Source organism: Akebia trifoliata, chromosome 16 (assembly GCF_017979445.1).
Source record: "Akebia trifoliata isolate Shusen 1 chromosome 16, ASM1797944v1, whole genome shotgun sequence".
In the NCBI taxonomy this organism is placed as follows: domain Eukaryota; kingdom Viridiplantae; phylum Streptophyta; class Magnoliopsida; order Ranunculales; family Lardizabalaceae; genus Akebia; species Akebia trifoliata.
This window is the reverse complement of record NC_141390.1, coordinates 10,831,245-10,975,423: the sequence shown is the minus strand read 5'-3', so window position 1 is coordinate 10,975,423 and position 144,179 is coordinate 10,831,245. Positions and strand designations below refer to the sequence as shown.

General features: G+C 35.8%; 2 protein-coding genes, 1 non-coding gene and 1 pseudogene across 3 annotated transcripts; 3 read left to right on the top strand and 1 right to left on the bottom strand.

Annotated features, from left to right (window-relative positions):
* Positions 1-36,235: 36,235 nt before the first annotated feature.
* Positions 36,236-36,312, bottom strand: LOC147382563 (small nucleolar RNA snoR122). Its single transcript, XR_015174128.1, has one exon. It is a non-coding gene; the product is annotated as a small nucleolar RNA snoR122 (small nucleolar RNA).
* A 6,779-nt stretch (positions 36,313-43,091) lies between these two features.
* Positions 43,092-56,978, top strand: CSLC6 (Cellulose-synthase-like C6). The gene is made up of 5 exons (XM_086427620.1): positions 43,092-43,994; positions 52,118-52,426; positions 54,703-54,993; positions 55,087-55,200; positions 55,902-56,978. Exons 1-5 carry the CDS (start codon positions 43,281-43,283, stop codon positions 56,538-56,540), a joined length of 2,067 nt encoding a protein of 688 aa, XP_086283746.1. The 5' UTR covers positions 43,092-43,280; the 3' UTR covers positions 56,541-56,978.
* An 11,770-nt stretch (positions 56,979-68,748) lies between these two features.
* Positions 68,749-102,510, top strand: LOC147382561 (UDP-galactose/UDP-glucose transporter 4-like; annotated as a pseudogene).
* A 4,279-nt stretch (positions 102,511-106,789) lies between these two features.
* Positions 106,790-117,822, top strand: LOC147382560 (kinesin-like protein KIN-12B). The gene is made up of 16 exons (XM_086427978.1): positions 106,790-107,145; positions 107,300-107,437; positions 107,513-107,596; positions 107,698-107,823; positions 107,897-107,956; positions 108,044-108,097; positions 108,201-108,293; positions 111,115-111,209; positions 111,425-111,571; positions 112,389-112,538; positions 112,618-112,747; positions 113,181-114,242; positions 114,497-114,595; positions 114,826-114,978; positions 115,462-116,217; positions 117,413-117,822. The coding sequence occupies exons 1-16, from the start codon at positions 106,882-106,884 to the stop codon at positions 117,716-117,718; spliced, it is 3,717 nt and encodes a 1,238-aa protein (XP_086284104.1). The 5' UTR covers positions 106,790-106,881; the 3' UTR covers positions 117,719-117,822.
* The last annotated feature ends 26,357 nt before the right edge of the window (positions 117,823-144,179 follow it).

The window sequence follows — 144,179 nt, the reverse complement described above, 5'->3', positions numbered from 1 at the left end:
AGGAATGATTGCTGCCACATAGGCTGCGCATACGGTCGCCTCGCCCATTCCTTCAACGACTATAGCCTTTCTCCGGAATCGGGTGACAAAAGAGCATATGCTCTCGCCGACCTCATGCCACAAAATAAAAAGGGTGTTCACGCCAATCTTCATTCTCCATAAGTGGACAAACTGTCCCATGAACATTTCCTCTAGCTCGAAAAAGTATATTACCGATCCTATTGGAAACATTTGGAACCATGACAAAGCTCTGTGCTTCAAAGTAGACGGCAAGAGTTTACAAAGTAGAGAATCGTCGCTTTGGTACAACACCATCGGACTCCTAAAATTCAAGGACGTGGTCCATGGGATCTCTCATCCCATCATATGTCTCAAACTTCAGTAGATAAAACGTTTTAGGGGGATCCGAGTTCATTACTGTCAACAAAAATCATGTTCCCCTAAGCTCCTAAATTGTGTTTCAAGCTTTCTGTCTGATTTTCCTTCCTCGAGCAAGTTCATCATCCCTTCTTTTCAGCATTTCTTCAATTTCTCCCCTAGTTATAGGATTTCGGGCTTTAGAACTTCCTTGATGTGTTCTTGTTGCTGTAAAATCCGTAGTCCGATCAACCTCAGTTCTCTTCGCTACGCAAGTTGTACGTCACTGGCTTCTTTCTCCATCTAACCCTCCTCTAGTCTTAGTTCCCTCGCCCAGCCTTTGCTTGAGTTTCTCATTTTCCCTCCTAATCTTTGTAATTTCGTCGTTTTGCTTTTCTAACCCCCTACACATCTCCTCTCTCAGCTTCATCAGTAAGTTATACATCGCAAGCATAGGATATTGCAAGGATTGAAGTATATTCACTGGTAAGGACTTGATGGTTCTCCACACACTTTACCTCTAACTCTTACCATATTGGTCATTTTTCTCCTTGTAAGTGTTTCCTGTAGACGGTGCCAAATTATATATGCATTTTTTTGTTATATCTCAAGATCTCTTGCAGATGCATGATTTTCGGATATGAATACCACTTCTACGAAGGTTTCGAGTCACCACCATTCATATGGTAAGAAAGTATGAATAGTCACCCGATGCACATTTTAAAAAAAGTACCATTTTTGGCATTTAATGACTCTCGATGGATAAGATACTAATCTAACCTTAGGATCGGGGTAAACGGCTCGTTTGGAGAAAAGGAAAGGTGTTAGGGATCTTTTTCTCCCTACCAAGTGGTGGTAATCTCAACTCAACTCAATAATTTTTTGGATGAAAATGTAAGATAAAATAAAGTGTCATGTGTCGATAACTTGTACCCTAAGTTGGGATTTACTATCGACTTTAGTTTCTAAGGATCATCTCATCGATGGAGATGATCCGAATGGGCATTAGCCTTAGAAATAACATATTTTGAAAAGTGTTGACTTCAATTATGGGTCCATTCTCATGAGTCGAGAAGAACCCAAATGTCGAGTGCCTCAAAATAATTTAAAGGATTAAATCGATTTTGTTTTAAAAGTGGTTACAACCCCTATACTTTCGATCGAACCTAGGTCCAATCTACCGGAGATAGGGGAGGGGGTGCATTACATCTTAAAAGCTTACTAATAATAAAAATTAAAGAGAGGAAGGGGATAATAGAAAAGGGGTTTGGAGAGGGTAGAGAGGGAAGGGGGTATTAATTCCTTTAACTCTATCATAAGGCCTTAACTTATTTCCTTCTTTTTCTTTTTCTTCTTATTAAGTCCTTCTTGAGTCTTTAGTAAAGTATGAAAATGTTTCTTTTAGAAAGTAATGTAAGAATATTAAATATAGTAAAAGAGAGTTTAGAGTAGATAGATGAGTTGAGAGTAAAAATTTTCTTTAGTTAGACTTGGGTACCCATTTTAAAAGGTGAAGGGAGGTATTTATAGGTGTTTAGAGGTTATTTTAGGCATATAATGGGGTAAATGAATGAAAGAGTAGAGGATGGCATGGGTTTTGAAGGTGGGGGTATGGAATTTAGAGTTGGGATGAGGATAGTTGTGTAATGAAGGCAAATGGGTAATTTGTAATCCAAATGGTTTGGATCCTATACCATCCATTTAGGTGGAATGTTTGATGAGGTAAGATGATTGGGCGTTTGGTTTAAGAGAATGGGAGTGTAAGGGAGTGGTTTGTGGGTTGAGTGTTAGGTAGGTTGAAAGGGGAGTGGTGTTTATATTAGGAAAATAGGCTGTGTAAGGGATTGGTTAATTGAATTTGAGAACGAAAAGAGGATGATGACATGTGCCAAAAAGGGATGAGGAGGTAAGGTGATTAAATAAATTGATTAGAGAGAAGAGGTGTTCGATTGGAGAAGAGGGGTGTGGGTTTGATTTGTGGAAATGGTTTTGTAAGTAATGATGAAGGTAGGTTAGAGAAGGGTATGGGTTGAGATGGGGGTAGATGATTTTTTAGAAAAATATGGTGTAGGTAGGTTAGGGAAAGATATGGGTTGAGGTGATTTTTAGAGAGAGGTGATGTAGATAGATGATTTGTTAGAGAAAGGTGATTGGGGTAAGTAGTTGGATGAGGGAGGTGAGTTAGGGTGATGACATATGTCACATTTGGTGATCAAAGGGTGATTAGTTGATATGGATAATGGTTTGTGGGTAAGAATTATGAATTATGGATATGGTTTGAATTGATTTGGGTTTTGGTATGTTGGGCTTGGGTTTTAAGAAAGATTTTATGTTATTCTAAATTGGTTAGGATTGTTTTGGAATGAGTTTTTGAGCATGGGTATATTTTAGGGTTTAGGTGATGTGGAATTAAATTTAGGTTAGATTGGATAGGGTGAGAAATGAATTTTTTGTGAGTTGAGGGTTCGTGGGCTATGAGCGGACTTGGGATAATTCGATTTTGAATGTGGAGTGGTGAAAGGTAGGGAAGGTGATGGGTATGCCAAGTCTTACTATGGGTCCCTTGATCTTTTTAGGGGTCTTAAGAACCCTTAAATCGATAAAAATGTCACATTTTGACAAATTAGGCTTTTTAGGCCCGTTGACGAATTTTATTGAAAATATGATATTTTTTGGTCTTTTTGAGTAGGGGCCCGTTTTAATTGGGGTGTCTACATTCCCCTGTAAGCTCTTAGCTCGGTAGATAGCCTAATGCAAGGCCACTACGACAATCAAGTTAGAATTAGTGTCGAACTAAAGAAGAATTTTTCTAACCTTTGGCATGAATTGCATCCTGGTATTTATAGGTGTCCTGATTGATGGATTTCTTAGGATATGCTCAGTGGTTTCTCTTAAAGTTGTTGCACTTGCTCTCTATCCTGACAGTTGCAGGAGTTGCTACAACTGCCCTGACAAGTCAGAAACAGTTGCAATCGATCTGTCAGACTGTGAGTTGTCACATCTGTCCTTTCAGTGATGGTGTTGTCACGTCTATTACATCAGCACAAGTATTCCGACCTTCAATTAAGCTCGATAGTTACTTGGGATGGCTCTCATATACTCGGTGGGTCGGTAATTATTTTGTCTTGGATGTCATGTGTCAGTAGCTCCGAGAATTACCCTCCGCATGTACCAACAAGACTACAAGAGGGATTCAAAATCTTGGCCAAGATGACTCGAATGGTCAATCCACATAAGAAATATTTGTCAAATGCCTTGAAAACAAAGATGACCCATCGAGCCCTAATAGCTAAAGCCATTAGTAGATTATTTTCCAAAACTTATATCTAGTCATTAAAAATATTCTCTTGTAGGTAGGTGGCAAGTCATATCAAACTTTATCTTCCATTGTCATTAAGTTGTCTAAGTTCCACTTATTCTAACTTTGTAGTGGTGCTTCCACTATCACTTAAAATAATGGGAGAAAGTATACTTAAACGAGAGGAACAAGAGATGAGAGGGTAGAAAACTAAAAAGAAATGTACACAAAGACTAATGTGTCTCTCCATTTCTTGTTCTATCTGATTGTCATATTTGTATGTCTTAGAGTCGAGGCTTCCCAAAGGAGCATAACGTACAAAACATGTAATGGGTCGATAGCGGAATGCAATAAGGACGAGGAATTGTTGATGGATTCAGAAATAAGCCGAAGGTTTCTTGCACAAACCAAGTACATAGGCTATGGCGCTGTAAGTAACGGAGGCCAACAGGCGTGTCCTAGTGATGGAAAAGGTGCACCTTACCGATGCCTCCCTCCAAAATCAAATCCGCCAAGTAGGGGCTGCTCCAAAACCTACCGATGTCGTGGCAAAATTGACAACTCGTAGTTTTGAAGTTATATATATATATATATATATATATATGTGTGTGTGTACACCGAGTTGACTTTTTCAAGTCATTTCGTCTCAAAAGAGTCAGTTTACAATTATTTATTAATATATATTTATATCAAAATAATTCTAATTTTTATATAAATAAGATTATTAGTCATGAGGTCATTTTTAATAATTAGTAAATAAATATTTAAATTATTATTTTAATACAAAAAAGAATTCAAAAAACCGATTGACTTGGCTGAATTTTATTAACTCGAGAACAATTTTCAAAATATTTTCTGAATCATCTCAGTTGTCAAACGAGATATTGGTGCGCGAGATCATTAGAAATCGTTCGGGGTATCGAGATGAGGTCTCGGACGAGTTTTGAGACCATGTTTCAAAACCTCTCTCTCTCTCTCAACCATTGTTTTAAAAATTATCGAGATGACTCAAAGAACAGCTGCGTCAACTCAACTTGGTTAGATTTTGAGGCACTCTCTGCCTCCAAGAGGTCAAAACACATGGAATAGAATCTCCGAGTTACACTTAGCAAATCACCATGTCAACTCATAACTTAGTCGAGTCAATTCGGAAAATCATTCACTTCGGTAATATATAAATTAATTTCATGGGGCTATGTAGTTATAATTAACAACTTTGTAGTGAACAAAAAATTAAAATTATTTATTTATAATTTTAAAATCTCAAAACTATTTTTAAATAGTTATAAATATAGTATGTTTTTATTTAGTTTGTTCGACTAGACTTGCGAGTCATTGAAATGGCTCGACTCGTTGGACCTACAAGTCGAGTTTTAAAACCATGCCCTCCACAAAAATAAATATAAATAAAATAAAATAAAAACGAAATCTTATGTTTCAAAACTCGAGAACTCAGATTTGTACTTGATTGGGTGAGGCAAATAAATATACAATAAATTTACTATATATTTTAAAATTTATATCATATAAAATTAAGAATTATATTTACTGTTTTCATATCAAGTTTCTAATTGACCTGTGCATTTATAATATGACTGCATTGCATTTCTTAGCTGACTCAATAAATTGATCTTCGATTTATTTTAATTGATTACAAAGCTCTAGATCCATGGTGTAATTTCTTGTTTTATTTATGACCAAAATCCAACTCTAATTACTAGGAGACACCAACCATGCTATTGACTTCGTGGACCTAATTTTGGGAAAATAGAATCTTAGAAAATAAAAAAATTATAATTTTAGGATTTTGAGGTGCGAAAAGATCGTTTTCCTTAAGATTTTATTTGTCCCCACTCGTAAACTAGTTTGTTGACGGATTGTTGACAAAATAGCATCTAAGATACAACAAAGCCATTGTGAGAATTTGCAAATAACAATCTTGATAATTCTCCTATGAAATAATATGTACTCACTAAAAAAAATCTGCGAAATAAGAACAAATATGTAAAACGGCATTAAGCCGTTTCTTTTTAAAAATGGCATTAAACTGTTTTATCTTTTAAATCCATTTTAATCGTAATTTTAAATTCCAAATTCTCGTCCCATTCTTTGGGAAGGAATTGAACTTGGTCTCTCTCTCTTTCTCTCTCTTTCGATCAACATCTCGATCTCATCTCTCACGATCGACCCCTCAATTTCTTCTAATTCTCTACGAGACCTAAATTTAGGAGTTTCTAGGGTTTTGGTTTCTAAAGGCGGTAACCTCAATTTGCTATGTGAACATCAATCTTATCTTGTCTTTGCAGATCTGTGAGAACATTATCAAAAATAATCTTTCTTATAGAGTAGATCTTCCTGCAAAAGATCCGGTTGATTTTTTGGTTGACATTTCTGAGCTTTTCATGAGAATCATGTTTAGATCTTAGTGGAATGTTTTATTTTTATTGGATATCTGTTTTGATTATTTGATTTTATGAATAAATTTCCTTTTTTTCTTTATTAAGATGAGAGATATATTGTGGTGATGTGGATCTATCTAATTGAGTAGTAGAGATTGTAATTTTAGTCATCTACAGAGCCTGTTTTAATTTTCAGTTATTTTCTTTTTCTCTAATAATTTCTACAAATTGTAATCTATCAAAAAATAATTTCTTCAATATGACTCTATTGGATGTGATTGGATCGCCATTTTCATACAGTCGAGCTCTTAAAAAATCTCCTTTTTTTATTATTGGGTCTTTTGATCTTCCATTCTCAATTAAATTGTCAACCCAATGTCAGCTGAATTGGGGGAAGTCTTAGCTTTTTATAAACTCTTATGCTAAGCTTGCATTTTTTTGGACCAGTCTACTGTGGAGACCCCCTATTAAAATTCTTACCATTCGACATTGTGTAGGTTATTTCAAGGGAGCTTTGTGACAATGCTGGGTTTGATGCAACTGAAGTATTGAGCAAACTTAGATAGAACAAGCTCTTCGAAGTATTGAACAAACTTAGACAGAACAAGCTCTTCCATCTGGTAAGCTCCTTATTCCATTTCTAGGGTTGGGACCCACTATTTGATGGTCCCATATATAATAGCTATAGGAATATTCAACAAGAAGATGATTGTAACCATCAAAACCATAATCTACTAGATTTCATGCCATACTTCCCTTTCGTTGTCAGTAACTATCTATTTCTACTGATAATTGCAAGGCTTATCACAGATGAGGGTGCCCTGTATGGGGGTGGATATCAACCCAAGTGGAATTGTAAATTGATTTGCCAACTTTGTTTAGGAACCTGCAATTGTGAAGGTATTCTTTCTTCCCTCATGTTGTTCCTTAGTTATTGTTTTTTCTATATAATATCCTTGTTATATTGTATTTGTATCAGCATTATAGTGGGACTTCTTTCATATATTATAATAAATGCAACTATTCGGTAATCCAACTTATCATGGTCCCCAAAAATCGTTTACATCTTTATTACAAAAAGGGTAGAGTTGGAAATGACCTCAATGCAGAGGAAAGACTTGAGGAAGGAGAAAATGTTGATGACCTCAATGTGAAGGTTGAAGTCACCCATTGTGGAAATATGCGTAGGAAATATCGTATTTACAACATCAGTGATACAACCTTGTGGGCACTGGCTCGATACTCACTGAATATTCGACGGGTTTTTGTCGTCCTCTAATCAAATTTCATTTCATAAGACCATGTGTTTTGTTTTCTGTTAGTGTGATGGGGAAAATCTTAGTAGATTGTTATTAATGCAATTAAACCTGAGCTACTGTCCAGTATGGGACATGGGATTGTGCATTGTGGGGAACTTGAAGTATCTCTAGGACGAGAAGCTAGTGCAACTCACCCAACTGTCGTTGGAAGGTTATGAGTTCGCACTAAGGGCATCTTGTGACTAGCTCAAGAAACTTAAGCTGCTTACGACTCTCAAATTTTTACTTTCTTCTGAGCTGCTACAGATGTTGTAAGCTCGGGAATGCAAAATTAGGTGGGCTAACAAGGCGTTGGTTTTGGTTTAGAATTTGCATCAAGAGACCAAGTTCTATGAGTGACATGATTGTTTGTATTATGTGACATTTTGTAATTTTGATGGTGAAGTACTTGGTAATTTTGTAAATTATGACTCATTGTAACACTTTTTATGTATAAATTAATGTGATAGAGAACCTCGATGTTCTCTATTTGGGTCTATTTTGACCGTAGGTAATAGATGCCTAGAAAATAAAAAAATTTAAAATTTTAAAAATTTTCTTCTATTTTAAAGTTTAAATATCAGTTTATAACTACTTTAGATATCGGTTTGTAACAAATGCCTAAAGTCTCAGACTTAGGACATCAATCTTATAGACATTGGATTTTAAATCGATATCTAAGGTTTTTTTTTTTTTTTTTTTTTTGTGTGTTAGTATGTTTTGTTTTATAAATGCAAATTTAGAACGATTTTTAGTCGTTCCAAATTCTGAGTTTTGGAACCGTTTTTAACCGTTCCAAATCTTGTAATCTAGAACGGCTTCTAGCCGTTTAAATTCGTTAACAACACCTTGATAAGAGATGGTCTTTCACCCATTTCAAATAATCTTAGGAATGGTTACAAACCGTTCATAATTTCCATTTTGGTTGTAGTGATTCTCCGACTTGATAATTTGAGAAAACTAAAATACTTCATAATTTGTTGAAAAACTCTAGTTGCATTCTAGAAAATACAAAGTTGAATTCTCAACAAAATTTTTTTTATGATTTTGCCTAAATGCCAATCTTATTTATCGAGATTGAAGGGACTCTTAAGTGTCTCCATAAAGACACATGAACAAATGGTGTGTCCTTTCATGAAAAATCAAAGGGTATATCTGAAAGCGCCCTCGATCCGCGGGGTGCGCGGATCCGCTTTTGACTCTTGAGGTTTGGGAGTCGCCACTTAGTTATTGTGGTCTAGGAACCAAACTGACTCTAACATGGATAAAAAGAACTAATCTACCACAAAAAAATCTGAATTCGGGGATCATGTTACGGGATTGGAAGGTGTTAGGCACCAACCCTGCCCGGCCAAAGCCGGTCTCTACTAACTTCCCAAATATATCACATTGCTAAAAACTTAGATAAAAATAAAAAAATTACATACCTTTCCGATAGCAAGGATTTTGTTCCCTCAGATCTGACAAAAAGAGCTCATTGTACTGTACTCCCTTGCTTCGTTCTGTCTCTGGATTTGACTTCGGATCTCCTAGATCAAGGTATCTCCTTGTTTTTGGATCTGAACTCTTTAAGTTTGTTGCGGATTTGGGGGTGTTTTTGGAGGGATTTTAGGTGTTTTCTAGACTAAAATTGAAGGAGGGATGTTAGGTAAGGAGTTGGGGCTCCAAAACTAGGGTTTATGGGGGGCTAGGGGAGCTTCTAGACCTACTTCTCTTAGGGTTTATGATTTGATACGAAAATAGGGTGTGAGCACCTCTATTTATAGAATTTTTTTAAGGTTGATTTGGATAGAGTTAGTGTTTAATTAAGATCTTTTAATTAGAGTTGTGTTTTAGTTAAAATTATTTTAGGTAGAATTGTGTTTTAATTAGAATTGTTTTAGGTAGAATTGTTTTTAAGTTAGAACTCTATTAGATAGAGTTATTATTTAATTAGAATTATATTATGACTTTTGGTCTTATTTGATTGACTTTTAATGTTTTGACTTTAGTCTTAATTGATTGACTTTTAATATTTTGACTTCAGTCTTGTTTAATTGACTTTAATTTTGACTTTAGTCTCACTTGATTGACTTTAATACTTTGACTACAGTCTTGCTTGATTGACTTTAAATTTTGGAGAACCCCCTTCCATTATTTCTTTAATTCTTTGGACCCCCAAATGGAGGGGTCCTTAAAGAAATATCCCACGAACCCTCAACAATTTTACCCGAAAGTCCGATTGATCGATTTTTTAGGTTCAAATTTTTAAATTAATTTCATCAATGTTTCACTTTAATTATTTAATATTTTATTTATTAATTTCGAATTTTTTAATTATGAAAATTATGAAATTATCGTTTTGCCCCCGGAGAGGACTTTTCACGTTTTAAGTCGGTTTTTAATGTTCTAGGATGTTTTAGAATCGGTTTTTCGTAATGAATTCAATGAGAATGTTGGTTTGTGTCATTTATGAAAATTTTTATGTGAAATGATTGTGAACTTTATGAGGGGCATTTTCGTAATTTTGTCAAATTCTGTTAAAATTGGTGAAATGATTTATTTGATTCCGATTTGTTATTTTATGTGTTCGAGAGAGTTTTTCTAAGCAAAACGTAGGCTCTAGGGTTGTTTTGAGGTTAGGGGTATTTTGGTAATTTTTTAGTGATTTTTATCGTGAAGTTTTTTTTTGGTCTGCAAGATGATGATTTCTATATTTTTGGGGTCGTATTTTCCTAGCGTTGCGTGATTTCTAAGGTTTTGTCAATTCGAGATACCTCATCCGGATTTCTGAAACACATCTGGTAACAAAATAAAGCAATGGAATACACATCCATCATTGGGAATCATTGCAATCGGATTGACGAGTTGATTAATCAGGCGAGCGCAAAAATGGGGTGTCTACAGATGCCCCTCTTTGGCAGAGGGTTGAAGCAAACTAGATAACAAATCTATTTTGGCAGATAGTGCGATATCTGAATGCCAAAGCTAGTGACAGTTCATTTTGCAGCCTGATTTAGCAATTCGTCGGGGTGTTCGGATCCTTGAGGGTAAAGCTCTCCCCGAATTAAAAGATTGTCAGGTCCTTGAGCGAGAGCTCTCACTGACAGTGTCAGATCCTTGAATTTTAGAGAATTTCCCTGATTAAAAAGTGCAAGTGTGTGTACTGTGTGAAATTGAGTAAAATCTGAGTAAAACAAAACTCGAGAAAATTTGAATGATATTTGAGACAAATCTGAGCAAAAGTTGGGAGAAAGTTAAATGTCCTACTCTACCTACTCTAGGTGAAAGAGTAATAAATTTATATTTTTTTTAGAGTCTTATTCTACCTACTCAGAGTGAAAGAGTAATGCACTAAAATTTTTTTGGGAAGTTCTACTCTACCTACCTGGAGTGAAAGAGTAATGAACTATTTTTGTTTTTTTTTTTTTTGGAAGTTCTACTCTACCTACTCGGAGTGAAAGAGTAATGAACTAAGCTTTTTAGAAGTCCTACTCTACCTGCCCAGGGTGAAAGAGTAATGAACTAATTTTTTAGGAGTCCTACTCTACCTGCCTAGAGTGAAAGAGTAATGAACTAATTTTTTTTTTGGAAAGTTCTACTCTACTCTACCTACTCGGAGTGAAAGAGTAATGAACTAAATTTTTTTTGGGAAGTTCTACTCTTCCTACCCGGAGTGAAAGAGTAATGAACTAAGCTTTTTAGAAGTCCTACTCTACTTGCCCAGGGTGAAAGAGTAATGAACTAATTTTTTTGGGAAGTTCTACTCTACCTACTCGGAGTGAAAGAGTAATGAACTAATTTTTTAGGAGTCCTACTCTATCTGCCCAGGGTGAAAGAGTAATGAACTAATTTTTTTTTGGAAAGTTCTACTCCACCTACTCGGAGTGAAAGATTAATGAACCAAGCTTTTTGAGAGTCCTACTCTACCTGCCCAGGGTGAAAGAGTAATGAACTAATTATTTTGGGAAGTTCTACTCTACCTACTCGGAGTGAAAGAGTAATGAATTAATTATTTTGGGAAGTTCTACTCTACCTACTCGGAGTGAAAGAGTAATGAACTAATTATTTTGGGAGTCCTACTCTACCTGCCCAGGGTGAAAGAGTAATGAACTAATTTTTTTTTTGAAGTTCTACTCTACCTACTCGGAGTGAAAGAGTAATGAACTAATTTTTTTTTGGAAGTTCTACTCTACCTACTCGAAGTGAAAGAGTAATGAACTAATTTTTCTGGGAAGTTTTACTCTATCTACTCGGAGTGAAAGAGTAATGAACTAATTTTTCTGGGAAGTTCTACTCTACCTACTCGGAGTGAAAGAGTAATGAACTAATTTTTTTCTTTTTTAGGAAGTTCTATTCTACCTGCCCAGGGTGCAAGAATAATGAACTAAGCTTTGAGGGAACAAACGGGGGATTAACCTCGCATTTGACTTTTTTTTTTAATAAAAAGTTGGATTTTATGAAGGTCTGGTAAATATTTTAACTCTCTTTGAATCTGAGGAGTTTTCAAAATTGCTATCAAGAAGGTAACCTTTAATGCAAAGTTAACCTTATCCTTTGGGGTTGAAATTGACCAGGCATCAGAACAAAAATGCCCCTAGTTTGACAAGGAACATTGCACTAGGGATAATTGAATATAATTTGAAAATAAATGCCCCTAGTGTAAGGGGGGAAACTGTACTCTTTGGAAAAAAGGAAGTGCCCTTGTTATGAAAGTTTGAAATCCTTGATTACCGCAAGCGCAATAAAGGTTTAACTTTTAATTTTGACTTTTTATATTGAAGATTTTGAGTCAGGCTCAAAGACATTGGAACAAAATATTTCTTTCTAAAATTTATCATAGAATTTGTTCTTTCTCCCCGTGGTTCGCTTAGGGACATGAAACTCTTCAGATCAATCATAGACGAGATACTTGTATCCACTGAGTCTATATTTGGTTCAAACTGGGTATTGAAACTTGATCATTCGGACTTCTGATATTTCGGCTCGGGCTACCTTTTCAGCTTCTCAACTCAACAGAGATTTTCTTTTATTTTTTGATAGTTCTAAGTTTTGCCTAGATTGCCTATCCAGGTTTTCAATCTAGCGAGCATGCTCTAGCTTTTGCCTAGATCGTATTTTTAGGTTTTCGATCTAGCGAGCTTACAATTTTTTCTTATTTCCTTGCTTTGATTGTTGCCAAGGTCATCCTTTCAGATCTTCAACCTTGCAAGCTTACCTTAATTTTTGCCTAAGTCGCCCTTTTTGGGTTTTCAACTTAGCAGATTTTTTTCTTCTTCTTCCCTTCTGAACTTCTAGAGTTGCTGTCTGATCATGCTTTGCTATCTTCCTTGACTTCTCGCACGGTACTTAGGAGGACTTTCATGGGTAAGCTTAGGACTAGGTATAAAAAGAAAGGGATTTTGAGGCTCAAAAACCCAAATGCCCCTTGTGTGGCATTTCCTTTTAAATTATTTTTTTTTCTTGAATTTTCTTTCCCACTTTGAATGATATTTCTTTTCTTTTGAATTTTTTCTTGATTTTTTTTATATTATGTGGGAAATACATTTTTTTTTATTTTGATGTGGTCGGGCCTGAAGTAACTTCTCAGGTTGCCTACGTACCCCAGAATTTTTGGGATCAGACCAAAACGTAGTTCGAATCTTCCCTCTCCTAGGTTAGGTGATCGGGCTGAGAAAGAAAAAGGCATAATTTTTATTTTTGACAAGGTTGCAAAGGGGTTGAAAAAGGATATGTTGGACTGGGTAACTGGGTAATATGAGGGTTGATTCGGCCAAAGATGGCCTCCTTAAATGTAGTACCGTTTGATTTGGTCAAGGTTGGTTGGTTCTGGTAATTCGATTCCATCATAATCTTGAAGTCTGACAGCTTTTCCTGGTAATATTTCTTTGACGATGAACGGACCTCCCCAATTTGGTTTGAACTTCCCCCTGGGATCAAAAATAGGTGCTCGATTTTCTTTGAAATCTGATAGTTTTCCAAAGTAGTGTTTTCTTACTGATAGATGAATTTCTCCAATTAAGTTCAGACTTCCTCCTATAGTCGAGGAGGAGTACTTAGTTTTCTTTGAAGTCTGATGGTTAAATCCTTGACTCATAAGTAGTAAACTTTAACCTTCATGTCAAACGTGCGAGCGATTCTTCTTTGATAAGTTTGCACCCAAAGTTGTTTTTCTTCAATCAAGGTTAACTCTTCGTACCCAATGACGTGTCTAGTCTGTTTCTAGCAATTGACTTTCCATCTAGACCTTGAAATACAGGATTTCCAATTTAACTAGCAAAACTGCTTCCATATCATATACTAGAGAGTAGGGAATAGCTCCAATAGAAGACTGCATTGAAGTATGATGTGCCCCTAATGTGAATGGTAATTTTTCTAACTAATCCCAGTGTGATTACACACTTGATGATTATCTTGACTCTTGCAAACTGCTTCAACTGTTCCATTAATCTGAAACTCTTGCAAACTGCTTCAACTGTTCCATTAATCTGAGGACGGTAGGGTGATGATTTGCGATGCCGAATTTTGAACTTTGTACACAGAATAATGACTTATGCTTTGAAGTACTTCCCATTATCAGAGATCAGTTCAAAAGGTATCCCCATATCGACTGATAATATGTGATTTGCAACTCAAGATGTAGTGAGGATAGCATTGATACATTTTATAACATCTTCTTTGATTCCATCGATATAGGTGAGTATTTATTCCATGTTGAACAACACCCAAGCTTGTACCTAGCATACCCTCATATAATCACACGAACAAGTCTTTTGAAATTTCTGAGAAAATTCATTATCCCCTTGTGTTCCTCTAGAGATAAGATGGTTTCTATTTGAATCTCTTTAGGAATTTATTTCTGTTCCGAGGTCAATGACCTTTGCTCTCTTGAGCCCGATTCTTATCTTCTTGCTTAGGAGAAAAACATATCCTTGAAGCTAGATTATTAGTTAATTCGTTAATGCGCTCGGGGTATTCAAAAATTTTCTTTATCCAATCAAATTCAGAAGGGGCGACAGACACCTCTATAGACTCAACAAACTAACTTGACTCAATAAGAAAAGGTAGACTCAATCTAAGGAAGACATGACCTTGCTAGAAAAAAGGACTTGAACTAACCCAAATGACTTATGAAAATTCAAGGCAAGTACCCACATGAGTTTGATTAGGACTGAGGACTGAGATATTACTTACAACCGGTAGGATTGAAGCACTATGATCTTTAGGGAATAACTGGGCGATGTTGAGAAATTCTGAGGTCATTTCTGACTATTGACTTGATATTGACGTTTACTTTAACTGACCGGATTTACAACCTTAGCTAGATGATGGACGATTGAGCTTAAATACAATGATAACCCTTAACCTCTTTGAAGGTGAATTTAACCAATTTCAGTGTCACCCCCTTGATAACATTTTAAATGAACCCTGAGATTTTGTGCACCAATCCATTAAACAATGCATTAACGTAATGATTATTCAGAAAAATAATTTTATTGCACTCTTGAAAAATATTGACAAATAATGTTTTCATAACATATTTCAATAATTTTCATGCAAAAATAGATCTTTTGTAAATCATTTTTTTCTGAAAAATATTTTTCTTCCTTCTCTTTTTTTTAGAAAACATTTTCTTTTAGAAAACTTTTTAGGAAAGCATTTCCTTTTGGAAAATCTCATTCTTCCGGAAAATATTTTACTTTTGAAAAACATTTTTCTTCTTTTAAAATCTGAATCAGAAAAAAAATTTGAATTTCATTTTGATTCAAATGGCTCGGCCCATAATGATTGTTGGATCGGGATGGACTGGGTCATTATTGTAAAAGAATGGATTCTTTATTGGGTTGGTGCACCCATTTTAATTTTTAAAAATAAATTTTTGATCCTTGAGGACAATCATACACCTTGATCTCATCATTCACATCACTCACATACATTCATCAATCACATGCATTCATTCAATAAACAACCCAGGAACACCCACGATAAGTTCGAGTCGTGACCTACTGGGAAGGTTTCTAGACTCTAAGCTTACTACGTGCAATGCATTTTTATCTGGCCACCCTTGCCTAAGCACACCTATATACCTTTCGATACGTGGTGACTTGGTTTGATATACCGTATAGGTGATAATCTAAAACCTCAATTCACTTCTCTGAAGCCAAAAACAGCCAGTTTGATCTCCAGTTGAGAGGTGGCGCACAATGCTGAGCAAGGGCCCACTTAGATATCCCCTCGTCTAGAATAGACGTAGTCTATCCCCCTCGTACAGTAGGGTACAGCGGGGTAAGATCTTGCTTAGGCACCGGTTTTGACCAAGAAGTGCAATTGATATACTTAGACTATCTTTTATACCTACGGGTACGAGTCAAGAGTTGTAGCTTTCATAAATGGTTTGACCTCCCACGAGGGGACCGACCATGTACTAGTATTACGTTGGCAATCGGGACATGTGACTGTGTGGCTTACAATAGGTCAAAGGCTCAGGTCGCTCCAGCCTGGGTGCATCAACATACTTCTCAGAATCACCTGATCAGATGGTATTAATGCCCCTAGTTTGATATACCCTAAGGTACGTGACTGGAGTTGTGGGTTTCATGAATGACGTCGCATCTCCGAAGAGACCGGACTACGCACTAGTGCCACGTTGGCTAAATGGGACGTGTAAGTGAGTAAAACAGTAAACGTGCATGTGGTGTGTGCAAAACAGGGTGGGGTGTGCCCGGGATCTTTTTCAAACAAATGGGCCCATGGATCCAATCAAACCAATCATACATTTAATCAAAACCAAAATCATTCAAATCATATGAATATTCAATTAAGATCACATTATTCCCATCACATAAGCACATTAACATTACGATCAACATCAATCATGTATTTCAAGCAAGATCATGGTAAATTAATCAATAAATATGGCATATGATAATGATCAAACAAACATTGCAATAGGCATAATTTTTATAATTTTTAAGGTCCAATCAATGATCACTTTTGGGTGATCCAAAATAAATCGAGATTCCAATAGGTGTTACATTGATGATAGAATGACAATGGTTGAGATGAGCTCACTCTCAAGAACATTAATTGTGCCAACATTAGATAAATTCAGATTTTCTGTGAATTAGGAAAATACAATCTGAACTTCCATCGATGATATCTAAGGCTCCCGATAACGAAATCGAGTGAACTCAAGTTCTAAATTAATCTACTCGATGAGATCTACATTTTATTAATAGGTGTCCAGACTTAGTTCTCACCAGAATGTTCTGTAAAAACGTTTTAACGTTGCTGTCCCAACTTTCATTCAGAAATAATTCCAGATTTACAGATTGAACTTGCATCGATGATATCTAAGGCTTCCGATAACGAAATTGAGTGAAATCAGATTCTAAATTAATCTACTCGACGAGATCTATGTTTTATTAAAGGCTCCCAGACTTAATTCTCACTAGAATATTCTCTAAAAAAGTTTTAACATTGCTGTCCCAACTTTCATTCAGAAATAATTCCTGATTTACAGATTGAACTTGCATCGATGATATCTAAGGCTTCTGATAACGAAATTGAGTGAACTCAGATTCTAAATTAATCTACTCGACGAGATCTATGTTTTATTAAAGGCTCCCAGACTTAACTCTCACTAGAATTTTCTCTAAAAACGTTTTAATATTTCTGTCCAACCTTCATCATTCCATCATTTTCATAGGTCAATTTGAATCTTTCATTATTTAGGGGTCATCAAAAAGTGATCCTTAATTGGAAAAAAAATGCAATACCCAAAATCATCTACAATCAAGATAAAAAATAAATAAACAGAAAAAATAAATAAAATAAATCCAACTAAATAATAAAAAAAACTAGGTCATCTTGGCAATGCTCCCATACTTGGGGTTTTTCAAGTTTGATCCTTAATAGTCCCCAGTGGAGTCAACACTGAAAGCGCCCTCGATCCGCGGGGTGCGCGGATCCGCTTTTGACTCTTGAGGTTTGGGAGTCGCCACCTAGTTATTGTGGTCTAGGAACCAAACTGACTCTAACATGGATAAAAAGAACTAATCTACCACAAAAAAATCTGAATTCGGGGATCATGTTACGGGATTGGAAGGTGTTAGGCACCAACCCCGCCCGGCCAAAGCCGGTCTCTACTAACTTTCCAAATATATCACATTGCTAAAAACTTAGATAAAAATAAAAAAATTACATACCTTTCCGATAGCAAGGATTTTGTTCCCTCAGATCTGACAAAAAGAGCTCATTGTACTGTACTCCCTTGCTTCGTTCTGTCTCTGGATTTGACTTCTGATCTCCTAGATCAAGGTATCTCCTTGTTTTTGGATCTGAACTCTTCAAGTTTGTTGCAGATTTGGGGGTGTTTTTGAAGGGATTTTAGGTGTTTTCTAGACTAAAATTGAAGGAGGGATGTTAGGTAAGGAGTTGGGGCTCCAAAACTAGGGTTTATGGGGGGCTAGGGGAGCTTCTAGACCTACTTCTCTTAGGGTTTATGATTTGATACGAAAATAGGGTGTGAGCACCTCTATTTATAGAATTTTTTTAAGGTTGATTTGGATAGAGTTAGTGTTTAATTAGAGATCTTTTAATTAGAGTTGTTTTTAGTTAAAATTATTTTAGGTAGAATTGTGTTTTAATTAGAATTGTTTTAGGTAGAATTGTTTTTTAGTTAAACTCTATTAGATAGAGTTATTATTTAATTAGAATTCTATTATGACTTTTGGTCTTATTTGATTGACTTTTAATGTTTTGACTTTAGTCTTAATTGATTGACTTTTAATATTTTGACTTCAGTCTTGCTTAATTGACTTTAATTTTGACTTTAGTCTCACTTGATTGACTTTAATACTTTGACTACAGTCTTGCTTGATTGACTTTAAATTTTGGAGAACCCCCTTCCATTATTTCTTTAATTCTTTGGACCCCCAAATGGAGGGGTCCTTAAAGAAATATCCCACGAACCCTCAACAATTTTACCCGAAAGTCCGATTGATCGATTTTTTAGGTTCAAATTTTTAAATTAATTTCATCAATGTTTCACTTTAATTATTTAATAATTTTATTTATTAATTTCGAATTTTTTAATTATGAAAATTGTGAAATTACCGTTTTGCCCCCGGAGAGGACTTTTCACGTTTCAAGTCGGTTTTTAATGTTCTAGGATGTTTTAGAATCGGTTTTTCGTAAGGAATTCAATGAGAATGTTGGTTTGTGTCATTTATGAAAATTTTTATGTGAAATGATTGTGAACTTTATGAGGGGCATTTTCGTAATTTTGTCAAATTCTGTTAAAATTGGTGAAATGATTTATTTGATTCCGATTTGTTATTTTATGTGTTCGAGAGAGTTTTCCTAAGCGAAACGTAGGCTCTAGGGTTGTCTTGAGGTTAGGGGTATTTTGGTAATTTGATAATTTTTTAGTGATTTTTATCGTGAAGTTTCTTTTTGGTCTGCAAGATGATAATTTCTATGTTTCTGGGGTCGTATTTTCCTAGCGTAGCGTGGTTTCTAAGGTTTTGTCAATTCGAGATACCTCATCCGGATTTCTGAAACACATCTGGTAACAAAATAAAGCAATGGAATACACATCCATCATTGAGAATCATTGCAATCGGATTGACAAGTTGATTAATCAGGCGAGTGCAAAAATGGGATGTCTACAATATCCATTTATGAATAATCAAAAGTATGTCTATTTATGAATAACCAAAAGGACATGACTCTCCATGAATAACCAACCATTAGCACCTCTTGAAAAATTTTATTTAATAAAAAAATAGATTTTATAAAATAAATCCCAATATATATTTTAGACTAATATCAAGGTTTTTGTGTATAGGAGAACAACATATTTGCCATTCTAGCAAGTAAAGTGATGTTTTATTTCTACGTGCATTGCATAGTCTGTCAAAATAGAATCGTGATAATTTGACTTACCAACTTGGCATACTCAATCGACACCCCTGACATGATAGGCTCGGGAATCATAGATCTTCTCTCCTCCGGATATAGAACTATGGGTTCCCATAAAAAAAAATGCAGTTTTGTATCCCGAGGAAAGTAGATCTAAGATTTTTAAACCTGTCACGTCAAGGGTGTCGATTGAGTATACAACATGAGTAAGCCAGATTAGCGTGACTCGTCAAAATAATCCCTTACATGCTTACATTAAGACATGGTCATTTTTTATCAAACAAAGAGGGAACTGATCCTTCGTAATATTTATTTCATGTAATACCTTATGGTACCTTTCAATGGTTGAGAGAGTATCACATCAAAAAAATCTAATCAAGTAATTTTGGAATGTCAATTACCATTCATTTTCAAAGTCTTTAATAAGTCAAAAACATATTTTTCTCAAATCTGATCTAGACCACGAATCTTAGAGGTTGGATGTATTTTCGTTTTAAATTTTAACTTGGAACCCTTTCAACCTTCCAAAGAATATTACAAAGTAGCATAGGAAATAAGTACTAAAAATTAAGGACCGCTCGTCAAATTAAAATAAAGAAAAGTGGCACACTATTTTAAGATCTCTCTCACAATTTATTTAGATGCATCATGATTGCAAAATCTTAAAATCAACTCAAAAATTGTAGTCATTTATTAGTTATACGATAGTTTCTTTCCAAAGAAAAAAAAGAAAGTAAAAAAATGATTAAATGGGCCAGTTTAAACCCATTTTTGATGGGTGATTGGAGCCCTCATTTTCATTTAGAGATACTTCCCAAAACATGTTTAACTTTGGTCTAATTCTCATTCCAGTACATTGTTTATTTGAATCCCCAAATCATGCAAAACGTTTAAAAAATATTCTATAATGAAATTACTGTTATAACCCTTCCACAATTTTGGAAAGCTAAGATATCCTTGATTTTTGGCAGTTACAAGATCATTGATTGTTGTTCAAAGCAATGAATCAATAGAATCCACAGTCTCACTATTAATCAAACAATGATGTTGTAGCTAATTTACTTTTGAAAAGCTACGATGTTGGTAAGTTTTGGAAGTTACAAGATCGTTGATGTTTTTTTTTCTTCTACAAAGCAACAAAATCAATAAAAAAGTACGAGATCTGTGATTTTGTACAAAACAATGAAATCAATGAAAAGGGGGTATAACAGTAATTTCATTAACAGAATTTTTTTTTTATTTTTATGTTTTACACATATTGCTCGATTTGAGAAGTAAAATGAACAATGTACTAGAATGGAAATTTACCCTTATTAAACGCGTGAAATGGTAATTTACCCTTTTGTTTATCTCTTTGTTTGTTCATGTTTAGTACAGTACTAAGTGCAGATTTCATCTCATAGCCATAGGGTTGATATATGTCAACTCCAGTAGACTTGGGTAAGCTGTGGTATAACTGGGGGCTGCAGTCTCGGCGGCCTTTTGTGCTATAATCTCATTTTGTCGGGCCAAGATTGCCCTTATTTCCACCTGTTTTTCTTCCACTATCTATACAACGGAAGGGACTGGTGATGAATCGGTCATGGTTTCTCTCTCAAAGGTCCCACCATAGTAAACACAAGGGCATGCTAACCATAGGTGTGTGGGAGCACACGGCACTCCACACCACACCAAGCTGGGCCCAGTCGCTAGATGTGGATGCCATCTCAGGCCATATGGAAGGAACCCTTCTTGGTCCAATGGATATATATCGGGTTATTTTGTGTATTTTGGGTTTTCTTCTAGGAGTCATGATTTGATTTTAAATGTAGATTAAGATTGGTTTGGATATAGATTCTGATTTTGGGGGGTTGGTAGGGCAGAGCCAGGATTTTTGGTTAGCAGAGGCTAAATGCCAACAATGGTATCGATATTCTTGGTTTCCTTCTGCTCAAATATTGAGTTCGTCATTACAAACAATGATTGGCCAATACCAATCATACCAAAACAGAAAAATATTAATATATTTTTAGATTTCTTTTTTATATAAATCTTATTAAAACAATGAATCCAAGAGGACTGAATAGTATTTCTTTTGTATGTGGACTTTTCAAAATGTGCTACATGGAGCAATAAGAAAATCATATTGTATGTCAGCAATTTGAAAAACTAAAGGGCGCCTCAACAAAGAATACTTTCTTTACTAAGGAAAGTCTTGAGATGCGACATCCAAAACAGAACTTTGAAAATAAAATTCAAATACTAAATTTGCGAGTTTGGTGATCGTTCATTTTCAACAACTTGGATCAAGCTCAAGATTTATTTTTTTATTTTTTATTTATTTTTATTTTTTTGTAAGATTCAGTCAAGTGTCCCACTCCCTGGCACCTCATTTTATGTCACATGGCATTTTTGGGGACGCACTAACCATATGGATATGTGGTCCATCCCATAGTGAACCCATGTACTGAAAATCGTACTGTTTGATGATCTTCCATGTGTAGATTCACCAAGAGATGAACCACATATCCATATGGTTTGTGGGTCACCAAAACTGCCACATCACATAAAATGGTGTGCCACCTGACTGGATCCCTACTCTTATTTTTTTAAATTTTCAATTCTGAAAATGAATTTTTCCATGAAATCTAGAAGGTTGCAGTGTTGGATTTCCAATTTGATCATCCATATGGGTCTTATGACCCTTAGTAAGATTTGAAATCTCACTAAGTTAGGGAGGCTAGTTTGACTCCTTATCTCTATTATGGATCAAAACTGGGGGTTATATATAACTGGTTTTTAGTTTTTAAAAGGTTGAGTGGTGGCTGCATATAGTCAGTTTGAAAAACTTAAGGGTGTCTCTGGTATCAATATGTAAAACCCCGAATTTTCGATTCGTATCTCGAAGAAAATAAATAATAGTTGAATTTTGAAAAACATCTTGAAAGTGGGACTTAGGGGTAAAACTTTAGGATATTTTTGATCATTTTAATCTGACCTCACCATTGGATTCAAAATGATCAAAAAACATACTTTATCCTGTAAGCACGCTCAAATGCGAGTCCGAATTGAAAAGTTGTAAAATCCTCAATTACCGAGTCGGATCATATTAAGCTAAAATAATGATTTTTTGATAGAGTAAGAATTTTTAAGATTCGATCATACCATTGGGTTCGTAAAAAAAAAATTATTGAACATGGACTATTTACTTGTCATTTTTGGAGTTTAAAAAGTCGAATTATCGTCAAAAACGAAAACGACGTCAATTTTAAGGTCCCATTGGGCCAAAAATGTAAATTTTTGTTAGAGATAAAATTTGTAGAAATTGATCACACCATTAGATCCAGAATGAAAAATTAGACAAAATAGAATATTCACCCATTACTTTTGGAGTCCGGATGATCAAGTTATCGTCGATCGAAATAGTAGGCAAAATACCGATTTCGTCCCGCATTTATATAAATAATTTTTTTTATTAAAAACACTATTCATCATCTTTATAAATCGTTAAAAACCAGTCGAACTTTTTTAACAAAATTTTTTGATTTTTCTTCTTACTTTCAAACTCCGATTCATCACGATCGGGCCGTCGTTGACTTCCGCCGCAGAAGGAAAAAAGGTTCGCAGTCTCGACATCTACAAAATCCACCCAAGATCTCTTCATTTCATCTTCTCTTTCACCTCATATCATCAAAAATTAGTCATGTACATATACGGGGGTTTCGAAACTTCGACCTCAGATTTCATCAGTTTCGAGACTAAACCGTCCTCCGCCATAGAATGAAAAAAGAACGACGACATCGAGATATTTAAAATCACCGGGCCTGATTCAAAAATCAGCCACCTCGAAGTTCAGCCATTCTTGATTTTCGCATCAATTGTCTCGATTTCCGTACACATGCTTCGATCATCTTGCACAAAGATTGTAAGGAACACTCAATTTCTATTAGTAATCGTAGATTGTAAAAATTTCATTTAAGATTTTATTAAAAATTTGTGGTGAGTTTCCAAAAATATAGAATTCAATTGGTTATTTCAAATTCATGCCAGAACTTGCATATTTGATATGTTTAATTGTATTTTATAATAAATTATACGTGGGTAAGATATTTTAATGGGTTATTTCCGTCAGTTGAGTCCTGTGCACCGCTCGGAGCCCGTTTTGATCTAAGTTTTGTACTTTTTTAATATTATTGATAAAAAATAAATTTCATAATTGAAAATATGATTTAATATTCAATTAACTCATATTGAGTTGATGAATATCAGAAAGGGGATATTTTGTTTTAGATTGAAAACTGTAAAATTCAAAAAAGAAAAAAAATGTATGAAAACGGTAAAATGTTAGAATCACACCCGAGGGGTGATGTCTGCATTTTACATTATTGTGTTGTATGTAGGTTAGTGAACGGATATCCAGGGATAATATTACTGGTTGTGTGTTATTTACTTTCTGTTAGCACGATGTGTTGTTTATTTTTCCATTCAATTATTTATTTTAAGTCAGGTGGCCACAATTGCATGATAGGAAATTGGATATCCATTCTCAACCTTGTATTGTTAATTTCTCTTTTGTTTTCAAATGAAAATTATATATATATATATAGGGACCACCAAGCTCATATGTGATATAAGACGTGTATGAGAGTGGAGTCACAACTGAAATCCGGGTTCATTCCTCTCTATCTTTACCAGTGAACTTGTTATGTAAAGGTGGTCATATACAAATGATTTGTATATTTGGGAATCACATACACGCCTGATAGGCAGAGACGAAGATGATTAGTCAGTGATCGCTAACAATCTATAGTAGTCGAACGTTCTGACACATCGAAAAAAGACCCATTGCTTACGGTCAAGTCAAACGGCTAGCCTGAGCCGGATAAATAGTCAACCAAGTGTGGTAAGTGCAGCGACCGACCACAAAATCAGGAATTAAAAGTCAGTAAAGAATTGTAACATAATGTCCCGATTAAGAGCAATCCAGTCGTGAATCCCAATTCTCTAATTCCACTATTCCACTATAATGTATTATGTATATGTTACCTTATTTTGATATATAAAATGAATGCATGTTTAATGTTTCCATTTGATCAATTAGATTTGTATATAAAGAAAATGTTATAGTGAGTACTGTTGATTAATGTAATGTCAATTTTAAAATGTTTAGTTGCTCATCCCTAGCTATATGTATCAGTTTATCATAATTTCTTCTATAAAACTTTGTATTGTTAAAATGATTCAGTATGCTTATTCGTTCATATTAAGAGGGATTATTGGCAGAAATTGTTTGTTTCCCTACTGGATAACTATTGTTACTCACTCTTTCTTTTCTATTTTTTTAGTTTCAGAGTTTGCAGTTAGCGAGGCGGGCGTAGAACCAGCGAGTGGGAACCATCTGGTGGGTCAGATAGATGACCAGAGTCCATTACCTGGTAAGTACTGGGGTTATTACCCCTAGTGGTGTAAGTTAGACTAAAAGTATTATAGATTTTGTTCTGAGCATTAGGACTTTTGTTAGAGTGAGAAATTTTTGTATAATCCCGTGTATAAAAATTTTTTCCGTACCCTGAGCTATCGTACGTTATTAGATGTATATAGGCTTCCACTAATATTCTATTTTGTATGTATATATGCAGGATTATCTGTCGTTTATCAGGTGCAGGTTGAACACTTTGGAATGATAACATAAACAGAGGAGACTATGCTAAAATTTCAAGTTGCCATCTAGTACCTCGAGATCGGATATGGGAATTTGCGTTAGCGTTTGGCAGGGCACCACACAATCAAAGTTTATGGACTAAATCAGCTATGCAAAAAAGTGTAAGAACTAGATTAGGAATTAAATCGATATTTTTTCAAAAAGTTCAGTGGGGGCTATAGCCCCCCATTTGTCCCTCCTTAGCTCCACCCCTGGACGTAGGTTATAGGTTGTTAGCTAGTGTGAAGGCCATGCACTACGACACCTAGAATTAGGTGTAACTCGCCTCAGAGTCACCCAAGAAAACCCATATAATTCTATATGTAAGGCTCACATATGAAGCCATATTAGCCCCGTGCCAAAGCATATATGTTAGCTTAGTGGCATTATTATAATAAAATAGGAAAAAGTATGACTGGCCTCTACTTTAAATGTTTACTTCTGAAAACCTAGGAAAGACTTAGCATACTCTTTGTAAGAAGGGTGTTTTCGATCCCAATCCTCGGCCTACACCCACGTTGACTTTAAGCCCTTATCCAAACTATGCGGTGTCTCACGTGTCATAGATCACTAGTTGCTTGTAATACACCTTATTAGCTTTTGTAACGTGTTACTCCATGTAATTGCATACTATATCAATAAAGTTGCCTCCGGACTTTGCCTCGTGTTTCCTTCGTTCTCTTGTATTACTAGCTATGTTTGTGTGTGTGAGATATTTTTGACAGGCTTGCTTGTGGATTAATACCCCAAGAACTGCACGATCTCGCTTTGAAAGAACACAACCGTGACAGCTAGGCACTCAACCTGCATGTCCCATAAAAAACTTCCCTATATTATAATCCATAGGTTGTTTAAATTGTCAAAAGAGTTGTCTTACCATACCATATGATCATTAGTCTTACACCAAAAGCAAGGTATCAAAACAACTCCTTACACAATTTCCAAACAACTCAAACAAATTTGTGCTCACTTTCTCCTTCAAAATCCACCACTATTACAATCATCTCTTTGCCTCTACAATTCAATTCTCTTGGCTTATGAAATTCCTTTGATCCTAAACATGCCTTCACCTTCTTCATTACCCAAATGCATTATCTTACCCCCAAACAATTTTACTTTCCAATTCCTTTTAAAGGCTTCTTTGAAATCGAAATCACTAATCCAAACTACCCAAATCCATGTAAGGACTCTAAAGCGTGGGTTTTGTTCTCACACCTCTCTCATGAATTCAAATCTCCATTGTTACGCTCTATGGGATCAATTCGGTGATGCACAAAACTTATTAGATGAAATGCCTTTACTAGATGTTGTTTCATTTAATTCTATGATTCGTGGGTACATCGAATTGGGTGACATAGACTCTATATTTCAACTTGTTCTGTAGACACCCCCATTTTTGCACTCGCCTGATTAATCAACTCGTCAATCCGATCGCAACGGTTCCCAATGATGGATGTTTATTCCAATGCTTTATTTTGTTACTAGATATGTTTCAGAAATCCGGATGAGGTATCTCGAACTGACAAAACCTTAGAAACCACGCTACGCTAGGAAATAATTCACAGCTTGCCTCAATTGCCTAGCAATTCACTATGACTATCCATCTATCTGAATGGCATGGCCGTTTTCATATCCCATCATGACTAAAATCGAAACCTATTAAGATTTGCAAAACTATAAAATAAAAAATAAAAAAAATAAAGAAACATGATCAAGGAAAGTATTTATCATTCACAAACACTTGATTCTTTATTCAAAATCTAATTGAAAGTTGAAAAGGATTTAAGTACAAGCATTGAGTAGATAAGTTAGAGGGAAAGATCAGCCAAATCAAAAGTTCTCGAGACGGCCTTGCACCAAGACTCCAATTTCTTCTTCCTCTGTTCCTCATCTAATTTGGGTCGGAAAGTGGTGTCTTTCTCGGCTTTCCCTTCGGCAGCAAAAATATCATTTTCAGTCCAAATTCCAACAGCTAATCCATCAGCATAAGCTACACCGAGGGCTGTTGTTTCAAAGTCAACGGGTCTTACCACAGGACTTCCCAACAAATCCGCCTAGAAATCAGAATGAAAAAACAAAGATTAATCCATGATTAAGAGCATTAGAATGAGAGGCTGCACACGAAGAAAAAGTTAAGAAAGACGATGGTGACAGTTCAATATAGTTCTATTGCTGAACCTTTTCATAAACACTATGTAAATGAAGAAAAAAAATACTAAAACAAGTACATGCGAGTTAGTTTTTTCAAGGTAGAAAAATTAGTTTTAATCTGTTGATAAATAGAACAAAGGTTTAATTTTAAACCAAAAAAAAAAAAAAAAGGTAAGCAAATATATAAAATCAAAAAAAAAAAAAGTTAAAAACACATAATAATCATAAACACATTGAGTGAGAAACTTATAGGCAATAGTTGATGTACCTTCAACAAAAAGTTGCCTACTTTTCTTCCTTGGACCCTGATAAGAGAATAGCTCATTCTTAGTATTTGTAACTTCAGTTTCTACTTTTTCTTTGACATAACTCAAATTGAGTCCAATGCCACTAGCCCCTTCCCCAACATTGTCAATATGATCACTTTTAAGGTTTTGAATTTCTTGCTTGTTTCCATGAAACTTCTTCTCCTTTACATGATCTTGCACTGTACCAAGGCCATTTGTATCTCTGGAAAAATCTCCATTTTCAACTTCCCTGCTTGCTAAACAACGTTTCCAACAGCCCTCATTCATTGCAGTACCAATAAGCTTAGTACTAACCATCTCAGACTCAGGGTGCTAAATTTGTGGATAGGAAATAAATAAGTTAATTAATCCATTTGAAACATTATTGTAGAGAGCACCCAAAAAAAAAATTTGAAAGAGCATACCATCTCTTCACCATTCCAAACAGGGGAGGGTCTCGTGCCCTCCATTCTTCTGTTTGGTGTTTGAAATGCTTGGGAAGATTCTCCTCTTTGTAAAGCCTCTGCCAGTGCTAATGCTGCCCCATGAGCAACTTCATCAAAATCTATATCTGATTTTGGACTTTGTTTACTTGGTGAAACATCCTTTTTCCAGTCAACAGGGAAGCGAGGAGTCCTTTTTCCAAAAGCATGAAATTGACTACCTAAAAAAGATCAAAGAGCATCATGCATGGAAGTTAAGCCCCAAAGGTTCTCTATTTGATCATTATTAATTTAGGAACGCTAACAAGAAGGGAGAGAGCATGTCATTTAAGAGGAGGAGGATGAAAAATCTTTTTCTAAATAATTTTCTAACTTCAAATATTTTACTTTTCTTAACTTTTACATTTTTACTTTAATATTTTTATTGACGCAACACAATATATCTCTAGGTAAATCAAAGCAAAAAACATCCAAGTCCAATCAAATTTTTGAGTTTTAAAATACCAGTGTATGATTATGCACCCAAAAATGGTTTTAAGTTTACATAAAGCAATGTTCATTGAAACAGTCAAGTTGCAAGCATTTTGAAGTACTAAAAACATAAAAGTAAATATAATTAAAAAGAAACTGACGCAAGACACCCCTTCAATGCTATGTTTTGAAGAATGGGACCTTACCACCAGAACGCATCTTCTTCAACAATGATGGACACCCAAAACTTGACACAAATGACTGGGAGTGCAACAAATCTGGAACATGTCCATCTAACCCTTTTGAGACATTATGTTGCAATTCTTCCCGACCATACTTTAGAGGCTTTCGAAATGTTCCTGGCCCAGCATTGCTTTCTTGTTCACTTTCACTCCCATCCTGCCAATTCAGTATCAATTGACTTTAGATTCATACTAACCATCCCAACAAGCCAACCCATTGCACAGACACATACTAGTTCAAACCATCTAAATGAACAATTCTAGTATAAACTCCAAATTATTACTTATTGCCAGAGACTTTTTGAGGGAAATGAACGTCACTAAATATTGCTATAAAAAAACAGATACATAAAGATTACTCCCAGAGCATAGGCTGCTAAAACAAATCCAATTCAATGGTAATTCATATGCTTGAAAAACAAGTGATAGAGGTTTATAAACAGAAAAATTCTTGAACAAGGGAACCAAGCTCAAGAAAAGAAGAGATGGTTTGACGAGTTACAAAAACTGTGATACTTTCTGTAATCAAATAAATCCAAGGTTCAAAAAACTTATAGAGCATTCAGTCCACTTCTAATTCAAAACAAAAACATCAAAAATATAGCTCAACCACATGCCAATATATCTTGGCAGCTAACAAGTTAATCATGCATTGAAAAAACTAAGTAGACCAGCTGTTCAACCAGTGACCCAGTCCCAAGTCTAGGTTAACATCCAATCTTAATAAGGAAACAAATAGGCCTTTTTATTTTTATTTTAATTAACTTATTTTTTGTTTCATGCAATTTCACAGCTTGATGGTAATGGAATTGTACATCTAATAAACCCTTTGGAGATCATATATACTAATTAGGGATTACTGAAAATTAGATGCAATGAGTTTATCACCACATGTTTTATTTAATACTACTGCATTAATTTCCACAATGTCATTTTATATTTATTAATTATTTTATAGATAAAAAATAAAGAGGTATTTTGGGGAATTAAACTCCCAAAAGAATGAAATATGTCGATACATTCATGGAAATATGTCAAGACTTAATACCATGATTACTGCTACTAAGTATGAACTTAGGTAAAAAAAAACAGAGATTCATGCAGGCCAGCAACAATTTTCAATCCTTTAGTTTTCATCTAACTTCTCGTGCACACCATTGTATTTTGCCAATACTTATCTTTGTTGCCTTCTCTTCTAGTGACTTTAGCACTAATGATGGAGTAATGCTTATAGAGTTTGCACAAACATTTTAATAGAAAGTCCAGTGTTTATCGGCAATATGCAAAATACTAGTGCTAAAGACCTTTTTCAATTAACTAAGCATTTTAGTTATTTTTGTAGTTATAACTTATAATTATAGTTCTCTTTCACCATTGCTATACTTATCGAAGGAAAACAGACAATCAAAATTTTTTGTTTATAAATCAATAGCTAACTCACCATGATATTGTAGTGATCAGTCATCATTGCTATTAGTCCAACTACAGTTGCCGTTCCCTCTGGAAGGGACAAGTATGCCTGAAACTCAAGAAAATTTAGTTATTTAACCTCAATGAACTGAAGGTATCTAAATCAGAAAACTTCTCCGCTCAACAAGAATGTGATACCCACAAAAAATTTAGAAGCATGCAAGTATCGAGTATCCAATCCTTATAAGATAACTGAACAAGTATATCTGTAAATCTCGCCTAAAATATTTTGATCCTTTTTTTCCTTCTGGGAGGAAGAGAAACATATCTTCTTTAAGGAAAATTAGCATAAACAAGAATTTGAAGTAAGAAAAATCTTTTAAAATCCAAGTTTACCTTTGTGGGTATCAATGGGGTAAGTCCACAAACCTAAATTGAATGGTATAGGATTTGGCTATGAACCTATTCGAAAGTTACTAGAAGCCAAGCTCAATACACTTATACCCCTGTAGACTATAACTAACGAGCTTTTTAAAAATGGGTCAGAGTTGAACTGGATTTTGAAGAGGCATGAGGTGGCTGATACAGCTTGGGAATCTAAGATGACTTTCCCAAGCTAAATCAAACTAGTCCAAGTTTTGAACCCATGATTTGGTGGGTTAATCTTAGGGCCAATTTGGATAACATAAGTATAACTAACAAAAACCAAAACAAGAAGGGATCAATGAAACAAAACCTGAGTCTGCATCAAAAGATTGTTAACAGTTGCTCCACCATCCACCCTAAGCAAGAACTCTCCCTTCTCGGCCTCTCCTTTCTCACTTGCATCTTGTGCATTTAGTCCAACACATCCTTCACTTGAAAACACATACTCTCAAGAACAGCTCATGCAATGTGTGCCTTGTTCGTAAACCTCGTGATCCCAATACACACCCCACGTGCATCATCACACCACCACGGTGCAAATAGTCCATTGAAAGTTGGCACAAAGTACACCCCTCCAGAATTCTCCACCTTTTCCGCCAACTCTTCAATCTCACTCGCACTCTGAATTATTCCAAGACTGTCCCTCAAACATTGAACTGCTGCACCAACAATAGCAATAGACCCCTCCAAAGCATAATTCGCTGAGGCATTTGGGTTTGTATTTTGTACATTAGAGCTGAGTAGTTTCCTTTGTTATGGGTCTTTTGGTTAGTCTGGCTTGTATTTAGCTTTGGTTAGTCATCTCCATCTCAAACTCCTTTAATGAATTTTTTTTCCTACAAAAAAATATTAAATTGCTTGAGGAAAACTTAAAATGAAAGTAATTCAATTCCCATTTCTCAAATCAATCCAACTAACTCAGAAACGTAAGAAAATTTACTAATTATCACCTACAATGAGAAAAAAAGGCCACACTCACCCACACACACAACTATAATTTCATCAAACAAACAATTGAAGGATACCCATTATAACAAAAAGTTCAGAACAAAAGAAAACATCAAAGAAGGGGAAAATATATACATATTAAATGACACACCTTTACAGGAAGTCTTTTAATCCTTTTAGCCAACTTTCGAGCAAATGGGTCTCTGATTCTCTCCACTTGCTTCGGAAGAAATGACGGGAACCCATCTGCTGCAACCCCTCTACACCTCTTAAAACATCTGCATTTCGTCCTTATTCCTGTTGGTGGGGCAGAAGCAGAACCCACTGTGAGAGCGAGCATTTTTCACTATTGTTATTAATGGGTGCTGGAGCAGTTGAAGGTGCACATGACTCTAACGAATCAAGGAAGTCCTACGTAGGCTCGTACCTACAGTATTCAACTCGCTTTTTCTTTTTGGTTGAATCAGATTAGGTTCTAAGTAATCTACTAGCTCAAAATATGCTTTTCCAACCTATATCCAATATGTTAAAATCTTAAATGCTCCAATTCTAATAGAATTATATGAAAAAAGAGAAATTTATAGAACTAAGAATTATATGGAAAAAGGTGTCTTACAAACTTAGTTAAGTTGCCATTTCCATAAGGAAAGAAAACTGAGTTTTATATGACTAATATCCTTGATTTCAATATCCAACAATATGCCACAAGTGAAACCACGAACCATTTGTGCAGTTTTTATCTTTAATCACCATTGCCTTCATGTTAGTAGTTCTACACCTTTTGTAAATGATTTGGCCTTGGGGGGAACTATACATAAAGAAACCAATGAACAAAGCTTAAAGCACCAGCATATGCCAGATATACAACACAGGATGATCTGAAACAACTATTCTTCATTTTAATTTCAGGATACAATACAAACCCCAGCAACATTGTTTGAGAACTTTGTACCTCATTACTTAAATGCAAACTCAACAAGACAAGCACCTTATGTGGTTTGTTACTAGTATTTTTTAAATTCATCAAATGGACCTCAATTATACTTGCAAACAAAAAAATGAAGAAATATCTTTTGCACAAATAAGAATCATTCATTAGAAAAATCCAAAATTAAAGAAGTATCATTCATTTCTTCATGCTCGTTCCAAGCTAGACATATCTTTTGCACAAATAAGAATCCCTTGATGATTAAATGCTTATTTAACCAAAACAGTGGGGAAAAAAAGTAAAATAAAAAGCAATAGTCTCATTGAAAGGATACCCAATGAGCTAAACCTACATAGTTTCAAAAGAAAATGAAAAAACCAAAATCTCAGTTATTAGTGAACAACAACTCAGAATCAAATTCAACGAAACAACAAGGAATTAGAAGTCAAAAAAAGAAGAGTTACCTTAAACAAATACGTTCCCGTGTGAGCATCCACAGCACTAAAAAGATCATCGAAAAGATATATGTCAGCATCTTGGTACCCATAGCAACAGTTACCCGTATTCCAGGTTCTAGTATCTGGTCAATTATAACATTCTGCAAATTTAGTAATCAAATCAATCAATAAACAATCAAAAAATACTAACCATACTTTCAGGAATTACCAAAAAGAGCAACTTAAGAAAATCAGTAAGTGAGAATATATTATATTCCAACAGACTAAGAAAATCATTAAGTGAGAATATATTCAAACATAACATACCCTCATTCCAAATGAAAGGCCTCGTGATCGCTCTCCATGTCTTTGCCCAATTCTTGTATATCATCAATTTCTGAGGAAAAATTCATAAATAAATAAATAAGACATTACTTAAAATTTATTCAATTAAATGCATTAAATCAAGTCATTAGTTTATAAAGATACTTATAATTACCTTGAATACAATCTTTTTTCTTTCTATTTGGATTCACAGGACATATTCGCTTATCGTGTATAAGGTTATGACAGAATGCACATTTTCTTTTCTTCTTTTGTTGGCTCAACTCAATACTGTTTTCAACCTACCCGTAGTATCAACTTTTTCTTTTCCCTTGTCATCCTTCTTTCTACCCTTTGTTTGCGTGACATTCGAGTCTAAAAGTAACTGAGATAGGTTACATTTTCCTTTTTCAAGTGCCTCTTCATTCGGTTGAGCAACAATTTCTGTCATTTCTTCCATTTTAATTGCATAAATTTATTTCAACAAATCATTTACGGCATTCGTGAAAAATGCGTATGCTTTCATTGAAGATGATGCATAACTGGCTAATGTAGTAGCCTGTTTACACATATTACCATATCTAAATGCTTCACAAGGTTTATAACCATCAATTGTTACTTGTACATCCATCACCCTAAATTTATTGGCCCCTTGTCTCCATCTCTCAATAATAAAGTGTGATGGTATAACATCAATGTCAAAATGTGTGAACACCTTAAAAAAATGCAGACAAACAATTCCAAGAAACTCAAATTTTTTACACCCGCATGTACCCTCGTAGGTATCCACATTTATTTTCAAAATAAAGTCATCAGGCTCGTCAAACTTTGTTTTCACAAAGAACATCTGAATTCCTTCTTCCATCTCCCTTCTTTCAACTTTATATCGGAAAACTCGGACCCATTCTTCCTTTAATTTTTCAAATATACTTCTCGTATAAACTGTTGCTGCATGTTTCAAAAACAAGTCATTGTCATTGACACATCGAAACTTGTGCTCTGTCTCATAATCTTCATCACTTTCCTTTTTCAAAATATTCTTCAAAACTTCTTCATACTTCACAACAAATTCTCTGAGATTTGTTGTCGAATTAACAAATCCATCAAAAAATGCATTGATGCTTTCGCTACGCCCAGTGGTATTCATACCAGCAAAAAAAGTTGTTCGATTATACGTAGGCACCCAAGATTCCGTATTTCAAACAGGTGTTGCAACCATTCATTTTCTTCTAATCCATTTTTCTGAATCACATTATGCCACTATTTTTCGAACTCTTCCCCAGAATATGTCGACCAAATACATTTTTCTATCTTACTTCTGAAAGTAGAATTTTCAAAGTATTTATGAGACAATTTCTCCACAAATTTCTTCCGAATGTGCCAAATACATAGACAATGACGGCTGTTGGGAAAATTTTTGGCAATTGCATTCCTCATTGCCAAATCCTGGTCTGTGATTATTGAAATTGGATGTTTTCCCCTCATAGCTTTAAGCCACATCTCGAACAACCATACAAAAGTAGTTTCTCTCTCATCTCCTAGAAGAGCGCATCCAAATTGGATAGATTGAAAATGATGATTGACTCCAGTAAACGGGACAAACGGCATTTTGTACTTATTTGTCTTATAAGTTGTGTCAAATGTAACCACATCATCGAAATATTCATATGACAATCTTGACCTCGCATCCACCCAAAAAAAATTAACTACTCTCCCTTCTTCATCACATTGTATCCCATAGAAAAATTATGGATTTTCATTCTGTTTTTCAATAAAGTACTCAAGTACATATTGTACATCACCTCTTTCCAAATCCTGTCGCCTAACATTTCGAAGGTGATTGTAACAGTCTCTATCATCAAAACCGATCATATCTCCACGAAAAATTGATGGAACTTTATTAATTTGAATGTTTTGATTACGAAATGTTTCTGTTAGATCCTTAGCTACGCTCAGCATATTTCGATTCGACTTCATTTTTATTCTCCTCGATGGCGTGACAACCTTGTGATTATGATCATCGTTGACAACCGACACTCTCCATTTTACTACACGTTGGTCGAATACAATACGCATGGTTGCTTCACATCCACATTTAAAAGTAGAACAATTTCTTACAATTCTCTTCTTCCCCTTTTCATTCTCATCTGTTATCGCATCTTCTTTTATCCTCGATGTATGTTTGCCTTCATGTATGCAAACATATCTTATCCCAGTCACCGCATTTGAACCTCTTAACGTCCTTAAACTACTTCGTACACGAATGCAAAACCTTTCCTGACGTCCGTATTCTTCATAGTATTTTTTTTGCTTCCTCACTTGAATAAAAAACTATCCCAATATATGGTGCATTTAACTTTTGAACATCTTTGTTAGGACTGAGGCAATCAACACGTTCCCCAATATCTACTTCCATAATCGAAGATTATCCTACATTTTCATTCACATGCACACTTCCACACTTGTCAATGTCAATCGCATCCATGAAGAATTATCTAAACAAATTAACAAAGTCCCAGTTGAGGTTAACTAATATATATTGAAATTTATATTTATTCAACATCTAAATAATAATACAAAAGGAGTTGCCAACTCATATTTCTTACATTCAAATCAATGATACTCGAAGCTATCTAAAAGAATAAATGAAAAGCCATTTCTAAAATCCTCAAAAGGATTAGTGGCATGTGTGTCAAATAGCTAGTTAACTTACCCCGAAAAGCCTTAGAAAATATGACCAAATCTCTAAGGCTACTTGTAATGAATGAGTAAGTGATCTACATTTACTTATTACATCCCCAATTTCATAAATAATTTATCACACCCTAGTTAAATATTAAAACACACAATCCAAACATTACAAAAGCTTGGTTCAACTAATTATTTCAACATTACAAAGCGTCATAACACATTGAAACAACTTTAGCAGTTGTTTACAATTAGGATTAGGCTTATATAAAATCCTAAATCTAATAAATAATGAGAGTGTGTTTCTATTGGCACCCCAACTTTTACCTATTCTCAACATTACAAAGTGTTATAACACATTGAAACAACTTCAACAGTTATTTACAATTAGGATTAGGCCCATATAAAATCTTAAATCTAACAAATACAAATCTAAAACAAAACAAAAAATTTGAGAGTGTATTTCTATTGGCATCTCAATTTTCACTTATTCTCAATGATGACTTATTTTTTTAAGGGGTGAATCTCCATTTCATTGCAGATATGCCTTAGTGGTAGTGACAATAACATATCATCATAGTTAATCTGATAATACGTGCATAGTTTTATACATCATTGGCAGATATCTTAGAAGAAAAAAAGCAATCCTAATAGGATGAACATGACCACATAATAAATAATGGAAAACAAAGATTGAGAAACAACCCAAGCAAAACAATGGCTAAAAACAACACTATTTGTTCAAGAATTTCTTAGTTGAATTGGTGTCCGATCCGAACATGAACAATCATAAATAAAATAAAATAAAACACACATAGGAATTTTCATTCGAACCCATTTCTTCGAATTAAACACATAAGAATTGTAAAATTTTCAATTAAACATATATAAAACTCAGAATAACCGAAGAAATTTAAAATAAAAAGTAATTAAGGGTTTCTGATTTCGTGGATACTTGGATATTTTGATTCTAGACAAACCCATACGTATATATACCATCGGAAGGGAAGCGATGCAATTAACTCAATATCCATAGACCATTAATTAATGAAAAATGAAACACACAACAATAACTCAATATCAGTGAAACAAAGCATTTTTCAAAACAACATTTGTCGATGATTCGTCATAATCGATACATTAAAAAAAAAAAATTTAAGAGTTTACCTTAGGGTTTCCGTTGGAGAGAGAGAGAAAGAGGGAAAGAGATGAGGACGAAGTCGAGTTGGGTTTCTTCGAGGAGGTTCTGTCTTCGTTTCCAGCAAAGGGAGGGATGACGAGTTGGGTTTCTGTCGAGCTGGGGTTCGGCCGAGCTCTTCATTTCTTCGCAACGACTTAGAGAAAGAGAGAGATGAGGAAGACGACAATGGGGGTTGTCGCAGATGTGAGTTTGAAAAGGACGAAGAAGACGAAGAGGAAGAGAGTTTGGAAGAAATCAGAACTATTTTTTGTTTTTGTTTACGGGGAGGCGTTTGTAAATAACGACTTTTCGTTATTTTACAATCGAATGGTTGATCTGGACCGTAGATGCCGTGAGAATCGAACGACTGACATCGGGGTCGCGATGGGGGTCGTAATGGGGGTCATAGGAACCTCACCAGATATATATATATATATATATATATTCAAGGGACATATGAAAAAACATATGTAAAAATAATGATTTTTCAAAATATGGGTTAGAGGTTTTGGATTGAGCTGATTTTTTGCGAGGATGGTCACTATGATGAGAAGATCATCCTCACAAACAATTAGCTCAATCTGAAACTTCTAAATCCATCAAAACTGATTTACAAATTATTAAGAAAAATTGGCAAAAAATCGACAGTCCACATTCTAAATTACTTTAAATGGGGTTAGAAGTTTCAGATTGGACTGATTTTTTTTCGGATAATCTTCCCATCATAGAGATCGTCCTCACAAAAAATCAGCTCAATCCGAAACTTCTAACCCATATTTTGAAATTTTATTAATGTTACAGTGTTTTTACATATGTTTTTTCATATGTCCCTTGATCATGACCCTATAAATATATGACGTGAATACGACTAAGTTTTTAATTGGACTCGATGGTTTTAAAGATCTTGATGACATCATCATTTTTCCCTTTTACGATAAAAAGACTCTAAGTCAATGAAATCACAAGTTGAAGGGTCGAAACCCCCGTATGTTTTACAATTGATCTTTGATGAAATACTAAGAAAGAGAAGAGAAAAAGAAAAAAAATGGACAGGATTTGTAGAGTTCAACGTTGCAGACATTTTTTCATTCTTCGCTAAGCTTCGATGGAAACCTGTTCACGACATAGATCAAATTTAAACTATTGAAAAAAAAATTTCTTTAACATTGGTTGTTGTTGACGAGTTTGGAGAGATAATGAATAATAATGAAATTTAGAATTTTATTTATATATAAAAATCTTGGGACGTGCGTAGTATTTTCGAAGTTGTTTCATTTTTTACGATAATTTAACTTTTCAATTTTCAAAACTAACAAATAAATACTCTGTTTTCCATAATTTTTTTTGCGAGCCTAATGGTGCAATCAGATTATATAAATTCTCCTTTTAACAAAAATTCATTTTTTAGTCTGGTACGACAAAAAAATCAAGGATTTTGCAATTTTTCTATTCGAACTCACATTTGAGCATGCTTATAGAATAAAGTATGTTTTTCGGCCATTTTGAATCTAATGGTGAGGTTAGATTTCATTAAAAATGATAAAAAAAAATCTTAAAGTTTTACCTTAAGTCCCATTTTCAAAATTTTCTCAAAATTCATCTATTTATTTTTCTCGAGATATGAATCAAAAGTCAGGGTATTACAAAAATGATCCTTATAGAAATCTAGTCTTGGGAATCTAGTTTTGAAGAATATTGGCTAATGGTTAAGAGCCCATTCTCATGGGTTGAAAAGGGTTCTATTATTGATTTCCTCAAACGAGTTGAGTAAAGTGTGTGCAAATGGTATTTAAGGATTTAAAATGACTTTTTTTAAGGTGGTTATAACCCCTACACTTAAATCTAATCGAAGTTCAATCTATCGAAGGTAGAGAGGGTGAGCATTACATCTTATAGGCTTTCTAAAAATAAATTAAAAAAAGTGAAAGGGGAGGTAGAAAAGGAAAACAGAAAGGGGAGACTATGCTTTTTCTAACCCACCTTGAGGTCTTAACTTCTTTCCTTCCTTCCTTATTTCTTCTTCTTCTTTTATTTTTTTTTCTTAAGTCTTTAGTAGAATTTAGGAGTTTTTTTTTTTATATGAGAAGTTGTAGTGAGAGAGAAAGAGAGTTGAGCAGAGAAGAGTTGAGAATTTTAAGTCTTTTAGGACTTGAGAACAAGAATCTTTTTTGAGAGGCAAATGGGGGTATTTATAGAATTTTTAGGTTGCTTTTAGGGTTAAAAATGTCAAAGGGAAATGTTAGAAGGTAATGACATGAGATGTAGGTACGAGAGGGATGTTATTTGGAGATTGGATAGGAGTATTTGTGTAAGGTAATGAGAATTGGTTACTCTTGACCCAAATAGGTTGGATTCTTTAACCCGTATGAGTTGAGTGTTAGGTGGGGTAAAGGGGTGTGGTGTTTGGTTAAAAGAATGACTTATGTAAGGGACTAGGTGGTTAGGTTTCAGGAGGGTAGACAAAGTGGTGACAAGTGTCCCAAAGGTATAAGTGTGTGTGTTAGATTAAGGAGAAGGGGTGTGGGTTGAGTTGTTTTTGATGGAGTGATGGGGGTACGTTATGACATAGGTGTGAGTTGGTTTACTTTTTTGAGGGTGATGATGGGGCTGGTTAAAAGAATTTGAGAGGTGAAGGGTAGGGGTGACAAGTGTCCACCTTGATGATCAAGGATTGCATGGACTTTGATTAGTGTTGATCATGGTTATGGATATGAGTAAGAGTGTGGATTTTAGGTTTGGGCTTTTAATTTGACGATTTGGGCTAGAGTTGGATTGCATTGGCTTGGGTTAGGTTAGGATCTTGAGATCACGACACGTGACATGAATACAAATCGAATCTCAGGGATATAGAAAGACACCCAAGTATCCAAGTTCAAAGAATCTGATGAGTCCAAGAGAATCTGATGGGTCCGAGAGATTTAAATAAGATAAGTTATGGGCCAGAACATGGAATTAGGGAGATGAATCTAAAATTGAATCTCAAAATATACGAGATTACTGGGACGAAAAACTAGGGATTCTTTTAGATTTAAGGAAGTCGTTATTAAATATAAGTTTTGTGAATTTAGACCTATAAAAGAAGGAAATACATTCCAACTAATATACCAAATTTTAGGGAAAATAATATCGAAAGAAGCCCAAAAGGTCATGGAGAAATCTATATAAATAAGAGAGGAGCAACACACAAAAGGTATGATGTTTTGGGGGGGGGGGTGGAATAGGAGAAACTCTGCGCATTTTATTATTTATTTTTTTGACTAGATCGTCGGAGAGGTTGTATTGCAAGCACCCTCCATAGCACAAGACCATCAAAATCAAGGTAGGAGTGCATATTACGAGGTAGTGCGAGAAATTGCATCTACATGTATTCTTGGAAAAAGGGAAAAGAGAAAAATAATAAAGTTGAAATTGTTTCTCGAGATGCATGTGAGATTGAATTTGAAAGGCTCTTGAGTAGAACTGATTAAAAAATATTGATATTTTGGATTAGATTGGTATTCTCCAATAGACTATTACACCCTTCTCTTAAACTTGAAACTAAAAAACCTTTGATCTCTTTTCCTAAAATCAGTTATTTTCAAGTTCTAGGGTAAACTTTTTTTTTTATCCTAATATATTTAATTTACTTTAATCTTCAAATCTTAAACATGAGATAGACATTTTGAAGTAGAAAGTTGATTAAATATAATAGAAAATTCTAAAGTTATCTATAAGGGATCAAGATGATGTTCAACACGATGGATTGGCGAGATGAAGTTACATATAAATTAAAATTAATTTACGATAAAGGTTGAGTTTGACGATGTTTGTTTTTAGAAAGAAAAATAAAAGATTTTTATATTCAAATTAAAAATGAGAGTACTTTAGTTATTTTTTTCGTAAATCTAGAAAAGAAGACTAATTTTTAGTGAGGACATGTCATTACTTTGAAGACACTAGAGTATCTCAAATATTTACCAATTTGATAAAAGAGTGTCTAAATCACCCAAAAAAAATTGAAGAGATCAAGATGATGTTCAACACAATGGATTGGAGAGATGAAGTTACATATAAATTAAAATTAATTTACGATAAAGGTTGAGCTTGACGATGTTTGTTTTTAGAAAGAAAAATAAAAGATTTTTAGATTCAAATTAAAAATGAGAGTACTTTAGTTATTTTTTTCGTAAATCTAGAAAAGAAGACTAATTTTTAGTGAGGACATGTCATTACTTTGAAGACACTAGAGTATCTCAAATATTTACCAATTTGATAAAAGAGTGTCTAAATCACCCAAAAAAAAATTGAAGAGATCAAGATGATGTTCAACACGATGGATTGGAGAGATGAAGTTACATATAAATTAAAATTAATTTACGATAAAGGTTGAGCTTGACGATGTTTGTTTTTAGAAAGAAAAATAAAAGATTTTTAGATTCAAATTAAAAATGAGAGTACTTTAGTTATTTTTTTCGTAAATCTAGAAAAGAAGACTAATTTTTAGTGAGGGCATGTCATTACTTTGAAGACACTAGAGTATCTCAATATTTACCAATTTGATAAAAGAGTGTCTAAATCACCCAAAAAAATTGAAGAGATCAAGATGATGTTCAACACGATGGATTGGAGAGATGAAGTTACATATAAATTAAAATTAATTTACGATAAAGGTTGAGCTTGACGATGTTTGTTTTTAGAAAGAAAAATAAAAGATTTTTAGATTCAAATTAAAAATGAGAGTACTTTAGTTATTTTTTTCGTAAATCTAGAAAAGAAGACTAATTTTTAGTGAGGACATGTCATTACTTTGAAGACACTAGAGTATCTCAAATATTTACCAATTTGATAAAAGAGTGTCTAAATCACCCAAAAAAATTGAAGAGATCAAGATGATGTTCAACACAATGGATTGGAGAGATGAAGTTACATATAAATTAAAATTAATTTACGATAAAGGTTGAGCTTGACGATGTTTGTTTTTAGAAAGAAAAATAAAAGATTTTTAGATTCAAATTAAAAATGAGAGTACTTTAGTTATTTTTTTCGTAAATCTAGAAAAGAAGACTAATTTTTAGTGAGGACATGTCATTACTTTGAAGACACTAGAGTATCTCAAATATTTACCAATTTGATAAAAGAGTGTCTAAATCACCCAAAAAAAATTGAAGAGATCAAGATGATGTTCAACACGATGGATTGGAGAGATGAAGTTACATATAAATTAAAATTAATTTACGATAAAGGTTGAGCTTGACGATGTTTGTTTTTAGAAAGAAAAATAAAAGATTTTTAGATTCAAATTAAAATGAGAGTACTTTAGTTATTTTTTTCGTAAATCTAGAAAAGAAGACTAATTTTTAGTGAGGACATGTCATTACTTTGAAGACACTAGAGTATCTCAAATATTTACCAATTTGATAAAAGAGTGTCTAAATCACCCAAAAAAAATTGAAGAGATCAAGATGATGTTCAACACAATGGATTGGAGAGATGAAGTTACATATAAATTAAAATTAATTTACGATAAAGGTTGAGCTTGACGATGTTTGTTTTTAGAAAAAAAAATAAAAGATTTTTAGATTCAAATTAAAAATGAGAGTACTTTAGTTATTTTTTTCGTAAATCTAGAAAAGAAGACTAATTTTTAGTGAGGACATGTCATTACTTTGAAGACACTAGAGTATCTCAAATATTTACCAATTTGATAAAAGAGTGTCTAAATCACCCAAAAAAAAATTGAAGGGGGGGAGGGGGGTGTTTAAAAAGATCAAAGTGGGGATGTCAAATATTCACCAAAGCATAAAACGAATATCTAAAATAGTAATAAAAAAAAGTGGGTCCAATAAAAAGTTGAGTGGAAGGGAAAAGGAGGGGGGATTGAAAACATTGGAATATCTCAAATAATCACCGAAATGTAAGGGTATCTAAAACACTCAAAATTATTGAGGGGGTGGCCAACTGGCTTGAGCATTAAGATGTTTAATTTTGGAAAGAAAAATTAAGAATTTTAACTATAGATAAAAAGAGGAAGCTATTTAAGTCATTTTATTAATCCTTCAAAGAAGACTGATGTCAAGGGTTTGTATGTCATCAGTTTGAAAATACATAAGATTTTATCTCAAACATCAAACAAAGGGTGAATTAGCAGATTTACCATATATATTGCCACGTACCACCATGATTGACACACACCATCTACCGAGTTACAATTTTACAAAGGAAGAAAAAATATGCAGCGTATGCGAACTTCTGCTAAATTTGGTAATCTCAGCTAAATTTAGCGATTACCCAAATCCACCCATCAATTATTCCCCAGGTTCCAACCTCTCTTCAAAACTCCATTTCAAGAGACAACCTGAAAACTTGTTCACTAAAGAAACATATAGAGAGAGACTCAAAAGAGATCTAAAGAGCTTAGAGCTTAGATTTGATGTCTCCACCACCAAATTACGAGTTTCAAGAATGGTGGAACAAGGAAAGAGAGAAGAACCATGGATTATTGTTAGATAAATCTGAGAACCCTAACTGGTCTACGGTCGAGATCAGAAGTCACACCAGCTTAGGAGATAATCGAACGGATGAGAAAGAGCGAAGTCGTAATGCTCGTCAGCTCTCTTGGGTTTGTCTTCTCAAACTCCAACAAGCTTCCAATTGTTTCGCTTGGTTCACAAATGGCTTACTTTCTCTCATTCGTACCGCCAATCGAAGAATCTCTTCTTCTTCTTCTTCTTCGGCTTCGACAAATTCTGAATCTCGGCTTTATCGGCTTATTAAATTGTTCCTGATTCTCGTCGTTCTGTTGTTGTTATTCGAACTTGTTGCTTACTTTAAAGGATGGCATTTTAGTCCTCCTTCGATGTCTTCGGTTGAGGTTATGGGTTTGGTTGAACTGGTTTATGCGAATTGGCTTTCCATTAGGGCAAATTATTTGGCACCACCATTGCAAGCTATGACCAATGTGTGTATTGTTCTGTTCTTGATCCAATCGGTGGATCGGATCATTTTGATTCTCGGATGTTTCTGGATTAAATTTCGCAGATTGAAGCCTATTCCTTTGGTTGAATTGGGCAGAGATGTTGAAAATGGTTATTTTGAGGAGTACCCAATGGTTCTGATTCAGATCCCAATGTGCAATGAGAGGGAGGTAAGAACATGTAGGTCTCGAATCCCTCGTACTAGATTTCAGATCTCTAGTTGTCCTTTATTTATTTATTTATTTCTATTTTGAAGGCAATGTTCTAGTTATTTCTGTAAATTGTTTGACAAACTTGTGATTTGTAATGTAGATCTTTCATAACACTTGTGCTCTCTTTAAGTTTGTTATATAAGTATCTCTTCTTTAAGGTTGCACATAGTAGACGTACATGAACACATGTTCATAAAGGAGAAGAGTGTGCATGTCTTATGGTGTGTGTTTGTATATGGCAATCAACCTGTGATAGCATGAACCATTGTTATTGGTTCTGAGAAATGTTATTTGGGCTGTTGGGTGAGCTCATTTTCATCTTTTATGATAAATTATTTACATAATTAACTAGATGTGCCACATCTTTGTTTCTTCACAACACCAACCAAATTATACAAATTGCATCTCTTAATTCAATGTCATTGCACCAAATGTCTCAAACTATCCCCAGGTGATCATTAAAATCAGTAAGCAATTTTTCATTCTTCCACTAGAAGTTTTGAAGTTGCATATAAACCTTGTTTTCATTACAAATTTGAGGACATGCATTTTGATGAAATATATGGCCCTTGACAGAATTAAATGGAACAACTAGATTGGTGTTGCCTGGCCAAATTAGTTGGGACAGAGGTATATATATATATATCTGATAATGATTTTGAACTGCAGAAATACGAAATTACAAAAAATCACTATTAATTCAACTAGGATCATAGAGTTTTAGGTTTGTTTGTTGATGGAAGTGTTGCAGAACATTTGATAGAGAATAAATTCATAATAAACTGAAGCTATTTTTTCCAGAATTTTATATCCATGTGAATGATATTGCATGTAGCAACGGATAATTTACTTTTCTAAGATAATCTTTCTTTATTTGGTCAAAGATGATTTTCTTCACTTTTTTCCCCTACTATTTATTTTCAACTTATTTCTTATTTCTTTAATTATTGCTATTCATAGGGCTGCTTTTGGTGTTGATTTCTTTTATATGACATAATATGTGAGACGTCTCTTAGGTTTTGTGATGCAGGACGATGAGGGGAGATGAGAAAATGGAATTTGATTTTGGAAAAATAGGGCATTTAGGAAAATCTGGTTGGGGATTGGGTAAGGATTTGGGTAGGATAGGGTAATTTAATTATGATTTTGTACAAGTATGACCACAATCCCAATGAAAATGGTTAAAGGTTTGTAGGGTAAGGAACAGATTAAGGGTTGAGGTTTGTAGGTTTCAAGAATCAAGAATCAAGAAAGGGATTTCAAGAATCAAGAATCCAAGACTTCAAGAAATCAAGATTCAAGAATTCAAGATTTCTTTTAAAAAAAATCAAGAAAACGAAATTTATGGACTGGGTTCTTGAAATGGTTAAATGTTTCTTAATCTCTCACGAATAATAATGCATAAAAAAATAGAAAAGATGGATTACTATGGCATCAACCATGTTGAATGCACCAACATTAAAAAGAAAACAGAAAAATCTTGTTTATTCCATTTATTATTTATAAATAAACCATAATACAATCTATAACTAAGGAAAATCAACTAAGAGTCCTAATAAAACTAAAATACCTAATTTTCGTAACTTTCTTTCTTAGATTTTCCACCCTAATAAATTTAAATAAGACTCATTCTAAAGTTACCAAATTGCCCCTAAATATTATACTAAGACCATAGGCCAATAAAATATGAAAAGAAGTCCCAAAAACATAAAAATAAAGTCCTAAAATAGAAATCTAAATAAAAACTAAAATCTACTCTTCAAGATTTAATGTCCTCATCAATTCTCCTCGACTAGGAAGATTTCGCCACTGGTGAAATAAAATTGTAGTAATTCTCATCTTTAGTTGCGTTCCCCATTACGTTGGGTGCATATTTAGTGTAGTGAGTTCATTTATATGGTTTATTCCCAATGCCTAAGAAGAGAAGATTTTATTGGTGAATTCTTTCAACAGATCAATTTTGTGGTGTTTTCTTATTGGATTGTCATTAGAGATTTGGCGTTGTTTAACTCTTTATTATTTAGATGTGGTAAGAGGTAAGACTAATAAGATATTTCTTTACGAGCTAACCATACTAACTAGAAATCCAATGACTCTCTTGAGATATCTCCCTCAACACCTCAAATCCTTTAGTGGTCTTCACTCCTCACAATGTCTCGAGAGGGGAGGGTGATCCTTCAATAGTGTGTTTAATCCTTCTATTTCCTCGAGCATCTTCCCTCCTCACATGTGTCGCTTCAAAGTCATCCCTATATCTTTATGGTTTATTGTCCATCTTCTCTCAATGATCAAGCGGCGATGAGTTTGATGAAAGTTGAACACAATTTTGGAGTATGAAAGAAGAGCCGGCATGGGCCCTAGCCTGCTAGCATGTTGTAAGCCTGTAACCTTTTAAGCAATCTACCTCGTTCTTAGTGAATACAACCAATTTATTAAGACTCAACTCATTAAACCGCTCAAGTTCATCTAGCCTAAGACCACCAGTCCACCAACGTAAAATCAACTCACCTATTTTTACAACGCTCACATCCATCTATCTATAATCCATACCCAACCCACATATAAGTCTAAGTCCAATGTTGTCAAATGGCATATGCGACCAACATAGGCTGTTCGCACATCGCATTTGAGTAACATATTCAGCAAAAAAAAGTTTTTGAAAAAACAATGCAGAAAAAATTAAAAATTCAGAAAAAAAAAAAACTCCAGAAAAATACTTAGTAACTAAGCAATGCACAAATTCCATATTTTCATTCATAAATCATAGTTCATACACCAAAACGTGCAAGTAAAAGACTAAAAACAGTCAATTATCAAAAAAACAACAAGTCAAATAGCCAAATAGTCATACAAATACATGAAATAGTCATTTAAATGTCTAAGTAATAACTCTAATAGTTAGTTTGATACTCTAGTCTACACACAAACTGTCACGGCCTCTCCGATGCGCCATTGGTTGGATGTGAAAAGGGTTGTGGAGACTAAAGGGTCGAAGTGGAGTCGTCATGTGGCAATGTGGGATGGCAGAGAGGAGTGCGATTAGTCCCACATTGGACAGGAGAACATTTAGATTTTGGTTTATAAGGACAAACCAGACCCTACATAGTACAATGTGTTTTAAAAGCGTGTAGGCTTCGGCCCAAAGCAGACAATATTGTACTATTGTGGGCCTGGGGCGTTACACAAGCATCCATAATCCATTGTGAAACATCTCCACTAAGATCGTCATCGCTTCCATTCCCGTCATCATCAGAGTCATCACTGTCCCCCACATGCACGTCATCCTCCCCAGTCTCCTTGTCTTCTAATCTCACCAATTCTTCATCTCCTTGACTTTGTATTATTTCATTTTCATCATCATTTTCTTCTTGTATCTTATCTTCGACTTTGACTTCGTCTTCTAAGTTCCTTGAGCGTCAACCAATGCTTTTTCTTCTTTGGCTTGAGCTTTCTCCAGGTGCCGGTGCAAAAGTTGCTTGCTCAACTTGGGCCCAAGTTAAATCCTCTCCTTCGAACACGGGCTTATCCCGTGCATCTGTGATCCACGGGTGATCTATGCTAAGATCGTCAATAAAGATGAGATCATAGAAGTCGGGATTCTCTTTCCTCAATTTTAATCGCTCGTGCAATTTTTAGTTGTATTGTATGAACACCAAGTCATTCAACTTCTTTTGTTCTAACCTATTTCTCTTTTTAGTGTGGATCTGTTCAATACAAAATAATATATATATATATATATATATATATATATATATATATATATATATATATTTATATCATTGCAAGAATTAAAGTATGAAGAAAAATTGAAGTGTTTTACTTAGTTTAATTCTTAGTTTTTATCATCTCAAAGGTGCTCCAATTGCATTCGCAGCCCAATGCAGAACATGTTAGGCCAAGGATCTGTATGACCAACCTCTTTAAACATGGATCCTTCATAACATGATCAACTCCATGTGTCGACCACCAATCAGCTGTAGTATACAATATAATTAGAGTAGTGATTAGATGAAAAATAATTAAATAAGTTAAATAACTAAAATCTAAATCTAAATATTAATTTTTTTACTTGGAATTTTCGTTGTTCTATGCCTTTTGACTATATATGTTCCAAAGATCCCTTTGCAATTCTTGTAACGATTAAACTGTGTCGATATTGTATCTTGTTCTACCTGATTAGGGACCATGCTTTCCAACACATCAAGAAATCCAACCATATGCATTGAACCCGCCTCATTTTGATTAACAGATTGGAAGTATATGGTTGGATTAAGGATGTAAGCTGCCGGATATAATGCAGATTTCACTTGGCTATCCCATCTCTTATAAATAATATCAATAACACTTTTATAATTTCTTTCATGATATTGGTATACTTCCTTAATCTTTTCAATAGCTTTTTCCATTGTATCGTAAATGTAGTTCATAGAGGGCTTCTCATTACCATCTACTAACCGAAGAATAGAAACTAATGGCATGGCATTATTTAGGGCCTTTGTTACACCTATACAAAAAGCCTGGGATAGGATAGTTTGGGCAACTAATTTTCCATTGGTCTTCTTTGACCAAGGCCCATTGTTCCATTCGACCGACACTACGAAGGTTCTAAGTTCAACCTTTCTCCTCTGTAGGCTTTGTAGTGTCAAGAAGGCCATTGCAAATCGAGTGATTGCAGGCCTAATTAGGTTTCCACCTATATGTGCTCTCATTCCTTGTAGTAACAAGGCATGCTTGTACGTAAAAATAATAACCTTCCTAACTTTAACAATGGTGTTGATATGCAAGTTACCTATGTCTTCCAAAGTTAGGTCTATACAATGTGTTGTACATGGAGATCAATACAAACGAGGGTGTTTATCCATTAAAAAGCGGCCTGCCACCACATATGCAGGTGCGTTGTTCGTTACAACTTGGACAACGTTGCCCTCACCAATTTCCTCAATTGTTTTATCTAACAATTGAAAAAGATACTCAGCCATGTGAGAATGAGTTGATGCATATATGGACTTGAGGAATTGTTCTAATCGGATAATTAACTAAAAAGTTAATTATTGACCAACCGGTTTTAGCGGTCCATCCATCAGCTATCAGAGTACACCTATAGATTTTTCATGATTCTCAATATCCGTTGATTAACCCCAAGATGAATTCTACTTCTTTTTTAAGACATGACTCTTATTTCATGATAAGAAGGTGGCTTGAGGCCAACTCCAAATTGACCTATTGCCTCCACCATTACTTTGAAGCTTTTTAATTTGACAGTGCTAAATATAATTCCAGCTTAATACAACCATTTGATTATATATTGAATGGTTTTCCTATATTTCGTGCTATGTTCAATGGTGGTTTAGTATTGACCTTTACCTTTCCCTCTTTGGTCAACCACATCTTCAGGATGTAGTCTACACCACTTATCCAATGGACCATGGGCACAAGCTCTTTTAGAAGCTCTTTGAGATAGTGGTGGTGGAACCAGTGGTCTACAACGCCCCATCGAGGTAGGAGGGGTATCGTAAACAATGATATCATCATCATCATCTTCTCGACCACCACCTTCTATATAACTTTCTAAATTTATGGCCTCATCTTGTTTCTGGTTTGAGACCTTGTCCATATACTCCATTAGTTCTTTTTGGATTTTGGTAGCAACTTTTTCACATGCCCTAGCTTTTGATCCCGGCATGTGTTCTTTTCTAGATTTACTAAATGTTGTTTATGGTGTGCAATGCAACCTTTACTAATATACCCACAACTCACATACTAGTAGATTATTTTCATTTGGATTATGGTAATGACCATATTTCCAACGGGGATCATTTCATTCAGGCCTTAAGGATGAATTGGCCGACGAGGACGACATACTAATCTCTAAGTTTCTAACAAGTAAAATAAAAAACAACTACAAAAATAGATAACAAATAAGAATTATTAACTGATAATTATACGTAATAACTATTAAAGTAAAAAAGTATATAAATTATAAATACTTCAACCTCAACTTGAGTAGTATTAGTAGAAGAGAAAAAATATTATGATAGTTGAAGCCTTGAAGGTTTAGCAATTAGAATGATAGTTGAATTTTAGTGATGCTTGAATGCTCGATCAATCTTGATTCTTGAGTTCTTGACTTGAATCTTCTTGATTCTTGAAGCTTGAAGTTGAACACTTGAACTTAAATCTTGATGATCTTCAAATTTTTATGAATGATGAGTTGATGAGATGACTTCACTTGAACTTGATTCTTGAATCTTGACTTGAGTAGAGAACTAGAGATATTTTTCTTTGTTTTCAAGTCTTGAGAATTGAGAGTGAGTGATAGTAAGTTGAGAGTGAATGATAGTGGTTAGTTAGTGAGAGATTTAAAAAGAAAGAAAGAGATTTTGAGCTTAAAGAAGTTAGTAGAGACAAGAGAGTATGTTGTAGAAGAAGTATGGAGGGTATTTATTGGAAAAAATGTGGTTTAAAGCAAAAAAACAAAAAAAAAGTGTCCAATGGGTCATATTTCTAACCGTTGGACAATATGCCATCACATACTTTCCTGACAACATAATCTCATATATGCGAGGGTGGCATATGCGATTTCAATTTTGGAAATCACACATGCGATCGCATTTGACAATTCCAAATCCATTCTTTGGCAACCCAAAAGCCCATTGGCCCACTCCAACACAAGATGAATATAAGGCCTTGTTTTTTTTAATTTTGATTGGTAAGCCTATTTTTAATGAGTTCAATAACTCAGTGCTAGCGAGATTTGAACCCAGGTCTCTAGTATCATCACCCAAAGACTTCACCAACTAAACTAGTTGGCACTTGTATAAGACCTCGTGTTACATATATCTTAACCTTAAAGCCAAACAGCCCTGAACCCTCATAGGCCTTTGAGTTCTTGACCAACCCTCATTTTTTGAAAAAAAAAAAAAGAGAGAAAAAAGAATTACAACTTTATGAAGATCATGGAGTCAAATGCAACGTGAACTGAAATATTTGGAGTCATTGTGTGATGACTTGAAACAAGCTGGCCACCTAATCGAAGAAATGATCCACAAAAATCAAATCATTTGTCTCGCGATGGATCATCTTATAGATCTATATTCAGGTGCAATTGAAGAGGATCATATCATGGAGGGTCAGAGTCAAGTATTGAAGGATTGGTCTAAAGATCATTCCTTAGAATCATCGTCACGGGAGCAGAAAAAAGATCCCAACCTCATTGAACATATTGAAGACAAAAGACAAGACAGATCTGATATGAACAAAGGCAAAATTTATGTAATCGATAATTTTGAAGAACAAGAAGCAATCGCTTTCGTGTTTTTATTTGAAGTGTATGTGATCAAGTCAACTATTTTGAAGATATTGTTTGTGAGGAAATCATCAACTTCAAGAGCATGCTACACGGTAGCAAATTAGTTAGGATTAGGATTTAGATTGGGGATTTTATTAGATTTGGATTAGGGTGAATTTAGAATAAAATCATATTTGGATTAGGATGAATTTAGAATAAATTCAGGTTAGTTAGATTTACAGTTTTTATTTTTTTTATCTATAAATACTCCTTGTATTATGATTTGGAGATCAATGAGAAAATTAATCAAAATCCTTTTGGGTTTAGGAGATTGACCATCTTGAATTGATCAGGAGGTTCGATATGTCTCAGATCAGATCAATCTGTCATCTTCTTCACTCTTGTATTTTATTTTGGTGATTTGATCATCACGTTACAAACATTGTCGTATCACATGGTTCGTCAGATTGAATATATCCTATGATCTTATCTAGTTTTGTACTTTTTTGGATTATGATGTGCAATCTTTCTCAAACAGTAACAAAACACCTAAGTAATTTTGAAGGTTGGTGCAGATTCTTTGGATATCCTCCATATTTTCTATTTTTCAATGGAGCGGTTAAGAGTGTGCAAGCATAGTGTTTTAACACTTGCAATAACTTTTTCTTTAAAAAATAACTCATGCCCGAATATGGATTTCCCAGGAACGCAGTGGGTTCCTGTCAATAGCTTTCTTTTTTTGGTTCTTTGAATGTTCTCTTCATAAAAATCACATATAAGAGTTGCTACACAGGTTTACCAGCAATCAATTGCAGCAGTGTGCATCCAGGACTGGCCAAAGGAGAGAATGCTCGTACAAGTTTTAGATGATTCCAATGATTTGGATGTGCAACTACTTATCAAGAGTGAAGTACAGAAGTGGCAACAGAAGGGTGTCCGCATATTGTATAGACATCGGCTTATTCGCACAGGCTACAAGGCAGGGAATCTCAAATCTGCCATGAGCTGTGACTATATAAAGGACTATGAGTTTGTGGCAATCTTTGATGCTGATTTTCAACCTGGGCCAGATTTCTTGAAGAAAACTGTTCCCCATTTCAAGGTGCAATTATATTCTTTTCTCTATCTTCAGATTGTTCTACTAGTACCACTGGCACTGGCTTTCACTTTGAGGAATTAGTTAGCAACACAAGGAATTAGAGTTTTAAATTAATTAACTGGCTGTGGACCTCTTCATTATATATTAATGGATTTAGGGTCGGGTTCAATAATCAATAATGTAGCCAACGTGTTTTGTTCTGTATGGACTATAAGTTTCAGAATGGGCTGATTTTTTGTGAGGATGATCTCTATGGCAAGGAAATCAGCCCATTTTGAAACTACTAACCCCAGTATACAAGTTGAAGAATCGTGGACTGTCAATTTTTACCGTTAATTTGTAAACCACTTTTGATGGGGTTAGAAGTTTTGGAATGAGCTGATATTTTGTGAGGATGATCTCCTCGCCATAGAGATTATCCTCACAAAAAATCAGCCAATTCCAAAACTTCTAGCCCATATAGGACAAAACATGTTGGCTATTTCATTGGCTATGTTATTGACTCTTGAACCTGACCCTATATGATATTTCTATTTATGCATGTACATGTGGTGGCCAACAAGATTTGATTCATGGAGAATATAGTCATGACTTAGTCATCAAGATACCACACTAATGGCCTAACCATCACTTGGGCCATCTTCACTTGTACTCCATTGTGATGTACTCTGTTTTGACAAGGATATCACTTTGTGGCATGACACAGTAATCAGTCTGCATAGCCCGAGGTTAGGCCACCATTTGAATAGGCTCCAAAAATCAACTGGAAAATGTGCACCTATCTTCATCAACCCAGAATTACACTGCTTGGACAAGATACTAGCTTTTCGATTGGGAAAAATGTTATTCATCTTATGGTTTGGATCATTCAGGTGTCGTGAATGGCGGTGTCTAGCTAATAATAGTAGGGCTGATCTTGCATTTAGACCTTCAGGTTGATGTCATGTGACATCATATATATATAAAAAATAAAACACAACTCCTTCGTCTCAATCTTTATACCCCCATAAAGAACGTATCTCGAGGACAGCTTTTATATTTGTTATCTTTTCTCTTATTACCCTTTCCCAGAATACCATAACTTTATTGCCTTTTTCCCTCTTTCCAATAATACCCCTCCAACTTTATTGTGTTTCCTCTCCTCTCTTTTTACAATAATACCCTCTCAACTTTATTATCTTTACTCTTTTACCCCCTTATCCCAAAAAGGATGCTCGTGCCATAGGCACGGGCAACCTCTAGTATTTCTATATAATAAAACAGGATTGTTGTCCTCCCCATAAAGGGGCCGGGATTTAATCTCAAAGATAGCTTTCAACTTTATTCCTTTTTCTCTTTTTCTCCTTTCCAAGAATATCCCTCCAACTTTATTACCTTTCTTCTTCTACCCCCTCTTTCCAATAATACCCTTCAACTTTATATGTTGTCTTTCCTCTTCTTCCCCTTTTCCAATAATACTCTTCTAACTTTATTGTCTTTCCTCTTCTCCACCCCCCCCCCCCCCTGCCTTTCCCTCCTATTTCCAATAACACCCATCTTAACTTAGTTGTCTTTCCTTTCTACCCCTTGAACCCAAAGACGATGCCCATGCCGATGGGCACGGGCAAGGTCTAGTATATATATAGCAATTAGTTCGCTCAGTGTTGGACTGGGCATAATTCAAAAATTGCTGATGGAAGGTTTTTAAACCTCTGACCTGTTACTAAAATGTGGACAGACAAAAGATTTGACTTTTAAAGTTCCTAAAGGAAGTTCATCCATCAGGCCACTTATTTATATCCTGTTGGTTTGCTTTTTTTTGGCTATGGTCCATCCATAAAATGTGCCATCTATTGAACATTTTGGATCTATTAGATGATATCGTGGTTGCATTGCTCTACTTCATATATATATAGGGGATAAGGCTGTCATATTGATCTGTGACTGATGATTAAATGGAGGAATAAGATTCATTCAGCTGACTCCAAATTTTTGGGATAAAGTTTCAATGAAGATTATCATGATGACTACAAAAAAATGAGGATGATTGGGAAGGGGTGGCGTTTTATAGAAGGAGATTAGTTCCGTTGTCCTTGATTGCGCTTGGTTGGTCATCTGAGCCGACCTTGTTATCTATTATTCAATGAAATTTTAACTTATCCAAAACAAAACAAAAATTGATGACGACAATGACTGAGAATTCATTAAGAGAAAGCTGAAAGGTGGAGAAGGCAAAAATTTGGAGATCAAGTGGTCTTTATTATTTCTTCCTGACTGTTTATTGTTCTTTATTCTTTTAGGGAAATGATGATCTAGCATTGGTCCAGACTAGGTGGGCTTTCGTTAACAAGGACGAGAACCTTCTAACAAGGTTGCAGAACATAAATTTATCCTTTCACTTTGAGGTTGAACAACAGGTGAATGGTGTATTCATCAATTTCTTTGGTTTCAATGGAACCGCGGGTGTATGGAGGATCAAAGCTCTTGAGAAATCTGGTGGTTGGTTGGAAAGAACCACTGTTGAGGACATGGATATTGCTGTTCGTGCTCACCTTGGTGGATGGAAGTTCATATATCTTAATGACGTGAAGGTTAGTTTTTCAATATAGCTCAGTTACATTTCCTCGATTTGTTCTCAAATTTCTATTGATTTTTTTTTTTTTTTTTTTCTGTTTTCTATTTAGTGTCTTTGTGAGCTCCCTGAGTCATATGAGGCATACAAGAAACAGCAACATCGCTGGCATTCAGGTCCAATGCAGTTGTTCCGATTGTGCTTCTTTGATGTTCTACGTTCAAAGGTCAGGACTTTTTCCTATACTATGGTATTGTAGCATCATCATCATAAGTACACTATAATTTTGTCTATTGCCACATCAATTTTTGCTAATGCCACCCCAATTCAATGTAAATCACCAAAGAATTAGCACACATCTTGGTGTGGCGTTAGAGAAGTTGGTGTGGCAATAGTTCTCTTTTGAAAATCTTGGAAGATATATTGTGACTTCCAGGGCATAAGAAACTTCAGTTTCACCCAAGAAAGCATGTCTTTGAAGAAAACCACTTTTTTTTTCTCCTCAAAACATCGAGAAATATCACAGGACATTTATAAAATTCATGAGATTTTATTGTATTTAGGAAAGATTTAGTCTTTCCTGTTAATGATATGATTCCTATTGTAAAAAAGATTTCTGCACTGCTGGTGCAGACATCCATCCACAGATGGTTTGTACATGGTCATTCCAGACTGTCCACCATGCCTGCATTTCCTGTTTTCCTTTTTCTGGAGTTTTTCCTATAAAATCCTGAGAGGAAAAAAAAAAAGAATATTTAATAACTCTCTGAATTTCCTTGCCAAAACATCCTATTATGACTGCTTACAACATGTCTTGGGCTAAATTATGGGTCTTTCAGAACTCAGATTGTTTTATGGTTTCACACAATCTTGGTTAAAATTTTAATTTTTGTTTAACTTGTTTTTTTCGTCCTTTTCTCATTACAGATAAGTTTGCCAAAGAAGGCCAATTTGATTTTCCTTTTCTTCCTCTTACGGAAACTCATTCTTCCTTTCTATTCGTTCACTCTCTTCTGCATCATTCTCCCTTTGACCATGTTCCTTCCAGAAGCTCATTTACCAGCTTGGGTTGTGTGTTACGTTCCTGGAATCATGTCTATCTTGAATATCCTTCCGGCACCAAGATCGTTCCCATTCATCGTTCCATACCTTTTATTCGAGAACACCATGTCTGTCACCAAATTCAATGCCATGATATCAGGACTATTCAGATTCGGGAGTTCCTACGAATGGGTTGTCACCAAAAAGTTGGGAAGGTCATCCGAGGCAGATTTGATTGCATTGGCCGAAAAAGAATCCGATCCTCTTGTAGAAAGCACAGGTCTGCATAGGTCCTCTTCAGATTCTGGCCTTGCCGAGCTCAACAAATTAGAGATGACGAAGAAAATGGGCAAAAGAAAGCAAAACCGTTTGTACAGGAAGGAACTCGCTCTTGCCTTTATTCTGTTAACTGCCTCTGCTAGAAGTTTGTTGTCTGCCCAAGGGATTCACTTCTATTTTCTACTGTTTCAAGGGATTACTTTCTTAGTTGTTGGTCTTGATTTGATTGGAGAACAGGTGAGTTGAACCTCGTAATTGTTGTTGCCACAATGGAAGCTTTTCTCAAAGTTGCTCGTTCAAAAGGCTTCATGGAGATCGAAGCGTGGATGATATCATTTGCTGAGCACAATTTTAGCATCCACTTCGAGATTCCAATAATCAAAATCATTCATTGCTTTAGATGTTCATACATTCTGTTGTGATTCTCGGCGCATTGTTGAAGCTCCCTGGTTAACTCATATACGCATTCTATTTATTGATTGCCCGAGAAATGATTAATATGTTGTTATTGTTGGTCGGACAAATCGGAGATAGTAAAGAAGCCATCAAAACTCATGGTAGTATGGAATCTCTATGCTGGACTGGTTGTTGTTTCATGTATTGGTGTTGTACACCTGATTGCCCATGTCGAATGAGGCATCATTAAATTATTAAATTTGTCAAAAAAAATTTCTCATTGAACCATTTGAAGTGGATTAGAAAATATATTTGTTGTTGAATTTTAGATTGATATATTTTTATTTGTTCAATATCAGTTTGATTATCTTCACAGAGCTTGTTTAGGTGGCTCCATTTTATGACATTTTCATCTTTCTTTTTCAAGAAGATATTCAAGTTCCTCATCATTTCGTGGACCCTATTGTACCGTTGTATTATGTGGTGGTGTTAGTCTCATGGATTGTGCTTACAATCTGTACCATAGCCAACAGCTTCTTTTAATTGAAGTTGATTAGGGCTCACAAATACATTAGGAGAAATAATAAAAAAAATTGGGTTTAAGGTTGAAAGAGGAATTAATTGCCCAAAGAACACACTTACACCAGCACTAATGGAGTTTGCTGCATAATTTGATTTAGTAGGGCAAAATTTATCAGGATTGATTTGTGGACAGTTCTTTATTGATCTATGTGTGGCGGAGGTGGACTGGTGCAAGGTTATTTTTAGTTTAATTCTATTAACAGGGTGGACAATCTCCACCCGTTTGTGTTTGTTTTTGAACGCTGTCGCTAAGCTGCTTTGGTGTGTTAATGCATCAAAGATTCATGTTGTTCGTTGACAACATCAACCAAATTTTTTCTGCTCTCACCACGTGGTCGAATGCTGGCTAGACGGCAACCTCCATTGCATTTTTTTGTATTGTAAAACAATGATCTCTCTCTTTCTTATAAAAATAGAGGAACGCCTTGTTTTATTTCTTTTTGGATCTATTTTTTTCAATTTTTTCCAAACATTTTTGTAAGAACATTTTTTGGTTGGTTTTTTTGAGAGATTCTATTGCTACACCAACTTTTACTAAAATCACCCCAAGATCTGTACTACTTCGGTGATTTCAAATGACTTGGGGAGCTCTTGGCAAAACTTGGTTTGACAATAAAACTTTTTTTTTTTTTCCTTCTGTTTTCTGTTTTGTTCCCCCACTTTTTTTTTTTTCTTCTTTCAAGAACATTTTTTCGGCGGGTTTTTTTGTCTCTTATTTTTTCCAAACTTTTCAAGAACATCTTTTTGTAGGGTTTTTTAAGAACTGCTATTGGCACCCCAACTTTAACTTATTACATCCCAATTAAAAATAAAGAAAATAAGTGAATAAGTAAAAGTTGGGCTGCCAATAGAAGCTCTCTCATTTTTTATTTTATTTTTGCTAGATTTTTTCTTTTTTATTTTTTTTTGGGTTCTAGGTTTTTGTATGGGCCTAATCATAATTGTAAGCAACAATTGAAATTGATTGAAATAGTATTATAATGCTTTGTCAGGTAGGGATTATAATTTGAACCAAACCTTTGTAATGTTTGAAGAGGTGTTTTAATCTTTAGTTCACGAGGGATAAATAATTCGAAGTTCAGGTGCCAATAACAGCTCTCTTTCTCTTTCTGTATTTTTTTTAAAGCATTTTTATTTTCTTCAATTTTTTAAATTATTTTGTATGTGCAATTGTTTTTTATTATATTTTTTTGTGTTTAATAAGGATCAAATTAAAGCACCGCACACACATTTTCAAGGGTGCTTTAGATATGTCCCCCCCATGTTTTGTTGAATATTAGAGACAGGGCGCCCCTTTGAAAATGATGACATGCATCCCTTGTCCTCAGTCTCCTACATAGATTGGGGAAAAGACTTGAACACCCTCATCATATATTAGGATTTTCTGCAAAGAAAGAAATGTGGAAAATGATGGACTAAAATAAAGTCGCCCTAGAAATTGAAGAGCTTGAAGATGACTCCTTTTACAAAGAAAAAACAAATAAGAGTTATGGAAAAATTGAAAATGATGGGATTTTGTGTAGAAAAATCTAAGGTTTTATGTAAAGGGTAGTTCTAGGTAGAGATTGATGAATTGGAGATTAAGTTAAGTACATATAACATGGAGGTTGGAGAACTCGAAAATGATTGATTTTTATAAGAAAAATCTAGATTTTTTACTAGAGGTTAAAGATGTAGGTGTTCAAGTCTTTGCCCTTAGTCCGTGTAGGAGACTGAGGTTAAGGGATGCATGTCATCATTTTCAAAACATAGGGGGACATGTCTAAATCACCCAAAGAATAATTGTCACAATAATCTCCATCGGTTCAGTCCCATTTTTAAATGCAAGGCATAGTATTTTGAATATCCATTTATCATCTTGTTGGACAATTTGAAGAGAGAAAAACAACTTTCAAAGAAGTGTCACATTTTAATTTGTTCAGCTGTATTGTTATTTTGAAGGTGTTTGAAAGCTTTGTAATAGTGGGATTCATAAATGGTTGAACCTAGGTAGTTAGGAGTATAAAAAGTTTGCTTGGATAAGGTAGAGGAGAAGGAGATCGTATGTATGTATGTATATATATATGTATGTGTATATGTTAAGATATAAATTTTATGGAAAATAATATAATTAACTTTAACACAAATATTTTTTTTAATTCATTCAGTAAATTTTAGATAATAAATTGCCAAATAGTTCAACATTCAAACAAAATATTTAAACAAGTTACCAAATAGTATACTCAATCCATCGAGTAGCTTCAGTAACAACAACTCCCTTTTAGCTTCAGAAACAACAACTTTACCAAACAAACTATTAGGATTGATAGTTTAAACCATAGAAGTTTGAGATAATTACATGTAGGTGAATCCGGTGGCATATGATAATTTCAATAATAAAAGGGATTTTGGCCATTTTATATAAAACTAGAGTTCGTCAGTGCCTACGACATGAACATCCTCTTCAAGGTTAAGGGATGTAAAAATGAAAAAATAAATAAAAAATAAAAGGTTGGAGAGATATTATTAAAAAAATGGAAGTTAAGTGGTAAAAGAGGAAAAAATCATAAAATTGGAGAGATATTATTAAGAAAGGGGAAGATGAGGAAAGAAAATAAAGTGAGTTAAGAAAAGATAATAAGGTTAGAGGGATATTATTGGGTAAAAAAAGAAAAATAGTAAAATTGAATGGATATTATTGAAAAAATGATGGGGGGGGGGGAGAGGATAAGAAAATAAACTTGAAGGGGGTGAAAAAGAAATGCAATAAAATTAGTAAAATGGATTCCACAAAATTGTAACTAGATGGGATGTTTATCCCCTACAAACTTGTAGCAAAGTAGACCCTACAATTGTGTTTTATTATATAAACTAGAGTTTACTAATGCCTATGTGTCACGGCCGTGTTCTTTTGAAGCGAGGTCGTGCAGCACAAAGGGTTAGATCCACAAGCAAGCCTGTAAAAAATATCTCCACACACAAAACGTAGTAGCAACACGAGGTAAAGTTCAGAGGCAACTTTGTTGATATAGTATTAAATTACACGGAGTAACATGCTCCAAAAGTAATAAGTGTGTTACAAACAACTAATGATCTATGACACATGTGACTCTACGAAGCTTGGCATGGGGGCTTGAAGTCAACGTGAGTGTAGGCCAGGGATTGGGACACTAGACACCCTTCCTACAAATAGTACACTAAGTCTTTCTTAGATTTTCAGAAGGACACATCAAAAGTAAAGGTCAATCATACTCTTTTATTACTAAAATACCATTAAACTAACAGATATTCCTTGACACAAGATTGATATGGCTTCATATATGAGTCTTACATTGAAAAACATAAGTGCTTCCGGGTGACTCTAGGGCGAACTACACCTAGCTCTAGGTGTCGAAGTGCATGGCCTTCACAGTCTCCCCCACCTATTCTGTAGACGTCTTCGTCGCATTGTCCCTGAGAAACTCTTCAATCTTGAAAGGTAGTAAGTTTTATGTACTTTTTCAGATATCTTCACATTCCGGCATGTTTTTCCATCTGACGAAGTACTCTACTTGTTGTTGTTGGTTTGAACTACTACTGACTTGACGCTTTGAGAGAACTTTGTTGACAACACGTTCTGGCTGAATGAGAAGGTATACCTATTGAAATGCTGCATGCGAAACCTGTTAGATTTGTATGGTACGGTTTGAGACAATTTGCATGGAAGACATGATGAATGTTGCGTAACCAGTATGGTAACTTCAATTTGCAAGAAACTTTACCAACTCGAGAGAGGATGCGAATTGGGTTTTCATAACGTTATATTAAGCCTTTGTGTGCTGGCTAAACTCAGTTGAACCTTCTCAACTGATCTGTCTTGAGGAAACTAAGTCAACAACTTTGAAAGTATCTAGTCGACGATGTTCATTAACCTATTTTTTCATTCGCTTGGACGCTTTTTTAAAGTAAGATCTAGCAATTTTATTGTTGTCTTGCCAAAGCTTAGCAAACCTGTACGCCGTTAGATATTGTCTCTGGTAACTTAAAATAATAGTGTGAAGTGTTAAAGGTTGTTGGCCAGTAATAAGTTTAAAATGACTCTTGTTGGAAGAAGACTTATTCTGAAAGTTGAAACATAACTACGTGACATCAAGTAGATTTGCCCAATCCTTATGGTTGGCATTGGCAAAATACCTCAAATACTTCAACATGGCGTTGAATCGCTTCGTTTGCATATCTGTTTAAGGATGTCCATTAGTTGAAAAGTCAAGCTGAGACCTAAGTAATCTAAATAGTTTGCTACAAAACTTTCTTGTGAATCTAGATTCTCTATTACTGACAGTGCTCTTGGGCACACAGCAATACTTGATGACATACTTGAGAAGTAACTAAGCAGCTTCATTTGCAATCTAAACTTGACAGTAACTTGATCCCAAATCTAACTTCGAAAAGTACTTGGCTACCCCCAGTTGATCGAATAAGTCGGCAATCAGTGGGATATGATACTTGTTATTAACGATGACTTTGTTCAATGCTTGGTAATCAACACAACGTTGCAATGACCCATTATTCTTCTTCTGGAATAAAGTAGGCACCCCATAAGGTGCCTTGGAAGGCCTGATAAACTCAGTCTTCAAAAGTCCATCAAATTGTTTACGGAACTCAGTTAGTTCCAGATGAGTCATCTTGTAAGGCCCCCTCACAGGAAGCGTGGTACCAAGTACTAGTTCAATCTGATAGTTAATCGACTTACGTGGCAGTAAGGCCTTAAAATGCTCATTCGGCATCACATCATCAAATTCTCTCAATACCTATTTTATCGGAGTGGGAATTGAATTATGGTCCTGGTCATCAGTTTCAACTCATAGAGTAGCAATGTATGTTTGCTCTCTTTTCTTGAACACTTTCTTCAGTTGAAGGGCTGAAATCATCTTTCCCTCTTCTTTGCCTATGGAGATGGGAATGAAGCTTGGGCATTCACCTAGCATGCCCAATGTGTTGGCGAATGGCATCGGAAAGGCTTTGTTTGTATCAAGAAATCCATCCCAATGATGACTTTGAATTAATCTAGTCGAAATGCAAGCAAATCAAGTTTATCCTTTTATGTTCCTATCTTGACGTTCACGACTTTGGACGACCCTTGGATAGGAGTGGCCTGAGAGTTTACAACTTTCAAAGGGCTTGAATATTTCTCAAGTCAGATATTGAGGCGTTTCATCTCTATAGAGGAAATGAAGTTATGTGTAACTCTTGTATCAACCATTGTCTGGGTGATCTTACCACCAATCTTGATGTCAACATATATGAGACCTTTCCGTGGATGAATCTTCTGAGTCTCAGAGGTCTGTTTGATTGCATTCGGCAAATGCATGGCTCCCATGTGAGGCGAATTATCATCATCTTGCCCACCTGTACTCTTATGACTAGGGTCACTCTGGGAGGCTAGTAGTGTTTTCAACGTGGCTCATTAAAGGCACTTGAATGTCTTGTAAGGACCACCACACAAAATGCATATAAGTTTTTTGCAGTGATGGTTAGGTGAGGTACTTTTGTTCTTCGAAGGAGAGGAATCCCATTAGGATCCCTAGCTAAAACTATGTTTGTGCCATCCATTCTTACCTTTAGAAGACTTTTGGGTGTGCTCATGTTGCTGAGAGTACCCCTTCGAGTAAGGGTATACCTTCTATTTACTCTCATCTATGGAAGTATAATCAGTCAACTGCTCGGCTGCGGCAATTGCAGATGCTAGATCTTGCATACATTGCCTCTAGAGTTCTATTTGAACCCAAGACTTGAGCCCTTCTAGGAATGAGATCAACTTGTCTTTTCTGACATGTCACGAATATCAAGCATCAAAGTGGAAAACTACTTGACGTAGTCGTGTACTATACCTGTCTAGTGGAGTTGCCTCAACTTTCTACGAGCAATGAATTCCACATTCTCTCATAAGAATTGATTTTTCAACTCCCATTTAAAGCCATCCCATTTATCGATAGAACATTGGCCACTTTTCATCTCGGTATACTTAGTTTGTCACCATAGTTTGGCATCACCTGTAAGATACATAGAAGTTGTGGTGACTTTTACCTCTTCTAAGTTCGGACGAGCTGCACGGAAATACTACTCCATATCAAATAGAAAATTCTTGAGCTATTTCTCACCGTGACCACCACTAAAGTCACGTGGCTCGGGGACTCGTAGGCACGAGGGAGGAACTTCAATACTGGTAGGCTGTTCATTACCAACGGCTCTAACTAGGAGACCTACTTTGGTAGTGAGCTCAGTGATCTATTCCTATGAGTTTGCTAGGGATCCTTGGGTATCTTTCTCGAGGTCAACTAATCTAGTGTTAAGGGTCACAGATTTGTTGTCCAATGTGTTCTAGCGATCATCTAGTTGTGCAATGCCATCAACGAGACCTGATAGCTAGGCCATCTTATCTTCGAGTAGCTCGATATGTTCCTTATTTTTTTGTGGGGGTAGTGTGGTTGGAGTGGGTTGGTCTATCGTACTTTTCTCTCCTCTTGCCATTGTCCACGTAAACTAAACGGAACTGGGGGAAGAGCTGGGAACCTGTAACCAACTTGACTTAAATACCAACTGTTACAGCCGTGTTCTTTCGAAGCGAGGTTGTGCGGTTCAAGGAGTGTTAATCCACAAACAAGCTTGTAAAAAATATCTCCACACACAAAATGTAGTAACACCACAAGAGAATGGGGGCAACACAAGGTAAAGCTCGAAGACAACTTTGTTGATATAATATTAAATTACACGGAGTAACACGTTACAAAGTAAATAGGTATGTTACAAACAACTAATGATTTATGACACACAGGACTCCACGAAGCTTGGCGCTAGGGTTTGAAGTCAACGTGGGTGTAGACCGGGAATTGAGTATTAGACACTCTTCTTACAAAGAGTACGCTAAGGCTTTTTTAGATTTTCAGAAGGAAACATCAAAAGTAGAGGCCGGTCATACTTTTTTATTACTAAAATGCTACTGAGTTAACATAAATATCCTAGCACGGGACTGATATGACTTCAAATGAAAGCATTACATAGAATTACATGAGTGCTCCCGGGTGACTCTAAAGCAAGCTATACCTAACTCTAGGTGTCGATAAGATGTTTATCCCCTACAAACTTGTAGCAAAGTAGACCTTACAATTGTGTTTTATCATATAAACTAGAGTTTGCTAATGCCTATGGAACAAGCATCCTCTTTTGGGTTAGGGTATAAAAAAATAATAATAATAGAGTTGGAGGGGTATTAGTAGAAAAAATTTGCAATCCACTGTCTATAAGGATACTCGATTATCCAAAAAAAATTATTAACAAAATTGAGGTTAAAGGTAAAAGGAAAAAATAATAATAAATTTGGATATGTGTTATATTAAGAAATGAGAGATGAGAAAAGACAATAAAATGAGTTTAAAAGGTAAAAGAGAAATGATAATAAAGTTAAAGGATATTATTGAAAAAAAAAAGGTAAAAGAGGAAATGTAGTAAAATTAGGGAAATATTATTGAAAAAATAGAAATGAAGATAATAAAGTTGAGAGAGTGAAGTGGAAAGGCAAAAAGTGGTTAATGTGGACCCCACATAAATGTTGGATGAGATGTTTATTCCTTATAACTATAGTAAAGGTGAGACCTACAATTGTGCTTTATAATATAGAGTTCAAATTTACCATTATTTTCCTATCAAGCAGATGTTGACTTTTGATCAAATTGGTAAATATAATATTATATTTTGTGGCATTTAACAGTAGTATCAACGGTTTCGCGACTTGGTAGAGAGAATAAACCTAAATGTCCCCCTTCCCCACCCAAAGAAAGAAAGAGATGATCCAATTCAATGGCACAAACACGAGAAGGAGTAAACCTAAATAAGCCCTTCCCTCAATGGCACAAGTTTGGCCATTTTATAAAATTTTCAAATTTACCATTATTTCCCTTTCAATAAGAGGTTGACTTTTGGTTAAATAGGTAGATCTATGTTTATATTTTGTGGGGTTTAACACTAGTATCAAAGATTTTATGACTTAGGGGAGAGAGAGTAAACCTAAACACACTCCCCGCCAAGAGAGAGAGAATAATTTGATGACAATTTAACTTTCCATTTTTCTCTCCATATCGCACACTCTAGCAAAGCTTCTCACACAAATAAAAAAAGATATTTTCCAAATAATTACCATATTTTTTTCGTTTATTCCCAAAACATTATCAATCTTACTGTAATCCCAAAACATTACGATATTTTGCATATTATACTAAAATGCCCTTAAAAGCTAAAGCATGCTTCTCAAACCTGATAGTGACACATGACAGGTGGTAAGTGAAGTATGGTACAAGCAAACACTAGCTTGCTTTGCAAGCTTTCGTCATCATTTTTTTTTTCTTCTTTCTTATTTGTTCTTTGTTCAGAAATGATACTTCGATGTGATAAGTAAGGTAAATACTACTTCAACATTCTAAATCTCCATTAAATCCTCATTAACAAGACAATTCTCGATTAGATTAGTTTTTTTTTCCCTTTTCTCATTTTTCATTCTAGATGGATCCTTCAACTTGATGACCAAAACGTAAATACTACTTCAACATTCTAAATCTCCATTGAAACGTTATTTATAAGTCAAATCTCTATTAGAGGTTTTTTTCTTTTTCTTCTTCATCTCCATTCTATATGGATCATTCCAATTGATAAGTTAGATAAATACTATGTCAAGCAAAATCTCCATCACACAATGGACAAAGTATTGACAAATTATGTAAAATTTATGAACTTTGAATATATTGTTGTCATAACTTTCATAAATAGTGTTGACAAGCCTTGGATTTTTATTTTAAAAGTAATCAACTTAATAGGCCTCCAAAATATGTATATCCTTCAAACATTATGCGTATGATTACGTTTGTGATGCTAAATTTTACGTTATGTCGAATAATCACAAAAATAACTTTAATATTCCCATTATCATATCAATTTCTAAACATAAAAAAAATCAATAATGATTTGTTTGTGAACGGTCTATGAACATAATGTTAACATACTTTCCTTTAAAAGTTAAGAAATTTATAACATTGTGTTGACAAAATTTCATATAGTGTTGACAAATCATTCTTTAAGGATTAACAAAATTAGTGATTTTAATTTTTCCTTGACATATTCTCAACTGTACAATTGAAATTATTTTTAAACATATGTATGACTTACATCTCTCAAAATATGTTATTACTATTTTTTAATTATTTCTTAGATGAAGACAAACAATACGTATCTCAATAAAATTGAATGGTTCACAATCCAATCATCATGTCCCCATCATTGTTTGTTTTTTTTTTTTTTTTTGATAAATGTGAGTAGAAACAATTGATTTTCAATAACTTTTTAATGGTATATGTGTTAGTTGTTTTTGGGCGTCTATGTAGACCCAACCCATGTTGTTCACATATTAAGACTCCTCTTGGAGTTAGAGTCTTAATAAGATTGAATCCCTATTTTAATAGGAGACTGCAATCCCTTTTTTTTTCTAATTATCTCTATAAATAGATGATATGTGGGGACGTGAAAGATAACAAGAACAACAAAACACAACAGAATATCAGATTCTCTAAAACAAAATTTCTTCTCTCTAAGTAGCAGTTTTTTCTGGGTTTCTATCAAAGAGGACCCTAGGGTTTAAGGAGGGGAAATAACAACAGCTCTAGAAGCGTCAACGTGACGGGTATTTGGACTTTCGATCTCTGGCGATTGACTCAACGTGACACAATTCAAGGTTAGGATCTCTGCTATGACAATAAGGTACGCTCCGTAAAATTTTTCAATGGTTTCAGAGCTAGGTTTTGTTTCGTGCTCCGCTGTGTTGTTTGAATCAAAATCCAAATCGATTTTTATTAGATCGAACAAAACCTTAAGAGTTCATCTAACAGAAAAAAAAAATTTCCATCATTTTTTAACGAAAAACTTGGGGGTTTTTCTTCGAACCCTCATCATACTCAGAGACCCTATTTTTCTTTCGATTACTATTACTTCTTGTTGAAGTTCAATAAAATAAAATAAAATAAAAATGGGGTAGAAATACGTAAAATCAGAAGATTTAGACGATGAACTTGAAATAAGATTAGAAAAGACTCACCTGATCTGTTGATTTTGTGCGAAGAACATTGATTGATTTTGTGCGGTGTACCTCAGATCCATGTCGTGGCTACTCTTGGGTCGAAACTCCGACGTGGCAGAGGTGGCCGCATGGTCGTGAAGCTCTCCCAGTTCCCCTACCATCTTCTTCTTCACCCCTTTAAACATCGATCTTGAGTCATCCACGATGGTTGAGTCTCCTCTTTAATCTTTAGCCTAAACGAAGAAACTTTTATTTTTCTTCTATTTTTGTTAAAGGATTTTTGTTATGTAATAAGAAGATAGGAAGATAAGAGTTCAGAACTCTTTTCTTATTAATAAATTGTTTCTAATTGTTTTTTAAATATACAACAGTAGTTGTTTAATTAAATGACATTGGTTGTAATATTTTTTTTAATATACAATTGTAGTTGTATAACTATACAACATTGAGTTCAGTAGAACTGTATAATTGTTGAGATAATGCATTGAATTGGGATTTTTCAATATACAACAGCAAGTTGTATAATAAATTGCATTGAGTTCAACAGAACTCTATATTTGTCGAAATAATGGATTTAAATGGGTTTTTTATACAACAGTAGGTTGTATAGTTAAATAACATCGGTTATAAATATAGCTCATCAATTTTATATTGATTATTATAAGGTATAGCCTTGGAGCAATTTTTAATTCTAAGAATTTTTTTTTTTTTGTACATCACCCTTCAAGGAATTGTATGGATGCATTTTAAAATAACTAAAATTGCTTGCTAATAATGTATCACATACCATGCAAATGTATATCTATGTATATATCTATAATTATTTGTTTGATTATAGTTGTTGGAATAACATAATGTCAATAATTTTTTTGTGATCAAATTTAAATATTTATTATTTTAATTACAATTTAGAGTGGTAATCTTTGGGGTTCCTCTTTAAAATTTGCGTGTCACAGATTTAGCAATTAAGATCAAAAGAAATGATTGCTAACTCTGACAATCATCATTGTTTAGTTTTTCAGTCTAATGTCATAACATTGATCTTCATTGGTTGATATGAGGGATTGATCAAATTTTTTGTGTGTGGCATAATTGATAGATATAACAAAAATTTTAATTTGTGCATGTTTTTTATGTTTTTTTATACAATATATTGCAATGACATCTAAAAATGTAGTAGCGGATTTAAATAAGGGAGAGAAATTAAATGGTAATAAATATGATATTTGGCACCGTAAGATCCATTATCTCTTCGATGAGCAAGGGGTCCTAGATACTTTGACCATAATTATGGATAGACCAGAAGAATGGACTTCTGTATAATACCGTCGTAGCATAGACACATACCTGAATTGGCAAAAACAAGATCGGTGCGCTCGCTTTACTATATTGAGTAGCATGCATAATGATCTTATTAGTGAATTCGAGGGTTATCAAACAGTCAAAGTTATGTGGGATGCTTTGAAACTATCATTTGCAGGTACTTCAACAACTAGATTGTATGCATTGACGCTGAAATTTGACTCATATAAGAAGGCTCCCAATGACACCATAGTCGGACATCTTAGGAAAATGTCTCAAATGATACGCGATCTGAAAACTCTTAGAAATGTTCTCACAGATCAGCAGTAAATTCTTGTTGTCTTGAAATCTTTACCTGATTCATGAGAGCAAATGAAACCCAATATGATGCACAATGAGAGTACTAATGAAATTGTACCTAAGAAGAACCCGAATTTCAAACGCCACAGAAGTAAACGTAGAGGAAAGAAAGACAAATTTAAAATGACATGTCATAACTGTAAAAAACTAGGACACTTCGCTCGTGAATGCACCGAGCTGAAAAAGGTAAAAACTAACTCTTCAACCCCCTTTCATTGTTTTGTTTGCACAGAGGTGCTTGTTGCTGATTCTTGTGATCCTGATTGGATTGAAGATTCTGGAGCAACCAAACATATAACAAGGGATAAAGTAAGATTTTTAGAGTTTCGTCGAGTCCCGCATGATAGCATGAAGATTTTCATGAGAAATAATTCTAGTGAGGACGTAGTGGGAGTGGGAACATACCAACTATGGATGCGTACAAAATGCACATTGTTACTTCACGATATTCTTTATGTGCCAAGAGTTCAACGTAGTTTGCTTTCAGCTACATCATTATTAAATTTAGGTTTTGATTTTCATTTTTCGTTAAAAATAGTTAGCATTTCTTTGGATTCAATTGTTTATGAATACACTTTTATTTCAAATGGTTTGTTTAAATTAGATGTTAATTTTAGTAATTTTAACCCTGATGCTTATTCGATTTTCAATGATCTTGTTTCTGATTCTGTGAAATGGCATGCTAGATTAGGTCATATTAGGCAAGATAGTATGAAAAGACTAGCAAATGATGGATTATTAGGTCCACTTTCAAAAGTCGATCTTCTGGTCTGTATACATTGTCTAACCGAAAAGTCGAGTAGGAAGCCATTTGGAAAGACGGTATTTACATAAATTCCCCTAAAAGTAGTCCATTCTGACATTTGCGGACCACTTAATGTGAGGGCATGCCATGGAACGACCTATTTCATCACATTTATTGATGATTATTCGCGATTTGGATATGTTTATTTGATTTCACATAAATCTGAAACATCAAATTGCTTTAAGAAATTTATGTTGGAAATTGAAAATCAGTTGAAAAGAAAAATTAAGACTCTCAGAACTAATCAAGAACGCGAATATTTATCAAAGAATATGAAGATACTCTGTGAAAAAAAAAAGGTATCCGTAGGCAATTAACAATTCCTTCTACTCCACAATAAAATGGTGTAGCAGAAAGAATGAATAAAACACTTTTAGACATGGTAAGATCGATAATGGCGCAAGTAAACCTTCCTATTTCTTTCTAGAGAGATGCTCTTTTGAGTGCAACCTACATCCTAAATAGGGTACCCTCTAAATCTGTTACATCCACCCTGTAGACACCCCAATTTGAACGGGCCACTACTCGAAAAGGCCCAAAAATACAGATTTTCCAAATAAATGGGCCAACGGGCCTTAAGGGCCCAAGTCATTGAAAAGTGACATTTTGACCAAACCGAGGCCCCTAAGACCTCTCAATGGTCTAGGGGGTCCACCAAAATGACTCGGCCTACCTTATGTTTTCCCAATATTCACCGCTCCGCTTTCAAAACCAAAAACGCCAAATTTTCGATAAAATTCCCCAACGGGCGTAAAAGGCCCGATTCGCCAACACATGGCATTTTTGATCAAACTAATGATTGCAAAAATCTAAAAAAATTAAAAAATTAAAAAATTAAAAATTTGAGACTTGGGATGCCTAACCCTCCTCTACTACCACCGTTCCCTCCGAATCCGCAAATACCCTAGGCCCACCTAAGGCCCATAAGCCCTCAACACTTTCCTAAATCGATTTCTCACCTTACCCCTAGCCTAAAATCAATCCCACATCACCTAAAATCTAAAACCAACCTATACCCTCAAAATCCATTCCAAAATAACCCTCAACCAATCCCTAAAACCCAAAACCATTTCTAAAACCCAAGCCCCCCACACTACAAAGCCCACAAATCATTAACCATATCAAATTCATTATCCAACCCACAACCCTAACCCATAAACCACAACCCACATCAACCAATCACTCTTTTATCATCAAAAGATGACACATGTCATCACCCCATCTCACCTCCCTCACCCAACTACCTACCCCATTAATTTTATTTAAATCTCATTTACCCACACATAAACCCATCATCTTTTCTCTCAAATCAAACACATCTACCCACACCCCTAACCTATACCTCCCCTAATCTACCTTCATCATTCCCTACAAAACCCACATCTACAACCTAAACCTACACCCATCATTTTAAGTCAAACACTCAACCTCTCCCATCAACCTATCTCAATCCTTCATTTTCACCCACTTTGACACATGGCATCATCTCCTTCACCCTCCCAAAATATCATCAACCACCTCTTTAAATCATCCATTCTCTTAAATCAAATACCATTTAATCACAACCACCATCTTAAACTTACCTCACCAAACACTCCACCCAAATGGGTTGGGTAGGATCCAAACCATTTGGGTCAAAACTCACCCATTTAACCCCCCTTCCCTAAATACCCTCTAATCTCCTCTAAATTACACCTACTTCTCTTTCAAACTCATAACCATTCTATCCTTTTTCTTCACTTCACCCCATTATATCCCTAAAATAACTCTTCAACATCTATAAATACCCTCATCCTCTTCCCAAAAATGCCCCCAACTTTCACTACAAAATTTCTCCCCAACTCTCTCTCTACTAACAACTATCACCCTTCTCACTAAAAAAAAAATCTTATCAATTCCCTCACACTAATCCTCCCCAAGTCTCACAAAAAAAATCACATACTACACTCATCTCTCTCATCATCTCTTCTCTACTCCTTCAACCAAAAAAGAGTTGTATTTTCTTAAAATACTAAGGACTCAAGAAGACTCAAAGAAGAAGAAGAAAAGAAGAAAGAAGATACAAGGTGGGTGCAACAAAAATAATCCCCATCTCTTCTACACCCTCTCCCCCTCCCTCTTCTATCATCCCCCTCCTCTCTTCTCAAGGCAAGGGTTTATAAGGATCATCCCCTTCAATGGGATGATCCTATAATCAAGCCAAAAATAAATCCCTATTTAGGGTACAAATGCACAACACGTGGCATTTTATTTTCTGTATTTTTTAAATCAAAATGACTGAGTTGAGTTGAGGTTACCACTATTTAGTGGGGAGAAAAGGGTGCCTAACACCTTCCATTTTCTCCAATCGAGTCGTTTACCCCGAATCTCAAGGCTCGATTAGTTCCTATCCATCGAGAGTCACTAAATGCCAAAAATGTCACATTTTCTAAAAAATGCACATCGGGTGACCATTCATACTCACTTACAAAAATGAATGGTGGCGACTCCAAACCATTGTAGATGTGGTCATCGTAATGACGAAATCCTGTGTCTACAGCTTGGCGACTCTGCTGGGGAGTAAAGGTTCTACCCTCATGTCAACTCGGTTATTTTGAAAAAAAAAAAAAGATTTCAAAATTTTTTATTTTCAAGCTAACAATACTTGTTGAATTTGTTGTATATATGTTTTAGGTAGGTTTCTTTTATTTATTTACTCACTTGAAAAAAAAAACAAAAAAAAAATCTGATTCTTACTTTATTTATCCGATTATGTCCTTTTAAGCATGCATATCATCAAACAAATGAAAAAAAAAAAAAAATTTGGCCCAAGCCAAAAACCAGAAGCAATGTGCCTCAAATAGGTATAAAAAAAATAAAAAAATAAAAAATAAAAAAAAAGTCGTTTTTCTTCTTTTTTGGCCGAATGGACAGTCGAACTTAAACTGATCATAACTTTCTCGTCCGATCTCCGATTAGCTATTAGTGCATATCGATTTAGGGTAGGACAAAATTTTCTACCAAATGTGACAAAATTAGCAACATTTTGACAAGTTAGGATCGATTTTTGAGCTCATTTACTATCGTTTACGCTATCATTTCCGTTTGACGTCTTGTCGCGATACAAAATGAGTAGGAAAAAAGAACATAAAAAAAGGAAAAAAAATTTGGCCCAAGCCAAAAACCAGAGGCAATGTGCCCCAAAATGAGCACACAAAAAAAATTAATCAAAAAAAAATAATTAAAAAAAATTAATTAATTAAAAAAAAAATAATTTGCTCAACTTGTTCCTTACATCAGTCTTGGAAACTTTCCTCTTGGAATTTATTTTTATTTTAAGTTTTAAAGCTTCAAAAGATCAAACGGATCATCTTTTTAAACTCAGGGCGTACCGCTCGCCACTTTTTGATTAATTAAAATGAAAATTCAAAGTGATCATCGGTTGGACTGTAAAAAAATAAAAATAAAAAGAGAAGTCCTTTTATGATTAGTTCATTCGTAAAATTGAAAAAAAATGATGAAAAAAAAATCGATTGGTTGACGCTTAACTATGAATGTGCAACCCTTATGGACTAATTATCTAAAAAGCTATGGTCTCTTTGATCTGGCCAACGGGCCCACTCATCTGGAGAATGCCCCGGGCACACCATATCTTATTTGCACACACCACTAGCACGTTTACTTTACTGTATTGCACGCTTGGATGTCCCTAATAGCCAACGTGGCACTAGTGCGTGGTCCGGTCTCCTCGAAGATGCGACGTCATTCATGAAAACCACAACTCCAATCACATACCGTAAGGTATATAAAACTAGGGCATCAATACCGTTTGATCAGGTGATTCTGAAAGGTATATTGATACACCCATGTTGGAACGACCTGAGCCTTTGTCCTATTGTAAGCCGCACGGTCACATGTCCCGATTGCCAACGTAGTACTAGTACGTGGTCGGTCCCCTCGCGGGATGCGAAAATCATTTATGAAAGCTACAACTCTTGACTCGTACCCGTAGGTATATAAAAGATAATTCAAGTACATCAATTGCACTTCTTGGTCAAAATCAGTGCCTAAACAAGATCCTGCCCCGCTGTACCCTACTGTATGAGGGGGATAGATTACGTCTATTCTAGACAAGAGGTACTTAAGTGGGCCCTTGCTCAGCATCGTGCGCCACCTCTCAACTGGGGATCAAACTGGCTATTTTTGACTTCAGAGAAGTGAATTGAAGTTTTAGATTATCACCTATACGGTATATCAAACCAAGTCACCACGTACCTTCTAATTGAGTACGCTTGAGAGGTATATAGGTGTGCTTGGGCAAGAGTGGCCAGATAAAAATGCATTGCACGTAGTAAGCTTAGAGTCTAGAAACCTTCCCTGTAAGTCACGACTCGAACTTATCGCGGGTGTTCCCGAGTTGTTGAATGGAACCTGATGATTGATGTATGTGAATGATGTGAATGATGAAATCAGAGTTTATGATTGTCCTCAAGGATCAAAATTTTGTTTTCAGAAATTAAAATGGGTGCACCGACCCAATAAAGAATCTATTTCTTGCAAAAATTCAATAATGACCCAGTCCATCTCGATCCAATGATCATGATAGGCCGAGCCATTCAAATTAAAATGAAAATCAAATTTTAAAAAAAGAAAAGTGGTTTACAAAAGAAAAATATTTTTCAGAAAGTAGGTTTTCCAAAAGGAGTGTTCTCTAGGAAAAAAAATATTTCAAAAAAAAAAGGTGTTTTCAAGAAAGTGTTTTCCATAAGAACAAATATTTTCAAAAGAAAAGTAATTTTGCATAGACCTTGGAAATGTACTGAACTATTCTCTTGTGTCAACTCAGGATGCTGGCTGCAGGCAATAACCCAATCGACCAATTGGTCAAAACAACCATCACGGGGATGCACACCGTAGAGAAATTCAACTTTGGAAAATTCATGTTGAGATGCGCTCTGTACTTCCACGAGTTTGAGATAGATTGGAATCTTTTGCGCGCTATGACTAAGCATTGGAACCCTTATCTTCACATCTTCCACATTGGGCATATGCATTTGTGTCCTACCCATGAAGACTATTGTGGCATCATGGGGATATCTACTTCAAGTCCTCTAGTCAGGCCTTCATTGAAGACAGGATATTCGGGTGACCTCGCCACAGGCCTAAACATTTCAAAGGAGGAAGCCAAGGCCTTAGTCCGTAACGGGAAATTGGATTTAGTACCCTTATTGAGTCCATACCACTCTCGTAGTCATCCCATCAATGTAAAACCAGAAGCTTGGAGAGCTACTAGAGACTATCGATTGCGTTTAGGAATCTTAACCCAATACATACTGACCTCCAGAAGTGAGGGTCAAACTGTTCCTGAGTCTTTCATAGACATAGCTTCCCAATTCTCTAGAAAAGCCAACCCTGTACCTCTCATTCTAGCTGAAACCTTCTCAGGTTTGGATGCCATAAAAAATGGTGAGGGAAGGGATTTCAAAGGAAGCCCTCACCTACTTTATATGTGGCTTTGCGATCGTCTTAAAATTGTGGACATTCCTTCAACCCTCGAGTATAGGCCAGAGCACTTTTCCAAGAGAAACATGTTAGTGCGTTAAAACTCAGTTAAGGCTTGGAGCAAATGGTTGGATTCTCGCCTTGCCCGTCATATTGGTTTGAAATGTCCTTGGTGGATGACGGACTACCCTGTTTTAGGTACTAAAGAATCCTATTATGTCCGTGTAGACACCCCATTTTTGTACTCGCCTGATTAATCAACTCGTCAACCCGATCGCAATGATTCCCAATGATGGATGTGTATTCCATTGCTTTATTTTGTTACCAGATGTGTTTCAGAAATCCGGATGAGGTATCTCGAATTGACAAAACCTTAAAACCACACTACGCTAGGAAAATACGACCCCAGAAACATAGAAATCATCATCTTGCAGACCAAAAAGAAGTTTCACGATAAAAATCACTAAAAATTGACCAAATTACCAAAATACCCCTAACCTCAAAACAACTCTAGAGCCTACGTTATGCTTAGAAAAACCCATTCAAACACATAAAATAACAAATCGAAATCAAATAAATCATTTCACCAATTTTAACAGAATTCGACAAAATTACGAAAATGCCCCTCATAAAGTTCATGACCATTTCACACAAAAAATTTCATAAATGACACAAACCAATATTTCCATTGAATTTCTTACGAAAAATCGATTCTAAAACATCCTAGAACATTAAAAACCGACTTAAAACGTGAAAAGTCATCTCCGAGGGTAAAATGGTAATTTCATAATTTTCATAATTAAAAATTCCGAAATTAATAAATAAAATATTAAATAATTAAAGTGAAACATTGATGAAATTAATTTAAAATTTTGAATTAAAAAATTGATCAATCGGGCTTTCAAGTAAAATTGTTGAGGGTTTGTGGGATATTTCTTTAAGGACCCCTCCATTTGGAGGTCCAAAGAATTAAATAAATAATGGAGGGGGGTTCTCCAAAAATTAAAAGTAAATCAAGCAAGACTGAAGTCAAGGTATTAAAGTCAATCAAGTGAAACTGAAGTCAAAATTAAAGTCAATTAAGCAAGACTGAAGTCAAGATATTAAAAGTCAATCAATTAAGACTAAAGTCAAAACATTAAAAGTCAATCAAATAAGATCAAAAGTCATAATAGAGTTCTAATTAAATAATAACTCAATCTAATAGAGTTCTAAGTTAAAAATAATTCTAATTAAAACACAATTCTACCTAAAACAATTTTAACTAAAACACAACTCTAATTAAAAGAGCTCTAATTAAACACTAACTCTATCAAAATCAACCCCTAAAAACATCTATAAATAGTGGTGCTCACGTCCTATTTTCGTATCAAATCATAAACCCTAAGAGAAATAGGTCTAAAAGCCCCCCTAACCTTCCATAAACCCTAATTTTGGAGTCCCAACTCCTTACCTAACATCCCTCCTTCGATTTTAGCCTAAAAAACGCCTAAAAGCCTTCCAAAAACATCCCAAAATCCGCAACAAACTTGGAGAGTTCAGATCCAAAAATAAAGATATACCTTGCCTCGAAGATCCAAAATCAAATCCGGAGACAGAACGAAGCAAGGGAGTACGGTACAAGGAGCTATTTTTGTCAGATCTGAGGAAACAAAGTCCTTGCTATCGGAAAGCTATAGATTTTTTTTATTTTTTTATTATTATCTAGGTTGTTAGCAATGTAATTTATTTGGGAAGTTAGTAGAGACTGGCTTTGGCCGGGCGGGGTTTGTGCCTAACACCTTCTAACCCCGTAACATGATCCCTGAATTCAGATTTTCTATGATAGATTAGTTCTTTTTATCCATGTTAGAGTCAGTTTGGTTCCTAGACCACAATAACTAGGTGGCGACTCCCAAACCTCAAGGGTCAAAAGCGAATCCGCGCACCCCGCGGATCGAGGGCGCTTTCAGTTGCGACTCCACTGGGGACTATTGAGGATCAGACTTGAAAAGCCCCAAGTTTGGGAACATTGCCAATAGGACCTAGTTTTTATTTTATTTTTAGTTATTTATTTTTTATTTTGATTTTTATCATTCTTTCGGCTCTATTGGTGATCATTGATTGGGATGTTGAATATTTTTGTTTGGCATATCTTTTGTTATGGTTCAATTTGGGGTCATTCAGAATGACCCTAAATAATGCAGGACATCAAAGGTAATGACATAGGGAATGACCCACTTTTTATTTGAATTATTTTTTAGTCTGTATTATCTTTTATTAGTATCTTTTGGTTCAATTTTGGATACTTTGTTTTGGCAATTTTTTTTATGGTTCAATTAAGGGTCACCTTTTGATGATTCCTAAATAATGAAATATTCAAATTGACATAATTTGAGAATGGAATGATGATGGTTGGGATGAGAGTTATTTAATTTTTTTTTTTAAAAAGAAAAAAAATAATTTTGGATGATGTTTTTTGGCACGTTACTAAGCATAAGCGACGAGTTGTAAAGAAAATTTATTTGTGAGTGATGCACTAAGAAACGAAAAAATTGCCTTTTTAATGTTGTTCGTGATGAAGAGAGGGTTCCAAGAAAAAAAATTCAAAAAAATATTTTTTTTTGTGTGGTGTGTCGTTAGTAGAAAATAGTTTTTACTGTTTGTTATCTCCTTCTCCATATGCTGAAAAACAGCAAACAGAGGACGTTTTTCTTGCTCTCTCTCTCTCTCCCCTTCATCTCTCTCTCTCTCTCTCTCTCTCTCTCTCTCTCTCTCTCTCTCTCTTCACCACCAAACAAATGGTGAACCCTTGGAAGACTTATGTGAAGCTCTCTGCCGTTCTCATGGGTTCCCATGGTCTAACCAAAGGGTCTCTCGCTTTTCTCAATTACCCGGCACAGCTCATGTTCAAATCCATCAAGGTTTTTCCTATAATGGTAATGGGAGCCTTCATTCCTGGTCTACGATGGAAATACCCAATCCACGAATACCTTTCAGCTCTACTCCTTGTCGTGGGTCTCATCCTTTTCACCTTAGCGTATGCTCACACATCTCCTAACTTCAGTGTGATAAGTGTCGTGATGATATCGGGTGCTTTAGTCATGGATTCCTTTCTTGGTAATTTACAAGAAGCAATCTTTACCATGAATCCGGAAACAACACAGATGGAGATATTGTTTTGTTCAACTGATTGTCTTTCTTGATTCCACCCATGCTTTTGACTGGAGAGTTGTTCAAGGCCTGGACTGTATGTTATCAGCATCCTTATGTATATGGGGTAGTAGTGTTCGAAGCAACGGCCACATTAGTCAGCCAAGTATCTGTTTTGTCCCTAATTGCCCTCTTTGGTGCTGCAACCACAGCCATGATTACAATGGCAAGAAAGACGGTAGCGTTATCTTACATGATGTTCACGAAGCCATTAACAGAACAACACAATAAAGTCTTTTCAAGAAGAGAAAAAAGTTGGAAATAACGCCTTAGTCTGAAAATGCATTTTTTTTTCTTCTTTAATTTTGATTTGTGGCTATAAAAAAAAAACGAAAAATTCAAATAAAGAAAAAGGGCGATGGTGATGTTTTTGAGGTCTCACGTGGGCCAGACCTATAAGGTTGGTGTTGGATGGGAAAATTTTGTTTTTTTTTTTTTTACAAATTTACGTATGGCATTTATCAAAAAATTCCATTACTTTTAGAAGTTTATTTTACTCAAATAAATTTTGGGTGGGACCCACATTTTTGCAAAAAAAAAAAAAAAATGATTAATTTTTTGAAGGACGTTCCTCAACAAATATTGGCTGAACTTTCTGTTTTTTTTCTCACAAAATAGTCATGCATGTGAGGTTCAATTCTTTATATTAGTTTTTATTTTATCAATGTGGGTCTCACCCCAAACTTTGCTAAGTGACGGAAACCACTTTTAAGAATAGTTGTTTGACTGCAAATATAGATAACCCTTAAGCAAGGCTAATCTCACTAATCTAGTAAGATTTCATACTTACTAAGGGTAGTTGAGTTCAGCGTGTGCCACATGAAATCACTGTTCAATGTCATAGGCTTGTGGAAGCCAAAACTTAAAGAATTTTCAAAAGAAAATTTTCAAGAAAAATAATTAATTTTTATTTTTAGATTCGGGATTTCGTAATGGCTCATTTTCAAAAACCTTGGATCAAAGCTAAAAAAATAAATAAATAAATGTGAATTTTATTTTTGGATAGAAAATTTCCCACCAAAATCTTTAAGATTGTGACATTGGGTTGCCGACATGATGAACCACGTGGCTTAAGGACCCTTAGTAAAATTTGAAACCTTATGAGTTGGTCACGCTAGCCTATGTTCTCAAAAGATTTGCCATGCATGTTTTTCAAAAAAAAAAAAAAAATGTGCTCATCACTCCTTACCTCAATTACCATTTTATCCTCGAGGCAATATTCGTTAAAGTCTTGATTTTGTTTGGATCGCCCGAAGTAACCCTTGATTGGACCATAAATAATAAATTTGTGGGCATTTTCAATGTTGGATCAAATTAATTATTCTTTGTGTTATATGCCCATATAATGTGCCATGATCTCTACAGATATATTTGTGATATGTTTGCTTTCATTTTAATTTCGATGTGATGGGTTTTATGTTATTTTCTTGATCAATATTCATTTGAGAACCCAATGTTGTATGATTTAATTGGACCCATGGAACCATGTGTTTGAAAAAGTCCCGGGCACACCCCACCCTGTTTTGCACACACCACATGCACGTTTACTGTTTTGCACACATACACGTCCCATATAGCCAACGTGGCACTAATGCGTGACCCGGTCTCTTCGGAGATGCGACGTCATTCATGAAAATCACAACTCCAGTCACGTACCTTAGGGTATATCAAACTGGGGCATCGATACCATCTGATCAGGTGATTCTGAGAGATATATTGGTGCACCCAGGCTGGAGCAATCTGAGCCTTTGACCTATTGTAAGTCACACAGTCACATGTCCCGATTGCCAACGTAGTACTAGTACGTGGTCGGTCCCCTCGTGGGATGCCAAACCATTTATGAAAATTACAACTCTTGACTCATACCCGTAGGTATAAAAGATAATCTAAGTATATCAATTGCACTTCTTGGTCAAAACCGGTGCCTAAGTAAGATCTTGCCCCGCTGTACCCTACTGTACGAGGGGGATAGACTACGTCTATTCTAGACGAGAGGTATTTAAGTAGGCCCTTGCTCAGCATTGTGCGCCACCTCTCAACTGGAGATCAAACTGGTTGTTTTTGGCTTTAGAGAAGTGAATTAAGGTTTTAGATTATCACCTATACGGTATATCAAACCAAGTCACCACGTATCGAAAGGTATATATGTGTGCTTGGGCAAAGGTGGCCAGATAAAAATGTATTGCACGTAGTAAGCTTAGAGTCTAGAAACGTTCCCTGTAGGTCACGACTCGAACTTATCCTGGGTGTTCCCGGGTTGTTCATTGAATGGAATCTTATGAGACTTTGTGATTGATATGAATGTATGTGAATGATGAGATCAGAATGCATGTGAATGATGAAATGGATGTATGTGAATAATGAGATCAGAGTGTATGATGGTCCTCAAGGATAAAAAATGTTGTTTTTGAAAATCAAAGTGGGTGCACCAACCCAATAAAGATCCATTTTTTGCAATGATTCGTAGTGACCCAGCCCATCTCGATCCAACGATCATTATGGGCCGATCCATTTGAATCAAAATGGAATTCAAACTATTTTCTAATTCGGGTTTTAATCCATTTTAATAGAAGAAAAAAAAAATTCAAAAAAAAAAATATTTTTCAAATGAAAAATATTTTCCAAAAAGAAAAGAAAATGAAGGAAATGATTTACAAAAGATCTATTTCTGCATGGAAAATTTTCGAAATATGTTTTTTACAAAAAATCTATTTTTTGCATAGACCTTGGAACATTACTAAAAAATGTTGCAAAAAAATAATCAGATTTGTGAAAAATTTTATATAATAAAAATATTATTTTCCAATAATTTTCAAGAGTGCAATAAAATTATTTTCCTTTTATGGATGAATTGTTTAATGGATTGATGTACAAAATTTAATAAAATCTCAGGGTTCATTTAAAATGTTATCAAGGGGGTGACACTAAAATTGGTTAAATTCACATTCAAAGAGGTTTAAGGGTTATCATTTACTTAAAAGCTCAATCGTCCATCGTCTAACTAGGGTTGTAAGTCCGATCAGTTAGAACAAACGTCAGTACCAAGTCAACAGTTAGAAATAACCTCAGAATTTCTCAATATCGCACAGTTGTTCCCTGAAGATCATCGTGCCTCAATCCTGTTGGTTGTAAGTAATGTCTCAGTCCTCAGTCCTAATCAAGCCCGCTGTGGGTAGTTGTATTGAGTTTTCATGAGTTATTTGAGTTAGGTCGAGTCTAATTTTTCAATGTCATATTTTCTTTAGATCGAGTCTACTCTTTTTTTACTGGGTCAAGTTAATTTGTCAAGTCTATAGAGGTGTCTGTCGTCCCTTTTGAATTTGATAAAGAAAATTTTTGAATACCTCGAGCGCATTAACGAATTAACTAATAATCTAGCTTCAAGAATATATTTTTCTCCTGAACAAGAAGATAAGAGTCGGGCTCAAGAAAGCAAAGGTCATTGACCTCGGAACAGAAATAAATTCCTAAAGAGATTCAAATAGAAACCATCCTATCTCTAGAGGAACACAAGGGGATAATGAATTTTCTCAGAAATTTCAAAAGACTTATTCGCGTGGGCCTATGAGGATATGTTAGGTGCAAGCTTGGTGTTGTCTGACACGGATTAGATATTGAATTGATAAAATGATATCAAAGAAGATCTTACAAAATGTATCAGTACTAGACTTCTCAACATGGTAGAGCTCCCAGAATAGATTACCATTATCAGATTAATGAAATAGTTGAAGCGGTATTGATCTCTGATAATGGGTCGTACATCAAAGCTTAGGTTATCACTCTATGTTCAAAGTTCGAGATTCGACATCACATTATCTCTCTACCGTTCTTAGATTAATGGAAAGGTTGAAACTGCCAATAAAATATCTCAAAACAATCATCAAGGAAATGTTTTAATCACATCAGGATTAGTTAGAGAAGTTACCATTCACACTAGGGACACATCATACTTCAATACAGTCTTCCACTAGAGCTATTCCCTACTTTCTAGTGTATGATATGGAAGCAATCTTATTAGTTGAAATGTAAATCCCGTATCTCAAGGCCTTCAAGGAAATTCAATTGTCAGAAGCAGATTGGGTTCGTCAACGGTATGAAGAATTAAGTTTGATCGAAGAAAAATGACTAAGAGCTTTGTATCACGTGCAAGCTTATCAAAGAAGAGTCGTCCGTGCGTTTGACAAAAAGATCAAGGCCCGTCACTTACAAGTCGGGGATTTAGTTTTTGAGCCTAGAGGGAAGTTCAAACCAAATTGGGGAGGTCCGTTCATCGTCAAGGAAATATTACCAGGAAAAGCTATCAAACTTCAAGATCATGATGGAATCGAATTACCAGAACCAACCAACCTTGACCAAATCAAACGGTACTACATTTAAGGAGGCCATCTTTGGCCGAATCAATCCTCATATTACCCAGTTACCCAGTTCAACATATCCTTTCTCAACCCCTTTGCAGTCTTTTCAAAAATAAAAATTATGCCTTTTTCTTTCTCAACCCGATCACCTACCCTAGGGGAGGGAAAATTCGAACTACGTTTTGGTCTGATCCCAAAATTCTGGGGTACGTAGGCAACCTGAGAAGTTACTTCAGGCCCGACCACATCAAAATAAAAAAATCTAGTTCCCCACACAATAAAAAAATTAAGAAAAAAATTCAAAAGAAAAAGAAATCCAAAATGGAGAAGAAAATTTAAGGAAAAAGAAAACAATTTAAATGAAATGCCACACAAGGGGTATTTGGGTTTTTGAGCCTCAAAATTCCTATCTTTTTATACCCAGTCCTAAGCCTACCTATAAAAGTCCTCCTAAGTACCGCACGAAAAGTCAAGGAAGATAGTAAAGCATGATTAGACAGTAACTCTAGAAAATCAGAAGAGAGGAAAAGATAAAAAAATAAAAAAAAATGATGAAGCCTGTTAAGTTGAAAATCCGAAAAGGGTGACTTAGGCAAAAATTAAGGCAAGCTCGCAAGGTTGGAAATCTAAAAGGACAACTTTGGCAACAATCAGAGCCAAGGAAAAAAAGAAGAAGCTCGCTAGATCGAAAACCTAAAAAGGCGATCTAGGCAAAAGCTAGAGCAAGCTCGATAGATTGAAAACCTGAAAAGGCGATCTAGGCAAAAGTTAGAGCAAAAAAGAAAAACAGAAGAAAATCCCAAGCTGAGAGCAGTCCAAGCTGAGAGCAGTCCGAGCTGAAACATCAGAAGTCCGAATAATCAAGTTCAATACTTCACTTAAACCAGGCATAGACTCAGAAGCCACAAGTATCTTGTCCACGATCAATCTAAGAATTTTTACTTCCCCAAGTAAACCAATGGAGAGAAGGGTGAATTCTATGATGAGTCTCGAAAGGAAATAATTTTGTTATCTTGAGCCTGACTCAAAACCTTCAATAAAATTAATCAAAATTAAAAGTTGAGTCTTTATTGCGCTTGTGGTAATCAAATATTTCAAACATTCATACAAGGGGCATTTTCTTTCTTCTTTAATGTAACATTTCCCCCTTATACTAGGGGCATTTTTTTTATTTTGCATGATGTGTTCAATTATTTTCAAGGCCATGTTCATTATCAAACTAGAAGCATTTTGCTTTTGAGCAATGTTAATCCTAAGAGATAATGAGAACCCCAAATTTAAGGTAACCCTCTTGATAATAGTTTTCCAAAAAACTCTTGAGGTTCACAAGAAATAAAAACTCAGGTTTTAAAACTTTTTGATAAATCCTTGAGGTTCAAACAAAAGCATTTTGGATCTCACATAAGGAGATATGGCATTCTTTCGTTCTCCAGATTCTTTTCAGATCCGATCATTCTTGGAATCGATCATTTCTCTTCCAGATTTATTATCTTCTAGATTTATTCGTTCTCCGGTTCGTTCTAATCAGTTTTCTCCAAATTCGTTCATTCTTTCCCAAAATTCATTTATTCCTCTGCCAGTTTTGCTCAGTTTTCGCTAAGGGTTAACTTGGATTTTGCTTAGTTGCCGCCAAGGGTTAACTTGGATTTTGCTCAGTTTTCGCCAAGGGTTATCTTGGATTTTGCTCAGTTTCCGCCAAGGGTTAACTTGGATTTTGCTTAGTTGCCGCCAAGGGTTATCTTGGATTTTACTCAGTTTCCGCCAAGGGTTAACTTGGATTTTGCTCAGTTTCCGCCAAGGGTTATCTTGGATTTTGTTCAGTTGCCGCCAAGAGTTATCTTGGATTTTGCTCAGTTTCCGCCAAGGGTTATCTTGGATTTTGCTCAGTTGCCGCCAAGGGTTATCTTGGATTTTGCTCAGTTTCCGCCAAGGGTTAACTTGGATTTTGCTCAGTTGCCGCCAAGGGTTAACTTGGATTTTGCTCAGTTGCCGCCAAGGGTTATCTTGGATTTTGCTCAATTGCCGCCAAGGGTTATCTTGGATTTTGCTCAGTTTCATCTTGGATTTTGCTCAGATGCCGCCAAGGGTTATCTTGGATTTTGCTCAGTGGCCACCAAGGGTTAACTTGGATTTTGCTCAGATGCCGCCAAGGGTTATCTTAGATTTTGCTCAGTTACCGTCGAGGGTTTTCTCGAAGTTATGCTCAGTTTTACTCAATTATGCTCAGTTTATACTCAAATTTTACTCAATTATACTCAGTTTCACACAGTGCACACACTTGCACATTTGCACTTTTTAGTCAGGGAGAATTCTTTAAAATTCAAGGATCTGACACTGTTAGTGAGAGTTTGCGCTCAAGGACCTGACAACCTTTTAATTCGGGGAGAGCTTTACCCTCAAGGATCCGAACACCCCGACGAATTGCTAAATCAGGCTGCAAAATAAACTGTCACTAGCTTTGACATTCATATATCGCACTATCTACCAAAATAGATTTGCTATCTAGTTTGCTTCAACCCTCTGCCAAAGAGGGGCATCTGTAGACACCCCATTTTTGTACTCGCTTGATTAATCAACTCATAAACCCGATCGCAATGATTCCCAATGATGGATGTGTATTCCATTGCTTTATTTTGTTACCAGATGTGTTTCAGAAATCCGGATGAGGTATCTCGAATTGACAAAACCTTAGAAACCACACTACGTTAGGAAAATACGACCCCAGAAACATAGAAATCATCATCTTGCAGACCAAAAAGAAGCTTCACGATAAAAATCACTAAAAATTGACCAAATTACCAAAATACCCCTAACCTCAAAACAACTCTAGAGCCTACGTTATGCTTAGAAAAATCCATTCAAACACATAAAATAACAAATCGAAACCAAATAAATCATTTCACCAATTTTAACAGAATTCGACAAAATTACGAAAATGCCCCTCATAAAGTTCATGACCATTTCACACAAAAAATTTCATAAATGACACAAACCAATATTTCCATTGAATTTCTTATGAAAAATCGATTCTAAAACATCCTAGAACATTAAAAACCGACTTAAAACGTGAAAAGTCATCTCCGAGGGTAAAATGGTAATTTCATAATTTTCATAATTAAAAATTCCGAAATTAATAAATAAAATATTAAATAATTAAAGTGAAACATTGATGAAATTAATTTAAAATTTTGAATTAAAAAATTGATCAATCGGGCTTTCAAGTAAAATTGTTGAGGGTTTGTGGGATATTTCTTTAAGGACCCCTCCATTTGGAGGTCCAAAGAATTAAATAAATAATGGAGGGGGGTTCTCCAAAAATTAAAAGTAAATCAAGCAAGACTGAAGTCAAGGTATTAAAGTCAATCAAGTGAAACTGAAGTCAAAATTAAAGTCAATTAAGCAAGACTGAAGTCAAGATATTAAAAGTCAATCAATTAAGACTAAAGTCAAAACATTAAAAGTCAATCAAATAAGATCAAAAGTCATAATAGAGTTCTAATTAAATAATAACTCAATCTAATAGAGTTCTAACTTAAAAACAATTCTACCTAAAATAATTCTAATTAAAACACAATTCTACCTAAAACAATTTTAACTAAAACACAACTCTAATTAAAAGAGCTCTAATTAAACACTAACTCTATCAAAATCAACCCCTAAAAACATCTATAAATAGTGGTGCTCACGTCCTATTTTCGTATCAAATCATAAACCCTAAGAGAAATAGGTTTAAAAGCCCCCCTAACCTTCCATAAACCCTAGTTTTGGAGTCCCAACTCCTTACCTAACATCCCTCCTTCGATTTTAGCCTAAAAAACGCCTAAAAGCCTTCCAAAAACATCCCAAAATCCGCAACAAACTTGGAGAGTTCAGATCCAAAAATAAAGATATACCTTGCCTCGAAGATCCAAAATCAAATCCGGAGACAGAACGAAGCAAGGGAGTACGGTACAAGGAGCTATTTTTGTCAGATCTGAGGAAACAAAGTCCTTGCTATCGGAAAGCTATAGATTTTTTTTATTTTTTTTATTATTATCTAGGTTGTTAGCAATGTAATTTATTTGGGAAGTTAGTAGAGACCGACTTTGGCCGGGCGGGGTTGGTGCCTAACACCTTCCAACCCCGTAACATGATCCCAGAATTCAGATTTTCTATGATAGATTAGTTCTTTTTATCTATGTTAGAGTCAGTTTGGTTCCTAGACCACAATAACTAGGTGGCCACTCCCAAACCTTAAGGGTTAAAAACGAATCCGCGCACCCCGCGGATCGAGGGCACTTTTAGTCCGTTTGATTGGACTGGAGGAGACATCTTTTTACCAACCTGCTTTGATCCCAGAACAGTACGGAGCACCTATAGAGTTTTCACTACTTCAACACAAACAATTCTTTTCTCCCGAACCATTGACTGAAAAGTTAGTGCATCTCATTGAGAAGGCTTGGAACAAGCGCATCTTAGATATCCAGATGGACCAGCAGAGTTCAGAGAGCTAGTTGTTAGAACCAAGAGAAGCAAGCCTAATTGTCCTCACAATCCTAATGACGATCAAAACAAATCCAAGCGTCCATGTAAAAAAGTTTAAGTCAGAGTTATTGAAAGTTGTTATTCAATGAAAATCCTATTTGTCAAACAATTTTCAATAGTTCAATGAAATTTCTTTCAGTTTATTTGTGGATAATCATGGCATAAATGAATTGTTTAATGGGTTGGTGTACAAAATTCAAAATATAATCTTCTTTTTCAAAATGTCTTATCGACTCCGTGTCGATGCCAGCCCCGTGCTGATGAAACTTCTTTTTCAAAATATTTTACCGACTCTGTGTCGATGCCAGCTCCGTGCTGATGTAATCATTTTTAAATTTTACCGACTCCGTGTCGATGCCAGCTCCGGCTGATGTAATTCTTTTTCAAAATCTTTTTTTACCGACTCCGTGTCGATGCCAACTCCGTGCTGATGTAATCACTTTTAATTTTATCGACTCCGTGTCGATGCCAGCTCCAGCTGATGTAATTTTTTTTCAAAATCTTTTTTTACCGACTCCGTGTCGATGCCAGCTCCATGCTGATGTAATCATTTTTAAATTTTACCGACTCCGTGTCGATGCCAGCCTCGTGCTGATGAAATCATTTTTAAAATTTTACCGACTCCGTGTCGATGCTAGCTCCGTGCTGATGAAATCATTTTTTTAATTTGTACCGACTCCGTGTCGATGCCAGCTCCGTGCTGATGTAATTATTTTTAAATTTTACCGACTCAATGTCGATGCCAGCTCCGTGCTGATGAAATGTTTTTAATTTTCACCGGCTCCGTGTCAATGCCAGCTCCGGCTGATGTAATTCTTTTTCAAAATATTTTGCCAGTCCCGTGTTGATGCCAACTTTGCGTTAATGTCGACTCTGAACTAAAGAACTCTTTCTTTAAAACTCGTTTGCTTTAAAATAAATAAATTTACCCGACCTAATAAAATGTCAGGCATTTTTCTTTTTGTAAACAAGATAGTAATGCTTGGTCTTCTGTACCCAAAGGTGGCCAAACGAAAGAAGTACAAACACCCTGAGAAGCCTTCGTATTTCCTTCGATCTACATCAACTATGAGCAACTCAGAGGACCCACAACCTGCGAAAAGTGAACTTGCTGAAGCTAATGAAATGATATCGAAGCTAGTAGAAACAACAAAACGACAAGAACAAATGTTGATGGCTGTTTTTAGTAATACTAACTTCCTACAAGCGCAAGCCGCTCAATACCAAGCATCTGGATCAAATCCGGAACCCCTTGAACAGACACGACCAGATCAACAGACCACCCCACCTCCTACGGTGCCAATGTATCAGGGCCCTCCACTTTACATCCCACAGAATCAACCACCTCCAGTGGTAATCTCAGATGATGAGTGTGACTTTAGGGTGCCTGAAGCCAAAAATGTCACTGATAACAAAATGGCCCAGCAGATAGACTCTCTCCAAGAAGAAATGAGACGAATGAAGGGTACAAATACTTTATGAAAGACAAGATTCAGGGACCTTTGCTTTTATCCTAATGCACAGTTGCCGGCCAAGTTCAAATGTCCGGAGTTTGAGAAGTATAGTGGGGTAGGGTGTCCTCTGTCACATCTAAAACTATACTGCGGATCCATGTGCCAATACGGCGAAGATGACAGGCTACTGGTGCAGTTGTTTCAAATAAGCTTGACAGGGCCAGCACTCAAATGGTTTTCCGGATTGGACCATACGCTTATCAAAAGTTGGCAAGACTTGGCTGAAATGTTTTGGCATAATTATCAGTTCAACACAGATGTAGGTCTGGATCGAAATGATATGGCCAAGATGACTAGAAATCAAAGGGAAAGAGTAAAAGAGTACGCCCAAAGATGGCGGGAGTCTGCTTCACAAGTGAGGCCTGCAATGACTGAACAAGAGATGAACACCACGTTCATCTCAACACTAGGGCATGCCTTTTATACTCATCTGGTTAGACACACCACAGGCACCTTCTCAAATTTAGTTCAAGTGGCAGATCGGGTCGACGACGGGATCCGGACTGATTTAATATTTGACTTCACAGCCCTAAGTGCAGCGGCAGGGATATCGGCACAGAAAAAGTTCGTGCCTTTTGTCAAAAAGAAAGAGGAAACTCAAGTCAACAATGTACAACCCAGCCAACCTCTTTTCATTCAGGCATCAGTTCAGAGGCCGCAGGTACCACAAGCCCCTTGGGCGCCAGTACCTCGAGCTGCTTGGGCTCCAGCACCGCAAAATTCCTTTCAGACAGTTCCTCTGCAAGCACAACCAGCACCACAGTATGGGCAAAACCAGAAGGCACGACCTAACAGGGTAAACAGAGTATTTACCAGATTGCCCATGACACTATCAGAATTACTGCCACTCTTACTCAGAGGCGAATATCTGACCTCACCATCCATCCCATTCATCAAACTCCCAATAATGCTACTCGACCACCTCTCATTATACCATATCCATTGCAAGGTTCTCAATATATGACTCGACCACCCCTTCACATACCATACACCGCATCTTCACGTCCACCACTCATCCTCTCATACACTCCATCAACTACTCCTACTACCGTTTCATCCAAATCATCGCCACCACCCCTCATTCTCAATGTAAAACCCGAGCCGCCTCCCATGACCATACACTCACCCAAACCATTCCCCTATAACTCTATCCAGGCAGTTCCCTGGAGTTACGAGACAACCATCACCACAACCTCCGGGGTTGAAACCATGAAGAAAGTAATGGTGACCGACATTGGGCATATGACAAGGGCAGGGCGATACAAAAAAATATCAAAAAAGGGGGTAAGCATCAGGGAAGAAACAACAAAAGGCATGACGGATGAAGAGAAAAGTAAAAGGAAATGACAAAATGAGTGAGAGTGAACAGAAAGAAGAGAAGGCGAAAGTGACGGATAGGGAAGCTGCAGACTTCATTAAACTCATTCTCAAGAGTGAGCATAATATAGTGGACAGATTGAACAAACAGCCAGCTCAAATCAGTATCCTGGGTCTGATGCAAAACTCAGAAGAATACCAAGAGGCATTACTGAGAATTTTGGGAAAATCGCATGTACCTGCAACTACCTCACCCGCGCAACTAGAACAAACGATTGGCCAGATAATGGCCCCCAATCCCATTATTTTCACTGAAGATGAATTTGTGCCTGGAGGAACGGGGCACGTCGAGCCACTAAACATCATGGTCATATGCAAGGGCATGATGGTTGCTAGGGTGCTGATTGATAACGGCTCAGCGCTTAATGTTTGTCCGCTTGAGACCTTCCGAAAACTTAACGCTTATTGGTCACATGTCAAGCCCAACAATAAGGTCGTCCGAGGTTTTGATAGTTCGAGAAGGGATTCTCTAGGAGAAGTGGATCTGCCTGTCACAATAGGCCCATGTACATTCGAAATAACGTTTGAAGTCATGGAAATACCGACAACCTTCAACTTACTACTAGGCAGGCCATGGATCCATATTGCCAGGGCAGTACCGTCCTCTCTACACCAAAGAGTCAAGTTCATCATGGGGCAGAGAATGATATCAGTGCTGACAGAAAATCTTATCCCGACTGGAAGAGCTCCGGATGTGCCATTTATCGACATTGAGATGACGAAAGACAAAGTACTCTATCACTCTTATCAATTCGCCGCTGTCACTCGTATTGAAAAGGGGAAGGAGAAGGTAAAAGCAAAACTATCAAGAACAAATTTGATGGTTGGTTGGGTCATGAAAAGGGCAGGTTATCGACCCAAGCAAGGGTTGGGACCAGGAGGAAGAGGGAGAGCTATACCGGTTGAAGCCAAAAAGCATACTCCTTATTTTGGTCTCGGGTGCAGGCCCACAAAAAGGGATATTGTAAAAATGAATGAAAAGAAAAAAGAGCTTCGACTAGTGAGAAAGCAAAACCGTGAACCAAATATCTGGAACCTGGGCAGAGTTCCGCATATCAGCGTTAGCTTCCCAAAATCACATATCAGACCCGACAGCTTATCAGAACCACTACCAGCAAAAAGGCCAAAAGGGGTAAATTTCAAACCTGTACACATTCATGAAGACTCAGTTGTTAGTCCCAGTCATCCTTCGTAGAAGGCATTGATGTTTTATTCAATGGGGATTCCAATGAAAGTCTATCAGAGACCTCCTTAGAATCAACCAAAGTGGAAATCACTACTAGCCAAGGGAACAAATCACCCTTTCCAACTGGCATCGACTGGGCATCAATCGTCGTCCCACCGAGTTTGGGAGGGACTATGCCCCCATCTGAAAAAATCAATGGAGATCATGGTTATCTCCGAACCACCAACCAAATCACCCAACACATCACTTTCACATCTCATCTGCCCCCCCAGAGAAGGTGAAGTTCTGAACAATTGGGAGGAATTCCCATTGACCCTTAAGGCTGTTGAGGCCTCAAAAAAAATGCCGTTAAACGAATCTAGTTTGCCCGAGGATCATAACGAGCCCTCGTCCTCGGGTAAAAACTGTTTTGAGGGCTCCCTATCTTTATTAATGAATTCGCATGATTGTTCTTCTTATTTCAGGTATTCGAAAAACAACAAAAAAATAAATATTCCTCAAAAAGCAAAAAAATCAAAAATTTCTCAAAAGTTAAAAAAATAAAAAAGCTTTCAAAGTTGCAAAAAAATAGATATTTTTCAAAAGTCAAAAAAAGAGTTTTCAAGGGATATGTCTCAATCAAATGAGTACCCAGATAAAACAGAATTTGAAAGGGATGAGTATGATTTCGATCTTGAACTCGACTTTGACCTCATGGGGATCGAAGAGGAGTCTGAGGACGAAATGGAGTACCCGCCTAAAGAAATCAAAGACTTGGTAAAACGTCACGAGAAAGGTGTTCAGCCAAATATTGAGGATACAGATTCAATCAATCTTGGTACCGAAGAGGACCCACGAATTGTCAAGATCGGAGCCTTATTAACGTCGCAACAGAAAGAAGAAATGGTCAAACTTTTCAAAATTATCAGGACGTTTTCGCATGGTCGTACAGGGATATGCCGGGATTGGACACAGATCTTGTTGTGCACAAGCTACCAATTGCCTCCGGAAGTAAGCCAATCAAGCAGAAATTGAGAAGATTAAAGCCAGAATGGACCCTCAAGGTCAAGGACGAAGTCATGAAACAGTTCGAAGCCGAATTTCTTGCAGTCTCTACGTACCCTGAGTGGTTGGCTAATGTCATCCTAGTACCCAAGAAAGATGGGAAGGTACGCATGTGTGTTGACTATCGGGACCTGAACAAGGCTAGTCCTAAGGATGATTTCCCACTTCCACACATCGACACTCTAGTCGATAGTACAGCAGGGCATGACATGTTCTTGTTCATGGACGGCTTTTCAGGCTATAACCAGATAAAAATGGCGGAAGAAGACTAGGAAAAGACTGCATTTATCACACCATGGGGTACTTTCCACTATAAAGTCATGTCATTCGGACTGAAAAACGCAGGGGCGACTTACCAACGGGCAATGACCGCACTATTCCACGATATGATCCACAAGGAAATGGAGGTCTACGTAGACGACATGATTGCTAAATCCGACATTGAAGAAGATCATCTGATAAATTTAAAGAAGTTGTTCGACAGGCTGAGGAAATGCAGTTTAAGGCTAAATCTTGCAAAATGTGTATTCGAGGCAACATCGGGCAAACTACTGGGTTTCATCGTTAGCAGAAGAGGCATCGAGATAGATCCGACAAAAACCAAGTATATCCTCGAGATGAAAGCACCCGTTTCAGATAGAGATGTTCGGGCATTCTTGGGGAGGATACAGTATATTAGCCATTTCATTGCTCAGCTTACGCCTATCTGTGAGCCAGTCTTCAAGCTACTAAGGAAAGACACGCCAAAGAAGTAGAACAAGGACTATCAGGAAGCGTTCGACAAGATTAAGCAATATCTGCTCAATCCACCAGTCCTAGTCCCTCCTACTCTAGGGTGATCTTTGCTGATGTACATCTCGGTGCAAGAAACGTCAATGGGGTGTGTGCTAGGGCAACACGATGAATTAGGAAGGAAAGAACAGGCCATCTACTATCTCAGCAAGAAATTTACCGAGTACGAAGCAAAATATTCAACGCTTGAGAAGACTTGCTTCGCATTAGTCTGGGCATCTCAACGACTACGTCACTATTTGTTGAGTTACTCGACTATGCTAATAGCAAGGATGGACCCCCTAAAATACCTATTCGAGAAACCAGCATTAACAGGTCGCACTGCAAAATGGCAACTATTGTTATATGAGTTTGACATCACCTATATCACTCAAAAAGCCATCAAAGGACAAGCAATCGCCGACCACCTAGCCGAGCACCCGTTGCCTGACTACGAGCCATTAAAAACAAACTTTCCTGATGAAGCCATACTGATCATTGAGGTTGAAGACGATAATGATGAACCAGGCTGGAAAATGTACTTCGACGGAGCAGCCAATCAGAAAGGAAACGGAATAGGGGCAGTTCTGATCAAGCCAGATGGATCCCACGTGCCAATCGCAATCAGACTAAAATTTCAATGTTCCAACAATGAGCTGAATACGAAGCATGCATAGCAGGGTTGAAGGCAGCACTGGATCTCGAGGTAGATGAAATCGATGTTTTCGGAGATTCAAGCTTAGTAGTCTATCAGACGACTGGAGAATGGAAGACCCGAGAGCAGAAACTGGTCCTTTACCACGAGTATCTGGAAGAACTAAGCTTGTGCTTTGATAGGATTTCATTCACGTACATGCCGAGAGCTAAGAATCAGTTTGCATATGCACTAGCTACACTTGCCTCTATGATCAACATCTCGGAAGACCTAATCATCGACCCTATTGAGATTGGAATTCAAGATGAGCTAGTCTATTGCTTACCCGTCGAAGTAGAAGAATCTGAAGAAAAGCTATGGTATTCTGACATCAAGGCATATCTTGAAGATCGAACACTCCCCTCAGATGCAACGCCAAATGATAGAAGGACCATTCAGAAGCTAGCAGGACAATTTTTCTTGAGCAACGGTATTCTGTACAAGAAGTCGCACCATGAGATCTTACTTAGGTGTGTGGTAGAAACAGAAGCGAAACGACTAATTGAGACTGTACATGGGGGAGTCTGCGGACCTCACATGAATGGTCATATGCTTGTTAAGAAGATCATGAGGATGGGATACTATTGGTCGACAATGGAGAGTGACTGCTATCAACATGTCCGCAAATGCCATCTATGCCAAATATATGCCAACAAGATCAATGGCCCACCTTCAGAACTACATAATATGACTACTCCTTGGCCCTTTTCACTCTGGGGCATGGACGTCATTGGGCAGATCTCGCCAAAAGCTGCAAATGGGCATCGTTTCATCCTTGTTGCTATCGATTACTTCACCAAGTGGGTAGAAGCGGCTTCATCGCCAATGTCACTAAGAGCAACGTCATGAAGTTTGTCAAGAACAACATCATTTGCCGGTATGGACTTCCAAGCGGATTGGTAACTGACAATGCTAAGAACTTCAAGAACAAAGATATGATCAAAATCTGCGAAGACTTCCAAATCACCCATCACAACTTTGTACCCTACAGACCTAAGATGAATGGAGCAGTCAAGGCAGCCAACAAGAACATCAAGAAAATAATCGAGAAGATGGCAGTTACATACAAAGATTGGCACGACATGTTGCCCTTTGCACTACATGCCTACCGAACCTCGTTCAGAACTTCGACTAGGGCAACTCCGTATTCATTGGTCTACGGAATGGAAGCAGTCTTACCCGTAGAGGTTGAGATTCCCTCCCTCCGAATCTTAAAAAAAGCAGAGTTAGATGAGACTAAATGGATTCAAGCTCGGTTCGATCAGTTGAATCTAATTGAAGAGAAACGCCTTGCAGCCATTTGCCATGGACAGATCTATCAACGACGAATAGCTCGTGCCTATAACAAGAAAGTTAAGCCTAGGGATTTCTCGCCAGGAGACCTGGTCTTAAAGAAGATTCTGCCAATTCAAGAAGACGCCAGAGGAAAGTTCAGACCAAACTATGAGGGACCATTCATCGTACAGAAGGTAATGACGGGAGGAGCTCTGATTCTCACAGAAATGGACGGACAAGTCTTCCCGCAACCGATCAATGCTGACACTGTTAAGAAATATTACGCTTAAGACCTGACCCTGAGATGACGAAAGGCCATTTTCGTTATCCCAAACAAACCATCACACCCTAGTCAACCCTTTTGAGCCATCACGTTCATTTCTTAACCTAAGACTGGGGCAAGTCAACAACTACAAAACGAAAAAAAAAAAGATCAGAAAAAATAGAAAAATCAAAAGCATTAAAAGTACTCCTGGTCCGCATGAGGATAAACTGTGAACGGCTAAAAATACAAAAAAATCAAGAAAGTCAAAAACTCGAACACTTGATCTTGGCTCGATCCAAATCTCCGGCCTAAACAAGTTCGAGAGACGCTGGGAGGAGACATAGATCACTTTTCCGAAACAAAAATAGACGAACCCCATGTTTATAAACTAAAACCTAGACCTTAACCTTTTTGTAACCTTCCACTACCATAAGCCTAAGCCAACGTTTCATCCTACTTAAAGTCCTTTTTGATCAGGAAATGTTCTAGGGCAACATAACGACAGTGGCAGCACCAATGATCTTGCAACTTGGTCCGGACCTCAAAGTCTTGTCAGTCGTTGGAAGACTCGAGAGGGGAATCCAGATCGGATATTCAAAAAAAAGAGTACTTGAAGTGTAGAGTAGTCGATCTCGCAGCTCAACTTGAGTTGTCGAACCACGAATAGTCGTCAGCAAGCTCGAGAGGGGAATCTAGATCTATTACTCAAGAAAGAGTACCACTACAAGAGTAGAGTCGTCGATCTTGCGGCTCAACTTGAGTCATCAAGCCACAAAGACACGGAGACTCCGAGCAGAATTGTAATGAAAAATCTAGAAAAATACAAGCATGGTCTGAAAGGGCATAGTGAAAACTTGAAAGGGCGCTATGAGTAAAAGAATCAGACTATGGCAAGATCAAAGCCACCAGCACGATGAAAGTCTTAAAAAGGACGTCGATGCGTAAAAATGTGGAAATCGGGTCTGATGAAAATCGTAATTGGCATCAGGGGCAATAAAGGTTAAAAAAAAAAAACAACTCCTGGCCCGCAAGAGTATAAACTGTGAACGGCAAAATATTTCCAAAATCCTGAGACCCAAAATAGTCTTCCAATACCATGGCACTGGGAATGACTCTACAGGAATCAAAAGAGTAATTGACGTTTATATCCTCTGTGATTGGCAAAAACACCAAGATCGTCGCAACCAAAGGTTGTACAAACTTTGAATTTATCGTACTCATTTGATAAAGATATTTCATAAAATTTCAAAAAAGAAAAAACTACTATTTTGGCCGATGATGAAGATTCTAGGACTTATTTAAACTTCAAGTTTTCAAAGCATTAGATACACCTGAGGCCAAGTAAGTACAAAATCTATTTTCTTTGCATTAATCTTTCAACATTTTGTAATGAAAATAAAATACAAAAAGAGTTAATACAACGCAATCAATCAAACATCATGAAAAAAGAGTCAAGACGTTCCTACAAAGCACGGATCCAGGCAGCCCTACTCATCATCAATTTTTTAGCGTCCGAAGCATCATGACTCACTAGACAAGACGCAAAAGGCATCGAAGCAGGGACCCCAAGCGAACCCCTTCTAAAATTACTCTCCGGACTGACTGAGGCAGATAAACCATTGATCATCGAACTCGTAGTTGCAGCAATGAAAGAGTTTATAAGAATGGTCTAACTAAGGAAACCATTGTGAGTGCATAGTCTTGATCATGCTTATGAGATTCTAAGTGAAGATGAGTACATGCAAACATTCCCGAGGGGAATTGGACTAAAACCATTTGGATTGAAGTCAGAAGCTTCTCGAGAAACGGCCGTTGTTATCATGAATCACATTAACCTTGTTGAGATCCTTATGGATGTGAATTAGTAGTTCATCGTACTTTCTAGCATTGTTTCAAGAGCGATGACTCTTGAGGTCGTATCAACAAGCATAGCAGAAAACTACAATAAAGCCCTTCAAGTGATGACAACAGAATTTCAAGTCCCTTCACCTCTAATTCTGATTTGAGAAAATTTCTTTGTAAGGTATTGTAAACAACATGCCGAGGGGATTTGAATGGTGGTCGATGTTTCCTTGGCTCATTTATGTCCTAGCCCGATATCAAGGTGTCGAAGAAGGCCATCAGGGTGGTTAATCCAAGAAATGCCAAATGGTCACTCCGAGGTCATATGGGTCGAACATATAGAAGTGGATGACAAAGCAGTTCACAGTACATATAGAATACTGATTAACTCTGACCTTGGATTGGGAACAAAGTGATGGGTTGCTACCTTAGATTGACAGTGCGAACGCCTGGCAAGTGTTATGACTAGTAACATGCCAGCTAGAGATATTGGTGTGATAATGAATCAAGAAGTGCGAAAGAGTATGTTGATACTGCAAGAGAGTAGCACCGAAGCAACAGGTCTTGGTCGATTCAGTTCCAACTGCAAAACTCTCTCTTAGATCTGTGACAGCTGTTAACAACCATATTGCTTGTGCTCCAACTGCAAAACTCTCTCTTGGATCAGTGATAACTGTTAACAACCATATTGCTTGTGCTCCAACTGCAAAACTCTCTCTTGGATTTGTGACGACTGCTAACAACCTCAGTGCTTGCACCGTTGAAAGGATCAAAGGTATCAAAGGACAATGCATGAATTGAGAGGGTTAGCTAATGATAGAAACAGAGCAAGATCAACAAAAGAAGACAATGAAGAGGAAATTTAAAAAAAAAAAAAATTAAAAGAATTTCAAAAATCTTTCGAGTTGCACTCAACTCTGATTTATCAAAACACGATCGAAGAAATAGTCGAATTTCAAAACTCATCAAATTTTCATCAAATCCAAGATCTCACACGAGCTCCGCGCCATCGAGATCAAAGAATTAATAAGGAAAAACTCTGTTAGACCCCGTGCTTGAGGCGCCATTTTCCACAAAATTCATCAATTTAATCCGAAAATCGAAGTCGTGTTTTACAAAGTTCTCTTGCCCGTGCAAATAGGGGTTTAGTCTATTCTTTGCAGTTCTTTGCACGCAATTCCTGCAAAGAAGGGCAGCTGTAGACACCCCAATTTGAACGGGCCACTACTCGAAAAAGCCAAAAAATACAGATTTTCCAAATAAATGGGCCAACGGGCCTTAAGGGCCAAGTCATTGAAAAGTGACATTTTGACCAAACCGAGGCCCCTAAGACCTCTCAATGGTCTAGGGGGTCCACCAAAATGACTCGGCCTACCTTACGTTTTCCCAATATTCACCGCTCCGCTTTCAAAACCAAAAACGCCAAATTTTCGATAAAATTCCCCAACGGGCGTAAAAGGCCCGATTCGCCAACACATGGCATTTTTGATCAAACTAATGATTGCAAAAATCTAAAAAAATTAAAAAATTAAAAATGTGAGACTTGGGATGCCTAACCCTCCTCTACTACCACTGTTCCACCTCCGAATCCGCAAATACCCTAGGCCCACCTAAGGCCCACAAGCCCTCAACACTTTCCTAAATCGATTTCTCACCTTACCCCTAGCCTAAAATCAATCCCACATCACCTAAAATCTAAAACCAACCTATACCCTCAAAATCCATTCCAAAATAACCCTCAACCAATCCCTAAAACCCAAAACCATTTCTAAAACCCAAGCCCAACACTACAAAGCCCACAAATCATTAACCATATCCAATTCATTATCCAACCCACAACCCTAACCCATAAACCACAACCCACATCAACCAATCACTCTTTTATCATCAAAAGATGACACATGTCATCACCCCATCTCACCTCCCTCACCCAACTACCTACCCCATTAATTTTATTTAAATCTCATTTACCCACACATAAACCCATCACCTTTTCTCTCAAATCAAACACATCTACCCACACCCCTAACCTATACCTCCCCTAATCTACCTTCATCATTCCCTACAAAACCCACATCTACAACCTAAACCTACACCCATCATTTTAAGTCAAACACTCAACCTCTCCCATCAACCTATCTCAATCCTTCATTTTCACCCACTTTGACACATGGCATCATCTCCCTCACCCTCCCAAAATATCATCAACCACCTCTTTAAATCCTCCATTCTCTTAAATCAAATACCATTTAATCACAACCACCATCTTAAACTCACCTCACCAAACACTCCACCCAAATGGGTTGGGTAGGATCCAAACCATTTGGGTCAAAACTCACCCATTTAACCCCCCTTCCCTAAATACCCTCTAATCTCCTCTAAATTACACCTACTTCTCTTTCAAACTCATAACCATTCTATCCTTTTTCTTCACTTCACCCCATTATATCCCTAAAATAACTCTTCAACATCTATAAATACCCTCATCCTCTTCCCAAAAATGCCCCCAACTTTCACTACAAAATTTCTCCCCAACTCTCTCTCTCTACTAACAACTATCACCCTTCTCACTAAAAAAAAAATCTTATCAATTCCCTCACACTAATCCTCCCCAAGTCTCACAAAAAAAAATCACATACTACACTCATCCCTCTCATCATCTCTTCTATACTCCTTCAATAAAAAAAGAGTTGTATTTTCTTAAAATACTAAGGACTTAAGAAGACTCAAAGAAGAAGAAGAAAAGAAGATATAAGGTGGGTGCAACAAAAATAATCCCCATCTCTTCTACACCCTCTCCCTCTCCCTCTTCTATCATCCCCCTCCTCTCTTCTCAAGGCAAGGGTTTATAAGGATCATCCCTATCAATGGGATGATCCTATAATCAAGCCAAAAATAAATCCCTATTTAGGGTACAAATGCACAACACGTGGCATTTTATTTTTCGTATTTTTTAAATCAAAATGACTGAGTTGAGTTGAGGTTACCACTATTTAGTGGGGAGAAAAGGGTGCCTAACACCTTCCCTTTTCTCCAACCGAGTTGCTTACCCCGAATCTCAAGGCTCGATTCGTTCCTATCCATCGAGAGTCACTAAATGCCAAAAATGTCATATTATCTAAAAAATGCACATCGGGTGACCATTCACACCCACTTACAAAAATAAATGGTGACGACTCCAAACAATTGTAGATGTGGTCATCGTAATGACGAAATCCCATGTCTACACACCCCTTATGAGTTATGGACAGGTAAAAAACCTGATTTGGGTAATCTACGTCCATGGGGATCATCTGGTTTTATTCATATTCCTTCCCATCAGATTGGAAAGTTAGATATGAGAGCTAAGAAATGCACGTTTATAAAATATTCTGAGCATTCTAAAGACTTTGTGTTTATTTATGAACGAGACAATGGTAGAATTGTAGAGATTGAGTTGTGAGATGTGGATTTCATGAAGAATGATTTCTCAAGCAAAAAAGAAAACTCAAACATCACATGAGTTCTATGAAATGATAAAATCAAATCTGGAATCAGAAGAAGAACCTCCACCTATTCTCGGTGATGGTGGGATAAGTAAACCTTCTGATGATCCGATGATCGTCGATGATAGTGGGAGTGTACCAATCAGTAGGAGTGTACCACTAAATGTTACTGATGATGATCTTAAGTTACATAAAAGTAAATGTGAAACAATACCTCGACGTCGATTTGAGATTGAAGGGGAATCATTCATGTCTGCTTCACTAAATGATGATAAACCTAGGAATTACTGAGAGACATTGTCATCATCTACTTCTAAAGAATATATGACTGCTATGCAAGATGAAATTAATTCTATAATAAAGAACCAAGTTTGGGAACTTGTTGATCTTCTGCCTAGACGCAAGACTATTGGAAACAAATGGATTTTAAAAGTCAAACGAAAGGTTGATGGAACTATTGATAAGTATAAAACTCGTCTGGTTGCGACATGATATATCCAAATAGAGGGTATTGACTATGATGAGATTTTCTCACCAGTAGTGAGACTCACATCTGTTCGCTTCATTTTAGCCATTGTCGCACAATTAGACTTAGAACTCTTCCAGATTGACGTTGAGATAACATTTCTCAATGGAGATTTGGATGAGGAGATCTATATGGATCAACCTTTAGGCTTCAAAATAGAAGGACATGAGCGCAAAGTTTGCAAGCTTAAAAAGTCCATCTATGGTTTGTAGCAATCATCTAGGCAATGGTACTTTTGTTTTCATCGAGCCATTATTACAAATGGGTTTACGATGATAGAAGAAGACCATTGTGTGTACGTTAAATGGAGTGGAAAGATTTTTTTAATATTGTCTTTATATGTTGGTGACATTTTGTTGGCTAGAAATGATATAGAGTTGATTGTCGCCACTCAGAAGTGGTTATTCTCAAATTTTAAAAGGAAGGATATGGGTGAAGCAAATTTTGTACTTGGAATTAAGATCTCTCGTGATCGCTTCAAGAAACTTCTTTGTTTGTCTCAAGAGACTTACATTAAAAGAATGTTTGAGCGTTTTCATATGAAAAATTATAAACCCATGAACACTTCAGTCTAGAAGGGGCATTCCTTACATCTTAGTATTTGCCTGTCATGGCACAAGTGCATAACACAAATGCAATTAGGAGTCTGATGTATGCTATGATGTGTACTCAACCGAATATTTGCTTTGCAGTAGGATTGGTCAGTTGTTATCAAAGTAATCTAGGAACTGCTTATTGGAAGGCAGTAAAAAGAATTTTTCGATACTTGCGGGGGAATGCAGATTATTTACTACGTTACCAGGGAGCAGATTTATGATTATAGGACTATAGTGATGCAGATTGGGCTAGTAATCTAGATAAGCGTAGATCCACATCAGGTTATGCATTCTTGTTTGGAGGTGGTATTGTTTCTTGGTCTAGTAAGAAACAATCTTGTGTTGTTTTTTCCACGATGGAATCAGAATACATTGCTACGATTCAAGAAGCTGTGTGGTTGAGAATGTTTCTTATTCAGCTCAGTATAGTGCATAGTGCCTCGCATCTTGTATCATTGTATTGTGATAGTATGGTGGCACTAGCATATGCAAAAGATCTTAAATACAATGGAAAATCGAAGCACATCGACATTTGCTACCACTACATTCGAGATATGATTGCGTAGAAGGAAGTAGTCTTATTACATATTTCTTTAGGTCAGATGGTAGTAGATCCTCTGACTAAACATATTTCCCGCGACATTTATCATACTCATATTAGGAGTTTGGGATTTCGTAGGTTTTGATTTGTGATTGTAATAGACTTCTTGTTTTATTGGATATTTCTTTTTATATATAGATATTTATTTTTTCCATTCGATTATATCATCATTATATTGCATTCTTTTTGGATTATCTTATGCCCACACATTTTTTATTATATTTTTAAACATGGAGTTGTTTTTTGTCATCAGGCTAAGATCATTCATTCACACAATGATCACCCTGACGCATAGACTGCGAGCAGGAATGTATTATTTAGACAATTAAACCTTAAGAGTTGAACCAATTTTACAGGCTGTAATGATTGTGAGCTTGATAATTGCATTATTGTCATCTCGAATATTGTTGAGATGTGTAGACACCCCATTTTTGCATCCGCCTGATTAATCAACTCGTCAACCCGATTGCAATGGTTCCCAATGAGGGATATTTATTCAATGCTTTATTTGTTACCAGATATGTTTCAGAAATTCGGATGAGGTATCTCGAACTAAGAAAACTGTAGAAACCACACTACGCTAGGAAAATACGACCCCAGAAACATATAAATCATCATCTTGCATACCAAAAAAAAGCTTTACGATAAAAATCACTGAAAAATGACCAAATTACCAAAATACCCCTAACATCAAAACAACCCTAGAGCCTACGTTACGCTTAGGAAAACTCATCCAAACACATAAAACAACAAATCGAAATCAAATAAATCATTTCACCAATTTTCACATAATTTGACAAAATTACGAAAATGCCCTTCATAAAGTTCACGACCATTCCACACAAAAAATTTCATAAATGACACAAAACAATATTTTCATTGAATTCCTTATGAAAAATCAATTCTAGAACATCCTAGAACATAAAAAACCAACTTAAAAAGCGAAAAGTTCTCTTCGAGGTCAAAACGGTAATTTCACAATTTTTATAATTAAAATTTTCAAAATTAATAAATAAAATATTAAATAATTAAAGTGAAACATTAATAAAATTAATTTAAAATTTTAAACTAAATAAATCGATCAATCAGGCTCTCAGGCAAAATTGTTGAGGGTTGTCAAGATATTTCTTCAAGGACCCCTCCATTTGGGGGTCCAAAGAATTAAAGATATAATAGAGAGGGGTTCTCCAAAAAATTAAAGTCAATTAAGCAAGACTAAAGTCAAGGTATTAAAGTCAATCAAGTAAGACTAAAGTCAAAATTAAAGTCAATTAAGTAAGACTAAAGTCAAGATATTAAAGTCAATCAAGTAAGACTAAAGTCAAAATCTTAAAGTCAATCAAATAAGACCAAAAGTCAAAACCCTAATAGAGTTCTAATTAAATAATAACTCTATTTAATAGAATTCTAACTAAAATATAACTCTACCTAAAATAATTCTAATTAAAATATAATTCTACCTAAAATAATTCTAACTAAAATATAACTCTAACTAAAAGAATTCTAATTAAACACTAATTCTATTTAAACAAACCCTTAAAAAAATCTATAAATAGGGGTCCTCACACCCTATTTTCGTATAAAATCATAAACCCCAAGAGAAGTAGGTTAAAAAACCTCCCATAAACCCTAGTTTTGAAGTCCCAACTCCTTACCTAACACCCATACTTCTATTTTAGCTTGAAAAACATTTAGAATCCTTTCAAAAACACCCCAAAATCCATAACAAATTCGAAGAATCCAGATTCAAGAAAGAGATACCTTGCCTCGGAGATCAGAAATCAGATCCAGAGATATGACGAAGCAAGGAGTACGGTACAAGGAGCAGTTTTATCAGATCTGATGGAATATAATCTTTGCGTATTGAAGGTAAAATTTTTGTTATTTTTTTTATATCTAGGTTTTGTTGTTAGCAATGTAGTCTTATTTGGGATAAGTAGAGACCGGCATTGACTGGATGGGGTTGGTGCCTAACACCTTTCAACCCCGTAATGTGATACCTGGATTCAGTTTTTCTTTAGTAGATTAGTTTTTTTATCCGTTTATAGTCGGTATTCGGTTCCTAGACCGTAATAACTAGGTGGCGACTCCCAAACCTCAAGGGTCAAAAGCGGATCCGTGCACCCCGCGGATCGAGGGCGCTTTCAAGATGAGATTCATAAGAATCAATTATGATTCATAAACTTGTAGAATTACAAAGCTTGAGAAAGTCGAATGTGAACTTTAATCAGGTGCTTTGGTAAGCATTTAGATTAGAAAGTTCATGTTAGGCGCTCACAGTGCGACTAAACTTAAATCCGTATGGTGTTGAGGTTAAAGAACTCTTGAGGAACTCCACCATAACATGTTAGTCATACTACATGTGCTATATTATTTTTGACCTATGTTTACCTATATGAGTAAGTGAATGATTTTTTGTTTCCTTATTGTGTAAGTATTTTAAATAATTAGGTAATTATTGTGCCCTTAGTAATTTATGACTATGTTGTAAAGTAGAGGTCAATGTTTACTGACTCTAGCATGTTACCTATGACTAAGATTGATAAGTTTCTAATGGAACATGACTAAGAAAAAAGCTAAACCAATACTAAGCAATATGAGGGCTTGAGGAAGATTATTTGACATCACATTCTATTGATAGATTGTATACAATGACTTAAGCTTGTGCCGACACTAATATTTCTATTTTCAAATTTTTTTTTTTTTAATGTATACTCTTGTATGTTCAACAAAATATATAGATTTACAAATTATTTTATTTTTGGAAAGAAAGCTTGTGCATTGTGTACATGATTGAATATTGTTCAGAGCTTAGGCTCATGAGGGTTTGAAAAATGTTTAATCTGATGTGACCAAATAAGTCTGGGGCATATGTGAGTTATAAGAGATGAGATGTGTTTTGTCAGTTAGATAGAAACTTGGCATATTGCTCTCTCTAAAAGTCAAACTCCCGTTGGTCGCACACCTTATTCCATTGTATGAAGAAAATACATGCATAATTTGAGATGAGGAGATGATTGTTGAATCCCATCATGGACGAGTGAGAGATGTTAGTTGTTTTTAGGCGTCTATGTGGATCCAACCCATGTTGTTCACATATTAGGACTCCTCTTGGAATCAGAGTCTTAATAAGGTTGAGTCCCTATTTTAATAGGAGACTGTAATCCCTTTTCTTCTAATTATCTCTATAAATAGATGATATGTGGGGACGTGAAAGATAACAAGAACAACAAAACACAACAGAATATCAGATTTTCTAAAACATAATTTCTTCTCTCTAAGTAGCAGTTTTTATGGGTTTCTATCGAAGAGGACCCTAGGGTTTAAGGTGTAGAAACAGCGACAACTCTAGAAGTGTCGACGTGACAGGTATTTAGATTTTCGATCTCTGACGATCGACTCAACATGACACGACTCAAGGTTCGGATCTCCGCTGTAATAAGAAGATACGCTCCCTAAAACCTTTCAATATATTTAATTTTTTTTATAATTAGGTTTAAGATTTTATTAGTATTAATTTATTATTTTTTAAATTAAATACCAATATATTTTTCAATGAAATTGGACACATCACTTATCATGCATTTAGTTTAATGTCGATAGGTGCATAAGCCTTTCAATTAATTTTTTTTTTTAATGACACTTCAATAATTGTTATCAAGTACAAGTACACTTTTGTCTAATAACAATGATATGGGAAAGTGAAAAAAGTAACGATAAATTATTTTGAATAAAATATAGAATAATGATAAATTGACATGGCAAAATATATGCGATTTGTACGTGACTGACATAACAAGGATATTGAATTATAGATACTTTTCTTCGAGATACATATGGAAAAAGATCAACGGGTTTTGTGCCCTTGCCACACCAGCCATGTATGTTTTGCCTTGCAGATTTTTCATTAGTTTAAGTAAAATACTGGTAAATGGAAGAGCACATTTGGTAAAGAAAATTAAAAGGAGTGGTAACTGAAAATATATAATTGTTAGGTCCACACCCCAGTACCATCTATAATTGTTAGGCCCACACCCCAGTACCATCTATAATTTCGGTTCTGCTGTGGTATAAAAATCGTTGATCAGGCTTTATAAACTCTCAACTTTTTTGGTGTGGCAAAACAAAGAATAAATCCTTTTATTCACGAATAATAAATACGCCCGTGATAATGACGTTTTAGTTCTGAAATTCAAATTCACAACCCACCCGCCCCTTCCTTTCCCCCCTCTCTTCTCATAACGGCCTCATTTCGATCTTTAGGGTTCCTCTCTGTACATTTCTAGGGTTTCTCTCTCTCTCTCTCTCTAACTTCTTTCTCCAGATTACTTCTGAGATGAAGAACTTCATGCAACCAAGGAGCGGAATCTTGAGGGAAATCCAATCTTCTCCAAACCCTAATTCTCAGAAACAGAGATCTTCTCGGAAGCAGAAATCGTCAAAAGAAAATGCTCCACCCTCTGATTTGCTATCTTCCAGAAAGATCAGGAGCCCTCTCCCACCTAGAGCTCCATCTTCAAACCCTAATCCTCTCAAAAGGAAGCTCAACATGGAAACAATCCCTGAAAATTGCGTTCCTGGATCAGATTCCGGAGTCAAGGTATTCTTCTTTCTTTTTCTTTTTTTTTTTTTTTTTCTTGAAATTGGATTGTTTAAAACCTTAGATTTGTATATATGAATCTTCTTCAATGATTTTTAGAACTTAATTTTAGGTCTTTTGTCCTGAATTTATCGATTTTCTTGGAATTACTAAGGTAATAGTGCGAATGCGACCTTCATATAAGGAGGAGGAAGGAGGAGAGATGATAGTTCAGAAAGTATCCACCGATTCCTTGTCGGTCCTTGGCCATACCTTCAGATTTGACTCTGTTGCTGATATGGATTCAACACAGGTGAGAATTCCTTTATTTATTTATTTATTTTTAGATTTATTAACTCCTAATTGGATTCATTTTTAAATCTTTCAGCAAGAAATATTCCAGCTTGTAGGAGCCCCTCTCGTGGAAAATTGTTTGGCTGGGTTTAACAGTTCCATATTTGCTTATGGCCAAGTATTTTTTTTTCTCATCAACACTACTGATCCTTAGTTTCATGTTACTAAATTTATGTATGTAAGAAGAATTTTTTATTGAAATTTAGTTTAATTGATTAGACGGGGAGCGGAAAGACGTACACAATGTGGGGGCCGGCCAATGCCTTGTTGGAAGAAAATTTATCGAGCAATCTAAAGGGCTTAACACCGCGTGTCTTTGAACAACTTTTTGCACGCTTAGATGAGGTTCGGTTCGGTTCTGTTCTCTTTGTTTTGATGCGGATTAAAAGTTTGACTCTTTCTCATGTTTCCTTCTCAGGAGCAAGTTAAGCATGCCGACAAACAACTCAATTATCAATGTCGTTGTTCTTTCCTTGAGGTAGTGAACATGAACTACTTTTTAATTCAACTAATTTAAGTTGATTACTCTTCCACTTCATTATTCCTTAAGGGTTTTCTGCGACAGATTTACAATGAACAAATCACCGATTTGCTGGATCCAAATCAAAGGAACCTCCAGGTAAAAAGAATATACTGTTTTTACTTTGACAGTTTTACTTGTCTTAGTCTTGTTACGTGTGCATGGTCTCCTCATGCTTTTTTGTTCGGTCATTGTTTTTCAGATCAGAGAAGATGTCAAATCTGGTGTGTATGTTGAGAATCTGACAGAGGAATATGTGTATACAATAAAGGAGATGACGCAACTTTTGATAAAGGTGTGGACAATCGTTCTGCTTGATATTTGTGAATGATATATACTCATATAGGATAACATCCACGAGGGATGATTGCATGAAAATAGCATCAGTTATGAATTATGATTGGATGAAAATATTCAAAAAAGTCAGGTTTTGTTTGTACTTTTCATTCTTTAATATTCTTATCTTGTTTCACATGCATCCCATATTAGATGGTTTTTCCTTTCTTTTTCTTCCATGCAAGGGTGAAAACTCCCCTCTACGCATTAATACACTGAACTTTCTTGTCTATGTCATTTTGAGATAATCTTTTTTATATAGCCCCTTTCTTCTCTTTATCTGGGAAAATAATTGTTGCAATTATTAAAGAAAAAGCCAATAAAGAAAAATTGAAAATGACGATTGGATGCATAGCAAAAGAGAAGTATGCATCCCTTTTGTGGTTTATTCTTTATTATTATTTTTTGATAGGTTTTGTAGTTTTTTCTTTATGTTTTCAACATCCTTTACTTTATCATGGTATCCACCAATTCTTTGGTTGGGTTGTATGCATGCTTTTTGGGCACACATGCACCAACATTTAAACTTGTTGTTATACTACTTTGGCCATAAACTTGTGGTAATGAAAAAAGAGTTCTTTCATAATATATATTTAAATTGTGGCACAAACAGGAAAATGGCTACAAATAAAGGGGAAGGAAAACTGAAAGAAAATAAGATTGAAAGGTTGATGAAAGGATATTAAAAAAAATCGATTCTATGTATTAGTGGAGACGAATTTTCAAGATCGATATTAAAGATGATATTTTCAAGCCATTTTGTATTAATATATATTAGAGAAGACCTAGGTCAAGGGGGACATGTAGGCATTTGGGTGAATGATTGAGATACCCAATGTTTTTTGTTTGATGACATTGTTCCCTTGACTTAGGACTTCTCTCATATACAAAGAGAAATGACGTAAATGCCCATCTCTTCAATCTCTAACAAAAAACCCTTGAATATTCGTCCCCTGAACCAGTCAGCTTCAAACTCTGCCCTAATTACATTGCCTCGCCTCCCATATATTAAGGCACCTTTGGTTCTCCCTGTCTTGAGGTGCGCCTGAGGCATACTAAGGCATTCACCTTGATTACAGAGGATAGGATACCTGTATCGTCATTTGTTTGCTAGATTTAGGGAGATGAGGAATCGTATCCCTGTTTCCCATACCAATGATTGAAGCTAGGAAACTTACTTTCTCATGCTTAAATAAATGTTCACACTACAACTAGCCCTTTTCAAGCTGAAAAATGTGTGATAGCTTGCTTAGAAGGTGGTTATGTAAAATAAATTTGTGAAAAGTAGACATCTGTTGAATTGGAATCCAGACTTCTTTAACAGGATCCGCTATGTAAGAAGGAATTTTTCGTTTTTACATTTGATTCAAATGTTCAATGGCTACTTCATATCAATGATAAGAACACATAGACTCTGATAAGTAGAGGGTCTCTATAAACTAATTGAAAATTTTCATTGTTGAACCATTATAAAATCTTTAGAATTGAGTATAAGCACATTGACTTATAAGCTAGAGAAAAAACAGTGTTGGCAAATTAAGTTCATTTGTAGATGCTAACAATTGTAAATGTTGTAATAAAACACTTAGCTACATTATGCGCTGACGAAGAATGGAATGAAACTAGAAATGGCAGTAGGCGGAGTGGAATGACATCCAAAGCTATTAAGTACAGTGAAAAAAGGTGTTTGTAGGGCTCTCTAAATAGAGAAATATGTGAGAGATGTGGGGATAGAAAAAATAATGTAGAAAGATTTATCTACCTTTGTGTAATTTGACTGAATAATGTGTATATTAGCAGTAAAAAAATATTTCAACCAAAGTAAATGGGAAAGTTATGAACTAAAGTACATTATGTGCTGAAGCCTCTGCATCATTTTGAATTGAGATAAGTAGTTGTTTTTGTTCTTCAGTTTTTGCATAAACGTAGATACATAATCATGAATGTTATAGTTACTTTCACTTTTCATAAGAACACCTAAAGTCCTAAAGTAAGAACCCTGGAAACTAGTTGGAATTTCTCGGATTGAACTATTTTTGAAATCTTTAGACTTGAGTATTGTCACATTAACATATCAAAAGATTAAAAAAGAGTGTTGGCTTCATTTGTTGACACTAACAATTGTTAAGGTTGGTGATGGAGAGTGAAGTGAAACTAGAAATCTTTAGACTTAGTATTGGCACTGTATCGACTTGCCAACTATTTTCCAAAGCTTTCTCTTGTTGAATTATTCCCGAACCCTGATTTTGTCACTATGGATACATGGTCTTGAGCATGGTTTAAAGATCCATGTAAGAAACAGTTCGGTTTTTAAGCCAAGCCGAGACGAAGCAATCACCACACCAAAATTTTCAAAACAATAAATGATATTTCCTAATCCATAGATCTTCAAGAGAGATCTGGGGGGGAGAAAGGAGGTCGGAGAGAGGGTGCGTTTCTTCTCCTCTTAATTTCAAACAAAAGAGATGCCCTTGACCTTGGTCTCCAATAGAAGATTAGGTCATTTAGACCTGACCCTCTTGTGTTTTAAGACTAATGACATGACCCTTGACTATGGACTTTTGGGGAAGACTTTATCTTTTATATAATGTTAGTGTGTTTCGTATGTTTCGGCAATATTTTGGTATCGTTTCGACTTTTGAAAAATCGAAATGAAATGACATTTTAAACCATGGTCCTGGGTGTCCTAGCTACTTCAAATTTTCATTTGGTATTTTAGAATCTGAAGGAATGAATTATATTGTACATTCCATTTGCCACCATATTTCCTATTGGTGCAGGGACTATCAAACAGGAGGACTGGTGCAACAATTACTAATGCAGAGAGTTCACGTTCACATAGTGTGTTTACTTGTGTTGTCGAGTCACGATGCAATTACTGAATGCAGAGAAGTCTCATCGTCTCCATAGTGTTTTACTTGTGTTGTCGAGTCACGATGCAAGGTAACTTTTGTTCCTGATTTATTTTAAGTTCAGATTGTTGAATTGCTGACTCTCCATTTAGATCTAAGAGAGAATCTCCATTTAGATTTTCTGTTACTTTATAACTTACCATGTTAGGTTCAGTTTAACTTCACATCTATTTTTGTAGAGGACAGCAGATGGTTTAAGCAGTTTCAGGATCAGTAGAATAAATCTTGTTGATCTTGCTGGATCGGAAAGACAGAAGCTTACAGGTGCAGCCGGAGAACGTTTGAAGGAAGCAGGGAATATTAATCGATCCCTTTCACAACTTGGGTATGATTTTCTTTCTCAGTGTGCAGCATCCTGGATTAATGACCAATTTAGATTTGAAAAATGGGCGTCGTTAGTGCACATGTTAAGATGCATTAAATACACCTTGGAAATAAGCATTTGAGGGTATATTTGGTAAAAAAAACTTTATGAGTGCATTTTTGGTAGAAAAAAGAAGTTTGGAGGTGTATTTAGGTTAACAAATCCATGAAAAATTAGTATTTAAAGTCCTGCTAACAATTGATCACTAAAAACTGTTGATTTAGTATTGTTTTATACCCATCAATTCAATATTAAACTTGAATAATTTAATGCAAAATTATGCATAAATGACACGAGAATACAATTGTAGAAGAAGGGTCATGATACATTGTAATTAAGTTCCATCCCCACCCTGAAAACTTATTAAGCAACATAGATTTAGATACCTGCTATTGTCACCCCAACTTTTACTTATTATACCCCAATTTCTTGAATTATTTATCACACCCCAATTAAAGATTTAAACTCACTCTTCAAACATTACAAAGGTTTGGCTCAAATTATAATCTCAACATTACAATACATTATAACACACTCATTCAAACAATTTCACTAGTTTTTCACAATTTTGATTAGGTTCATATAAAATCTTAAGCCCAAAAATCTAGCAAAAATACCGGAGAGCTTCTATTGGCACCCCAACTTTTACTTGTTATCAATCATTCTCTTATTTCCTTTATTTTTAATTGGGGTGTAATAGGAAGAAGTTGGGGTGCCAATAGCAGCTCTTGAAATTTGGTTAACCTGTGCTGATGACTGTATATTGTGAGAGTTGCAGGAACTTAATAAATATTCTTGCAGAAGTTTCCCAATCAGGAAAACAAAGGCATATACCATACCGGGATTCCAAGTTGACGTTCTTGTTGCAGGAATCTTTAGGTGGCAACGCAAAACTAGCGATGATCTGTGCTATTTCTTCAACACAAAGGTAACTTTTTAAATCCTTCTTGCCTTCCATGCTGTCTTGTTTTTCCTGCATTGGAAGCTCATGTGCATTAATAATGCAGCTGTAAGAGTGAAACTTTGAGTACCTTGAGATTTGCACAGCGTGCAAAAGCCATTAAGAACAAGGCAGTTGTCAATGAAGTAATGCAGGACGATGTGAATGTCTTGCGAGAAGTAATACGCCAGCTAAAGGTAATCTTTACGGATTTTGTTAGGCAACCAAAATTTGTCTTATGTGGGTTAAAAGTTTGGACTGGGCTGGTTTTTTGTGAGGATGGTTTCTATGGTGAGGAGATCATCCTCACGAAAAATCAGCCCATTCCGAAACTTCTAACCCTACTTAACAAGTTGAAGAATCGTGGACCGTCAATTTTTATCATTAATTTGTAAACCACTTTTGATGGGGTTAGAAGTTTCAGAATGGGCTGTTTTTTTTTTTTTTTTTTTTTTGTGACATGGTGAGGAGATCATCCTCACAAAAAATCAACCCAATCCCAAACTTTTAACCCACATAAGACAAATTTTGGCTCCCAATTTCTTACACTGTAAAAGTTCATTTCTTTCCAGTTTCTTTTGAAAAGTTGGACACGCAGAAGTTCCCTTTTTTGTTTGCTATGTTACATAGGATGAACTTCTACGAATGAAGACGAATGGTAGTCCAATAGACGCTACTGGAGGTTATTCAACAACTTGGAATGCCCGTAGAAGCTTGAATCTCTTGAAATTGAGCCTCAACCATCCTATGACATTACCTCATGTTGAAGATGATAGTGATGAGGAGATGGAAATTGACGAGGAAGCTGTTGAAAGGGTTTGCATTCAAGTTGGTCCACAATCAGACTCGCAAGTCGTACCCTTTGAACAACTAAAGATTAAAAATGCAATAATGTGTAATTCTGATGATGATAATGTAGTAGACTGTCAATTAGGAGAAACGTCAGAAGAAGACAAGCATAGAGTTGTTATTGAGAGCTGTCAAAAGCCTTCTCTAAAAGCCCAAGACAGTTCTAACCTGGATGGGTTAAACCATCAATGTCAAGAAGAGAGCACTACAAAAGCTGACTTACTCAATATGGGTTCTGCAGGAGAGTCCATTGCAGTGGAGCCCATTGAGGAGAAGCTTAATTCTCCCTCCAATTCTCCAATCCTTCATTCTCCTACTTTGAGTGTTTCACCAACAGTCAACAATAATGGCAGGAAAAGTCTTAGGACATCATCATCAATGTTATCGGCTTCTCAAAAAGACTTATCAGAGGACGAAAGACTAGGTCGAGAGGTTCTACATTTATCTTTTGTACGGTCTTTGAAAAGTAACTCTTCTAATTCTCCCTCAAGTGAAACATGTAAAAATGCTCTTAGACCAACTCAACACATAGCAGAAAATCTCCATCGCGGTCTTCAAATTATTGATAATCACCGCCAGAGTTCAGTAATGGGGCGGTCTTCATTCAGGTTTTCACTTAAGCCTGAAGACTTAAAACCATTGCACGTTGTCAAGGTTGACGTGGGTGTGCAAACTCTTCCTCGAGATTCTGAAGAACCAGAATATTCATCGTCATTTTTGTGTGGTAATTGCAATAGCAGAGCTCATCTTGAATTTAAAGAAGCCAATGGCAACTCCGATATGCAGTTAACACCTGTTGATGGAACACCATCTGCTGACAAATCCAAGAAACAAGTTCCCAAAGTACGTTTAAAAGCATCAAGAAGGATATGTCCAAAAGATTACATTCTTTTAGAGAGCTTCTATTGCCATACCAACTTTTACTAGCGGCACTCCAAGATGTGTGCTAATTCTTTGGTGATTTACATATGAATTGGGGTGAAGTTAGTAAAAGTTGGTGTGGCTATAGAATTTCTCTTCTTTTAAATGGTTCCTTATTTTCTCTCTAGTCTCTATAAGCAAGTTTCTTGAGTCGTAATATTTGATTGATGATTCAGGCTGTTGAAAAGGTCTTAGCAGGAGCAATCAGAAGAGAAATGGCACTTGAAGAGTTTTGTGCCAAGCAGACTTCTGAAATTATGCAATTGAGTCGCTTGGTTTGTTTCTTTCAGATTTTTGCTTTTGTTTAGAGAGCTTCTGTTGCCACACCAACTTTTTCTAATGCCATCTGAAGATGTGTGCTAATTCTTTGTCTTTGGTGATTTACATATGAATTGGTGTGGCATTAGCAAAAGTTGGTGTGGCAATATAATCTTTCTTTTTTAAAGGAAAACTTTTTGGCTGCTCTGTCTGCTTTGACTTCTTTCTTTTTGATTGACATTTATAGGTCCAACAATATAAGCACGAAAGGGAATGCAATGCCATAATTGGTCAGATGCGGGAGGACAAAATTATTCGGCTTGAGAGCCTCATGGATGGTGTTCTACCCATTGAAGAATTCATGGAGGAAGAAGTAGCATCACTTACAAATGAGCTTAAGGTTGTTTCTGTTTTTTTTTTTAATCATTACTTACAAGATTTGAAATTTTGATTCCTTCCTCTTTTTCTCTATTTGTAAAAGAGAGCTGCTATTGGCACCCCAACTTTTACTTATTACACCCCAATTTCTTAAATAATTTATCACACCCCAATTAAAGATTATAAAATACACTCTTCGAACATTACAAAGGTTTGGCTCAAATTATAATCTCAACATTACAAAACATTATGACACTTCAGAAAAATTCAATAGTTATTCACAGTTATGATTAGGCTCATATAAAATCCTAAACCCAAATAATAGAAATGTAGAATAAAAAGAAAACAAGAGGTTCTATTGGCACTCCAACTTTTACTTATTCTCAACCATTGACTTATTTATTTTCTGTTTCTAATAGGGGTGTAATAAGTAGAAGTTGGGGTGCCAATATCAGATATATTTTTAAATTATGCTACTAATAATAAGATTGGTTGGGGTGTGCAGATCTTGAAACAGAAATATGATAACCATCCTGAGGTTTTGAGGGCAAAAATTGAGTTAAAACGAGTTCAAAATGAGCTAGATGGGTATAGAAACTTCTTTGATATGGGTGAGAGAGATGTGTTGATGGAAGAGATTCAGCATTTGAGAAGCCAACTACAATACTACGTAGACGCTTCCCTCATATCAGCACGAAAAGAAAGTCCTTTACCACGGCTGACCTATTCGTGTGAGCCTAGTTCGGCTGACCTATTTGAACAGGAGAGGAATCGTTGGACCGAGGCTGAGAACAAATGGATCTCTCTTTCTGAAGAATTAAGAATAGAACTTGAAGCAAGCCGCGTTCTTGCTGAGAAGACGAGGCATGAACTTGATTCCGAGAAGAAATGCTCAGAAGAATTGAAGGAAGCAATGCAAATGGCAATGCAGGGTCATGCACGTATTCTTGAACAATATGTTGAACTTCAAGAGAAGTATCTTACTTTGCTTGCTGGATATCGGCAGATGCAAGAAGGGATAGATGATGTCAAAAGAGCAGCAATGAAAGCAGGAGTCAAGGGAGCTGAATCTAAGTTCATTAACTCACTTGCAGCTGAAATTTCGGCATTAAAAGTGGAGAGAGAAAAAGAGAGGAAGTATTTCATAGATGAAAATAAGGGGCTTCAGTCTCAACTGAGAGATACTGCTGAGGCTGTACAAGCTGCCGGTGAACTACTTGTTCGGCTTAAGGAAGCAGAAGAAACTGCTGCAACTGCCCAGGTGAATAAATTCTAGGGTAAATTACACTTTGACCCCTTGTGGTTTGGCATAATTCTATGTTGACCCCCTAACATTTTGTTAATTGCACTTATGTTCCTTATGGTTATCAAAGGGGGTTCCATCTACTTGGAGTCATCCAAACAGTTAAAAAATGACTTTTTTACTTTTATAAAGATCAATTTATCCTTTTTAAAATATTCTTCTTCTCAATAAAAAAACATCCTTGTGAAAAAATGGGTTCATACGAAAAAGTGTGAATGCTTAGATTGGGGCATTTTTAATTATCATTCCAAAAGTTTTTTTTTTTTTTTTTTGTAATAAAAAAAATAAAATGAAAGGGTAAAATAGTAAAATTACATCTTAATTTTAACACTGTCAGTGAAAAGGGAGGTAAGTGCAATTATCAAAATATAGGGGTCAACATGGAATTATGACAAACTACAGGGAGGTCAAAGTGTAATTTACCCTAAATTCAAATTGCTTTCTGTCACTGAGTTCTGTTGCATTTGCATTTTTAATTTGTGCATGCACGTCCAAGAATTTGGGAAACTTGCATATTTGTAAGTTTCAGTTACGTCTGTGATTCCGGGCACCACTGAACTTGGTGTAACTCTGGGCATCATCAAAGTAGGAAAGATTTCTACACTAGCTTTCTGACTTAAATATCAAATTTACACACTTAAAATTTCTATTAGGCTTTTATTAAGAATGACGCCTGCTGTGCTTTAGATTTGTGATGAAGGATATGAAATTAACTTCCACACACTGATAACAGAAAACTTGTCAATATCAAGTTGACATACCAACTGGAACTATTCAATATTCTCTTAAGTATTACTTCATTTATTTTCATTGTTACAATGCATATATTGTTTGTGGAGAAAATCAAAGGTACTTGTCAATGGACCTAAGGGATGTAATATCAAAGCATGGAGGTGGGACACACAGAATGTCTCCTATTCCATGAACTCTTGACCTCATTGGGGATGATGGTAACCCTATCCATCATAAACGAGCACAATCATCATACCTTTCAATACGTGTGGGGCATGAAATGGAAGACCTCATCTATATCATGTGTGCTACCTCATTACAATCATCTTGTGATTGCATTTGGAATTTCATTTTCAACAAATAGTTTTTTTTTTGGGAGTTGTAGAGAATAACTGACACTACAGGTGTTTTTTTTCCCCAGAGGCGAGCTGTAGAGGCAGAACAAGAGGCTGAGAAAGCTTACATACAAATCGATAAATTGAAGAAGAAACATGAAAGAGAGATGACTACTTTGAACCAATTTCTTGCAGAGTCTCGACTACCTAAAGAAGCAACTAGACTGGATTCTGACATGGCCAAATATGATGGAGGGCAGTGCCTCAATGCTGGTGGTGATCGGCAATGGAGAGAGGAGTTTCAGAAATCCTATAGTGGAGAGGATGGTGAATTCTCAAAGCTCAGTGAGCCATCTTCATGGTTCTCTGGGTATGATCGTTGTAACATATAAAGAAATGTAATGTAAAATGTATGTTTAATATTTTACATTTAGAAGAATGGTTTGTACGTTCTGGTTACCAATTTGAGTACAAATCCTCATAGGTTCTCTTAAAAGTGCTTCTTTACATGATCATCTTGAGGCAAGGTTTCCCAAGGAGAAAAAACCACACGGGTCTTGACTCAATATTCCAAAACATTCTGAGACAATCTGTTCAGGGTCAATATTTCATTTCGATCTCAAATGTAACAAGAATTTTATTGAGTCGTGCTAGAGTGACCTCATATCGCACTTCTTGATGTGAAAGTGGATTGGAAGCATAAATGCTTCCACTTGTATCTCGATGAAAAGCATAAGCTGTTCCCATACACTTGCACATCAAGAAGTGCGATATGAGGTTTCAGCCTGAGGTCACTTCAGCATTATTCTTTTTTTTTTTGTGTGATTTATTTAAGGAAAATGCTGGAATGACACGGTATTTACTGCGATTCTCACAAGTCTGACGTGGGATGTGCACATAACCATAGATGTGTTTCCTTGCACGAGTAAAAACCATGTACGGTTATGTATGCATCTCCATGTCAGATTTGTGAGAATCACAGTAAATCCTGTGTCACCCCAGCATGACTCTTTATTTAATGAAAAGCGAAGGCAGTTGATTATGTCTAGCCAGAATACAAGAAACATAAGAAAAGCTACCTAGAACACCTTTAAACTCTGCCAAAAGTTTGCCTCAAAGAGCAAAAATCCAAAGATTTGTATAATCATCTTGTGGCGTGAACTATTTTTCTCCAACCATTCACCCCAACAAGCATAAAAAGGAATTAGGCTCTCCGTAGGATTGACTTCGTACCAGTGAACAAGGATTGATTCCAACATTGGAAAAGATCAAGAAGAGATCTTGGGAAGACTCAACTAATTTCAAATAGGCCAAAGAAATGTGACCATGTATCAGAGACAAAAGGCAACGAATCAAATTGTGATTCACCAACTCACCGTAGACCTTACACAAGAAACAAAAATTTGGCACCGCAAAACCTCTAGAGATGAGTTTATCTATCGTGATAATTTAACCCAGAGAAGCTCATCACATGAAAAACATCACTTTTGAAGGAACTTTTGACTACCAAATGGACGAAACTAGTAAAGGAGTTGAGCTTTGCGGCAGATTTTGACGTAAAAGGAACCAAAGAAAAGGTCTTTCCTTGATTTGTGTCCACTCCTTCCTTTTGTCAATTCCAGATGACTCAAGCGGTGCTTGGTAGAGTCGGTTTGTTAGATCTGCTAACTCTTGGATTTTCCAATCATTAAAATCCCTTTTAAATCCCAAATCTCACGAGTTCACATTACCATAGCGGTTCAAGAAAGCAGCCACTGGCATGTTCTTTTCTATTGACAAAGCTTCAAGCCGTCAGAATTGCAAACAAAAGGTGAAGCACCATGCCACCAGTCTTTCCAAAACCGAATCTTAGATCCTCTTCTCACTTTAAACATGATGCACTTCTGAAAATTTGAATACTCTCTTCACCTCCTCACTTTCCCACCCAAATGTCTCACTATTTTTTATTACTTACCTTTCTCTACAAACTCGTTTTTTCCATCCCAAACCGCCACAACCATCTACCTAACAATACCAAATTCCTTAAACCTCTGATATGAAGGCCTCCACTCTCTTTTGGAGCACATATGACTTTCCACCTTAATTACCAAATAAATTTTTTGATCCCCAACATTGTCATTCCATAAAAAGTCCCTAATCATTTTACCCAATCTCTCCTCCACACTCCTAGGAGTAGAGAATAGAGATAAATGATAAACTAAGATACTTGCTTATGTGCGCTTAATAAATATCAACTTTCCTCCTTTAGACTGTTGTTACTGAATACTAATTTCTTATGGCAGAGAGAGAAGAATTTAGAACAAATCTTGATTTTGAAACTGAATGTAATAGAAAAATATTATCTAAAAAAGAAATGGCTGAGGTGTACACAAAGCACTGTTCTAAAACGAAATTCGCCCCTTCTACGGTACCACAGTCTGTAGGTGTTTGTTTTGCAGGATTCAACAACCCACGTATCCAAAAGGGTACTCTAAATTTGAACGTAACTTCGAGATTGATGATGTTGTTTGCTCTCACAACGAAGAATAAAGATGTAGTCGTCGAAATATAAAAACAGCAGGGAAATCAAGTGTGTTTTAAATCGACTAAATATTGGAGATAAATTAAAGAGAAAGTGACTATTTAGAACAGTCACAAACTTATTCCGAACAGACACATTGTGTTGGTTTAGAATATACACACTAGTTCAAAACAGAATAAAAAAATGTCTAGAATTTTTAAATAAAATTGGGCTTGGGCCTTGATAATTAAAACAAAAACGGGCTTTTGCGCGCACCCACGTGAGGTGTAAATCCAAGATTTTGCACCCCCCCTGCGCGTACGCATTAAGGTTTTTGGACTGATGGATCCAAACTCCAATTGGAACCTTGGATTTTCCTTTTGGGCTCCCATGTGCGTGCGTGAGCCCGCCCACTACTTCTATCCACTTTAAAGCTATTAGAAGCATAATTATTTAAGAATTGCAAATCAATTCTTCTCCTAATCGATGTGGGACTAAAATTACTTATGGCAAAAAATAAAACTATTAATTAAACTTAAAACAATAAAGTAAAAAGCATAAAACATAAAGCATAAAGCAAAAATGAGATTGAAATACCCTATGGTTAATAGATTGATTTACCATATGGTTAAAAGTAATTGAATATTAAAATGTTTTTCAATTCAACCCTCTAAATTCCAACAATCCCCCACGTGAATGCATAAAACTCAAAATAAAAAAATATATAAAATGAGAGCACTTTGAACAACCATGTTTTAGTATAGGTGTCTTTTGGAATTGAATCTTACCTAGTATAAGTCTATTGGATTTATAAGTCGATCAGTGGATTTTAAGCCTTGAATTATCAACCTTTAGTATAAACCAAAACAAAAGACTATACACACAAGTTACTCAATCAACTATCAAGTTCTATCGATGGTGTTCATTTTGGTCTTGAATATATCCTAGTATCATAAGTACTTTAGAGAGCTTAGTCTAATCTCTCATAGAATCGGCCCAATTCCAAACACATTTAAGTGTGCCTATGAAAGTACCCTGATATACTCCACTTTTACAAGTATAGACAACATTAAGAATTATAATTCAACCTTTCTTCTTTATAGGCAACACAAAACACTTCATAGAAATGGACTTGGAACACTCTGTTCCATTAGTGTTTTCTTTTAAATTACATTCAACTGGTTTTTCCATTGAACCTATTTTTTAGGATCTCCAATCAATTAAGTTGGATTTCCATTGAAGTAATTTTTAATCAATAGGCTTTAGACTTATTCCCCTCGAAGTCGATACAACTAACTCTCTAGATAATCATTTTGTTAGAGGATCCGCCAAATTTTCCTTAGACTTTACAAAGTCAATGGAAATAATTCTATTAAAGAGTAGTTGTTTTACAGAGTTGTGTCTCCATTTAATATGCCTTGACTTGCCATTATATACATTATTTTTGACTCTTGCAATGGCAGCTTGGTTGTCATAGTGAATAGATATTGTAGATATTGGTTTAGGCCAAATAGGAATGTTAACAAGAAAATTCCTTAGCCACTCAGCTTCTTCACCAGTCTTGTCCATGGTAAGAAACTCAGATTCCATGGTGGAATGAGTTATGTACGTTTGCTTGGTGGATTTTCATGAGATTGCTGCACCTCCAAGTGTAAAAATATAGCCACTAGTGGATTTCGACTCTTCCGAGTCTGATATCCAATTGGCATCACTGTATCCTTCTAATACGGCAGGATACCTATTATAATGCAGCCTATAACTCATGGTATACCTTAAGTATCTCATGATCCTCACTAAAGCTTCCCAGTGATCATGTCCTTGGTTGCTAGTGTATCTGCTTAATCTATTTACTGAATACGCACTATCAGGCCTAGTACAGTTCATAATATACATTAAACAACCAATAACTTGAGAATATTCTAATTGAGAAACACCTTTACCAATATTTTTCATCAATTTACAATTTGGATCAAAAGGTGTTTTTGCAGGAATATAATCAAACTAATTAAAACGTTTAAGAACATTTTCAATATAGTAAGATTGTGATAAATCAAATCCATTATTATTTCTAAAAATTCTTATTCTAAGAATTAAATCAGTAGGACCTAAGTTTTTCATGTCAAAATTTCTAGACAATAATTTCGTAATTTGATTTACAACATTTATATTAGATTAAAAAATTAGCATGTCATCTACATATAGACAAATAATCATATAAGAATCAACGATAGTTTTTATAATAAACATATTTATCAGCTTCGTTGATTCTAAATCCATTTGATATCATTACATTATCAAATTTTTTATGCCACTCTTTTGGAGCTTGTTTTAAATATATAAGGATTTAATTAATCTACAAACTATATTTTCATCTCCTTTAATTACAAATCCTTCCGGTTGATTCATATATATTTCTTCATCAAGTTCTCCATTTAAAAAAATAGTTTTTACATCTATTTGATGAATTTCTAATTTATAAATGGAAGCTATAGAAATAAGAATTCTAATAGAAGTGATCCTAGTAACAGGAGAATAAGTGTCAAAAAGTCAATGCCTTCTTTTTGCTTGTACCTTTTAGCCACTAATCTGGCTTTATACTTATCTATAGTTCCATCAAATTTTAATTTTCTTTTAAAAATCCATTTACTACTAATTATTTTATTACCAGGAGGTAGATTAACTAATTTCAAGTGTTATTACTCATAATTGAATCCATTTCATTATTTATAGCTTATTTCTAAAATGGAGCCTCAAGTGTTGAAATTGCATCTTTAAAAGTTTGAGGATCTTCTTCTAAGAGAAAACTAATAAAATCAGGTCCAAAGGATATTGCTATTTTAGTTCTCTTGCTTCTCCTAGGTTCTATATTAAACTCTTGTTCTCTAGGTTCATTATTAGATAATTCAAAGTGAGATCTTTTTAATGATTTTTCAATTTTATCCTTACAAGGATACACATCCTCAAAAAATTCAGCATCCCTGGATTCAATTATAGTGTAAGGATTAATATTATTTATATCAAATTTATATACAAGAAATTTGTACGCACTACTATTAATAGCATATCCAATAAAAATACAATCTATAGTTTTAGGACTTAATTTTGTTCTTTTATGTAAAATTATAGTCACTTTGACTAAACACCCCCACATTTTCATGTATTTAAAAGTAGGTGTTCTACCTTTCCAAAGTTCATAAGGTAATTTTTCAAAATTCTTTAATGGAAATTTTATTTAAAATATAACAAAATGTTAAAAGGGCTTCTGCCCATAAATTTAAAGGTATACCTGAACTAACAAGTAAAAAGTTTACCATGTCTTTTAAAGTTCTATTTTTCCTCTCTACTACACCATTCTGTTGGGGAGAATAAGGAGCAGTAGTTTGGTGTATTATTACATTTTCTTGACAAAATATAGTTAGAGGATTAAATTCATATTCTTCTCCTCGGTCAGATCTTAAAATTTTTATTTTCTTTTCAAGTTGATTTTCAACTTCAGATTTATAAATTTTAAACATTTCTAATACTTTATCTTACTACTTATAAGATATATCATACAAAATGTAGTGCAATCGTCAATAAAAGTTATGAAATATTTTTTACCGTTTCTAGATTGAACGTATTTGAGATCACACAAATCAGAATGTATTAATTCTAAAGGTTTTATACATCTTTCAATATTTTTAAAAGGTTTTTTAACAAATTTTGATTCAACACAAATTTCACATTTTTTAGATGTATCAATATGCATTTTAGGAATTATACCACTATTCATTAATTTGATAACTGATTTATTATTAACATGGCCTAATCTAGCATGCCAAATATTAGAATACTCAGAAACATAAGCAAAATAATTAATATTATTAATAAAATCAGAAATTACATTGAATTTAAATAATTTATCACATAGATAGCCCTTGCCCACAAACATTCAATTCTTTGTAACTATACATTTATCAGACTCAAACACCATTTTGAAGCCTTTCTTATTTAAAAGAGAACCTAAAACCAGATTTCTTCGAATGTCTGAAACATTAAACACGTCATTCAGAATAAAAAATTTGTCAGATGTGAAATTCACATTCACATTTTCTTTTTCGATCACAGCGGATGTGAAAGAATTTCCCATGAATAACTTTTCATCTCCAACGTTGTTGTAAGAGGAAAACATGCCTCTCTCAGAGCATATGTGTTTGGTGGATCCCGTATCCAATCACCAATCATTGGTATTTCCTACCAGATTCATTTCTGAAATAGCCGCTGATAGGTTCTGAGTTTCAGTCACATTGGCTTGTTCATGTTTCTGATGATGTTGCTGATTTTTCCTTTTGCAACAGTCCTTAGCCCGGTGTCCAGGTTTATTGAAAAAATAACAATTTCCCTTGATCTTCTGGATATTACCTTTTGGACCATGTAAGTTTTTCTTAACATATTTTTTCTGGAATCCGGGTTTGAATTTTTTAGTGAATTTGGAAGATTCTTTTTCCACTACATTCGCTTTAGAAATCATAGAATTTGTTTCACTCTTCTTCTCATTCTTTCAGTTATCATCTTCAATTTAAGTCTTATCACTAGATTCTCGAATCCCATTTCCTTTCTTTTATGTTTCAAATTATTTTTGAAGTCTTTCCAAGATGGTGGTAATTTTTCAATTATCGATCCAACTTGAAATCCTTCACTTATACTCATGCCTTCAACATGAATCTCATGAATAAGGATTTGGAGCTCTTTAGATTGCGATACAACTGACTTAGAGTCTACCATCTTAAAATCTAGAAAACGCCCAACAAATTTCTTTGTGTCGGCATCTTCTAAAGTACATTTCTTTTCAAGAATTTTCTACAATGTCTTGGCAGACTCAATAGAGGAATACACCTTATAAATAACAATACTTAATCCATTTAGGATATAATTTTAGCACATGAAATTGGAATATTCCCATTTTCGATATTCGATTTTTTTGATTTGGTCTTCCTCATCATCATCTAAAGAAACTGGTTCTTGAGTAATGATATGAGCCAAATGTAATGTTGTTAAATAAAACAACATTTTATGTTGCCAGAATTTAAAATTCTTTCCATTGAATTTATCGGATTTTTCACTGTGTACGGAATTAGAGACTGTCTCCATAGAAATCAGTAATAAAACGAATTTCATTTTAGATTGTTGTTACTGAATACTGATTTCTTATGGTAGAGAGAGAAGAAGTTAGAACAAATCTTGATTTTGAAACTGAATGTAATAGAAAAATATTACCTAAAAAAGAAATGGTTGAGGCGAGTAGAAAGCACTGTCCTAAAACGAAATTCGCATCTGCTACGGTACCACAGTCTGTAGGCATTTGTTTTGCAAGATTCAACAACCCACGTATATAAAGGGTACTCTAAATTGGAACGTAACTTCAAACTTGATGATGTTGTGTGCTCTCACAACGAAGAATAAAGATGTAGTCGTCGAAATATAAAAACAGCAGGGAAATCAAGTGTGTTTTAAATCGACTAAACATTGGATATAAATTAAAAATAAAGTGACTGTTTAGAACAGTCATAAACTTATTCCGAACAGACACATTGTGCTGGTTCAAAATATACACACTGGTTCAAAACAGAATAAAAAAACGTCTAGAATTTTTAAATAAAAATTAGGCTTGGGCCTTGATAATTAAAACAAAAACGGACCTTTGCGCGTACCCATGTGAGGTGTAAATCCAAGATTTTGCAACCCCTGTGCACACGCATTAAGGTTTTCAGACCGGTGGATCCAAATTCCAATTGGAACATTGGATTTTCTTTTTAGGCTCCCGTGTGCGCGCGTGAGCCCACCCACTACTTCTATCTACTTTAAAACTATTAGAAGCACAACTTTTTAAGAATTACAAATCAATTCTTCTCCTAGTCGATGTGGGACTAAAATTACTTAAGGCAAAAAACAAAACTATCAACTAAACTTAAAACAATAAAGTAAAAAGCATAAAACATAAAGCATAAAGCAAAAATGGGATTGAAATACCCTATGGTTAAAACTAATTGAATATTAAAGGGTTTTCCAATTCAACTCTCTAAATTCCAACACAGACAAGTACCTTGCTTTCAAGGAACACACAAAGGTCCTAGATCAACTTACTCTTATATGTAGCCCTATGGTTAAGCCTAAATAAGTTGTGGGAAAAGAATCTCTTTGGCACCCAAAAATCATCATCCATCTAGGTAATCCTGGCACTTCCCTTATTTTGAAAAACTTGCTTTTTTGCAAGTTCTCACATATTCCAGAGATTGCCTCAAAATAATAGAGCACACACACCCCCTCCCCTCAAAGACCTCACTTGATCTACGGACGCATCTGAAAACACTAAAGTGTCATCCTGAAATTGCAGATGTGGCACTTACGCCCCTTCCTCCTTAATCCTAAAATTAGTCAGTACCCATATGATTGATGCCTCTTTATTAGTCTCCCCAATGCTTCCACCACTATCAAAAATAGAAATGGGGACAAAGGGCCCCCTTGTCCTAGCCCTCAAGAACTCCTAAAAAGACTTACTGGACTCCCCATTCACCAATATTGAAAAAGATGCTGATTACACACATTTCGTAACCCAATCTATCCATCTCACCCCAAATCTAACGTGATTCATCAAATAACTCAAAAAACCCCAATTCACGCCTTGTATCGATCTCATCCTTGAGTCAATGCATTCATTCGCAATCAGAACTACATCCAAAATTTATCTTTTTTCAATGAATTACGTCCTTCAACCTATTTGCCAAGACCTTAGTGATGATTTTTTATGTAGATCCCACGAGGTTGATTGTCTTAAAGTTCGCAATGTCTTCTCCTCCTACCCTCTTTGGGATCAAAGCTATGAATAAAACTATTTAAACCATAATCTAAAGAAATCCTCTCTTGGAAGTCCCTAATAACTTCTATACAATCATCACTAATTATGTCTCAGCAACTTTTGAAGAAAGCCATCGAGAAACCTTCTTAGTTCGATGCTTTCTCTCCACTCATTGTAGATATGACATTGAGAACCTCTTTACTCTCTATATGTCGCTCAACCCATACTTTTTGATCATATTAGATAAAGTTGAAGCTCGAACTCTTGATTCTCCTGATACAACTTCCTATAGAACTCCACGACACTTGCCTCCCACTTTATCCATTCTCCGATTGAAACATGAATTTTTATATGCACCAAGACATCATATTCTATTAAAATAATAGAATGATCGTTGCTTTAAAACATGGAGTTGGACTCCGGCTTTATGCTTATTATTATTATTATTTTTAAATGTGTAGGTAGCCACTCTATAAATTTGTACTAAATATCCAAAATGCATATATTATAATAGTGAAATGAACGCTTGGATAAAAAATTGCAGCTAAATCTTGAAAGTTGTAAATGTCATTCTTTATACACCATTCGTTGTCACAAATTGTTGGAATATGTAGAAAATTATGTCTAAATATACAATACTATGAGTATATCATTCTTCGTTCCTCATTTGCCATCACAAATCATTCGAATGGATAGCAATCACCATTTAAAAACTCAAATAAGGTAAAGGGGATGAGAAGGATGTCCTGGATTGTTCAAAACTTTTATTAAGGTGAGTGGACACTTAGAAAGAAAAACAAATATAAAGTTTTATTTCCTGAAAGTTTGAGTAAAATTCACTAATTTTCAACCTTTTGCAAAAAATCATTAATTTTTCTTGAAAAAATCCACAACCATCAACCTCTATTGTAAATTAATTTTAACCTAGTGAATGCCTTATACTCAAAGTTCATTTTGCTATTATAAGTTTCAAAAGGTCAAAAGGAGATGGAATCTTTAAACTTGAAGACGAGGGTGTTTATGTCATTTTCTTTAATCTCTTTGATAAGACCAACTTCAACGTTAGCAAGTTCCATAGCATAAGAAATTATTTCAAATATTCAACAAAATGTGGAGGGCTATTTCTAAATCATCATTAAATTTAAAATATTTAGGGTGATTTAGACATATTCCCTATATTTTACTAAATATTAGAGATGCCCCCTATATTTTGAAATTGATGGCATGCATCCCTTGACCTCAGTCTTCTAATAGACTAAGGGAAAAAGACTCAAATGCCCTCATCTTTAATCTCTGGTTTAAAAAAAAGATTTTTCTTCTTCAAATTTGTCATTTTCGACCTCTTTGGATAAAAAATTTAACCCTCATCATCTATTTTAAGATTATATCTACTTCAAGTCTTTAACATTCAAATCTCAAGGCAAGATACAATTTCTTAGGAAATATAATTAAAATGATAAAATTTTGGAGAGAAAAATCTAGAATGTTTTACAAAAAGAGGTAAGATAGAAAATGATGGATGAAAATAAGGTTGAATAAATTAAAGTAGTTCAAAGGGCTAAATCCACCAGTATTTCGGGGGGAACCTGATCCGATGGAAGTTGAAAAATGGCTCAAGAAGATTAGAAAGATTCTGGAACTACTAGCGACTACAAATGATCATCGAGTACCATTAGCGGCATTTATGTTGGAGGGTGATCTAAATTATTGATGGGATTCAGTTAAGAGGGCTATAAATGTAGATCAGATCACTTGGGCTCAATTTGAGGAGGTATTCTTTGAGAAATACTTCCTAGGAGTCGTTAGAAACCTATGAATGAGAGAGTTTATGGATCTGATTCAAGGGACAAATTTTCTAAGTTATCACGTTTTGCACCACACTTAGTAGTTATCGAAGCTCTAAAGTCGAAGAAATTCCATCTGGGACTTCGGCCGGCCGTTCGAGAGAAGTTAGCAGGTACAACACCTACAATTAAATGGTAGAAAGCGCTTAATTGGTAGAAGGTGAACTACAAAATGTTAAGAGGATTCGAGACAATCTGTGGAAGGATCAAGGGAAAAAGTCAAGGGAGAGTCAACAGAGAATTGAATCTAGTAAAAAACAGAAGATAATTCTACAACAACAATCATCTCAAGGACAGAAGATTTGTTATGTGTATGGCCAAGTGGGACATTTTCATCGAGAGTGCCCTTTAGGAGGTGATTTGCAGATGCAACCAGTCCAAGGGAAAAAATCTTGTTATAAGTGTGGTTAACCTGGTCATCTTCGATGGGATTGTCCTCAGGGAGGCATGCAGTGAATTCCTCAGCTCCCACCTCGTCAACAAAAACAATATCCTATGTGCCAACAACAACCACAATTTCCTCGTCGACAACAATACCAACAGCTACAGTAGCATAACCAGCAATGACCACATCATAGTGAAAATCAAAGGCCTAAAACTCAGTGAGGATAATTTACTATAGTTTAGCCAGATGCTAGAGCTACCGATGATATCGTGGAAGGTACATTTCCTATATATAATTCTTGGGAAAGAATCTTATTCGACACTAGTTCATCACATTCACTTATTGCCACATCATTTGCATCTAGTTTGGGTTTAGATTCAAAGCCATTGAGAGTTTTCTTATGTGTTGCAAGTCCAATGGGCAATAATGTAAAAACCAATCAGGTGTGTCGCTCGTGTGTGATTCGTATTGCAGATAAAGAATTAATGGTTGATTTAATTCATTTGGGGATGTTAGAGTATGATGTTATTTTAGGTATGGATTGGCTGGTAGCTTATCACGCTACCGTAGATTGCTTTAAGAAGAAAATCTCGTTTCGTGATCTTAACGGTTCGATGTTTCATTTTGTTGGTGAAAAGAGCATTCCCCTACCCACACCGTTATTTGACCAACGGACTTGTTGGTCGAAGGTTGGAGGATATTTGAATTCATTAGCTTGTGTAGTAGGTGAAGAGGGTAATGAACAACTATCTGAACTTGTAGCCTTTGTTCGAGATTTTTTGGATGTCATTTCGGATGAGTTGCATAGGTTACCTCCAAGGAGAGGGGGATTTTACTATTGAAGTATATCCCAACACAATGCCTATATCCATTGCCCTCTATAGTATGTCACTAATCGAGCTTTGAGAATTGAAAGAGCAACTTCAAGACCTACAAGATTAGGGATTTATTCATCCTAGCACCTCTCCTTGGGGTGCAATGGTACTTTTTGTGAAGAAGAAGGATAATACATTGAGGTTTTACATAGATTATAGATAATTGAACAAGGTAATGATTAAGAATAAATATCCCTTATCTGGGATAAAGGATTTATTTGATCAATTGAAGGGATCTAAATACTTTTCAAAGATTGACTTGCGAGCAGGATATCACCAGTTGAAGGTGAAGGATGAAGATATCGCAAAAAAAAAAAACCTTTTGTATTTGCTGTGGTCATTCTGAATTCTTAGTGATGTCGTTTGGGCTAACGAATGCACCAGCCACCTTTATGAACTTGATGAATCGGGTATTTAAGGAACACCTAGATCATTTCATCATTGTATTTGTGGACAATATTTTAATTTGTTCAAAGAGTCGAGAGGAGCACGAGTTACATCTCAGGATTGCCTTACAAATTTTGAGAGAGAACAAACTTTATACGAAATGGAGCAAATGCGACTTCTGGTTATCTGAAGTTTGATTCTTAGGGCATGTAATTTCTGAAGATAGACTTTTGATAGATCCTACTAAAGTCAAGATAGTTTGGAATTGGGAAAGACCAAAGAGTATTTTTGATATCCATAACTTTCTGGATTTAGCTGGGTATTACCGACGATTTATTAAGGATTTCATTCATCTAGTGGCACCGATGACTCAGTTGACCAAGAAGGGAGTGAAGTTTGGATGAACGGAAAAGTGTGAAAAGTTCTTTAAAGAATTTAATAAAAGATTGACTTTAGCACTTGTATTGATTATCCTAGCAAGTGGAAAAGGGTATATCATCTATAGTGATGCGTCACTAAGAGGTTTAGGATGTGTTTTGATGCAACATGGTCAATTAGTTGCCTACGCGTCTTGTCAATTGAAGAGTCATGAACGAAATTATCCTATGCATGATTTAGAACTGACGACGATTGTTTTTGCCTTAAAGATTTGATAACATTACTTGTATGGAGAGAGATTTGAAGTTTATTCAGATCACAAAAGTTTGAAGTATAGTTATAGACACTCCAATTTGAACAGGTCCCCACTCGAAAGGGCCCAAAAATATCTATTTTTTTAATAAGATTTGCCAATGGGCCTAAAAGGCCAAAATCATCGAAACGTGACATTTTGATCGAACCGAAGGTCCCTAAAAACCCCTAAAGGTCTAAAGGATCCACCAAAAAGACTTGGCGTACCCCTACCTTCCATACCTTTCACCGCTCCACCTTCGGGACTGAAAATACCCCAATCCTACTTAAAGCCCACAAACCCTCAAATCCTCAAAAACCACTCCTCACCTCACCTAACTTAACCTAAACCTAATTCCATATCACCCCAAACCCTAAAACTCACCTAACCTCAAACTCCAATCCCAAAGCAAACCCTAACCAACTCCAAATAATCAAAATCTTCACAAAACCCCAAGCCCAACATCTTAAAGTGCACAACAATTCAAACCCACATCCATAATTTACAAACCATAATCCACATCAACCAATCAACCTTTGATCATCAAACGAGATACTTGTCCTCACTACAACCCGCCTTTTAAAAGTCTTTCTACCCAACCTATCCCATCACCTTTCTCCAACAAAATCATTACTTATACCACTCTCCACACTCCATGTCATAAACCTAACCCATCACCTTTTTCTAGTAAAATCACCTACCCAAATCAAAACCTACACCTTTTCTCATAATTTCCTTCAAACCCATTTTTACAAGCCATCCCCACACCTCTTATACCTAATCCATCCATCTAAACACTCCATCTACACACCAAATAGATACTTGTCACTATTTCCCCCACATTCCCAAAATCTAAAAACTTTACTCCTTACACATCCCATTATTTTAATCAAACAACACATCTTCTCATCTCACCTAGCACTCAACCCATTCTTTCAACCAAACACACCATCATTTCACCTAACCAAATATTCAATCCAAATGGGTTGGGGATGATCCAAATAATTTGGATAAAAAAATCATCCATTTACCTCCCTTCCACCCTAAAATTTTACATCTCTCACCCTTAAACCCCATGCCATTCTCTACTTTTTTTACTTTTTCACCCCATCCTATCCTCAAAAATAATTTCAACACCTATAAATACCCTCTTCACCTTCTAAAATGGATACTAAGTTTAAGTCTAAAAAAATCTCCTAATTCTCTCATACTCTACTCTCATATTCTTTAATTACTTTTTTTTTTTACTTTAATAATATACCTTCATAACTTACTAAGGACTTAAAGAAGAAGAAGAAAGAAGGAAGGGAAGAAGACATTAAGGCTTCAAGGTAGGGTTGAGGATATATACACCCCCTTCTCTCTCCCCTCTCTATATCCTTATTCTACTTTTTTCCTTCACCTATTTAATTTTTATTTTAGAAAGACTTAAGTTGTGATGCTCCCCCTCCTTTTTTCGATAGATCGAATTTCGATTCGGTTGAAAGTATAGGGGTTGTAACCACTTTCAAAACAAAACCAGTTTTAAATCTTTCAAATCGTTTTGAGGCAATCGGTATTCAGGTCCTTTTCAACCCATGAGAATGGACCCATAACCGTTAGCCAATACTTTTAAAAAATACATATAGTCCCAAGACTTTATAGGGATCATCTCCTTCAATGAGATGATCTTATAGTCAAAGCCGAAAGCAAACCCCTTCTTAAGGTACAAGTTGCCAAACACGTGACACTTTTTATTTTATTTTCATTTTAATCCAAAATGACCAGGTTATTTTTTGAGGTTACCACCAATTGGTGGAGAGAAGGGGGTGCCTAACACCTTCCCCTTTCTTTAACTGAGTCGTTTACCTAGATCTTGGGTGGACCACTATCTTATTCGTATGAGATTTACTAAATGCCAAAAATGATACTTTTTCTAAAAATGTAAATTGGGTAACCATGCACACCCTTTTACAAAAATGAATGGTGGCGACTCCAAACCTTCATAGAAGTGATATTCAGAATCGAGAATCACGCATCTACAGCTAGCAACTCCACTGGGGAGACTAGATTCAACCCTCATGCAATTCGGTCACTTTGAAAAAAAACAAAAGGTTTTTTGCTAGCTAACATTGTTTGTTGTTTGTTGTTTGTGTTTCCTTTTTTTTGTATTCAAGATAACATGTTGTAATGTTTACTTATTTTTTTTCCTTACATACTTGTAAGGGGATCGATGAAAAAAATGATAAAAGGTAGAGTACTTGTGAGCATAGCCCATTGCACAAACCACCCCACCTTCAAAATATCTAGACCTCGATGCCTAGTAGTTCTACGGCTTGAGATCATTATTTTAAGTGTCGAAGATGAACACATCAAGTCTGATCACCAACTAATGATGTGTGTACTTCGGTATGCATCAAGGTTTGAAAATCGGATAACCGTAAACCCATCCATTAACCGTATGCATGTGTCCAATTAGATAAGATAGGACACAAGTTCTCAAGTATGTATTGACCCCTAAAACAAAGTTGTATATGTTTAAAATGCATTTGGGCCTTGAAGCCTACAAAGGCAACCTCGTATAGGTTAGGATTTCATTTTCTTTTATTGCTTTCCCTTTAGGTAAAAGGGGAAGATGTGCTTGCTACATTATGTTAAAAAAAATAGTGAAGTACATTCAAAACAAAGACCAAGGAACCAGTTTCTGTGAATTCCATAAACTAGATTCCTTTCTAGTCCGTGCTCATAACACGGATAGTTAGAAATGCATTTTATCCGTACTTAAAACATGGACAGAACAATACGTGCACCATCTAAATTTAAAGAACAGATGAAGTAATGTTAGTCCTGTTTGTGCTCTAAGTGCGGACCAGTATGAATCTGTCATAAGAAAATAAGCACAGGCCAAATTTTTCTTGGGTTTACCTTTGCTTGAACATTGATGACACCTTCAACAGGAATCCCAAATTTTGGAAAACTAAACAAAATGGATTTTCTAACCAATGATTTAAAAAAAAAAAATAAATTATCCATCGATAAGCTAAATCGAGATAGTTTAAGACCTTGGGCCTCAAGCGGGCCCATTGCGTTTCACATAACTATGATAGGTTATTTGACCAACCAAATTGACCCTAAGATTCGAGGAAAAACGGGATCTAGTACCTTCAAGCCTCCTATCGACCATTTTTAAATAACAAAAAACAAATAAACAAAAAAATGGGGATTTTCTCCAATCAAATTGATCTCGTGGTCCGATCCGAGTAGGACCCACCACCCATGTCAACCCTGGATTAGGTCCACAAGCTGTATCCATCTCAAGTAGGGTCCACGAGCCGTATCCATTACAAATTGGGTCCACGACTTGTATCCAATCTAAATTGGGTCAAAGACTTGTATCTATCTCAAATCGGGTCTATGACCCGTATTTATTTCAAATTGAGTTCTACGACCCGTATCCGTTCCAAATCCAATCTAAATCGGGTCCACGACCTGTATCCATTTCAAATTGGGTCCATTATCCACAATCGACCCAAACAGGATCCACAATCTAAATTTGACCCAAGCCGGGTTCATCCTTTAATTCAAATCCAAACCAGGTCCACAACCCACATTTAACCCTAACCGGATCCATCCACCAAATTCGATTCGAACTGAGTCTATGATCCATATTTGATCCAACGAGGACAACAATTGATCGATTAACCCAAATGAATTATAAAATATTTTTTAAACAAAAAAAAAGAGATTTAAAGGCACCAATTGCATTTCTTAATTAAAATGGTGTCTAAGAATGATTTTGCCCTGTTGATACGAAGGGAATATACTGCGTTTATTCAAGGAAATGAGGTGATTTAAGAGTGTCCTTGCGAAAGTATTTGTGCGCCACCTCTTCCCTGGGGATCTGACTGGCTGATCTTGATTTCAAAGAACTGAGTTGAAGGCTAATATTAAAAAAAATATGGGTTATTCCAACTCGATTTGCTTGCAAAACTCTAATTTTACAAAATATTTTCCAACTACGTGTTGATGTCAGCCCCATGCTGATGTAATCTATTATTTTCAAATTAATCTAGATCCATGCTGATGCCAACTTCGTGTTGATGCTAACTCCATATTGATGCCAGATCCATGTTGATGTAATCATTTTCAAAAATACGCAACCTAGCTCTGCTTTGATGTCGGTTCTATGTAGATGCTAGTCCTGTGCTGATGTAACTCGTTTTTTCAAGAGTACGCAACCCAACTTCATGCTGATGTAATTATTTAAAAAAAGACGCAACCTAGCTCCATGTTGATATTGACTTCATGCCGATGCCAGCCCTTAGCTGATGCCAACTCCATGTTGATGCCGGCTCCACACCGAAGACACATTTTCTTTAAAATTCATTTACTTTATAATAAATAACTTGACTCGACCTAATAAAACATCATGCATTTTTCTTTTTGTAAATATGGTAGTAATGTTTGGTCTTTTGTACTCACAAGTGGCCAAATGAAAGAAGTATGAACAACCAAAGGAGCCTCCATATTTCCTTAGATCTTTAACCACCACCATGAGTACCTCTAAAACACCATAGTCTACAACGACCAAAATATTGGACATCGACACAAGGATCACAACACTATTAAAAACCACTAAATGACAAGAGAAATGTTAAGCGATGTGTTAGCCAATGCCAATTTCATACATGCTTAGATAGTACCGCACCACCTAATGGGATCAAATCAGGATCTCCCCAAACAACCTCCACAAGGGTCACAGACCACCCTACCACCCATAGTTCTGGGATATCAAGGACCCTCGCTTTACATTCCGTAGAATTGACCACCTCCTATGGTCATTCCCGATGATGAGTGTGAATATAGGGCCATAGAGGCCAAAAGTATGACAGATGAAAAAATTACTCAACAAATTAAGTCTCTCCAAGAGGAGATGAGGAGAATTAATGGCATCAACACCTTGAGTGGGACTCGGTTTAAGGATCTCTACTTTTATCCCAATGTGCAACTGTCAGCTAAATTCAAGTGCTTAGAGTTCGAAAAATACAACGGGATAGGATTTCCTTTATCACATCTAAAGTTATATTGTGGGTCAATGTGCCAATATGGTGAGGATGACAGGCCATTGATATAGTTGTTCCAAAGAAGCTTGACTAGGCCGACCTTCAAATGGTTATCAAGATTGGACCATACACTCATCAAGAATTGGCAGGACTTAGCTAAAATGTTTTGGCACAATTACAAGTTCAATATAGATGTGGGTTTGGATTAGAATGACATGGTTAAGATGATACGAAAACAAAGGAAAATAGTGAAAGAGTACACTTAGAGGTGCGAGAGTTAGCTTCACAAATGAGGCCGACGATGATTGAACAAAAGATGAACACCATGTTTATCTCGACATTAGGGCATGCATTTTATACTCACTTGGTAGGACATACTACGAGCACCTTCTCAAACTTAGTACAGGTAGCAGACAAGATCAAGGAAAGGATCCGAACCGGTCTGATATTCGATTTCACAAGTCCCAGGGCAGCAATAGGGATCCCTTCTCAGAGAAAGTCAATACCTTTGAGAAAAAAGAAAGAAGAAACACAAATAAACAATGTGCAGCTAAGCCGATCCCTCTTCATCCCTGCACCAGCACAAAGACTACAAGTTCTGTCAACCTCATGGGCCTCGATACCTCCAGCAGCCTGGATCCTCGCACCTCAGAACCCATTTCGAGTAAACCTTCCACCAGTCACATAGTAGGCACCACAGTATGGGCAAAACCAACAAGCACGACTTAACAGAGTAAACATGGTATTCACAGGTTGCTTATGATAGTATCAGAGTAACTTCTAATATTGCTCAAGAGAAAATATCTCGAGAAATGACCACCGAATCCAAAAGCTGCAAAAGGACAATGGTACAACCCTAGCCTATTTTGTGAATTCCATATGGGTGTACCAGGACACTCTACAAACCAGTGCTAGCAACTAAGACATCAGGTATAAAATCTAATAGACAAAAATGCCCTCATATTAGATGAGCCAGCAAATCCAGGTCAGTAGCAAAACATCAATCAAAATCCACTACCTACCCATAATGGAAGGGGGAACGGGCACACAGTAAATGTCATTCTAGGAGAGGAACCAGATTTTAGTTAATCAGCCTTAATACTTCCCATTGGATCGAAAGTCAATATCCACTTAAGAAAGGAACCAGAGGCACTGATAGTCAATGCTTTCCCCCAATACATGACAAACCCACATCAGAATTCCTGATTACTAATCAGAATTCCTGATTACTAATCAGAATGGCCGATCTCACCATCTACCCCAATTATCAAGCTACTGTTGTTGACACTCACTACCTCTCATTATACCTTATGCATCGTTGAACCTTCAAACTCAACTCAACCACCCCTTCACATACCTTACGCATCGTCCTCAGGACCACCACTTGTCATTCCTTATATTCCATCAACCCCTCAAATAGCTCATCTCACCACCTTAACACCCAAACTAGAACCACCACCCCTCATCCTCCACATAAAATTTGATCCACCCTTGATAACCATACGCTTACCAAAGCCATTCCTATATAACTCTAACCAAGTAGTCCCATGGAGTTACGAGACAACTATCATCACATTGAAAATGGTGGAAATAATACAAAAGGTGATGGTAGCTAACATTAGTCACATGAAAAAAGTAAGAAGGTACCAAAGGGTGCCATTGAAAGAAATAAGAATCGAGGAGAAATAAATAACAAATGGGACAGTGAATGAAGAGAAAAAATAGGAAATGACAAGATGGACGAGGATGACAAGAAAGAAGAAAGGGTAAAAGTGTGAGATAAATCGGCATCATACTTTATTAAGCTTATTCGTAAAATTGAGCATAATATAGTGGATCAATTGAACAAACAACCAGCTCAGATCAGTATTCTGGATTTTCTACAAAAATCGAAGGAATACCAAGAAGTATTGTTGAGAGTTTTAGGAAGTCGCATGTACCTATGACTACTTCACCCACACAATTAGAGCAGACAAGTGGTCAAATCATGGCTCCCAATCCCATTGTCTTCACAGAGAGTGAATTCGTACCGAAGGGACTGGGGCACATAGAACCGTTAAATATCATGGTCATGTGCAAGGGCATGATGGTTGCTAAAGTGTAATCGACAATGGCTTAGTTCTCAGTGTATGTCATCTCAAAACTTTATGCAAGCTCAACACAGATTGGTCGTATGTAAACCCAACAATAAGGTCGTTCGAGGTTTCGATTGTTCGAGAAAGGATTCCTTGGGAGAAGTGGACTTACCAATCACTATAGGCTCTTGTACGTTCGAAGTAACGTTTGAGGTCATGGAAATCCTGACAACATTCAACCTATTGCTAGGAAAACCATGGATCCACATTGTAGGGGAAATACCTTCTTCTTTGCACCAAAAAGTCAAATTTATTATGGGACAAAGGATGATATCTATCATAGTAGAAAACCTGATCCCAACTAGGAGAGTTACAGACATTCCTTTTGTAAATATAGAATTGACGAAGGCCGAGGTATTGTACCATTCCTACCAATTCGTTACTGTAATTGATGAGTGTTTTGAAACACTGAATTATACGCACGTTTCTCGGATATTTATCTTAATTTTTATCCCGATTTTTCTATATTAAGGTAATAATCATGACAAGCCCCGAAACATTATGTTGCATGTTATTAGATGATAATTAAACTTAATTATACATAAATAATTTTATAACTCTGATTACGTGTGTTTCTTGTGCAGAAAATCAGTATTTTGGAATCAAAATCTCAAGACAAAAGTATTTGGACCCACTTTAGAATGTCATAATCCTTAACTCATGTTCTCCTCTTTTGTCTTTTTGTGCAAAAAAAAGTGCAGGCTACTTTTAGACTCTTCTACACACCTTTTTCTTTATAAATAGAGTCTCAGCCTCTAGAGAAATCCCCTCTTGGTTCTCTTATCCAAGACTACTTTAATCTAAGGCTCTCAGTCTTTTCTCTTATATTTTTGTATTTTTATCTTCTAATTTATTTTCTTTTTGGTTAAATAGTCTTGTAAGAAGTAGAAGAAGAAGAATTTGTAAGTTTCTCCATGAAATAAAAAAAATTTCTTTCATCTTTTATCTTCCCTCTCTTGCGATGACATTAGGCTAAGCTCCCTCTACGGGAGAGTGAAAAACCTAAAGCAAGTTCTTGTGTTGTTTCTAGTTTCATGCATTTTTTTTTATCTAAAATGCTCATTAGTTCTCTTTAAGATTTCTTTCACCTTTTATTTTTAATATAGATACTTTATGCTTAGATTATATCAAGATAAAGTATGCTTAAAATATATAGTTGGTAGTAGGAAGTTCAAGGAATTCTACTTTGTTTATGTTCCCTCATTTGCTTTCATTTGCTAAATTTTCTGATCTAAGGAGCTAACACCAAGCCTTTACGATTGAGTCATAAAAATGCTAGAGATTAGAAGTTGCTCATTAACATATTCTAGGTAGATCCACCTCCAATGATAATTTAATTTCATAAGTTTACTTACTTTTAACTTCTTTACTTTGGTTCATTTTTCAGCAACTTTAAATTTTCTTGATAAGTTCAAAAATCCATGGAAAGAAAAAAAATCAGTTTTAATCCCATTTGGTTGAAACGAATTTTATCCTCTTAGCTTAACTTTACTCCCCCTTTCTCTTGGGTTCGATCCCCTACTTGCCCCACAAGTAAGGTAAAAGTAAAATTAATATTAACTTCGGTGGGAAGAACAATGATAGTACTACCATTAACCACGTCGAGAAAGGAAAGGAGAAGGTAAAAGTTGAATTATTAAAGGAAAATCTGATGATTGGATGGGTTTTGAAGAAGTTAGGTTATCGACCTAGAAAGGGGTTAGGGCCAAGAGGAAAAGGGAAAGCCACTCTAGTAGTAGCGAAGAAATACACCCCTTATTTCCATTTGGGATTTAGACCTACAAAAAAGGATATATCGGATATGAATGATAAAAAAAGAGAAATCTGATTAGCGAGAAAACAAAATTGTGAGCCTAATGTTTGGAATCTGGGTAAAATTCCTCTTATCAGCATCAACTTTTTCAAAATCACAAGTCAGACCCGACAGCTTACCAGAACAACTACCAACAAAGCCAGCCAAAAAGCCAAGAATAGTAAGTTTCAAACCCAAACACATTTCAGAAGACTCGATTGTTGAGTTCTGGCCTTCCCTTGTGGAAGGCATTGGCGTCTTATTCAATGGGGATCTACAAGAGACAACAAGAGAGCCTGCAAAAGTGGAAGTCGCTGTAATCGAAAAGAATGAATCACTTTTCCCTATCAGCATCGACTATGCATCAATCATCATCCTACCAAGCTTGGGAGGGATCATACCCCATTTTGACAATAGTCAGCCAAAGGTAATAGTCATCCCCGAACCACCAAAGGAACTACCTTCCTACCTCATCCTCCTCATCAGAGAAATGAAAGTCTTGAACAACTGGGAATAATTCCCTTTAACCCTTGAGGCTATAGTAGTCTTAAAAAAAACGTCGTTAGACAAATCTAATTTGCCTAAGGATCATAACGATCTTTTGTCCTCGGGAAAAGACTGTTTTAAGGGCTCTCTAGCTTTACTAATGAATTTGCATAATTGTTCTTCTTATTTCAGATATCCAAAAGGCAACAAAAAATCAAATATTCCTCAAAAATTGAAAGCATCTCAAAAACTAAAAAAATAAAAAATCTTTCAAAATTACAAAAAAATAGATAGTTTCTAAACACCAAAAAAAAGTCTTCAAGGGATTTGTTTCAATCAAATGAGTACTCAGATAACCCTCGAGGTTGCAGTAGCCCAAAAAAAATGTCGTTAGACAAATCTAATTTTCCTAAGGATCATAATGATCCCTCGTCCTCAGCGAAAGACTGTTTTGAGGGTTCCTTAGCTTTACTAATGAATTTTCATGATTGTTCTTCTTATTTCAAATATCTAAAGAGCAACAAAAAATCAAATATTCTCCAAAAATAAAAAAAATAAAAATACATCTTAAAAATAAAAAATAAAAAACCTTTTAAAATTGTAAAAAATAGATATTTTCTAAAAACTAAAAAAGAAAGTTTTCAAGGAATTTATCTCAATAAATGTGTACCCAGATAAAATAGAGTTTGAAATGAACGAGTATGATTTTGATCTCGAACCCGACTTTGACCTCATGGGGATCGAAGGAGAGTCTAAGGATGAAATGGAATACCTACTTAAAGAAATCAAAGACATGGTAGAACATCACAAGAAAGGTGTTCAGTCAAACATTGAAGATACAGATTCAATCAATCTTGATACCGAAGAGGACTCACAAATTGTCAAGATTAGAGCCTTACTAACACAACAACAAATTGAAGAAATGATTGAATTTTTTTAAAATTATCAAGACATCTTCGCATGGTCATACAGAGACATATCTGGGTTAAACACAGATCTGATCATCTACAAACTACAAATCGCTGTCGGTAGCAAGCCGATTAAGCAGAAATTGAGAAAACTAAAGCTAGAATGAACCCTCAAGGTCAAGGATGAGGTCATAAAGTAGTTCTGAGCAGGATTCCTTGTAGTTTTACATACCTCGAGTGGCTAGCTAATGTTTTCCTAGTACCTAAGAAAGATGAGAAGGTACGCATGTATGTTGACTATCGGAACTTGACCAAAGATAGTCCTAAGGATGATTTCTTGCTACCACATATCGACACCCTAGTCGACAGTCCAGCAGGGCATGGTATTTTCTCATTCATTGATGATTTCTTAGGCTATAACCAGATAAAAATGGTAGAAGAAGACTTGGAAAAAGGCATTTTCCACTATAAAGTCATGACATTCGGGTTAAAGAACGTAGAGACAACTTATCAACGTGCGATGATCGCGTTATTCCATGACATGATCGCTAAGTCTGGCATAGAGGAAGACCATCTGGTAAATCTCAAGAAATTGTTCGACAGACTAAGAAAGTACAATGTAAGGCTCAACCCAGCAAAATGTGTATTTGGGGCAACAGCGGGCAAGCTACTAGGGTTCATCGTCAGTAGAAGAGGCATCAGGATAGATTAAAAAATATCAAATATATCCTCGAGATGAAGACACCCATTTCGAAGAAGGATGTTAGGGTATTTCTAGGAATAATACAGTACATCAGCCGGTTCATTGCTCAATTCACGCCTATCTATGAGTTAACCTTCAAGTTACTTAGAAAGGATACACCGAAGAAGTAGAAAAATGACTATCAAGAAGCTTTCAATAAGACAAAGTAATATCTGTTCAACCCACCAATCTTGGTCCCTTCTACGCCAAGATGACCTCTATTTATGTATATCTCAATGCAAGAGACATCAATGGGGTGTGTACTAGGACAACATGCTAAATTAGGGTGAAGGAACAAGCCATTTATTATCTCAACAAGAAATGTACCAAGTACGAAGGAAAATATTTGACGCTTAAGAAGATGTGTTGTGCATTAGTATGGGCATCCCAACGAGTGCGTCAATATTTGCTCAGCTACTCGATCATGCCCATCGCCAAAATGGACCCCTTAAAGGATCTCTTCGAGAAACTAACGGTAAAGGTTGCATCACGAAATGGTAGTTATTATTATCCTAGTTCAACATCACCTAAGTCACTCAAAAATCCATTAAGGGACAAGCCATCGTCGATCATTTAGCTGGGCATCCTTTACTTGATTATGAGCTATTAAAGACAAATTTTCTTGAAGAAGCCATATTACTCACTGAGATTGAGGACAATGATGAAGAACCAGGCTAGAAAATGTATTTTGACGGAGTAGCAAATCAGAAAGGGAATGGAATATGGGTAATTTTGATCAAGCCGGATGGGTCCTACGTACCAATTGCCATCAGATTGAAGTTCCAATGTTTCAATAATGAGACAGAATACGAAGCATGCATAACAAGGTTGAAAGTAGCATTAGATCTCGAGATAGATAAAATCGACGTATTCGAAGATTCAAGTCTAGTATTCTATCAGGTGACTGAAGAATGGGAGAACAAAGATTGATCCCTTATCATGAATATCTCGAAGAATTAAGCTCAAGCTTCAACATGATTTCATTCACATACATACCGAGAGCTAAAAATCAATTCATAGATGCATTAGCTACATTTGTTTCTATGATTAGCATCTCGGAAGACCTAGTCATCAATCCTATTGTGATCGAAATTCAAGATGAGCCGACCTATTGTCTACCCGTTGAAGTAGAAGAGTTTAAAAAGAAACCATGATACTTGGAAATCATGGAATACCTCAAAAATCGAACCCTCCCATCAGATGCAAAGCCAAATAATCGAAAGACCATTAAAAAATTGGCAAGTCAATTCTTCCTAAGCAACGGAATTCTGTATAAGAAATCACATCACGAAGTCCTATTTTGATGCGTGGCAAAAGAAGAAGCAAAACGACTAATCGAGACCATGTATGGCGGAGTCTATAGACCTCACATGAATGATCATATGCTAGCCAAGAAAATTATGAGGATGAGGTATTATTGGACAACAATTGAGAGTGATTGTTATCAGTATGTTCGAAAATGCCATCTATGTCATATTTATGCCAACAAGATCAATGTCCACCTTCAGAATTACATAACATGACCACCCCTTGACCCTTCTCACTTTGGGGCATGGAAATCATAGAATAGATTTCGTTAAAAGCTGCAGATGGGTATCGTTTTATCCTAGTCGTTATCGATTACTTCACCAAATGGGTAGAAGCGGCATCCTACACTAATGTCACGAAAAATAATGTCCTGAAGTTTGTCAAGAATAACATTATTTCCTGATATTGGCTTTCTAGCGAACTAGTAATTGACAATACCAAAAACTTCAAAAATCAGGACATGATCAAGATATGCGAAGACTTCCAGATCACTTATCACAACTTGGTACCTTATAGACCCAAGATGAATAGAGCCGTCGAGGCAGCCAACAAAAACATCAAAATGATAATTGAGAAGATGACAGTTACATATAAAGATTGGCACGACATGTTACCTTTTACACTTCACGCCTATCAAATCTCGTTTAGGACTTCAATTGGGGTAACTCCATAGTTATTAGTTTATGAAATGGAAGCAGTTTTGCTTGTACAAGTCGAGATCCCCTCCATTAGAATCTTGAAAGAAGTAGAGTTGGATGAAGTCGAATGGGTTCAAGTTCGATTCAACTAGTTAAATCTGATTGAAGAAAAGTGCCTTGTAGCCATTTACCCCAGACAGATCTATCAACGATGAATAGCTCGTGCCTACAATAAAAAAGTCAAACCTAGAGAGTTTTCGTCAGGAAACCTTGTCTTGAAGAAGATTCTACCAATCTAAGAAGATA

Coding starts and splice junctions, on each gene's coding strand:
- CSLC6 (XM_086427620.1), top strand. CDS start 43,281: ATGTCTCCACCACCAAATTACGAGTTTCAAGAATGGTGGAACAAGGAA. Junction 43,995..52,117: donor CAATGTGCAATGAGAGGGAG/GTAAGAACATGT, acceptor GTTGCTACACAG/GTTTACCAGCAATCAATTGC. Junction 52,427..54,702: donor AAACTGTTCCCCATTTCAAG/GTGCAATTATAT, acceptor TTATTCTTTTAG/GGAAATGATGATCTAGCATT.
- LOC147382560 (XM_086427978.1), top strand. CDS start 106,882: ATGAAGAACTTCATGCAACCAAGGAGCGGAATCTTGAGGGAAATCCAA. Junction 107,438..107,512: donor CTGATATGGATTCAACACAG/GTGAGAATTCCT, acceptor TAAATCTTTCAG/CAAGAAATATTCCAGCTTGT. Junction 107,597..107,697: donor CCATATTTGCTTATGGCCAA/GTATTTTTTTTT, acceptor TTAATTGATTAG/ACGGGGAGCGGAAAGACGTA.